We start from the raw sequence: 124,344 nt of genomic DNA on the forward strand, positions 1-124,344 counted from the left end.
TGTCTAGTAATGGTGGAAAGTATAGCCGAAGGCAGTCCACATTGAACACTAGGTGTAGACCAAGGAATGGGGGAATGTTGAGCTCAAATGCATTGTCTCCCACAACCTTGGTAATGGTGTAAGGACCATATTGGAGTGGTCTGAGTTTCCTATAGGCTTCGGTAAGGCGTTCCTTTTGCAAATGCAACAAGACTTTGTCGCCCATCTACAACTTGTGTGGCATCCTGGAGGTGAAAACCTGGAACATGCTGACCCTCCAAGAGTGTCTGGTATGTGTGGCCAAATTCTGGGTAGCTTTCACAGAGAAGTGGCCAATCAGAAGTCTCGTTCCCCAAGAGTTGAGCACGCTGGTTAACGCCACGATCGGTGGTCGACCAAGGCAATCTGCAACATTATTGGTGCTTCCCTTCTTATACTTGATATTCAAATGGAACTATTGCAAGTATGTGGACCACTTCTCATGGTGATCATTTTGCAACTTCCCTTGGGTCTGTATGAACTGCAGGGGTTGGTGGTCTATGTGGATGATCGTTTCCTTCCCCAAAATGTAATATTTCCATTGTCGGTAGGCCTGTACAATGGAATACATCTCTTTGTCATAAGTGGGATACTTCTGGACTATGTCTGAAAGTGTCTCACTGTGATATGCCACTGGATGCATGTGTTGAGTAAGGATTGCCCCAATATCATAGTCAGAAGCATTCATCTCATTCTTAAATGGTTGTTGCAAGTTTGGTAATGCGAGCACTGGTGCCGAGCAGAGGCAATGTTTCAACTCTGTGAATGCCTTCTGTTGAGGTTCAGACCAAAAGAAATTTTCTTTCGCTCCTCCCTTGGTGACTTGATTCAAGGGCCAAGTGATATGAGAAAATTCCAACACGAACCTGCAGTAGAAGTTGGCGAGACCCAGAAAGTTGCAGAGCTCTGTCAGAGTGGTTGGAGATGGCCAATCTCGAATTACTTGGATCTTGGTTGGATCCACATGCACCCCCCGTTCATCAATAATGTATCCCAGATACTAAACCTGAGCCATGCCAAAAGTGCATTTCTCCAAATTGGCACATAACTTGTGTTGCCGCAGTGTTTGGAGAACCTGTCGGATGTGGTGGAGGTGCTCTTCCCATCTCCGGCTAAAGATCAGGATGTCATCCAAGTATACCACTACAAATGAGTTGGTGAATGGCCACAAGATGTCATCCATTAGCCTCATGAAGGTTGCAGGAGCATTCGTCAACCCAAAAGGCATGACCAACCATTCAAAAAGGCCCTCCTTGGCTTTGTAGGCAGTCTTCCACACATCGGAGGGTTCGATTGGTACCTTGTAATATCCTGACTTCAAATTGATCTTGCTAAAATATTTTTCCCCCTTTAGTTGGTCTAGAAGGTCATCAATCCGTGGGATTGGGTACCTATTCCGGATAATGATGTTTTTCAACGCCTGATAGTCAATACAGAGTCTCCAAGTCCCATCCTTCTTCTGTACCAACACAATTAGGATCCCACAGGGTGATGAACTCGGTTGGATGTAACCTTTCTGCAGTAGCTCCTGAATCTGCCTCTTGATTTCATTTTTCTCCAGAATGGAGCGTTGATAGATTAGTCCATTGGGCAGCGACGCACCTGGGGCCAGGTCGATGGAGTGCTTGACCTGACAGTGTAGAGGAACCTCCATGGGGGAGGTGAAGATGTCCTCGTACTCCTCCATGACCTTGTCCCTCTGTAGTTGTCGTGCGAAGGGGCCCTGTCTGGAGGTCGTGGCCACTATATTCTTCTTTTCTTGAGGACGTATCATTAGGAAAACAAATTTCCATGTTTTGGAAATGAGCTTATTGTGTTTCTTTGCAGTAACCAAAGAGATGGTGGTAGGTGGTGCTACCTCTGGTATCTTGTACAACTTATTGCCCAAAATAACAATAACAACACGAGGCCTTGATTCATACACAGCATGTCGCTTCCACAAGTATGGTTGGCCTAATAATACATCACAAACATTAAGGGGAGCAACGTCACACAACACCTCATCTGTGAAGGGCTTGATGTTATATGGAAGGCAACACTGCTAGCTCACACAAATATCTCATCCTTGTTGAAGCCACCTGATGGTGTACGGTTATGGATGTGTTGTGGTCAGTAAGCCCAGTCGCTTCACGACCTCTGTCGAAATGAGGTTCTTTTGGCTCCCATTGTCGACAATGAACTGTAGCGGGGAGTCCTTTACCCACATTTGGGAGTGCAAGAGGAACTCCTCTTCCTCTAGATCTTTGGGTTCCTCCTTCTGGATCTTTGTGGTGGCAACAATGGCGTTGGGCTCTGCATCGATAATCTGCTTCCCTTTGTCATTCCCCTTGTTAGGTTCTGACTCAGAGTTGGAACATGCATCTAATTCTGAAGCCTTTATCTCGGCCACTAGTGACTGCTTAGCCCGACACTCACTTGTGTTGTGAGTGGAGCTCTTATGGAAGTCACACCACTTTCCTGTGTCCTTTTTCAGTGGCGCGGCACTGTTCTTTGCTTGCGGCTTTGGCAGGTTGTCTTAGGCCGCCCTGCCTTGGCTTTGTCCTTTGTTCTGCGGTTTGAGGGAACCTTTCCCTTGCTTCAGATTCGTAGATCCAAAGTCTCGCTTCTTCTCTTTAAACTTTTGCTCTATCTTGACGGCATATCGGTATGCCGTGATGAGCAAGGAGATGTTCAAGAATTCTATTTCGTCCTAGATGTACAAGTGCAGGAAGACGTGGTATTTGAGTACCAAATGCTGCTCTGAATCCTTGATACCCAACATTGTGCAAAGGGTATGAAAAATATTGGTAAACTCTAGCATGTCTTGGTCCCTTCCCCGCTGCAACGTGGTCCACCTTATGTATTGATCCGCATAGCTTCCGACAGGGTAGTACTGCTCCTTGATGGCAGCCCGGAATGAATTCCAAGTGGGTGCGGCTGAAAACAATGAGGCCATACTTTCATCCTTCTACTCACAGTAGGTTTCCCACCAGTCCTTGACATGGGTGGCGGCTTTGAGAAGAGCGAAAGTAATCTTTTCCCAGACAGAAAAATCATGAACAAAAAAATACCCTTCTAGCAGATTTAACCATTTATCTACAACGTCTGTATCTATCTGACCCTCAAATATGGGAATTTCAAAGTTAACTTGTACCTTAAAGGGTGTGGTGCTTCCAGAGTAGCTGCTAGAAGTAGATGTGTTGCCCCTAGGTAGTTGCTGAAGAATCTGGGCAAAATTGTCCATCATCACATTCCTTTATCGCTCGAGAGCCTCTTCGAGCAAGATTTTGATAGGATCTCCTACCCCCTCGTCTTTCTTTTCATCTACCATGGGAGGCCGTGGGGATTTGCGAGGCTGGTCTTGCAAAGGTTAGACTAGTTCAAGCCCTAACTCTTTATATCCTGACCTCGTTGGGGACATGCAAAGAAAAACAGAGAAAGAGCAGACCGCTCTGATACCACTGATCTGGATTTAAAAAGGAACGCAATAAAGTAAAGAAATAAACATAAACATAGAGATGCAACAGAAATAATACTTCATTTCATTAATGGAGAATATTGAAATATGCTTACAAACAAAAATGAAAATAAACTAGTTTAAGCGATAGTAGCTTATCTTTGAGAAGAGATGTGGTGGCTACATGCCTCTGAACTGTCTTACAATGAGGCTCGGAGGCCTTTTTATTGTTGAGAAACAATGGAAAACCCTAAACATCGAAAAACCTAACCCTAGAAGATGAAGCGCCAAACTATGGGCCCCGTTTTCGGTAAATTGGTACATAAACTTCCCGGGGCCGTAACTTTGGCATATGATCTCCGTTCGACGCGCAAAATACCTCGTTAGAAATATCTATCAGAGTACTAATACTTTAGGATGAGCAACATCAATCCATGTATCTATGTTGCTCCCAGTTTTCCCAAAAAACATCGTTTAGGGCCTCAAAACTTCTCCAGAAGTTTAGGACCCGAAAAACTGCTAAAAATAGTAAACTTTGCTACAATTAAGGAAACTAAAAAACTAAAAGAAGGGGTCCAAGTGGAATTGGCGGGTGGCCACCAATGTCCACCTAGATCACTTGAGGCCTAAAGAAAGAAGGTTTTCTTTAAATCCTGCAGAGGGTGTCTTGGCACTGTCCCCAAGAAAGGAACATCTGAAATAGAAATATCCACTTTAAGGTAATAATCATGATTAAAAATTATAAAACATGAGCCAAGTATTATAAATGCAGGAAGAAATATCACAAATATGATGTTAGGTCCCTATACTACTAGTGTAGCCCCTTATTGTTATTAGTGCAACCCCCTTATTGTAGTTTTGTGCCCATATTGTTATTATTGTGCCCCATAGAAGCCCACTATTGTTATTGTTGTGCCCTTACAATATTATTATTATGTAGGCTCTGATTATATTGTGACCCCTTAGACTCCTATATATAGAAAGTAGGTCTTTTCATTTGTATCATCCAAGAATTGTTCATTTATGTAATGTAAAGGAGGTTTACCCCTCAAAGAGGCTGATTTTGAAGTCGTTGATCTATCTTTTCTTCTATTTTGTGAGCTAGTTGCATAACATTTGGTATGAGAGCTTTGGATTCTAGGGTTTCGCTGCTTCAAACAGGTCATCGTGGAATTTTCGCTATAACTTTTTTCTACGAAGTTTCAGAAGCTGAAATTAAAACCCATTTGATCCAAAATCTTGATGAACCTCTTGTCAAAATTTCAAATCGTGGATCGCTATATTTAAGGATTTATGATCTAAGTAAGTTAGGTTTTTTGGAGGCTCACGAATTCCATCGCAAACAGGCGACCTTGGGAAAATCATCATAACCCTCTCTCTGAGCATAGAATTCAAATTTCATAAAAGATGACAGAACGAGGATAGACTTTAGTTTTTTGGGTATCGTTTTTAGGGCCGAAGGTCGAAATAGTGATACGTGGCATTTCATACAAGTCGACTCTACTAAACTAGTCTATAATCAAGTAGTTGTGGAAGTTTGGGCGTAACTCTTTCTTGAAGAATCCAATCTTGGTCAGACCTATGGGGTTGAAAATAGGACTCAGAGGACTACCGCTACATAAAATTTTAGAACTTGGAGATTATAAATTACAGAGTTATAACCGTTTCAAAATCGAGCTCGTAAAAGAAAGAAAAATCGATAAGAGGAAGTTTGATGGCAAGGATCTGGTAACTTGGATACTGCAAGTGGAGAGATATTTTGATCTACATTATGTGAAACTATTACAAAAGGTATGTATTGCATCTTTATACTTAGAACTAAATCAGTTTGTATGGCATAGAGGGCTTTGTTATCGTAAACCACTTGTCACCTGGTCAATTTTCACTAAGGAACTGATAACACATTATGAGGATACAGAGAGCAACACCTTCTTTAGCCAATTGATAAATCTCAAACAAAAGGGTTCAATGGCAAAGCACATTTAGGACTTCCAAAAATTGACTCGAAGGGTAAATGATATTCTAGAGGAGCAGAGAATTGATGTCTTCATAGGGAATTTAAAGGATAACATTCCACATGAGGTTCGACTTTGGAAACCTGATTAATTGGAGAAGGAATTCAGGTTGGCAAGAAAAATTGAAAGAAAATTTATGGCAATAAGGAATCATACCACTCCCAACTATAAATATGGAAGTGTTATTGCTCCTAGCCTTCCATAACCTACAAGGTTGGCACCACAACAATTGAAAGAAAAAAGAGAAAATGGTCTTTGTTATAGTTGTGATAGAAAATACACTAAAGGTCATAAGTGTGCTGAGAATAAATTATTTTACATAGATTGTGAAGAGGAGGAAGAAAAGGATCAAGAAACTTCAAAAGAAGTGGATATACACCAGGAACCATCCCTAGCTAAAGAAGAAATGAATCTGACCATATCTTGTAGCGCATTGGCAGGAATTACCACTCCTCAAACTCTCAAGATAGATGGACAAATAGAGATAGTGAAAAAATGTTTGGAAGGATATCTTCATTGCTTTGTATCTGATAAAAAAACACAATGGGTCAAGTGGTTACCTCTAGTTGAATGGTGGTATAACACTTCAAAAAAAATGACCCCATTTATGGCACTTTATGGATATCATACACCATCCATCACATCATCTTTAAGAGAAAATTCTAAGGTTCAAGTAGTGGGATATCACATCAAGCATCAACAACAAGTTCTCCGACTCTTAAAAGATAACCTCACTTTGGCACAGAATCAAATGAAACAATAGTAAAATCAACATCGCAATGAAAGAAGTTTTGATGTAGGCGATTAGGGTACCTTTACGACTACAACCATACAAACAAATGTCCCTCAAGCAAGCTAAGAAGGATAATAAATTATCACCGAAGTACTATGTTCCTTACAAGGTGTTGCAAAATATTGGTACTATGGCATACAAATTGGAGCTTCTTGCATCTTCCTGAGTGCACCCAGTTTTTCGTGTTTCATGCTTAAAGAAGGTTATAGGTGACAAGCTCCTAGTTCAAACAATATTGTCAGAACTTGACGAGGAAGGAAAAATCATATTGGAACCTGAAACAGTCATGGAAATAAGAACTTAACAGCTACTAAATCGATCAATTTCAGAGTATCTCATGAAGTGGAAGAACTTACTCGTTGAAGATTCCATGTCAGAGGACGAGAAATTTACACGGAAACATCCAGGATGACACTTTTTTGTAAGGAGAGGGGCATGTTAGGTCCCTATACTACTAGTGTAGCCCCTTATTTTTATTAGTGCAACCCCCTTATTGTATTGTTGTGCCCATATTTTTATTATTGTGCTCCATAGAAGCCCACTATTATTATTGTTGTGCCCTTACAATATTATTATTATGTAGGTTCTAATTATATTGTGACCCCTTAGACTCCTATATATAGAAAGGAGGTCTTGTCATTTGTATCATCCAAGAATTGTTCATTTGTATATTGTAAAGGAGATTTCTCCCTCGAAGATGTTGATTTTGAAGTTGTTGATCTATCTTTTCTTCTATTTTGTGAGTTGGTTTCATTAAATACGAGGCATAGGATTGTTAGGAAAGACATATCCAACAATTAAACCTTATAGACACCTCTGGTGAGGAGATATGTATCTCAAACAAGTTGTTAAGAAATGTAGATTGGTTAGGATTGCATAAGAAAAGGAAGGAGTGGTGTAAAAGGAGTTTCTTGCCCAAGGAATTCAAGAAGGTTAAGCCAACTACTTTTTATGGTGAGGTTTAGAAGAATAAGAAGGATGAAGTATGGTTGCCATGATTGAAGAAATACTTTAGGGTACACACTTACTGTGAGAATATGAAAGCCAATGTAGCCATATTCAAATGAAAATGATAAGTTTACATTTTATGGGAGGACTAAGGTATCAACAAAAAGAAGCTCAACTTTGAAAATTTTGAAACATAATTCATAGAGAAATACAATTATGAAAGATATTATGATGGAAATATTAGAGAGTTCATTGACCCCAAATTGGGACAACTAGCAATGAATTCATATGGAAATAGATTCATATAATTGTTAATGTACGTGCCTCATATCAAGGATGAGAAAGTGAAGATACATCACTTTCTCAGGGAAATACCATATTCTTTTCAAGATTTCAATGAGTTTGATGATCCAAAAACACTTGATGAAACCTTCAAGAAAGCTAAATATTTTTATGATTAGTGCGAATAAAATATGGAGTCCCAAATAGTGTGGAAGAAGAGAATAAAATTGGATTCAAGAATAAATAATATAGGTTATCACACTATAGACTATTTGAAAAAATATGGCAAGTTTAGTCTTCCATCAAGGAATGAGCACTAGCAAAAGTATCCTTCCCAAAGTGGAGATAAGATAGAAATAAAAATAAAAATATTGATATGGCCATAAACAAATACCATGCATAGTTTTAAACAAATTTAATTACAATTTTCCCAAGAAGATAAACTGGGATGTTACACCAACGATCTTGCAGATATTTAAGATGTTGTGTGGTTAACCTATTTTGAGCACTTGCAAAGGTTGTATGCATTAGCAAGCAATTTTATGTTATCCATCACCATTTTTTTATTGAGGATTAGGTTTACAAAGGATAACATTACTTGAGTAATAGGCTTACATAGGATAGACAAGAAATTGTTTAAATGCTACATTATGCTCAACAAAATGTGAAGTGATTTTGTTATTAGAAACGAGGTGGTGAAACTTGACAAGGGAGTAAAATTCCAATATTTGAGTCATCCATGTGCTAATGTGGCATATCTTTTATTGAAATGCACTATATGTGAAGGCCACCATAACCTTCCATATTGATATAATTTCAAATTTCTAAACCATTTGAAGAACTAGAGACTTATTAGTAGGCCTTATTTCTTGCTAATATCACTTCATCTTACACCTTAGAGAATAAAAATAGATAAAAATATTCCACAAAGTTTAACTAAGCATGGATTGATCAAGCTATTACTTATGGATGCCCTTTCATTCACCAGTTATATCTAGGAGGCATTTATAGCAAGGGTTCCATGAGTAGAGCATGCACAAGAAAAACATGAAGAAGCATAATAAGAAGAAGCAAAAGAGGTAGTGGAACAAGACGAAGAAGCATGGTAGGTGGAAGAACAATAGAAAAAGGCACCATAGTTAGAAGCGCAATAAGAAAAGCGCCACATGCAAAAAAAAGTAGGAAATCACATGAAGAAGAGGAATTTATTGAAGGAGGACAACCCATTCGAGGGTTTTAAGATGGTATGGGAAGAACATCCCAAAAAATAGAGGAGAAAAATGTCCAAAATTAACTATAAAAGCGTCAAAAGGCCCATCATGTGAAGAATTATCCCATCTCAATCAAAAGGGATGTGCTAAATATGTTATTAAGCAGAAGAGGGTAATATTACATTTCAAGACAACATTTTCACGAAATAATTTGTTATTGAAAAAATTGCTACAAGAATGGATATAATGGAATAGGTTGATATTACTAAGAATCTCTTGAAATAGCTAAACCCGCAGCTAAAAGGAAGGTTATTGTTAGTTTCAATCCTAATAAGTATCATCTGAAACACTCTTTTGGTACATCATTTAAATATAACCAAAAGTTAATTATGGAAAATAAGAGGTGGTTCCATGAGTTGGTAACGGATCAAATTAAGTTAAAGATTTACAAACCGAGGAAAGTTTGGATACAATGGCCTAGGATTTTAAAGAAGGTGGGTGGTGATCTTCACCTTCACATGAAGGTGACTAGAATGATTAATTAAAATATGAGGCTTCAACTATTGAAGTGATTGATATAGAACCACAAGATGTTGCTACAAAACCACAAAACGAACTTGTTGCTACACAACCACAAGATTCCTTCTCTATAGAACCTCCAACAAAACTTATTGTAGTTGATTTTATGGCTAAATTAATTGAAGTATAAACACAAAAATTAGACAACCCTACTTCAATATTAGCTAAGGGGTAAACAAATGAATAAGAAGCTTCAGTTTATTAGAAGTGATTTGACTAAGAGAAAAAGTAATGAAATAGAAAATAGCAATTAAATCATTTAGAAAGGATATTATTTCATTGTAGAACCATTGATGAGCCATATTTGATTTGAAATAAAAATGGGTTGAATTTTATGTTATACATCAAGAAAAATGGAGATATTTTAGAAAAGAAATGAAAAAATTACCTAAATTGATAATTTATGTACACAAGATGAAATAAGAAAAAAAAACAACTTTGGAAAATGTGTCATTTAACCTTGCTCTCAGATTTTCATCACGAGTTTATGTAGTATTCTTACAGGAGCAATGGTTACATCATTCCAAAATAGATATTTAGTTACTATGCAAATTCGTATCTTCAAAGTAAGTTTTGGAAGCTTATGGTCAATGAAGTAAATAAGATTAAGAAAATGATTTGTGAGTTATAATTTCATGAAATTATTCTAAATAATAGTAGAAATGAAACTATAATCTTTTTCTAGGTTATGTTCAGGTGAAAGCTTTCACTTTATTAGTGACTATTTATAGTGGAGTAATGCTATATCTTTCATAGAGTACACTAAATAATATTCCTATCTATGGGTTAGAGGGAAACACTTTGCTAAATAGAGTGTGATTTTTTAACATCAAATACAGTAAATAAAACTCATTGGATACGTTTTATTTGTTGAACCCAACAAGTGGCAATATTTGATTATGAGTACAATGTCATTTATAAATGATTGGAAGCTTTTCTCACTTGTCAATGAAGATGGGACTGTTAGAGCAATGAAATGAGAGAAATAGAATCACTAAATTATCCCTAATTTAGTGCTACCTTAATAGAGCAAATAAATATATCCATAATCTAAAAACACACGGGACAACATGGATAAATATAAGGTTTCATTTTCCCCTTATTTTTTTCTTCACATCAAAATATAAATAACTATAAATATAGGATCCATGAGAGGAGGATGTTTCTTTGCAATAAATGGAGAGGAATGTAGGATATTATGCACCATGGGACAAAGGCCAATCATATAGTTCTAGTACCCTCCATAGGAAACATTCATACTCTAAAGATTAAGCTTGGAGGTTGCATGAGGGTGTGCAATAGCTCTAGTTGGGGGGAGATGATGAGTCACTATTTTACCTATTTTAGTCATTTCTTACCATTGTTTCCTTTTCTTTCCATCCCTTTTTCTTGTGATATACCCTAATTTTGATCTTTTCCTCATCCAAATTCATAGATTTCTTCAAAGGTACCCCTTGTCAAATATCTTTGCATTTATTTGAATTTTGTAGATTGATACAAGAATTTATTGTATTTTCACCTAACTTGCAAATTAAAGAATTATATGGGCCTTTGCTATAGATGGAGTACTACAAGATATTGAACTCCTTTGCTAGGAATCCATATTTCTATGGATCTCAGAATTTGATTTTTATGGATCAATGGTATTTATTGCTATCGATTATGAAGCCTAATGTTTTAGATCTACATGTATGGGTTGAAGAAAGGTCAATTGATATGAAAAAAATAAAAGTTGATGACTACAAATCCTAAAGAGCACATCAAGGAGAAGGTATCACATGTGCTCATTATTATGTAATATTGAAATAATGACAAAGACATTAATTTAGATGTCTAGTTTGTATACTTATATTGCCTCCTATTGGGGTATAATCTATTAGTACAATTTATTCAAATCTTGTAATATATTTAAAGCAACTTGAGAATTTTTATTCTCAAGAACTTTTCCATAAAACCTATTAAATAGTTAAACACTTGATGCCAATAAAAAGTAGCATTCACATTTAAATAAAGGACATATATATTATGAAGAATATATTTTGTTAGTTTAATAAGTTGTTTTGCCTTGATTTTCCATCTTATTGTGTATGAAATGGTCCGTGAATATAAATAATTGAATTGTGAATCCAAGTCTTCAAATAATGTAGGTTCTTTCAATACTTTAGGTAAGGGGGAAGGCCCCACTTTGAGTGAGGTAAGGTGTTGTTAATTAATTAGTTTAAATTGTTATGTGCGTTTTTTATTTCTTTAATAATATACTTTATTTATCTCTAATTAAACTTTATTTCATTTATTATTTTAATTAATTAGTTTCAAATATTGTAATTTTTATTGTACCTCTTTTTTTTAATAATTTTATTTTCTATAATAGAGTTTAGGCTTCTGTGATCCATATTAAGTTAGAGAAAGATTTCGGCGAAAATCACATGGAATGTCATTTGTCGACGCGTTTCGAACCAACCAGTGTGGTTCATCGTCAGGACAAGATGAAGAAAACAGATCTAGCTTAGCATGTTATATAGACCGAGCAGAGCCTCCAACGGCTAGTTTGACCCAACCGCTAATATTGACCAAAGGACCAGGATCAAAATAATAGATAATCAATAAATAATCAAAAATTAAAGGTCAAATTACTAATAAAAGAAAATTAGTTGCAACGGACCGCTTCTAAGAAAAAATTAAGTGAGAAAATTAGTTGCAACAGACAGCTTCTAAGAAAAAATTAAGTGAGAATAACTAATTGAATAAAAATAAAATAATAAAAATAACAAATTAAATAAATAAATAGATATAAAAGCCCGAAATAAAAATAATAAAAATAAAACAAATACACAAACAAATAAAATAAAAGAGAAATCAAATAAAAATAATAAAAATAAACCACTAGATATGAATAAGAGTTAAACGTGAATAAACATGAATAAAAATAAAAATAAAATAAAATAAAAATAAATAAATAAATAAATAAAATAAAATAATAATAAGCTTAACAATAAATAAAGTAATAATAAATTAATTAAATTAATTAATTAATAAAAACTAAAAATTAATAATAAAAATAACTAACTAAATAAAAGAAAAATAATAATAAAACACGAAATATTAATAAAAATAAAAATGAAATAAATTAATAATAAATAAATAAAATTGAATAACTAATTTTATATTCTTTTTCATTTATGAAATGTTCTAAGAAAAAATTAAGTGAGAATAACTAACTGAATAAAAATAAAATAATAAAAATAACAAATTAAATAAATAAATAGATATAAAAGCCCGAAATAAAAATAATAAAAATAAAACAAATACACAAACAAATAAAATAAAAATAAATAAAATAAAAGAGAAATCAAATAAAAATAACAAAAATAAACCACTAGATATGAATAAGAGTTAAACGTCAATAAACATGAATAAAAATAAAAATAAAATAAAATAAAAATAAATAAATAAATAAATAAAAATAAAATAATAATAAGCTTAAAAATAAATAAAGTAATAATAAATTAATTAATTAATAAAAACTAAAAATTAATAATAAAAATAACAAACTAAATAAAAGAAAAATAATAATAAAACACGAAATATTAATAAAAATAAAAATGAAATAAATTAATAATAAATAAATAAAATTGAATAACTAATTTTATATTCTTTTTCATTTATGAAATGTGATTATATTTCCAACCATGAATAGAATTATTATTTATTGCTAATTTAAATTTCAATATATATAAATAAATAATTTAAAAAAGAAAAAACAAAGAACAAAAACAAAAAACCAAAAACCATTCCAAATCAAATGATAAATAAAAAGTTTACCATTAATAATTCAATGCACGTGATGTTCGAATACTTTTATAATATTTATAAAATATTGAAAATTTTATTAATAATGATTTAACAACTTACTCATTATAATAATAATGAAACAAAGAATGGGCCTGGAGTATGCCCTAAAACTGCTTCTGCTTGGCTAAGAGCTCGTCTTCCTCGGATGTAAGGAAACAGGTTAACGGCCCAAGACCCAGAGGCATCTGGCAGGAGTGAAAGCCTGCTCCCTTACGGACCACCAGCGGGTTATTTCAGGTGGCGTGGTTTTCCTTGATAACAGTGATGTGTTAAACTAACATTCGCGGATAGCAGCCAGAGATGGCTGTCCTCACTGTTGGTTTGACAAACTGAGTTTGATAGGTTTTTCCACCTTTTGAAAAAAAAAAAATAATGAAACAAAGAAATCATAACAAAATACACTTTATATGATCAATAATTACAAACTATATGGCTCTTAAGTGTCTAATGGGCTTAGGAGTTGTATTGATTCCTCCGTATTTTATGAAATAAGATCCCCATGCTCCAATCTCTTTTAAGAGTTGTGGCGAGTTTATTTAAATTTCACCTTGGATTTGATGTCAGAGAAGAGACATCGACATATTATGGAGAAACACATTGGGTTGTTTAGGTTAACCAGCCATATAATGGCTTAATGCATATATGAGACACAGTATATTGGATTTGTTCATGCCAAACACCTAAAGTACCGTAGGAAATTCCCTGTGCTATTCTTTTAGTAGCCAATTCCACATGTTGTAACAATTGTACAAGAAGAGGAATGATATATCATCACTGATTACTACATGTTTCCAAGCTCTTCTATTTGAGAGAGAAATGATTTTAGTTTTTTGCAATATCCAAGATCCTAAATTTGAAGATACAAAAAATTATTTATGCTTTGAGATTCCATTTTTATTGAATTTAAACCTAGGTGTATCTATAATCATGTTAACTTGCTCAATGGTAAATTAACACACATTTGTTACATTCCATTAAAAACATCTTTCGATCAAATAATACGAGTGTGGAACAGAATTGACACAAAGACTTCGATGGTAACAAAGTATTTGTTAGAATTCCATTCTCTTACAGTTCATTCTTACAGTTTATCTCATCTGGAAAATCTCTTAAGTTATAACAACCCTTAAGATAGAGATACTTCATATTTTCTAGGTCTCCTAGTTGAGATGGCAACGATTTTAGATTTCTGCAATATCCCAGATACAGAAACTGAAGGGAAGAAAGATTACCGATATCTTCAGATATATCTTCAATTTCAGTCCAGCTCAGATTGAGAAACTCAAGGTGTATTAATTGCCACAACGATGCTGGCAATGCTTTTACCGGGATACTCAGCTCCAATACCCTCAACGAGGTGAAGTTGAGAAAAAATCCTGCTGGAATTTCTTTCAACTCTTCATTTTTTTCCCAGGAATAGAGAAACCAATTTCGGGCATCTCAATTCCTTTGTCGGCAAAGACGTGATATTATTGTCATAGACTGAGAGTCTTTTGCAAACAGCCTGGTTCTGGATATCAGGGAAATGTTGAAGCCTTTGACTTGCCCTAAATACACAGTTCTCCTCATTCTCTGCGAGACAAATCGCCATGTTACGGACAACAGAGTGAACTATAATGACATCTCCTTCCACCTGAAATAAGCATCGATTTTCTAGTAACTCAACATAATTGTACCCCATCTTCAATAAAGAGTCTGCATCTCTGGCCTTAAGTAGGCCTTCTGCGATCCAGATATGCACCAATGCTTTCACCGGAATTTGTTCACCTTCGGCAAAAGCGGCACAGTATTGAAAACAATTTTTCAAATTGGCATGAGGCAGAGTCTCGTAACTCCACCTCAATCGCTGGAACAAAACTCGATCAATGGAAGGACGAGTAATTGGAAAACTGAAATCCGTTCTCTGCATTTGCCTTAAAGCAAGCTGCCAATAAAGCTCTGTTGCCAATCATTGCAGAGGCTACTAACTTTATCGCCAGGGGCAGGCCTTCACATTCGCTGGCAACTTCTTTGGCAATATGTTCTATCTCCCCCGGAATATCTTTGAAAGCTATACTGCTAAACAACCCCCATGTGTCCTCCATGGGCATGCGTTGTATTTTCATGCACCCGTCGGCCTTCATTTCTTCAATCAGATTTCTATTCTTCGTAGAGAATACAAGTTTGCTGTCTTTGTCATTGCTAAATTCCACACCTAATTCGTTGAGATAGACTTTTCTCAACATATTCTCTAAAACCAGAAAGAATTTCCTCCTCTTGAGATAGCCAGACAACATCATCCTTCGCATGTCAACATCTTTATGACAGTTGGTGAGGTCTAAGTTAACTTCAGAAGCAATACGACTCTGCAACTCTACATTTGGAAATTGATCGACTGGAACCCAAATGGCATCATCAAAAATGTCACTAACCTTATAGAATTTGTACATTTTTCTGAGCATTGTTGTTTTTCCCACGCCACCGCTGCCATATACTCCTATTATCCGAGTTTGGGGAGATTCCGTAACCCAGCTATTTAGCTCTATCTCTGCTTCTTGTGGTGCGGCGGAGGCAACCTGTTGAGCACTGCAAAACACTGAAATATCGGTGTGAAGTTCATTAAAGAGCACATTTAAAGCTGCCTTCCACTCTTTGATTTCTCTGGAGAGTCTGGGCGTACAAAAAAATGTTGGAGATCAGATGCACAGCAGAATTAAATCAAATACACAGCAAATAAATCAAGCACATAAAACACAGGAATTAACGTGGTTCACCCAACCAATCTGGGCTACATCCACACAACATAGGCATCAGCAATCTTATTAATCAAACAGGAGATTACATAAACTCTCACACACATAAACCATCCGTATGAATACCCGTTATATAGCAAGGAGAATCTAACTGCCTCATAAATCCTCTCAACTCAAATTTAGGATGCATTAACTCCCTCCCAACAAACTGGAGCTAATCTAGGAACTAATTCCTATTGTTGTCATCTACTGAGATTTTGCCTATTTTATTCAAAACAGAAAATCTCAACAATCTCCACCTTGACAACAATTCGCCTGATGCCCTGTTATTATTATTTTATCTTTTCTGCAAGCCAAGAGAAGCCAAACACCAGCGTAGCTTCTCCAACAAAACTGGTTTCGTGAACATGTCTGCACAGTTTTCCTTTGTATGCACCTTTTCAAGAGAGACTCCCCTTTCAGTGATAACCTGTCTTACAAAATGGTACTTAATTGGAATATGCTTTGATTTACTATGATAGGCCGGATTCTTAGCCAAATGTATTGCACTTTGACTATCACAAAGTAACCTGATGTTATCCTGTAACCTACCAAACTCACCAAGCAAACCTTTCAACCAAACCGCCTCTTTGCAAGCATGTGAAGCAGCAATGTATTCTGCTTCAGTAGTGGATAACGCGACAATGTTCTGTAGCTTTGACATCCAACTTATAGCTCCACCTGCAAGAGTAAAGATATACCCTGAAGTTGACCTTCTCTTATCCAAATCACCTGCAAAATTGGAATCAACATATCCACAAACAAATTCACTACTCTTATTGTAAGTGATACAATAACTACTTGTGCCTCTCAGATACCGAAGCACCCATTTCACTGCTGACCAGTGTTCTTTACCCGGATTTGCCATGTACCTGCTGACAATCCCAACTGCATGTGAAATATCTGGTCACGTACACACCATTGCATACATTAAACACCCTACTACATTAGCATATGGAATTTGAGACATATAATCCTTTTCTTCATCTGAATTAGGACATAAACTTGAAGAAAGCTTGAAATGGGAAGCGAGAGGGACTGAAACAGGCTTCACATTATTCATACCAAACCTCAAAAGTATTTTCTCAATATACTTTTGTTGTGATAGCCATAGCTTACCATTGCTCCTGTCTCTGAAAATCTCCATGCCCAAAATCTGTCTTGCTGCTCCTAGATCTTTCATATCAAATGTCCTTGCCATCTGAGCCTTCAACCTATTGATTTCTTCTATGCTTTTGCTTGCTAAAAGCATATCGTCAACATACAATACTAAGATAATGAATATGCCATTATTTAACTGTTTAAAATAAACACAATGATCATATTCACTTCTAACATATTTTTGACTCAACATGAAAGAATCAAACTTCTTATACCACTGCTGAGGCGACTGCTTCAGGCCATATAAAGACTTCTTGAGCCTGCAGACAAATTTCTCATTGCGATGCTGAACAAACCCTTCCGGTTGTTCCATATAAATTTCCTCATCTAAGTCACCATGTAGAAATGCAGTCTTAACATCTAATTGCTGCAACTCTAAATCAAGCAAAGCCACTAATGCTAACACAATTCTAATTGAAACAATTTTAACCACTGGCGAAAAAATCTCATGAAAGTCAATACCGGCTTTCTGAGAAAACCCTTTTGCAACCAGCTGCGCTTTGTACCTGTCTTCCGTATCATTCACACCCCGTTTCAGCTTGAAGACCCATTTACACCCCACAGTTTTCCTGCCTTTCGGAAGCTCAACTAGATCCCATGTGTTGTTCTTACTCAAGGCCATCATTTCATCCTTCATGGCTGCTTTCCACTTATCACTTTTCGAACCTTCTATTTCTTCCTGATAGCACAGAGGTTCATCGTCATTAGCAGTAAATGCAACTGAAGTAACATAATCATCATACCTTCTCGGTGGCCGTTTGATTCTTGTCGACCTCCTTAAGGATGTTTCTGGTGCTTCCTCGATTGGCTGACTACCATCTGTAGGAACTTCTTGCCGATCAGTATCTGAGACCTGTTCATGATCTAAACCTGAACCCTGTTCATGATCTGATTCTGAAACCTGTTCATGGCTAGTATCTGAACTATGGTCATCATAACTATCATTAGAAATGTTATCAAACTGAATGTGCTGAAAATCAGATACATCATCCTGTTTCAATCTACTATCTACATCTAACTGTACAAGAGAGGATTCATTAAACTTTACATCTCTGTTGATGATGATTTTGCGGGTAGTAGGATCCCACAATCTATATCCCTTTGTTCCAACACCATACCCAACAAAGATATACCTTTTCGACTTTGGATCTAGTTTAGTTCACTGATGTTTAGGCACTAGAGCATATGCATCACAACCAAACACTCTGAGTTTAGAATAGTCACAAGGGTGTCCTTTCCATACCTCTTGCGGAATCTTGCAGTCTATGGCCATCGATGGAGATTGGTTTATCACATAACAAGCTGTTGCCACTGCTTCCGTCCACAACTCCTTCGGCAACCCGGCGTTACTCAGCATACTCCTTGCTCTCTCTAGAAGAGTTCTGTTCATGCGTTCAGCAACTCCATTTTGCTGAGGAGTATAAATCGTGGTCTTATGCCTCTCGACCCCTGCATCCTTGCAATAGCTGTCAAACTCCTTGGAAGTAAACTCACCACCATTGTCAGTTCTTAAACACTTTATTGTTCTACCAGTGTTGTTTCTACCAATGCTCTAAACTGCTTGAAAACTAAAAAAACATCAGACTTTCTTTTCAACATGTAGACCCAGACCTTCCTAGAAAAGTCATCAATGAATGATACAAAATAAGATGAACCACCATATGAAGTTGTAGGGGCTGGTCCCCAAACATCTGAATGGATATAATCAAGTATGCCTTTACTAGTATGTTTGCCTGTTTTAAACTTTCGTTTACTTTGTTTTCCAAACAGACAATGCTTACAGAAATCTAACTTTCCAGACTTTAGATTTGGAAGTAACTTGCGATCAGCCAAAATTTTTAATCCTCTTTCACTCATATGCCCCAATCTTTGATTCCATAAGTGAATGGAACTACTGTCATGTTCAGACACAGTAGACACAAAATCTGACCTTATACCTCCTTCTAACTGAAATAGATTTCCTACTTTCTTAGCTTTCATAACTAGTAAAATACCTTTGTAAATTTTCATTACTCCACCTTGAATTACAGTTTTATATCCATTTGAATCAAGTGCTCCTAATGAAATCAATTTTTTTCTTAAATCTGGTACATGCCTCACATCAGTTAATATTTTTGTTGTCCCATCAAACATTTGCAGTTGTATGCTCCCAATTCCCACAATATTACATGTCACATCATTACCCATGTACACAACACCATCATCAATTGATTTATATGTTTTAAACCATTCTTTATGGATACACATGTGGTTTGATGCACCGGAATCTAACAACCAATGTTGACCATGATTTGACACATTAACTGATAATACTTCATCACTCATACCTGAACCAGATGTCGAACCTGTATCCGTCGTATTTGCCTCCTTCTTCTCTGTCGAAGAATCTGCTTTTGAAGTTTGTTGTTGTCGCTTCCAACAGTCCTTCTTTAAATGCCCTGATTTGCCACAAAACCAACACTTTAGCTTACTCTTCTTCCCTTTCAACTTTGAACGTGAGTCGCTCGGCCTCCTGGAGTGTCTTTCTTTCGAATGACCTCTAACCATCATAGCTTCTGATGTAGAGGTTTCAGAATGCGACCTTCTCCTTGTTTCTTCCGATAATAAGGATGCAACTACATCATCAAACTCAATAGTTTCTGATGAACTAAGACTTATAGAAGTAACAAAATGATCCCATGATTCGGGCAACAAGCACAATAAAGTAATAGCTTTATCCTCGGATTGAATTTTTACTTCTATACTTTGTAATTGCACAAGAAGAGTATTAAAAGCATTTAAATGATCATCAATCGATGTACCTTCCTTCATTCGCAAACTGTACAACTGTCGCTTCAGGAGAATCCTATTGGTTAAGGATTTGGTCATGTACAGTTTTTCCAGTTTCATCCACAAACCAGCAGCTGTTGTCTCTGACACGATATTAAACAGGACATCATCAGCTAGACACAGTCGAATAACACTTATCGCTCTTTCATCCATCTCGGCCCACTCATTATCTGTGATGTTGTAAGGTTGTTTGGATTTGCCCAACAACGCCTTTGCCACACCATGTTGGACAAGCAAATCGTACATTTTCACCTTCCAGATTTCAAAATTATTCTTGCCATTAAACTTCTCAATTTCAAACCGGGCACTCTGAGTTTTGGCCATCTTATATCAACCAAAAACAATAATCTCCAAAAAACAAACCAATGTTTCAATACCAGCAATTAACAAAACAAACTGCCTATGCCTTTCTGTCTTTGCCTTTAAAAAAAAAAAATCTGCCCTTTGCACTTATATTACTTTGATGTCTTTATTGATTTAGAATTTGGTTGATTTTTTGTTTTAAAAAATCGCAATGCATGAAACTTCCATTATATACCAAATTCAACTCAAATATAAAATGCAAATAAAATCCGAATTGCCATATACAGCTTTACGTTATTGCACAAGGAATTCTCCATGAATGCATTTAATGTGAAAGCCGATTGAAGCAGGGGAAACACTATAGTTAGTGGAAACCAGTAGAAACCATTCCGGTCTTCGTCAATTGAGTGCTTTTGGATGAGTCAGAAACCAATTTCATAATTTCAAATCACTGTCCACTCACACCCTCTAAATCTTCCATTCAAAATTCGACTCTATCTCAAAAGAAATGACAGGCAGAAAGCAAATAGAATCAGGAACGCAATTATAATGACATTGTCGACCTTCACTACAATATGCACCAGCACTTAATTAAATACGCACCAACAATCCACTCACACTGCGAGCACTACGCACCAGGCACCAGCAATACGCATTAGGTAATACACCACACCAATTTAAGGCTTCAGGTATACTTTACAACCGTTCCTGTCTTGCACAGCCACAACTCAAACACGGCGTACTCCGCAGGAAACAGTGCTATATTCAGTGATCAACAGCGTTCCCCGTATACCTCAAAATTTGAGAGTTTTTTTTTTTTAAAACAGGCTTCTGGCAATCGATTGAAAACTACCACGTACGCAGCGAATCCTCTCAGCACCAGCACCAGATCGGCTTCAATGTAGCCAGCACTCCACGATGAAATCAATGGAAGCCTCGCTCCACCATTCAGGATGGCTCTCTACGCACACAGAGACACCACGCAGCGCCTCCAGGCAGCACCTCCAGGCAGCAAAGAAATGACCTCTACGCACAGCAGGCACCAAGCACGTAATACACAGCTCCACGCTTTTGCGCTCCACCTTCAGCACACTCCACCTCCAACTGCTCTGATACCACTTGTTGGAGATCAGATGCACAGCAGAATTAAATCAAATACACAGCAGATAAATCAAGCACATAAAACACAGGAATTAACGTGGTTCACCCAACCAATCTGGGCTACGTCCACACAACATAGGCATCGGCAATCTTATTAATCAAACAGGAGATTACATAAACTCTCACACCCAAACCATCCGTATGAATACCTGTTATATAGCAAGGAGAATCTAACTGCCTCATAAATCCTCTCAACTCAAATTTAGGATGCATTAACTCCCTCCCAACAAACTGGAGCTAATCTAGGAACTAATTCCTATTGTTGTCATCTACTGAGATTTTGCCTATTTTATTCAAAACAGAAAATCTCAACAAAAAAACTTCAAGACAATGGTGCGGCCGTTGTGAGCGATCAATCAAGTCTTTGGCCTTTACAACTGCATCTTGCATTCTTTGCAAAGAGTTTCTCAGAAACTGAAGGGGAGTCTTGCGCTGCCGCTCGAATTGATCGGTAATATCGATTAAGATGACCTTCATGCGATTTAACTGAGCTTCTAGAAGCCGACGGTTATGATCCAACTGCCTAGCATCGTCAATCTCTCGGATGACTGCAACAACAACAATGTTTATGGAGTTGGATGCGGCTCTGGTCAGAATATCCATTGCCAATGATTGGTGGGAGCAGAGTAGGGAAGAATATGGAGGTGAGAACAAAAAAGTAGAAGAGAGCCTTGAGAGATAACTCAATTGATGGAGTTTTTATTACTAAATATCTTACTTATTTGGAAATAACTAAATCTATTGAAAGGTCACTAGATCAATTGGCAAATTGATGGAGTTTTTATTACTAAATATCTTACTTATTTGGAAATAACTAAATCTATTGAAAGGTCACTATGTCAATTTGCTTTATGTAACCATGAACCATAGTTGCAAAGAAAAAAGGATATAAATAGTAGAAGGGAGGATGAATATAAAACGCGGGCAACAGAGCAAAAATATGAATATGCGTGAGCAGAGAGCAAAGCAATATGTGTATGCAAAGCAAGGTTGATGGTTGTCTAAATATACAAGGGATTAGCAGTGCTCGTATTTCTGATGATTTACGGGGAGCTGTGGGGTTGGAATCAGAATATATTCCAAAGAAACAACTTTACTTAATTCCTCAACATTTTTCCGTTCCTAATCCTGCCTTTAGTCCATACAAAGAAGTCATTATTCATTCCCACTTTTAATATATGGACAAAAAAAAGAATACGAATCAATTCTTCCGCTGCTATTCCATAAAGAAGAAAAACATCCAGCTGCTCATTCACACCATGTCCGATAATTTCTTAAAGCATAACAGCGCAGAAAAAGAATAAGAATAAAGCTGAAGTACAAATTATAGTTTTTAAATTTTTCATCAAATTATTTTAACAATTAGTTAAAATAATTTAATTAACTAATTATACATAATGAATTATTAATAACCCATCGATATATAAAATAATGTCAAAATTGATTGTTTGCTGACTTGGTTACATGACTCAAATAATAATTTTCATTAATTCCTTTACTTTATAAGGAAAGTTATACAATGACACCTTTTATATATATAAAATAACTGCAAGGCCATCATCATTGATTCTTATATGGAAAGAGAAGTGATATTATTGTTGATACGATTACAATGCCATTCTTACCACTTATACTAAAATCATTTATATAATCTTACCACTTATGCTAATATGATTTAGCTAGTTTGAGGAAACCACTGTAAAGTATTAATTTTTTTTTTAATAGCATAAGTTGGTAGTTATACATTTTAATAATAATTAAATATTATTTTATTTTTATTTTTTAAAATAGTTTGTTATATGTTTTTGTAGTGAATTGAATTTAGAAAAGGTAAGATAACATTAAAAATTTACACTGTATATCATGTTTCAGTTTTGTTTTTATATTTTTTTTATTCTTAATATTAATAATTTTAGGTAGAGAAGAATGTATTTATACATATGGAATTTGAAGAAAATATTAATAATATAATAAAAGTATATGTTTTGTTTCAAGGATTAGAATTGGAAAAAGACATTAAAGATTCAAATTTAATAATTATGTCTCGACACTATTCTAATAATAAAGTTCTCTTCTTTTCAATTGGTCCTCTCAATATCTAAGTTGTCGGAAACACCCCTCCCAACTTCCAAAAATGTCATTCAACATTTCGGAAATGGAAATGGTTCACCTTTTAAACATCATGGAAATGTTTCATAGTTGTTTCAGATTTTTGGAAACAAATGATTTTGAATTCGATACATTTATGGAGCTTTTAAATTTTTTTGGATCCATTTCTGGATTCGGAAATGGATCCACCCGCAAATGCTAAAAACAAAGAATGGGAGGTGTTTTTTTCACCAAGAAAACTCAGTGTCGAGGGCCTTCCCCTCTTAACCTATGTATCACCCATAAACTCTATTTTCATTTGACTAGTGCCATTTTCTTTAGAGTGACTTTTGTAGCGTTTGGAGTCATTTCTAAAGGCATGATAAAAAGATGAGTGTTTCAAGAATCATTATGATAAGTGGGCAGCTTCATTTTTTATTTTTCTGCATCCATATCCTTTCAAAGTGCTTTCAGCTCTAGTCATAAAGAAAAATTCAGCAATTATAGTGATCTTTATCCTCTTTGGAAACATGGGATCCTACTTGAACATAGTCTTAGTGGTGAAACTTGGAAATGGTAGCACACTCTCCATAAGAATGACTGAAAGGGATTTTACATGAATGAAGGCACACTTGTTGCATGAAGAATGGTATAGGGTTAATTGTTTTCAAAATAGCTCTAGCACATCAAAGGGATCCATATGAAAAAGAACATCATGGTGCTCAAAGGTTATTATCAAGATATATAACCTTACGAATTTCAGGTTCGTGTTTGTGTGTTGTCATGTTTCTATGTGTCTTTATTCTAGACAAGGCTAATGTTTCAGCATCCTGAAATTGTATTTTGGAAAAACTGCAATGTTTTAACTTCCATGCACTAGGCCTAAGCTAAGTCTCTTTTCCTTACCATATTCCAGTATTTCATGGATAAAGAAGCTAAATTTTCAGTGGTTTGTGACATTTGAAAATAGCAACGTTGCGATTGCTTGTGGCTCTTCGACAATAGCAAATGAAAATAATAGCCAAACATCCTTCAAATATGCCCAAACTTCTAATATCTAATGACCCATAATTATTAATCATGATAACAAATTGATAATATTTATGTTGAATTGATGATGATGACTATGTATTTTTAAATATATAATATGGATTCTAGATTCTAAAAGATGAATGGTAATATGAAATTTTTATTTTGTTGTGTGTGTGTGTGTCGTTTCCTTTTCATATTGTATCTGGATTTTTTTGTTTAAATTTGTATATGTTTCAAACCCCATATCGGTATTTATTCCCATATCTGTTTTAGTGCAACTTAGCTCATTATTATGATCTAGAATAGATATTGGAGCAAATTTGACAAGAGAAGGGAAACTGGGCCTCACTCTCTTTCTTCCCAATCCTTAGGCATAAAAATAAAAGGGAAAATGGGGTGAAAAACTTGGGAACAAGCAATCAAATGGGAGTTATCTTAACTAATTCTAAGGAACACGAGCAATCAATTCCACAAATCCCCCATGAATCACCCTATTAGTACTAACATGAGTCACATTAAGTATAACAACATAGACATAGATCTCATATTAAGTGGGAGTGAGTTGATAAGACATTTCAACTACCCTCTTATGCTCGTTATTATTTCCTATATTTCTTAGACTTCCCCTCCGTATTCAGATGAGATGCATTTGGGTTCTTCCTCATTGTAGAAAATCTTGAGCAATTTTAAGTACTCCATCTCACCTTAACCACAATTCTCCCTGGTTCAGGCCCATGTTGGATTGTTCTTTCTTGGCATCCTTTCTCCTTCCTCTAGAAATAATTTAGCACCATCAGTGTCGATGAATACATGATAACTCAATTCATGTTTGGTTTTATCAAAGTCCTCATGTATGATTCAAACCTTCAGTTCTCCTTATTACCATCTTCATTCCTTCACCTTTGTTCCAAAGGTTTCCCATTCAATTATGGGTAATTTAGGGGTAAAAAGGATAGCACTAATCACCAAAGGAACGTGGCCACTATATTTAATGGTTATTTATTTCCATCAACAACTAGGAAGCAACAACAAAAGTCTTTTAGAGCATGCCTTGGTTCATTATTTCTACCACATCTCTGGTTGGAAGCTTGTAAAAGTAAATAAAAAAAACAAGGGACATGCATCACATCCACCCTCTACAGAGCTTTGATGAACCAAACAAATGCTATAAAACCACAAAGAAAGGATCAACGGTCTAAAAAATCAATTAGGGAGCATAAAACCAATTCCAATTGCATGAAGATTCATTTTTTCTCTTAGCTTTTGGAACTCAGGTTGTGAGTTCCTTAGTTTTCCAATCTAGCCACATTTCAATTGTAGAAAAAAAAATATGGGATATTTAGCTTTTTTTGGTTCATCATTCATCACATGCCTTTTCTCCTTGCAATTCTCTCTTATAACCCCAACAATGTTTTCTTGATGAATTACCTATTAGAACTAGGCAATCAACCACAAATGAAATCAACATTACCACCTCAGCACTATGAAAGCATCTAGGTCATTAACTTAATTCTAAAAAAAGATTTCAATGAGTAACTCTCCTCCCCTATTCTTTAACTTATAACATACTACAAAGTTTTCCCCTTCCTTGGACTCTTTTGCAAAATTTATGCTCATAGTTTGTTTAGAACCAAAATCTACTAGAATCTTCTTACTGGAGTTCTACTAGGTTACTATTCCAAAAATGATTGTTATCATTTCTCAAGGTGGGAGGTCTTTGGGTTTTACTCCAACACAAACTCTCCAATGCAATTTTTGAAGACATTTTTTTATGAATTATAATTATATGTATGTATATATGTGTGCATGCATGTGTGTATTCCAAGTAACCAAGCTCCCCATCCTCTAACTCGTAGACAAGGGTAAGAAATTATTTAGGGCTCAAGGCCATTTAACAAGACTCAAACCCATTACAATACTATCCTTGATAGAAGTTAACCTATCACTTCAAAAAATTAAAATTTTATGAAGAAAATAAATTTCATTTTCTTAATTATCTAAAATAGAACCAATTAAGATACATATATTTTCTAATCAAATTAAAATATATTTATAATTAAAAAAAATAACAAAATCAAAATAAAGTTGAATATTAATTATATATCAAAAATTTAATTCCATCATGTTATTATAATTACAATTTTAATTAATTTTTCACTTCACATGGAAGGGAGAGGTAGTATTTTTCATTCACATATAGGGAATACCATTCTTTTAAATATTTTTTATTTGAAGTTAATTATTATATTGTTTTTATTTTTAGTTATGAAAATTATTTTTATTGCGAAATTTAATTTTATTATTTATTGTAGAGTAATTTATTATTTATTATTTATTTTAAATTATTTTTAAAAGAAATAATTAAAATAGTATAATAAAAAAATTAAATAATTATTTAAAAATATTTTTATATAGTTTTTTTAAGTTTAATTTATATTTCCTCAAAAATTTATTATATTCTAGTAAAAAAATTCACTGTTCATGCAAGTTTTAGTCTCATTTTATCTTTAGAGAAACTAGATTTGTTGGGCAATATCCATAGTTCTGATAATTCAAAGTAAAAGAAACCATCATTGAGAAGCTACTAATATCTACCATAGACTAAACTATATAAAATAAAACAACTACCAATTGGCTAAACATGACATCAAGAGTCTAATGAAGTGATTGGGGCCATGTCTTAAGTGCTTGTTCCAATTGGAGCAAGAGGCTTAAGTTCACACTAAAGGTGGATTTCAAGGTGAGCAAGTTGGTCATCTAAACTAGTAAGAAAAAAGTGACGATATCATTGCACCAACTTGATTTCATTCACGGAAGATATTATATCATCATGGTATTTATGTTTCTCTTTCAAGACCTTGCCCAAAAGAGTTTCCATCTACCAATGAAGAGTGATGGATTTCAAGTATTGGATTTCTCTTCCCCTAGTGTGTCCATTTTCATGAACCCAATTGGCTACCTCCACTTGGATTTAAAAATTAGAATAAGCTTGTTAATCACCAATATTCAAATCTTCAAGTTGACAAACTTCCTCATGTATTTCAAGTGGGGTGGTGGAGTGAAATCTAGGTGTGGCATCTTGGGCATGAGCATGGGCACGCGACCTACCCTAACGAACCCTTCCCCTAGACCTCTAATGGAAACACATCTGTTTTCAAAGAATACAACACCAAATATGTTTTAATGAAACTAGAATTTTTACCCACAACACCCAAACACCCCAAGGATTGATATTGATAAAACCATAAAAAAACAAGAACTAGGGAGCTCCATATTTCCAGAGCAATCGGTGACACTGAGAAGACATTTGAGAAGGAATGGTAAATGAATGCCTTCTGGAAAAGGTCTAATAACCATCAAGGGAGACCAATGTTTAGTTCACTACACACTCTAGTTGAACTTGGGCCATAACAATCTAACATCCACCAACTAATAATGTAACCAAATAATGAAATGGGAAAGCCAAAGATATTTGATAAATAGAAAATTGTCAATGTTGGCCATCCCTTCATACCTAAATTGGTAGTGATTTGTGATTCAGATGAATATTTTTTGGCACTAATCCAGGGTGGAGGAAGACCCAAGGTTTAGGAGTTTTCCAACAAAACACCCAAGGATACCAACATTAGCAACACCCACAAGCATGTGAGGTCTCATTGAGGTATGAAATTGGATTATAGAACCTGTGTAAGTTGTGTAGGGAATCATGAAGATGGTATGCCTTCTTAACTTATGAATTTACAATCGAAACTATTGCAGAGATTGTGTGTTACACATATTCCCATGGCTTAAGCATGCATATTCCTAACCTTTCCCACGTACAATTTCATAAGTCATGAATTCTATATATGTTAACAAATGTGCATATCCTACAAATTATACAAATAACTCATCCTTTGCTAGCCCTTCAATATGTACGCATAAAGTAATTTGATAAGAAACAACAAAATCAAGGTTCATTATTTATACATTAATCTAAACATACACATCAACCAAATGGGATACAGTAACAAAACTCATTTCAAACTTGAATGTCATCCATGATATTCACTATGAAACTCAACATTACACATGAAAAAACACATATGAGACCAAAACCCCTATCGAGCCCTTATATTAATATTGATTAGCAACATAGAACTAAATATACACAATTCTAACAACGACACTTGGACAACTCGTAATTAGTTAATATCTCTGGCCAATGCATAGAAATCGGACCCATACAATGGTTATACAGATATCAATCGAAAACTTATCATCATATTACTCAATAGATGCAGATTGTAAAGAATGGGATGGAGTATGTTTGGATAGAGTACTCAGATAGACACAAGAAAAACCTAGAGAAGCACTAGAATTAGAATTGACAACAAACTTCAAAAACCTTAATTAACAACAATCATCCCTTTTATCACGGAGGTTTCTCCGACCCTGCATTTGGAAATGTTTTCCATATTAGCCTTCCAACTCACCCAACTAAGCCATTCTCACATGTTCCCTCCTCAACTATCTGTCGCTTCATTCTAGGTTAAATCTTCCATATTATCCCATGTCTAAATACCATGAAGTGTTGGAAGATACTCTAACAACTATAGTACAAAATAGTTACTATGCATTCTTCCATTGAACATCCTTTCGTCAAGCCTCTATGCAGTACATTGTGCAGAGACTTGTCAAACCTTTGCGTGGTATTATGTTCATGGTATCCCCTCTTTCTAGTGTAATGCTCCCATACTTCAAAAAATTAAAAAAAATCCCCTAGGCCTCCTTCCACAAAATGTCTTCTCCACCCCCTCTATGCCCCACCAGTCCCCCAATACTACTCGTGGCTTGTCCCTAATCCACTTGGTTGTTGTTCGATAGTGAGAGTAGTTTGGACTTTTACAATCTTTGCCTTGAATTTCTAGAATGAGTCCTTGCCTCGGTGCGCAATATCCTCAAACATGGTTACCAAGTCTATTAAGTTATCAATTTTTTTGACTTGTACCAGATGATCTTGGAAAAATGGTTCATTCCTAGCTATGATATTATTCACTAATCTCTAGGTAGCAGCAAGGTCATTAATAACCTATATAACTTCCTCTTGTAGTTTCTCTACTTAATGCGTCAACTATTGTCTTTTTTCCTTCCACTAGTTGATTTATTAGCTCAATGTGGTACTTTCTAACATTGCAGCATGAAGCCTTGATGCTAATAGTGAGAAAATACCACCTTGAATGGTTGCATTCTATTGTTGAGCATGGAAGATATTTACACTAAGATCCTTCAACTCAAATCTATCCTGTAACTTTTTCCACAAATAAACCCTTGACTCATACAACTAAGTGTATTCCTTCTCCATCTTGTGGCCATTGTTCAGATACTTTATTTTGTTTTGCTACTTTTCTCTTCTCTCAATCTCCTTGGGTGGGGTAATAGGTTGAATCTGTAATTTTAATTCTTCTCCTCACACATCTAGGCCATGAACTACTTGTTCAATTTTAGATAGCTTCTCCTCTAGCATAACATACACTACCATAGGCACACCAGGAATTTTGATCTACACAACTTTGATAGCCCATCGAAGTGTCTATTCCCTGGTTTCTATTTAGTTTTTGGCCTCTTGTATTTGACCTTGTGCCTCTTACAATTCCTTATGCTCCGTAGTCAACTGGAGCAAGTTTGCGGCTCTCAAATGTGCTCTCACTTGTATTTCTTGGGCAATAGAATGTTGTAAATAGTTAAGAAAAAACATAGATATTTGGTAAATAGTCAAATCTACCCACAACAAGACATACTCATTGTTGCACTTCAGTTTCTACAAAATGCACTACAACTGGTGATAATGACAGAGTGCATGGTTCTGAATATGCCAGAGAGGATTACAACAATTCTGGTTGAATATCGTGTACCCAGAGTGTGTTAGTTTCCTCCATGACTTCTACTGGATCTCATGCACTAGATGCAAGCATCATGTTTCTTGAGGCTTTTATCATTACTCATAGTTTTTCTAACTAATGTAGTGCACTATCTTATTGTTCTTTCCATTATTTGGCTACTTGTCTAATAGCAATGATGAGGGGTGCAATCCCCTGCTAGGTTACTTCCTTCATTTGTGTCGCCAATATTTCAGTTTCATATTCCAACATATTAGGGTCTGTCAACTTGGTATATTTCATCTTCTTTCTATCCCTAGATTTTTGGCTTGTTAGGGGCCTATTTTCTTTTTCTATCACTATGTCCACATGTCTTGAATCTTGTGGTGGCATGACTAGACATGATTTTTTTGTTCATTCTGGCAAGGTTTTTGGTCGATTCTTCACCTGGGTCGTCACCTTCCCACTTGGTTGGTTATTGGTCTTAACAATGTTGGGCTCTATCTTTATCTCATAATGAATTTCTTCAACATCTATATATGAGCCTAACACTATTTCATTTGGTCTTAATGTCTTTGACACTAGCACTTTCAACTCTAATGGCTAGCCATTAACAATCTCTAAAACATAGGCTTCTTCAATTTTATGCTTGCACTGCAACCAAGTTCCATCAAGTTCTGCTTTAGCCTAGACATATGTAGAGTGGGGATTTTCACGGAAGTGCTCCACTAGGCCATATGATAAGACAATATGAGATGGTACCCATGGTACCTTCTAAATCACATGGGTGATAGCTTCTTTCCAAACATAAAAAATGATATTACTATTTTTCTACTACGCTTTATTAGTAGTATACCATAAGCCTCCAAACCTTGGTGCAATGAATTTGGTACTATCATGGTGGGGTAAGGTGGTACCTTTTGATAGATTCCACACAGTCAAATCAATCATAATCAATAACCATGCATAATGAAAGTATGTGTTTATATCGCACCTACACATTTATGCAGTCTTTCATGAATTGATTTAGTAGAAAATTTGCCCACTTCATCTAGACACCTTCGACACACTTTGCAGTTGTGGAAAACACCCTTATTTGACATTGATCCTTGAGGTGCTTTCATAATAGATTACAGGCCATCAATTTGCTTGCAAAACACACACCATATTCCTCAATACTCGTTATCTCTACACCATATTTCCATGTGTAACTTTGAATTTTTCTTCTACCTCCTTAGCCACATTATTTTCATTCCTCTTTTCAAATAGAGGCTTTGGTTCCTCTCCATCTATTCGAAGTCTACTAATTCTCATAATTAGCTAAGTATTAATTTATATGGGCTCATTGAGCAATAAAAACCTTTTATGTACACAAATCAATAATAAGTTAATAAAAAAATTTACCTTGTCACTCCACCCAAAATGAGGAATGTCGAAGAGGTTGACGATTCCAAACTTCTCTAATCCTAAGGCCCTTTTTTGTACCTCATCTTCCACAGGTTTTGCGTGTTTCTCTACTATTTTCAAGTATAGCTAATGCGTAAACTCTAGGAATTTCTTCAAGTCCTTAACATCATGATATTTATAATTCAACTTATCCACTAGATCCAACATCTCCCCTTCTTTGATAAATCCTACTGGAAATTGGGCCATGACCAAATTGTACTTTGGTTCTTTCAAGATTGAGACTTTTGGAATAGAAATATTTGGCTTAGATGAAACAAGGGGACTAGGCACAGTACCAATTTCCTTAGCTTTCGCTTTCTTTGGGGTCGATGAAGATGCCATGATGAGAATGCTTTCAAAATGGAACAATCTTTATAAGTCATAGAATAAAAATCGATACACCTTTGGCTAACTATACTGCCTTGGATATTCTTCTCTAGATTGGCTCTCTATACTTAAAAAATGTGTGAGCTTGAAATCAAAATCAAAATAAATACTAATTACTTACATGCATGGTGCGCATTTCTAATTGCATTAAATTTTAGGCGATTGTGCCCACATTCCACCATCACTTTGTTGATCTCTACATGCAATAATCTCTAGATCGGAATATCATTCATGGTTCGGGCTAGGTTGGAAGTCATGTCAGAGTCTTTTCATACATAGCCTCCTATTTGGATAACATTTTTCTTTAATTAACTTCATTCCCTATTTTTTCACCAAGTTACATGATGTCCATTCCACATGGAGAACACATGCTTTTTCCAGTGCCAAGTTTTGGACTTTTTCATTCTTTAGTATCGTACTAGTCTCTAGTTGTATTCCACTTTCCCAATCTATTTACGACACTGCGCAATTCCTTGATTGGTGGTCTTCTTACTACTTAGTGATCCAACTTGAGGTGCACAATCCTTTCACTGTGACAAGAAGGATCATAATTGGCAAGTCTATTGTGCTACTTATTTGTAGCCTCCTCTACATAACATGTGCCTGCAACCATAGATAGCATTATAAAATAATTATTTATATACATCTCATTGTTGAATCACAGAGTGTTTGTCTTTGTGCAATTTCAACCTACTCCCATTTACAATTCCATTAAAGTGCTCATTGTTTAACCTTTCCAATTAAGCTTCCCCTACTTATGTGATATGGAAAACAACATAAGGTCCAAACTAATGCATTTGAAATGTCCTAGGGTATTTCAAAAACTTGTTTTGATACATCAACACTCGATTTCCAGCTTGGAATTTTTTTTTTTGAATGTCGTGATCATGCCATGCCTTCTGTCTGGCATTTTGTGCATACTACTAAAATATTTCTATAAAAAGGTCCTCCTCCAACTGAAATAGCCCCAACATCCTTTGCTCAACTTCCACAGAATATGCTAGCCCCATAACCATATCAATCCATAGACTTGGCACTGTAAATTACATCAACATAATTACTTCTTGGCCATAGACCAATCCAAACGGTGTCTTCCCAGTAAGTTTCTTTGACATGGTTTGGTATTCCAAAAGAATATCTGGAATGCTCAAGTCACTATCATCCCCATTTTCATTGCAAATTTGGGTCAGTGCAACCTCCAATATTTTGTTAAAGGATTCTGCTATATCATTTGCTTGTGAATGATAAGATGTACTATGGATCCAGGTCCGGGTGTGACAAAGGACCCTTCCAAGACCTTTTACTTTCATGATGTGTTAAATTGCATTTTTAAAAGAAACATAAATGAATACATGTGCATGCTATAAATAAGAGGAACATGACAATCGTCAGCACAAGAAAACATAATATGTTGATAATGGAGTTCGTCCAGGAAGGACTACATCTTCGGGCCTCGGTGTCAAGATGGTGTAGGTCGTTTCATTAAGTGTTGTCAATAGTGATGATATACATAGAGGTGATGTCGCTATCATACAAGGAAAATTCCCTCACATAGGAGTGGCTCCAAGAGATGTTCCACTACAGGAACTCTCAATCAAAAGACTCCTATCAGTATGACACAAACTCATGCATGATGAGCATCCCGCCAACATGGCATGAAAGGGATCTCAATGCAAACATACATGATGACGACATGAGTATCCCATCAACATACAATAAAGGGATCTCAAAACATCACATGATGAATCATGACAACAAGTACATCACATAAACGATTCTGTGTCACATCAAGCAGGAATCATCAAAACAAGTAATAAACAAGATCCTTCATCAACATCAAACAGAGATTTGTGCATCACAATGCATGGAAAAAGAAGTAAATGAATGCACTGCATATACCTCACAACCAAGGGCCATCTGAAGAAGCGGATGTCAAACTGTTGAAGTTGTTTGTGCCATCGATCTCACGGCATCGAATCACACGAAAATGGTTGCTCGCCCATGAATGCTGACACCTGCATTCCACTTAGAAAAGTGGCTGAATAATATAATGAGCAAATGAAAAATCTGAACATACCATCAGATTTGTGATGTCGAATAGTGCAAAATTGATTGTCCAATTTTTGAATTATGAGAAATTGAGAATCTGGGGCACAAGGAATATTTTAGATTCCCCCTAGATTCCCTAAAGATTCTGCTACATAGGTGGACTAGGAATCTGAAACTCCAAAGGTGAATCTGACCTCGCCATTGCGATCCCTATGGAAAACCATGAAAAATGACTCTAAACTTGACTATATTCCGACATGGAGAAAAATTACCTCCTCGGGAAAATTTCAAGGATCATGGTTTCACTCCTTGTTTTTGCAGCAGTCATGGTTCCACCTGCATACTGAAAAATGGCCGAAAAATGCAGAAATTTGATGGAGAAATGGAGAATGGCATTGCATTTGTGGCGTCTAGAAGTGTTGAAACCATATAAAATTTGTGAGAATCTGACAAAGTGAAAATTCGGCCCTCCTGCAAAATGTTGCCTTGAACTGCATGCACTGCCTTCATTTGCCCTGGGCACACTGATAAACTGTGTGTTAAATAGAAAATGTGTTGACGAATTTCACAAGAAACCCGTTGGCTGAGTTGGTTTGAGATCCAAATATTATGGAGGAGGTTTGGCGGTCAAACCCTGCCTCCTCCCTTTTTTTACATAATAAAATGCTAATTTAAAAACTAGTTCGGGTTGGGCCCGCCTTGGGCGACCCGACCACTCCATCTACCCCAGGTCATATGCTTATTAAAGCAGCGGGTTGAGGTTGGGTCCACGCCCCAAGGGCCGACCCACCTTTCCCACTCATGAGTTCGTTTTAGTGGGGTTGGGTCTATGCCCCAATGGCTGGCCCACCCAATCTTCAATGGCAGTTATGGTGGTTGGGGGAGGGGTCGGGAGTCATGGCCCACCCCTCCATAAATAATTATTTTTGATAAGGTTTGGGTTCGGGTGGCGGGGTTGGTGGCCCGCCACCCTTTTTTTATATATATATTTTTGTTATATAAAACAAAACTATGCATCCTTGGACATTTGGTTTTCGACCAAAGGAGTCTTTTTAACCAGGCCACAATTTTTCCCAGAATCTGGCTGGAGTTGGCCGGAGTTCGCCAGATTTCACTCACCGGAAATTTTGAAATTGTAGCCTCCTTAAACCTAATGAGTTAGCAAAAAGTCAACCTAACTTTGACTGCCTCTATCTCCTTCATCCGGACTTGGATTGATGAACCGTTCACACTGCCGCGATGAGGACGACGAGATCTATGCTCTGGTCCTGGCTTGAGCATAATAAAAAACAATTTTATATTTAATCTTTCCTGGGTCCTCTTTGTCCTATGTGTCTCTTGAGCCACCTAAATCAATCCTCCCCACTGAGGAGCTTTTGGTCCTCCAAAAGCATGAAAAACAATCTGCAATTTTTCTGTACCTTGTCTACATCACAAGCATCCTGAAAGGTCTCATTTCCATATCCTTCACCTTTGTTCTTCGAAGCCTTAAGCGATGAGTCGACACCTGCAATCTCTGCAACTTGTAGCACATTGTTTTACAAATTACATGCTTGACTCTCATGACCAACTAATTACCCAAATGTCCCACACTTGCCACGAGTTTATAACACATACTCGGTGGTCAAGTTTACAACAAGATTGACACAATACCCCAGCTAAGAAAACAAGGCAAACATATCATTGTTGCTTCAACAAGTGACGGAAAACACATCATCACTGCAACACATGATTTACAAAAATAAGGCCAAACACTATTGTTTTTCTTTGACAAGTGATGGGAACATGACATCACTTTCACAGTTCAAAATGCAATACCAAATAAGACCAGACATCATGGTTGTTGAACAAGTGATGGAAGACACATCATCACCTTTACATTTTAAAATGCAACAAATGATTTACAAAAGCATGACCATGAAATGCTAGCATATATAGAAATCATTTTTCACTTATCAATGTGAATGGGTCATCTCCTTGTAGCGGTTTTCCTTGTCGAACAACTGCTTCACCTGGCTCCTGCACTGACACTTTGTCTTTAAGGCGCTGCTTTGGATGGAGCCTCCAACAAGTGGCTCTTTGATGGCCACTTCTGTTGCAATGACTGCAATACGTTTTCTTCCTCAAGATCTGTTTAACATGTTTCTTTACCTGCTTTTGAGAGGCTCTTTCACACCTCTTCCTTTTGTGTTCTTCCATTCTTTTCCAACACCAAAATGTACATGTCTTTCGATGCCATGTTTTACGTTCATCATTAACAACATGATTACAATCGAAATGAACATTTGAATGTAGAGAGTGGTTATACCTTTCCTTGTTGTCTCTGGTGTAAGTATGACAATTATAACTTGCTTCAACTCTTTCCTTGTAATGGAAACTACCATGGGATGATGGGGATGTTTTCCCATCATTCTCTTTCCTCGACCATTTTGACGATGTCTCAGATGAATCTAACACTTTCGAGTATTCTCCTTTAGTGTATCTCAAGCCTGAAAATTGAGGTCTCTACATAACCTCCAATGGTTGAGTTATTCCTTGGTTATCAATACCAAGTTCTTCTTCCTTCTCGTGCTTCATCTTGGTAAGGAGCCTCATGTTTGTCCCTGTAATTGGGATCTCCAATTCTCCAACAAAAATCATACTATGTGATGATGGAACTAAAAGTAAATCAACATCTTTTACCTCCTCTATCGATTTGGAAAGAACTGATGAGGGCCGCTCATCATCTGTTGTTGGTGGTTCGCTAAATTTCGTGGTGCGTTCCCCAACTTCCTTTCTGACATATACCCAAGTCTTGTTTGACACAGTAATTCCTCTACTTTGATGGGGTTGATAATGCCTTGGCCATTGACGCCCAAGACCTTTCCTTCATACCCCATTTTCTTCAATAGTTTGGAGCCAATTCCCGTGGTGTGATTTTCAAAAACAGTGAAATCATCATCAGGAGACATACATGAAGATGGAGAACTACTTTTTACCTCACATGGGTCATGTTGCATCATTTCCAACGCCTTTTCCTTTACTTGCAGCTGTCGTAGCATACTTTTTTTTCCTCTTTCTCTTCATGTAGACGCATCTTCAATTCAACGTTCTTTGTTTGAAGATTCTACTTGTTGTGCTTCAGTTCTTTCAGGGCCTCTTTCGTGGCTTGCAACTGAAGTTGTAATCACTCTATCTCTTTCTGTAGAGTTTCATACATTATTTCCACTCGTTTGGAAATTTTTAGCATGGTCTCGTACATCACTTTTTCATCCTCTGTCGTTGCACATTCCATTGCTCACGCTTGCAATTCACATCCACACAAATACCACTCTAATACCACTTGATCTAGGTCTGGGTGTGACAAAGGACCCTTCCAAGACCTTTTACTTTTGTGATGTGTTAAATTGAATTTTTAAAATAAACATAAATGAATAAATGTGAATGTTATAAACAAGAGGAACATGACAATCGTCAGCACAAGAAAACATAATACGTTGATAACGGAGTTCGTCCAAGAGGGACTACGTCTCCGGGCCTCGGTGTCAAGATGGTGTAGGCCACTACATTAAGTGTTGTCAATAGTGATGATGTACATAGAGGTGATGTCACTATCATACAAGGAAAATTTGTTGAGATTGCATCAAGATGATGGAGCTTAGTGAAAAGATTCGCCTCCAATAAGTGGGCCCGCAGGAAAATTATGGCACAAGTTCTATTTTAAATCCCAGCAGGGATGATGGGTGACCACAGTATGAGTGATCATAGTGTGGGTGACCACAGTGTGAGTGATCATAGTATGAGTGATCAAAGTCTATTTTTAGACTGGCTGTCAAAAATAGAAAAGTCAAATATTATTGTCTCATAATAATATTTGGACTATAAACTTGATCTTATTCTCTTGGAGCACTTCAGGATGAGCTACGGATGTGGTACATGCAGATCCCAGAAGGAAATACGTGGTTACCTATGGGATGACTAATATTTGCATGCAGGACTTCAGTTAGAACTCAAGTGAGTTGAGTTTAGTGCACTGGAGGTGCAGTTGATGGAGTTGTGTTCAGTTTAGCTTTGCTAAACTGGTTGTATTTAGTCTAACTAGCAAATAGACTAGAGATGAGTTGGGTGAATTAGTTATTAATTAATTCAAAAGTTATTAACTCATAATTCAACTATAGAATACATCAGTTAACTCAGTTGCATGTCAGTGCATGTTCAGTTCAGCAGGGACAGGTGTTAGAGGATCAGATTGCTATCAGTTGTGACTATAGTTGTGCATGATGATTTGCATAATCAGAGGGATTGAGTATGAAAATGAATTGGCCAATATCAAGAATTGTAGCATATGCTCACGTCCAATAGAGTGTGAGTGATTTTTTTGCAGGTGAAATACGAGTTTGGTAAACCATTCTCATCAGTTCTTGAGCAGGTATTGAGCTGGAGAGGCAGGCAAGCAGTGGAATAGATTTGGAGATCAGATCTGAGCTGTATTGTGTGTAACAGGTGGAGCTGGTACTGGATTGCTTGTGATAAGCATTGTACTTTGTAATGTTACATGTTCTCAATCATTAATATACAGATAGTGTGGGGTTTTTAGCGAGATGCTTTCCCCGGGTTACATACTATGTTAATGTGTGAATGCTCTTGATGTTTTATTGTTATTGATGCTGCTATATTGATGATCAATGTAGAGGAGCTTATGTATTGTGTATGTATTCCACAATAGTACATGATCAGGATAATCTCTATTTAATATGTGTTAAATTATTCAAAATTTCTACATGGTATCAGAGCGAGCTAGATAATTGTAGAAAAAGTTTCTACATGGTATCGGAGTTGTTGATCATCAGATCTACTATTCAGGAAGTGTTTACATTCTATTTCTTCAGGCAGAGTCTATAATCAGGCCAGGTAGCCTCTGGATTCATCCTTCCTTTGGAAGGTGAGATATCCAGTGAATTCCCATACTGTCAATCTCTGCACGAGAAATATTGTGTTCTCACAAATTTTAGATCGGAAGTGGTTGAGTTTGAGCTGGTGGAAATCGAATTTGCAGCAGTGTTGTTGAAATGTCTTTCAACGGATTACAAATGTTATTCCAAAGCAAGAGCGACCTCATGCTCAAGGATAAACTCAGAAACAATAAAGGTGAGAATGGATCTTCATCAAAGGTATCTGATGAAGAGAATTGTGCTTTGGCTACCAAAGCAAAGAATGGGAAGAACAAGAAAGCTTCTCAGTCTGGTGCGAAAGGCAAGAAGCAGGATATGTCCAAGGTGAAGTGTTTTCACTGTCACCAGCACGAACACTATGCCACTAATTGTCCGCAGAAGAAGAAGAACAAGCAGGCTGCTGGATCTTCAGCAGGAGAGGCTCTAGCCTCACAGTTTGAGCTTGATTTTTCATTGATCGCATGCTTGGTTTCAAGTGTGATGGGATCAGTGTGGTTCTTGGACAGTGGTGCGTCTTTTCACATGACGGGAGATAGAGATTTGTTCTCTGATTTGGAGGACAAAGATCTTGGAGTGCACATCGAGATGGGCGATGATGGTAGATACAGTGCGACCGGTATCGGTACCATTTCCTTTGAGAGGGAGTCTGGTAAACCCTTCATATTGAAGGAAATCATGCATGTTCCAGGATTGAAGAAGAATCTTATCTCAGTGGCGATGTTAGAAGACAAGGGGTATGATGTTGTTTTCAGCGAGGGAAAGGCTTTCCTACGTAGCAAGACAACTGGTGAGACCCGGAAGATAGGGGTTCGAGTGAGGAACCTTTATCAGTTGCATGTAGATGGATGCGCAGCAATGGCGGGCAAGGCCAAAGGATTGGTGAGCCGGGATGATGGCGAGTTGTGGCACAGGAGATTGGGTCACCTTCACCATGGAGCCTTGAAGATACTGCAGCAGATCACTACAGGGCTTCCTAAAGGCACACTTGCGCAGTCAGATCAGTGCAAGGGGTGTACTTTGGGGAAGTTTGTGAAAGCCACCTTTCACGAGAAGGATAGTCACGCCACGACGATCCTTGAGAGAATTCACATAGACGTGTGTGGGCCTTTCTCAGTTGCTTCGACAACAAAACACAGGTATTATGTGATTTTTTGTTGATGATTTCTCTCGTAAGTGCTGGATCTTCTTCATGCAGAAGAAGAGTGAGACATATTCAAAGTTCTGTGAATTCAAAGCACTGGTTGAGAAGGAGTCGAGGAAGAAGGTGAAGGCTCTTAGGAGCGATAATGGTGGTGAATACATCTCAGACGAGTTCAAGGATTTATACAAGGCAGAAGGGATTCGAAGAGAGCTCATAGCTCCCCATAACCCACAACAGAACAGGGTAGCTGAGCGGAAGAACAGAATGATTGTGGGTGCTGCACAGACAATGTTTCATGATCAGGGCCTACCCCTTCACTTGTGGGTGGAAGCATGAAATACAGCAGTTTATGTGCAGAACTGTTGTCCTCATAGGATACTTGGCATGAGTACACCCGAGCAGGCTTATTCTGGTAAGAAGCCTGATCTTTCTCATTTGAGGATTTTTGGTGCTAACATTTACATGCATGTGATGAAGGATGCCAGGAAGAAGTTGGAGCTGACCGCAGAGGTTGGGATATTTGTGGGGTACACTGATACGCCCCACAACTATCGTGTGTATTTGCCAGACAGTGGTAAAACTGTCATGCGACGGGATATAAAATTTCAGGAGGAGAAAGCCATGAAGTGTTCACTTGAGAGGGAGCTACACTTGCATACAGATGAGGAGCTATTAGTTCCTAAGGATGAGCTTCCGGACGTGGATCAGCCACAGGACGAGGTTCATGGAGTGGAAGAGACCACTCATGCAGCGCCAACCATCAGAGGGCGAAAGCGCTTGACAGAAGCTGAGCGACTGGCTCAAGATGCAGAGAAAGTTGTAGGACCACATACAGCCCAACGCAGGCAGAGACAGTCACCTGATCGGTACACTGGATACATGGCTCTTATGAGCAAGTGTGTCGTGACTGAACCATCCTCTTTCGAGGAAGCTGTGGAGGATCCCGCATGGGTAGATGCCATGGTGGAAGAGTATGATTCTATTGTCAGAAACAGTGCATGGGAGATTGTTCCTAGACTGGAAGGGAAATCAGTGGTGGGTTCGAGATGGATCTACAAAGTCAAGCAGGCAACTAACGGGAGTGTGGAGAAGTACAAGGCAAGATTTGTTGCCCGAGGCTTTTCATAGATAGAGGGGATCGATTATGAGGAAACCTTTGCACCTGTCGCAAGGTATTCTTCCATACGGACGATTCTTGCTCTCTCAGCGCAGATGGGATGGCACATTCATCAGATGGATGTGAAGACTACGTTCCTTAATGGAGTCATTGAGGAGGAGGTGTACATTGAGCAACCCGAAGGCTTTGAGGTCTTCAGCAGCGAGTCGCATGTGTGCAGGCTCAAGAGAGCATTGTATGGGTTGAAGCAAGCACCATGTGCTTGGTACACACAGATAGACAGCTATTTCACAGGACTTGGATTCTCCAAGAGCGAGGCGGATCCTAACCTATACCAGATTGTGGTGGAGGGTAAGTTGCTTATCATTGTACTGTATGTTGATGATTTGATTCTAACGGGTGATGAGCTGTTGATACTGTCATGCAAGAAGGATCTTGCTACAGAGTTTGAGATGAAGGATTTGGGCCTCCTTCACTATTTCCTAGGATTGGAAATATGGCAGCGCAGTGGTGGACTGTTTGTTTCTCAGGGCAAGTATGCTCGGGAGATACTGGAGAAGTTCAACATGCATGGCTGCAAGCCTGTTGATACTCCTCTTCCTGGAGGTTGGAGGAAGGAGGATGCCACTTCCAGAGAAGAAGTGGATGCCACTGTTTATCGACAGTTGGTGGGGTCACTGATGTATTTGGTCAATACATGACCTGATATATGCTATGCAGTTAACCAGATTTCACAAGCTATGGTTAAGCCTACCAAGCTCTTCTGGAAGGCGGGAAAGCATGTATTGCGCTACTTGAGAGGCACATCGGGATATGGTTTATGGTACAGAGAGGAGGATGAGGTGAAGCTATGTGGCTTCACGGATGCAGATTGGGCAGGGAGCCCAACGGACAGAAAGAGCACATCAGGAGGGGTCTTCAGTATTGGATCGACAACAGTTTCTTGGTACAGCAGGAAGCAGAGATCCGTGGCACTCAGTTCAGCAGAGGCCGAGTATATGGTAGCAAGTTTGGATGCATGCGAGGCTATATGGATGAGGAAGATCCTGGTTGGTTTGTTCGGTTCTCATTTGGATCCTACTGTGATTTACTGTGATAACCAGAGCTGCATTAAACTCTCGGCTAATCCTGTATTTCATGATAGATCTAAGCATATTGACATCAGGTACCATCATATCAGAGATTGTGTGCAGCGGAGCATCATGTTGCTTTCATACATTCCAACGGAGGATCAAGATGTTGATATTCTGACGAAGGCTCTGACTAGGAGCAAATTCGAGTACCATCGAGGCAGGATAGGGGTTGCTGATAATCCATATCTTGTCAAGAGGGAGTGTTCAGATTGCAACAAGATGATGGAGCTTAGTGAAAAGAGTCGCCTTCACTAAGTGGGCCCGCAGGAAAATTATGGCGCAAGTTCTATTTTTGATCCCAGTAGGGATGATCACAGTGTGGGTGACCACAGTATGAGTGATCACAGTGTGGGTGACCACAGTGTGAGTGATCATAGTATGAGTGATCAAAGTCTATTTTTAGACTGGTTGTCAAAAATAGAAAAGTCAAATATTATTGTCTCATAATAATAATTGGACTATAAACTTGATCTTATTCTCTTGGAGCACTTCAGGATGAGCTACGGATGTGGTACATGTAGATCCCAGAAGGAAATACGTGGTTACCTATGGGATGACTAATATTTGCATGCAGGACTTCAGTTAGAACCCAAGTGAGTTGAGTTTAGTGGACTAGAGGTGCAGTTGATGGAGTTGTGTTCAGTTTAGCTTTGTTAAACTGGCTGTATTTAGTCTAACTGGAAAATAGACTAGAGATGAGTTGGGTGAATTAGTTATTAATTAATTCACAAGTTATTAAATCATAATGCAACTATAGAATACATCAGTTAACTCAGGTGCATGTCAGTGCATGTTCAGTTTAGCAAGGACAGGTGTTAGAGGATCAAATTGCTATCAGTTGTGACTATAGTTGTGCATGATGATTTGCACAATCAGATGGATTTAGTAAGCAAATGAATTGGCCAATATCAAGAATTTTAGCCTGTGCTCACGTCCAACAGAGTGTGAGTGATTTTTTTGCAGGTGAAATACGAGTTTGGTAAACCATTCTCATCAGTTCTTGAGCAGTTATTGAGCTGGAGAGGCAGGCAAGCAGTGGAATAGATTTAGAGATCAGATTTGAGTTGTATTGTGTGTAACAGGTGGAGCTGGTACTGGATTGCTTGTGATAAGCATTGTACTTTGTAATGTTACATGTTCTCAATCATTAATATACAGATAGTGTGGGGTTTTTAGCGAGATGCTTTCCCCGGGTTACATACTATGTTAATGTGTGAATGCTCTTGATGTTTTATTGTTATTGATGCTGCTATATTGATGATCAACGTAGAGGAGCTTATGTATTGTGTATGTATTCCGCAATAGTACATGATCAGGATAATCTCTGTTGAATATGTGTTAAATTATTCAAAATTTCTACAAAATTCCCTCACGCAGGAGTGGCTCCAAGAGATGTTCCACTACAGGAATTCTTAATTAAAAGACTCCTATAAGTATGATACAACTCATGCATGATAAGCATCCCGCCAACATGGCATGAAATGGATCTCAATGCAAACATACATGACGACAACATGAGTATCCCATCAACATACAACAAAGGGATCTCAAAACATAACATGATGAATCATGACAACATGTACATCACATAGATGATTTCGCATCACATCAAGAAGGAATCATGAAAAAAAGTAATAAACAAGATCCCTCATCAACATCAAATAGGGATCTGTGCAACACAATGCATGGCAAAAGAATTACATGAACACACTGCATATACCTCACAACCAAGGGCCATCTGAAGAAGTAGATGTCAAACTGCGAAGTTGTTTGTGCCATCGATCTCATAGCATCAAATCGCACGAAAACGGTTGCTCGCACATGAATGTTGACACCTGCATTCCACTTAGAAAAGTGGCTGAAGAATAGAATGAGAAAATGAAAAATCTGAACACACCATCAGATTTGTGACGTTGAATAGTGCAAAATCGACTGTCTAATTTTTTAATTCTGAGAAATTAAGAATTTGGGGCTCGAGGAATATTTTAGATTCCCCTAAGATTCCTCAAAGATTCTACTCCATAGGTGGACTGGGAATCTAAAACTCCAAAGGAAATTTGACCTCGCCATTACAATATCTGTGGAAAACCATGAAAAACGACTGTAAACTTGACCATATTCCTACATGGAGAAAAATTACCTCCTTGGGAAAATTTCAAGGATCATGGTTTCACTCCTTGTTTTTGCAGCAGTCATGGTTCCACCTGCATACTAAAAAATGGCCAAAAAATTCAGAACTTTGATGGAGAAACTGACAGTGCCATTGTGTTCGTGGTGTCGAGAAGTGTTGAAACCATATAAAATTTGTCAAAATTTGACAAAGTGAAAATTTGGCCCTCCTGCAAAACGCTGCCTCGAACTGCATGCATTACGTTCCTCTGCCCTAGGCACACTGATAAACTACATGTTAAATAGAAAATGTGTTAATGGATTTCACAAGAAACTCGTTCGATGAGTTAGTTTGAGATCCAAATATTATGGAGGAGGTCGGGTAGTCAAACCCTGCCTCCTTTGTTTTTTTACATAATAAAATGTTAATTTAAAAACCGGTTCGGGTTGGGCCCACCTTGGGTGACCCGCCCACTCCACCTACTCCAGGTCATATGCTTATTAAAGTGGCAGGTTGAGGTTGGGTCCGCGCCCCAAGGGCCAGCCCACCTTTCCCGCTCATGAGTTCGTTTTAGTGGGGTTGGGTCCGTGCCCAATGGTCGGCCCACCCAATCTTCAATGGTAGTTATGGTGATTGGGGGGAGGGGCCAGGGGTTGTGGCCCACCCCTCCATAAATAATTATTTTTGATAAGGTTTGGGTTGGGGTGGCGGGGTTGGTGGCCCGCCACCCTTTTTTTATATATATATATATTTTGTTATATAAAACAAAACTATGCATCATTGGAAATTTGGTTTTTGACCGAAGGAGTCTTTTTAACCAGGTCACAATTTTGCCCAGAATCCGGCTGGAGTTGGTCGGATTCCATCCGCCAGAAAAGTTGAAATTCCAGCTTCCTTAACCCTACCTAATCAGAAAAAAGTTAACCCAACTTTGATTGCCTCTATCTCCTTCATCCGGACCCGTATTGATGAACCATTCAAACCTCCATGATCAGGACGACGAGGTCTACGCTCTGGTCCTAGTTGAAGCATAATCCAAAACACTTTTATTTTTGAGCTTTCTTGGGTCCTGTTTGTCCTTTGTGTGTCTCTATAGCCACCTAGATCAACTCTTTTGATGATTGTTTTGAAATTCCTCTATTACATCATTAATTATTTGGTTCCAAAAAATGGGTTACTTTATTAGTCACCAAGACCTTTGGGAATCCAAAGTGTGTGATTAAATTCTCAAATATAAATTTGGCAGTAGTATCTGCACTACAATTCTTGACTAGTGCTGCTTCAACCCACCTAGTTAAGTGATTTGTTGTAGTAATGATGTATCGTGTCCTACTTCTCCTTGTTGGTGGATTAATTAGCCATATGAAATCAATGAATCACTTTTCGAATGGTTGCAAGGCTATCCATTGGTTGAGTGTCAACTTTTCTCACCACAAAGGGTTTCCTACTCTTTTGACATGTGTCACAACTGTGACAAAATTCCTTTGCATCCTAGTGAATAGTCAACCACCATAAACCTGCACACAAAACCTTTTGTGCAATTAATTTTCTTGCATAATGTCCTCTAGCTACACCTTCATGTCACTTCTACTGATATGGCAGGTCTCTCATGTCCCAGCACACAACACTAAAGTATACCATTTTCTCCTGGTTTCTACAAACAATTTGCGATGAGATGGTATTCTATAGCTTTGACAACTAGTTGTTTCTTCTGCACCATTGTATACTCCTATGGTGATAAATTGGATGATTTGAGCAGAGTGTTCATCTACCATGTCCACATGGAATAACTACATGTTTGGTAAGTTTTCATTGCCATTCCTTTCCTCCTTGTCTAAACTTATGTGTGAAAAATGATATGGTCTAGCATTCAACTTATCAAGCTTAATAATAACTTAAAAATCATATTATTGGAATAGAAATAATCACCGACATATCCCCCCCCCCCCCCAACACTGGTTTGTTGATAAGGAATATTGGTGTAGAATGGTCGATGTATAGCTTAAAGTGAAATCCCAATAGATAGTGTTTGAACATTTGAAGTGTGTACACCATGGTCAAACCCCCCATGCTTCATAGTAGTATAGCTGTGCTCAACCGTAGAAAATTTTTTACTAGAAAATGCAATAGGATGGTCTACCTCTACTTCCCTTGGTTGTTCCAATATGATGTGTAATGCTATTGTTGAGACATCGACATGGACATGGAACTTTTCTCCTATCAGGGAACACTAATATTGGTGTTGATACCAAATTTCTTTTATTTTGTCTAAATATGGCTAGCATTCCTTGATCCCTTTGAACTTGACATCCCTTTTTATAATATCTCTAATGGCATACTAAATTGGGCATATTTGTGCATAAACTTCTTCTAATATCTTATGTTCCTAGTGTTGTGTGAATTTGTCATGTTGAAATTAGAGGGGAAGGCTCATTATCACTCCAATATTCGTTAGGTCGACGAGTAGTCCTTGCTTACAAATTACATGCCGATGTAAAACCCCCATCGGTGAATAAAAAATACACTTCTTCATATTAAGTGAAATTTACATATGTCTACGTTGATCTGGTATAAGCTGAAGAATTTTGAGACGCTTCTATAGAAGGTTGAACACAGCCTATTCCTTGAGGTATGACTCCAAGAATTTATGAATTAATTCTTCGAATGCTACTACTACCAAAAAAAATAATATATTAGGTGTATTCTTTAATCTGAATGGCATGAACATATACTGAAATGAGCATCAATTTTTCACAAATTTGGTCATGTGTGTTCCTCCTTCGTAATTTTGATCTGGTGATACCCTAAGAACCCATCTTTGAATGAATAGACTTATTTTCCTCTGAATTTCTCTAATACCTCATCTATAAATAGGGATTGGATTGGACAATGTATGCAAGCATCATTCAACTTCCTTAAGTTGACACATATATGGATTTTTCATTTCTTTTTCACCTACATGACCATGGGATGCTAATCCACTTTGACTGTTCAACGGGTTCAATGATACATGACTTTAACATCCTATTGAGTTCCTACCTTATCTTCTACTTATATATGGGATAAATGCAATAAGTTCTTTGATGAGTTTCCTTTGTGCCTAGCTTCAAAGTGACCTTCATTTCTCCTTGCTCGCCCACAATTCCCTTCATCTTCACAAAAATTTTGGGGAACAAATCTTGATATCCACATAATAGGTCAGAGATCTTCTCGAGAGTGGATTCATCCCATTAATCCTCAATCATTATGAACTTAGGGTTATCTTTAGTTCTAGTGTTTATTTTTCATGTCTTAATAGGCTTGGTGTAATATGGCATAGTGGAGTCCAAATCTAGTCCATTCGCCTATATTTATCCCTCGAACTTTAGAATATTGATATCCTAAGGATCTTCTTCATCACCAATGTCTTCCGCAACCCCATAACACTATATCATCTTCATAGTAATTTTGAAAATCTAGTGAAACATATTGAGTGGAACTTCTCTTGTCGTGGGCTCTGGTTTGGGTGTGAATATATTTTCTTTAATATAGTACATATCCTTATCTATGAATGTATCTCCTAATTCAGACTAGAAACTTAATACAAATATTTATTCCATTTCCTATGTATATGTTGTGCCTCACCATAGCTCCAACTGAGTATACCAACTCTGTGGTATGACATCCACCATTTGTACAAACTGGTGCACCCACTACACCTCCATAATATCATCATCGTACATTTTATGGTGCATTTGCCCAACTGAGCGGTTAGGGACTCCTTTCCTCTATATTGTTCTACATACTCCCTGGAATCTAACCCAAACCTGGTCTATAATAGGTCCTTGCATTGTTTTTAGGTCTCGGTGCAAGCCTTATGTGTCACCCACAAATGCAGAGGAGTAGTTGTAAGAGCAACGTTTAGAATGTAAAATCTTAACTAGTCTAGCACTTGTTCTTAAAACCCTTTTAGAAAAGTACTATGTATGCCAACCCATCAAATTGAGGATGTTCCCTTAATTCCATTCTAACCCACCTCATCGACCAAGTAATTTGAGAACATACTCTAGAGGAAATCTCATGGAGGAGTTGTATATAATTCTCTACTACCTCATCTGAGTCCAAAGAACACGAGTTATTAATAATTCTCCAACTCAATGCACCATCACCATTTGGGTTGACACAGTCATCACACTGAGTTGTAATGTTATAAACATTGTCGAGGTTGACTACGTCGAGGTCCTCTCTCACAAGTTTGACATAGTTTTCCCCCTCTTTACAGCCTAATGGAATAATAAATTTTATGTCCCTTGTTTCAAAAACCATTTGTCATTTTTTCAAATTGATAATAGCCTTGTTATCAAATGCCCAATTAATGCCTAGAAATGCTAGGTATGGGTCTATGTTATCGACAATTTTAATAACCTCAAAGTCTACTAGACTCCTTACCTCATCAATGTTCACGTTTACATCTGCTAGTAATCCAATTGGGGATATCCTATATTGATTGGCAAGACATATTGGATTGATGACCATACGAGCTTGGGATTTCCCATAAATTCCTAAGTTTTCTTTGGAAAGATATTAACATATAAACCCAATTCTAGGATGGTATTATCCATATCATAGTCAAATATCTAAGCATTGAATCAAAATGATATATTAGTGAAACTTCAACACATCACTTGCTTCACTGTCTTTAGAGGGGCCTATGAAGAATTAACTCCCTCACCTTGCACACCATGTCCATTAGTTTCTTTTGCCCACTGGTCAATCATCTTGTATATCCTCTCATTTGTCTATTCATTTCTAATCAAATTTAAGCAACTTCTTAAGAAATTATGAATAGGAATTACCTCCCCTGATATCATCCCTTGTGGCTACCTCATCGAGCTTAATGCTCTACACTCTGCAAATAAAAATTCCCTTCTTGTGTCCTTGTAAATTTGATTATCCCTAGTTGGGTCAAATATTAGAGGTTGTTCGAGAGTTTTATGATCCCACTGATGAGGCTGCTCTAGTGGCTTCATCATGTCCTATCCTAGTCCCACATCTGGTCACTTCACACACTTGGGGACAATCCTATCGAGGCCCCACGGAAACCATTTACACATTTTTCCCTCTCTTCTCCTACCACTATTCATGTAATAATTGGAAATCCTCCGTCATATGGTCCAGTTCTTTGCAATATGCACACCTAGTGCAAGGATTCATACAATCTCTCATTGTCTATAGTTGATACTTCACTCCTAGATTGATATAATGATATTGGATTTTATGATGCTATAGAATGGTGCTCAACTCCTTATTTTTCCATTCTTCAATAATATTCAACAAAATTCACTTGTCTTTGTTCAATATTTTTCGTATCCTCCTCTGCATCCATTTTTACCACATTCAACATGATTATCTCCTCCTGGTTTGGGATTTCTATAGGGGTTTCTAGAGCCTTCCTTTTAGGGGAAATTTTGGCTTAAGTATCGACCACATTTGATTCTAAATTCATAAGGTATTTCAGAAGCTCTATATCCTCATCCTATTTTTTAAGCATTGAATACCTGTTTCTTGTTGGAATTGAGGTTGCCTTCAGTTGAGAAAATTGATTTTAGGGTTTCTTCTTATAGTTGCAACTTTTTGAAATCCATCAAAGTGAGTTGTTTGGGTTCCTTTTGCACTTCTTATTGACATAGCAGGAAATATCCAAATAAATGATCATACCAGTGGCATCTCTAACACCAAAATGGAACATGTTCATAATTCAAAGGTTAACATCAGTCTTCATCTTGGAAGGATATTTCTCTATATTCTAGAAAAGGCTTGGATTTATTCATGTATACATGTATTTTATAATATGATGTATACCTCTCACATTTTCTGACCTCAGAGACATTAATAAAGGATCCAATCAAGTTTTCAATTCCCTCTAGAATATTTGGGTCCCAAAATTCTTTGGGAAGAGAAAAAAGTCTCACCCACACAAATGATGCTAAAAATTGTTCCTTTTTAGGGTTATAGCCTTCCCCCCGAAATATCATAAATAGATATGCATTGTTGTAAAATTAAGGGCCATGTTCAAATCATGAGGCCCTATGTTCCAAATTGGTGAAGATTATTGTAAAGAATCCTTTGGCCCCTAGTTCCAAATCAATGTGGCCTTTTGGCTACCACTTATTTTAGATCCATTTTAACAAGTCCTTCTATGAAGGCCATATCCCAATAAACTTACAAATTAGGGTGTGATATTTCATATTTTGTCTTTATCCTTCAAGTTTATTGGGTCAAACTTCATATTTGGGGTTTGTTGCTACTCTGGGAAAACATCTATTTTTTAATCAAGATTGTTATTGCACTCTATTGTGCTATGCAACAACACCCCCCCCACCCCCCCCCCCCCCCCCCCCCCTCCACCCACCATTTTTATTATGTATAATACAAATAGGGACCCTTTTAAATTCAATTTTTCCCCTCTTTGTGAATAAAATGCCAACTTTTAGAAAATTGTCACTTTTCAAAAAATCCCTTTTTAACCTAACTTAAAACATATTAAAGTCCTCATCCCAAATTGCAAATCACATGATTCCTTAGTAGCAAAGTTAAGCACATTCAAAAAATATCGATATGCGACTTGCGATTGAACTTTGTATGCAACATCCTGATCGCATATCACACATTGGAGGATATTATGTCAGCAGCTTAAATGTTACCTATCAAAACCCTGATATTGTGATATTGCGATATTGCGAACTTGCAATTTTGCGATATCGCATATTGCAGATCGCAAGATCCATCAAACAAAGTTTCATTCATGGTATAGCTTAAGTATCCAACATGATGGATTTGACAGATGTTTAATTATGTTTTTAAGCTGGACATGAGTTAGGTCAGAATGATTTAATATGGTTATCATCCCTATGCATGTAATCATGGTGTTCGTTATGGTTGATTAATGTTGAACTCGCTCCCAGATCTTTCCTTTCAAAGTGCAGCCATTTCATCAAATCTTTTATTTTACACAACAATTAATTGTTGTTGGTTTTAATAGGAACTCCACTTAAATGATGTCCATTCGAAAGGTGATGCAGAAGCATACCAAGTAGTCTATCACAGAAACTGAAAACATAGAGATGTCGTCCATCTTTACAGATACAGTATGCGCTACAGATGGAGGTGCCACTACATGGTAGACTATCTATACTACACTCAAGAATGAAAACCCTGAAGTAACAGATGTTTGACCAATAGCTGACAGCACAAAAATGTCAGGAGTGGAGTTCAGAGATTCTGCATGCTCTTTCCTTCACCAAATAGCAACAAGGGCTAGACTCTTTCCATACACAGATATGTTAAGATGGGTAGTAGAGAATACAGAAGTCGAAGACAGACTTATCAAGACAACTAAAAATATAGTCTTGGGTTCTTTTAGAGCCGAAGATTTACAACAAATGTACAAGCTACCCGATGCCCATGACATCTACAACAAACAGTTTGTTGCAAAGTTTGTATCGGAAAACGAAGACTCATTTCAAATGATATAGGAATGGAGGAGAAGAGATAATAAATTCAAACAAGGTAAAGTGGGTATGTACCCCATTGCTTCTTTGGCCAATCCTTATACTTTTGTAGCCTCTATGCTATGTAGATTGTATGGCCTCCCTGATAATTCTAAATTCTTGATCAATTGAGTTCCATTAATTGAGGCTTGTGATAATTCTCACATTATGAATTGCGCAAACATTATGTCTGAGAATTTGGCCAAAGCGATTACCGAATATCACCAAACCAAGGCCGCCTCCTCTAGAGCAGTTCCCCAATTCTTTATGTCTGCATATATCTTCGATGCCATTTGTTTCTACACTCATTTTCCAACCATGGGTTGGAAATGGACTACCAATGATCCTACTCCTATCTTCCTAAGTTATAAGCAAATGTGGGGACAAGATTATATTTCACATTTTCACCAATTATGCCAGGGAGTTTTTCTTCCCTTACATCAGTTAATTTTCAATAGAAGATGTTTGAGATTCACAAAATAAGCTATCACAGACATCCAAGCAATCAGAAGGTATTTTCTTGAAGAGTCCTTCTCTTATATCAGGATATTTGGTAGCCAAGGTTTCCCACATGTCCTCCCTATGTATGTATCGGATAAATTATTGGCAAGAGAAGTAGCATACCAAACTATAGGAAATGGCATCACAAAAACATTGAGGGAAATGAAGAAATCCCTATGGCCAAATTTTCCCCTTCAGTGTGGGTCATTTACCCTTCTTAATTATGGTCATGCATATAAAGAGTATCAGAATATGCAGTTATTAAAGCTCCTCGTTCTACCAGCAAGGCCTTTTGATCCATAGTAGATAGCAAACAAATTCACCCTTTCAGTTAAGATCAAACCTGTAAATCATACAGTTGATGAGTTTGAAGATTTACCGGAATCTGCCTAGGATTTTGAGCAGATTCTAAATGCAGCCAAGACAAAGTTCGACCACGAGAAATTCAGAAGATTCCAGGAGTTTAGAGGACAGAGGTTAGAATACCTCCTGCAAGAATTTTGGATTACTGGTCATGTAATTGAAACTAAGTGTCAGAAGCAGAATAATCCAGGAAAATCACGAGGGCAGAAAGCAGAAACAGATGAATTAGAAAAGCTCTAGGATGCATTCAATGACAAAATATAGGATACTCCTAAGGTATCATCAACACAAGAAACCACAGGTTTTCAGACCCCACCAAGGCAAATAGTAGTAGTGACCACTAAAGGTCCAAAAACGAGTTTCCAAGAAATAGAGGTAATCCCTGTAGATCCAACTACTAAAATTGTCTTCAATGTAACAGATATCCCTCCTCTAGATGTCTTTTACAACCCTCTTCATAAAGTTGTTGTAAAAAGATAGAGAAAGAGGAGGAGAACTGAAACTCCTTTAGAACATGAATTTATGGATGTCCTATGGAAGGACACACAAATAAATCTGACTGAACATTTGACTCGACTATCTCAATTTTCCAGAGCCTATGCTATAGCAACAATCGACAAAGCAACCGAAGTCTCGGTTTTGATTAAAGAAAAGGATGACCAGATCACATTATTACTATGACAGTTAGATGAAGAAAGAGCCAGCGTGAATCGTCAAGTAGAGGAGCAGCTACATAAGCTACAACAGGATAAGGAAGTACTGAAAATAAGTCATGAAAATGACTTATCTGTTAAAAACAAATAAATCCAAGATCTAAACAATGACCTAGCAAAGTATAAGGATATTCCTACTGCAGAGAAATTCATTAATGAAGCTTTAACATTGAATACTTTACTGACAAAGCAAAGCAACTCTTCCTCCAACATATATCAAATATCATTCCACCTCTGAATACTAGTGAACAATTAACAAACATCATTATTGATCAAAGAATTGAGTTCAATGAACTCAATTCTAAGATCTCTGATTATATTGAATAGCAGGATTTAGATGAAGGAAAAAGGTCAACTCTCCCAAAGATCAATGAAAGACATAAGGATATTCTATTCATCGATTGGGACTCACAGGTGAAACAGGCCGAACTAGCAATAGCCAGAGCATTAGGTATTTCAAAAAGCATTGTTAAAACAATAAATCACATTTTGCACACCTCCAACCTCATAAAGGAGAGTGATCCAAAAACACTTCCTAATCTTAAGGCATTAGATGGGAATTGGAAGAATAAGAGTCAACTACAGAAGGAAATAATTGAGGGGCTATCAAAAATCAACTGGGAAGCACTATGGCAACTTTTGGTCAAACCGCACAGTTAGATCATGACCTTTAATTGCTCCTTGGATTCAGTACAGAGAATGTTGCCACCTTTACATGATGTTATATTTGCAGGGAAGTTGAGAACACAATTCGAGATGCCACCACAAGTCAGGCCAATGTCCAATACTTGTGAGCTGAGAGACAAAGCTAGCAGTGATGATTAATCAATGAAGACCTGAGTCATTTTTGAGCAGTTTTATTTTTGGAAAGTTGGATACTAGGAATGAGGAAGGTTGTTTGAAACCTCCTCATAGATATTTTGTATAAGTTATTTGAAACCTCCTCATAGATATTTTGTATAAGTTTGTAGATTCTTTGATGGAATCATGGAACATGGTCTTTTCAATCAAATATCCTTTTGTTGGTCACTGTTGATGCACTATTCTATTCTTTGGGATACTTATTGGTAAAAGATTGATTATGGCCTATTGTCACTGGTTAAATGAGCAGAACGATACACATCTGGTACTATTATCATGTTTGCTAAATCTTTGTTCTAGTATTAGTGATAAGTTTATATTTCATGAATTATGTATGAAATCTGTCATCTCTGTTTGAAGTATTAGTTGCACTATTGTACAATATCAGAATAGAGAATGTCATGTTTTATATATGATCATTAGAATATGCGATATGTTTTTCACAATTCTTTTGATTAACTATTTTCTCAAAGGAATCATCTTACAATATATTAACTCTATATAGTTTGTGATTGATCTATATCATCATAGATTACATAGACATATTTTTATATCACATAAAACCAGCAATACCCTAGGTTAGATTAAAATAGATTTAATTCAAAGTTTTGCATCTTAGAATAAAGTTGTGTTAATTTCTAGTTATTCTTTTGCAAATCATCAGGAAAATCCCACAAATCATATAAACCCAAAACATTGGGAAACTGGTCCCATCATATCCAGTCGGAGCCACTATCCCAAACAGAAAAGGAGCTGCTCTAAGGTCCGGACCGGGTGGTTATCCCCCTTGTTGTTGCCACAAATTTCTGAGGCCTCAACATTTTTGGTGCTAGAAGGAGGGCCCCGACTATGAATGGCATATAAATCTAAATCTCAAACTCGAAGCCTTCACAAGAGTCAATCCCCCTCAAAAAAATCCTATAGCTTTTTGATCACGTTCTAAGTCACCCACTCAGAAGTCAGAAGTTGTAGAAACTTACCCCTCATTTCCTGAAGTATCTTGACACTTACCTTCTTCAGAATATTCTCTAGAATCTCCTGAAGTTCAGTCCTTAGTTCATAAACTAGAATGAATATCTATTTCTACTGAGAAACCTAATAATCCTGAAGTTTCTGAAGAAAGTATTACTTCTCTATTCAGAGAAACTGGTATCCTAACGCGATCAAAAAGTGATAAACTTGGAATAGCTTCCTTTGAGTTTCCAACACATTCACAGCGTAATAAATTTCCTGTGTCTAGATCTAAGTAAGATACAAGTGAGGTCACATCAAATTCCCCTCCATTTACCCCCTCATTCACTACACCTCCATTCACATCCTCTCATCTTTTTATTTCTTCTACTCAAACAATTAGTTCTACCACAAGTAGTACTAGTCTAGTTGTAAGTTCTACATCCATACCCACTACTTGTGGATCTGCTTCCATATATTCTCAAATCCTAACTCAAGCTATGGCTAATCAGCCTTGGACTAATCCTGGTGTCATGTTGTTTTCAAACCCACATCCTCTTCCTGATCATCCAGAGAAGTGGTTACCCAAATACAATCCAAATGATGGTCTTCCTGCTGAAGAACACATCAACAATTTTATGTTGGCCATGAATTTGAATAGGGTTGCGCATGAAGATATTGTAGTAAGATTGTTTCCCTATACTCTTAAAGGATCTACAGGATCCTGGTACTTTTCTCTTCCAGCGGGAACTATAACAGACTGGGTAACTTTTGAACAATTGTTTCTTGCAAAATTTGGAGGTGATAGAACTGTGGCATTTTTAATCAATGCTCTCTCTAACCTGAAAACAAATTTGGGTGAAAGAATCAAAGATTTCAACTCCAGATTTAACAAGTTATTAAACAAAATCCCAGCTGCTTCCAAACCTACTGTTGATGTACAAATAGAGTGGTACATTTCTGCTTTACCTTCTAATATAGCCATTTTTGTAGATAGAGACGGTAAAGCTACTCTCTCAGAAAACATGAAATAAGCCTTGTATGTAGAAAAGATAATTTTAGCCTTAGAAAAATGATTTGATATGGAAGATAAGAAATCTAAAAAATGACTTTGAGCCAAGAATCAAAGAAGAAAACCCCAAAGGATCCATTCGATCCTGAAGGTCTCCAAAAAGTCTTGAAAACTATGTCAAATGATATGGTTGAAATAAAGAAACAAGTAGCTGAATCTTCAGTTCCTAAGAAACCATATCGCCCATACAATAGAAGTCCTGCTTTGCCCTCTCAGCCTCCGAATGTGATTTCAAGTTCCAAATCAGATCAAGATGTTGAAGATGCCTCAGCAACTGAAGAAGAAACAGAGCCTGAAGAAGAAGTCGAATTGAATGGGTTATGGGACTTTATTCTTCCCACCGAAGAAGAAAGAGAGGCTATGCCCGCATCTACAAGGAGAAAAACATCTGCTAACTCAACTGTACTAGTTCAAAAAAAAAAATCCTCCCACAAAGGAGAAAACAATGAATAAAAAATTTAAAACTGTTCAAATTGATCCTATTCCCCTAGATACTTCTAAAACTTTGATAGTTTCAGATACAGTGGAATACAATATAGTTGAAGACATGAAAAAGACTAAAGAAAACATTTCATTATATGAAATGACCAAACTGAAACAACAACAAAGAATCTTACTGAGATAACTCAAGGTAATTCCTGTAGATTCCATACCACCACCGGTTATAGCCCAAGCTGACAAAGATATGGGAAAACCCTCATCACCTTCAAACAAGGTAAAACCAAATGATCTTGTGTTGATTGGTGATAGATCTAAGTCTCACACTCCTCCTTTCCTTTTGACTTATGAAATTTTTAATAAAAATGTTCATAATTGTCTCATCAATTCAGGAGCTTCTTCGAATATCATGCCAAGATCCGTGTACGCGAGACTTAACGTTATCCCTTAAAAGTTTGTTGTGCATATAGTCCAATTGGACATAACAAAAGTTGAGGTTGTTGGAGAAATGTTATCAGTATCAATTAGATTATCATCCAACCCAAAGGTGTTGCAAGTGATTGATGTCTTAGTGGCAGACATCCTTGAATTTTATGGTCTAATTTTAAGTAGGGATTGGTCTAAGAAACTACACGGATATTTCGCAACCGATTAGTCACACATGTGGTTACCATACAATGGTAAACCAAATGAAATTAGAGTTGATCGTGAAAAATTCATGAAACATACAGTCACTGAATTAGAAGGACTGAACGAGCCTGTGATTTTTACTAATAATATTATTGGAAATTATTCTACTGAATCATTTCTTGGCTCATTCAATGCCCAAATCTCACCTTTCCCAGAAAATATTGTTACTTCTTAGGTTGAAATTTTTTCTTAGTCAGACACTTCTAAATGTATTAATTTTAGTAATAAAACTTTAGATCATTCTTTATTCTGGACTCTATACTTTGACGGTTCAAAATTAGACGATGGTGCAAGAGCAAGTTGCATTTTAATCAATCCGCAAGGAGAGAAAACAATGTTATCTTGCATACTTGAATTTCAATGCACGAACAATACTGCCAAATATGAAGCATTGATTCAAGGCCTATACAAAGCCATTGGATTAAACGTTAAATATTTGCAGGTATATGAGGACTCTGAAATAATTGTTAAGCAAGTCAGGAACACAATCCATTGTATTTTTGGACACCTGAAACATTATCAAGCATTAACTCAGAACCTCACTTCTCATTTCACTGCAATTTAATATTTTGACAATCCATAGGTTACAAAATGCAAGTGCTGATTTACTTGCCAATGTAGCATCTAAATTAATACCCTCAGAAGAATTTAGTCTAGATAGATTTTCGATTGAGTTGATTTTTAGGCCTTCCATTCCAGATAACATAACAAATTGGAGAGTGTTTAATGATGATACAGATATAATTGACTTTCTTTCATCATATGGATCTTATGAAGGTCAAATCGTAGACGAACATGAACATGACCTCCAAATTCAAAATAAACAAGTTGCAAATCCAATTCCCAAATCTATAGTCAAGATGGAAGATCTTTATGATTTAAAAGATAGGTTTAAAAAGACTACCAATTCAAAAACACAGAGTTCTACTCTAAGATTTGAGTTGATTAATCTTGGTACACCTGATAAGCCTCAAAACATAAACCTAGGTTTGGGCTTAACACCCGATGAAAGGATGTCATTCATTAAATTGCTAAGAAAATATAAAAGTGTCTTTGCCTGGGATTATTCAGATCTCAAAACATATGATACTTCTATAATGCAACATACTATACCCATGATTTCAAATGACAAACCTGTCCAACAAAAGCTTAGGAAGATCCACCCAAACTTAGAAAGTCAAATTAAGTCCGAACTCAATAAAATGCTCAAAGCCAAAATCATTTTCCCTGTTAGGCATTCAAAATGGGTGTCAAACATGGTTCCTGTGAGGAAAAAGAATGGAGACATTAGGATTTGCATAGATTTTAGAAATTTGAATAAAGCTTGCCAAAAAGATAATTTTCCTTTGCCTACTATGGAGCAGATTCTGCAATCAGTTGCAGGTTTTGAATTGATGTCTTTTCTTGATGGATTTTCAAGTTACAATCAGATTATGGTTCATCCAGATGATAGATTAAAGACTACATTTAGAACCAAGTGGGGAACATATGCATATCAAAAGATGCCATTTGGATTGATTAATGTTGGTGCTACATTTCAACATGCTATGGACATAGCTTTTAGAGGACTAATCAACAATTCAGTTGTAATATATTTAGATGACATCACTGTCTATTCTAAAAATAGAAACAACCATATCAGTCACCTAAAACAAATCTTTGAGAGATGTGAGAAATTTGGCATTTCTTTGAATCCTAAAAATCTTATTTCGCCTTGGCAGAAGGTAAATTATTAGGATTTGTGGTATCTAAAAAAGGAATCTATATCAATCCTGATAAGATACAAGAAATTGAAAACATTCCCCTGCCACATGACAAAAAAAGATGCAATCATTTTTAGGACAAATTAATTTTGTAAAAAGATTTATTCCTGATTTTTCTCAAATTGTCTTACCCCTACAGTCAATGATCCGAAAAAAATGCAACTTTTAAATGGGGAAAAGGCGAGAAAGATTCTTTTGAGTTGATAAAGAAAGCCATCATTGAGGCTCCTTCCTTAACAACTCCCAATTTCCTAAAACCATTTGTATTATACACATTCTCTTTTGATACCTCTTACACGGTAGTTTTGACACAGCTAAATGATCAGAACATTGAAGCACTAATTTCATTCTTTAGTTCTAACTTACAAGGTGTTGAGTTAAATTATTCAGCTGTGGAGAAACAGGCCTTTGTTGTATTTAAAACTTTAAAACATTTCAGACCTTTCCTCCTAAAAACACACACTAAGATAATAGTCCCCTACCCCGTTGTAAGACAGTTGTTAATCAAATGAGAAGTAGGAGAGAAGAGAACAAATTGGGTTACTACACTTCAGTAATATGATGTAGAAATACATCCTTCTAAAATTATTAGAGGTCAAGGTTTTTGCTTAATGCTAACCGGAGCCTCTCATTTACCAACAAAGGACGATCAATCTACTGAAGTGCAATTATTTGAGGTAAACCTCAATGATTCTGAATCACAATATGTTGATCTGAAATTTTTCTTGAAAAATGGGTATGCTCCATTATATCTCAATTATATAGCTAAGCGTGCTCTAAGGCTTAAAGAAAATCAGTATCAATTAATTGATAATGTGTTATTTAGAGAAAACTATGATGCTGTATTATTAAGATGTTTAGAGAAACCTGAAGCTAAAAAGGTATTGCAGGAATTAAACGATGGGCCAAGTGGAGGTCATTTCGGAGGAAATACCACAACACATAAAATTCTGCATGTCGGGTACTATTGGCCAACCCTTTTCAAAGATGCACATGAATATGTGAGGAAATGCAAAGTATGTCAAACCACAACAGGAAGAGAAAGGAAAGCAACACTCCCATTGCAGCCAGTAAATATACAACAACCATTTGAACAATGGGGGTTAGATATTATTGGTGAAATAACTCCAACCTCCTCCAAACAGCATAAGTATATTCTAATTGCAACTGATTATTTTACAAAGTGGGTAGAAGCTATCCCATTAAAGGTAGTTAAAACCCAAAACATTACGGATTTCATTGATTAGTTTATAATTACTAGGTTTGGTCTCCCATCAGCTTTAATTTTTGATAATGCATCTTACTTTTCCAAAAATGCGATGGTAGAGTTTGCTTTGAAAAGAGGCTTTAAACTGAAATACTCAGCTAACTATTATCCGTAAGGTAACGGATTAGCTAAATCTACAAACAAGAACCTGGTTAGAATTATCAAACAGACTGTGGAGGAAAATCATAAGAATTGGAATAAAGCACTAATATTTTCTCTCTGGGCAGATAAAATCACTCAAAAGACCTCAATAGGTACTTCTCCATTTGTATTAATTTATGGGAAAGAAGCAATTCTACCCACAAACATAGCAATACCATCTCTTGCTTTAGTTCAGTTTATTGATGAAAACCCTTCTTCTTCTCTTCAACTTAGACATGGTCAAATCCTTAAATTAGAAGAACAGAGGGAGAAAGCCAAAGCAACACATGCTCATCATCAACAGATAGTTAAAGCTTCATTTGATACAACATCCACCATCCAAATAAATTTTGAAATTGGAGATCTTGTTTTGAAATGGGATAAGGCACATGAGGAAAAAGGTAAACATACCAAATTCCAAAGATTGTGGCTTGGTCCATTTCAAATCATAAAGAAATTAGGCCCAACCACCTTTTTGTTACAAGATTTTTCAGGTAGAAAAGACTCTTTACCTGTAAATGGGAAAATTCTTAAAAAATACTTTTCTTAGAAGTTAAACATTAGTTTTAAAATTTTAAGTTTTAGGAAAATAAAGATTGAATAGTATCTCTTTTGGTTGTTCAAAATTTTAAATTTCTGATAATTTACTTGATTTTTCTCACTTCTATAAATAAGAAGAGTAAAAAGATAATTATAAATATGATATTTAAATAAAACTTATTTCTTTGGGAAAATTTTGAATTTACTAAAGACATTTAGTTTTTGAAAAGACTCTTCATTTTATAAAGTATAGATGATTTTGTACCAGTCAAGAAAAGAACCAGTAACTTAGCAAGGATTCTCTGCAAAAAGGTATTTACCAACTCTATAATTATCATCCATAACTCTTAAATGAGCCAATGATTCACCCCATCTGATAAAATTTTCTTTTTTCACAATGTAATTAAAAATATTCAAAAAACTTAAAAGATAATAAGTCTCATCACGAGCTTGTTTATCATGATCACAGGAAAATAATTTAGACTAATATTACCAAGACTACATATCATAATAGGGTAATAGCTATTGATTAAAACAATCAAAAGACAAGGGGTCTCATCACGAGCCAACTTGTTCAGTTTAAATTACAACCAGTGAATGACATTGTTACCATTAGGTCACCAAGCCTCGACAATGGCTTTTAAGGATATTTAAAGTAAAAAAGTACCATAAAAAAGAGACAAGTTCCAAGTAAAAGGAAGTTGAATAAAATTTTGATTAAATTTTGAAATCAAGAACCAATTTCAAATGGGACTATGAATCATTGTTGGTTAAAAGATAACCTTGTCGAGGCTATGAACGCTTGTTGGCAGTAAAGGCTCTATCTATGATAAACAAGTAAAAATCTATAAAGCCAATTTTAAGAGAATACCTACTTTATCTTTAGAAATCTAAGTATTGACTGATACAGACATTCATGTTTTATCACCCAAAGAGTCGAGTAAGAAAATAAGTGAGATAGGGGAATACTTTATATTCCATAGAAACACTGTTTAATTTATAAATAATACACGTCTTATTTTTTCACAAATTTTCTTGTTTTGAAAGTTTGAGAAATGTCAAAGAAACTAATCAAAGATATCTAGTTCTCCCAAGTGAATCGCCAGTTGTTGTGCTATGCAACAACCCCCCCTCCCCCCCACCATTTTTATTATGTATAATACAAATAGTGACCCTTTTAAATTCAATTTTTCCCCTCTGTGAATAAAATGCCAACTTTTAGAAAATTGTCACTTTTCAAAAAAGCCCTTTTTAACATAACTTAAAACATATTAAAGTCCTCATCGCAAATCTCAAATCGCATGATTCCTTAGTAGAAAAGTTAAGCACATTCAAAAAATACTGATATGCGACTTGCGATTAAACTTTGTATGTGACATCCCGATCGCATATCACACATCGGAGGATATTATGTCAGCAGCTTAAATGTTACCTATCAAAACCCCGATATTGTGATATATTGATATTTCGATCTTGCGATTTTGCGATATCGCATATCGCAGATCGCAAGATACATCAAACAAAGTTTCATTCACGATATAGCTTAAATATCCAAAATGACGGATTTGACAGATGTTTAATTATGTTTTTAAGTTGGACATGAGTTAGGTCAGAATGATTTAATATGGTTATCATCCCTATGCATGTAATCATGGTGTTCGTTATGGTTGATCAATGGTGAACTCACTCCCGGATCTTTCCTTTCAAGGTGCAGCCATTTCGTCAAATCTTTTATTTTACGCAACAATTAATTATTTTTGGTTTTAATAGGAACTCCACTTAAACGATGTCCATCTGAAAGGTGATGTAGAAGCATACCATGCAGTCTATCGCGGAAATTGAAAACATAGAGATGTCATCCATGTTTATAGATACAGTATGCACTGCAGATGGAGGTGCCATTACATGGCAGACTTTCTATACTACACTGGAGAATGAAAACCCTGAAGTAACAGATGTTCGACCAATAATTGACAACACAGAATCGGCAGGAGTGTAGTTTAGAGATGTTGTGTGCTCTTTCCTTCGCCGAATAGCAACAAGGTCTAGACTCTTACCATACACAAATATGATAACATGGGTATTATAGAATACAGAAGTCGAAGATAGACTTATCAAGACAGCTAAAAATACAGTCTTGGGTTCTTTCAAAGCCGAAGATTTACAAAAAAATGTACAAGCTACTCGATGCCCAGGACATCTACACCAAACAGTTTGTTGCAAATTTTGTAAAGGAAAACAAAGACCCATTTCAAATGATATAGGAATGGAGGAGAAGAGACAATACATTCAAACAAGATAAAGCGGGTATGTACCCCATTGCTTCTTTCACCAATCCCTATAATTTTGCAGCCTCTATGCTATGTAGATTGTATGGCCTCCCTGAGAATTATAAATTCTCGATCAATTGGGTTTCGTTAATTGAGGCTTGTGTTAATTATCACATTATGAATTGGGCAACCATTATATCTAAGAATTTAGCCAAAGCGATTGCTGAATATTGCCAAACCATGGCTGCCTCCTCTAGAGCAATTCCCCAATTCTTCATGTCTACATATATCTTTGATGCCATTTGTTTCTACACTCATTTTCCAACCATCGGTTGGAAATGGACTACTAATGATCCTACTCCTATCTTCCTAATTTATAAGCAAATGTGGGAACAAGATTATATTCCATATTTTCACCAATTATTCCAGGGATTTGTTCTTCCCTTACATCAGTTAGTTTTCAACAGAAGATGTCCAAGATTCATAAAAGAAGCTATCACAGACCTCCAAGCAATCGGAAGGTATTTTCTTGAAGATTCCTTCTCTTATACTAGGATATTTGGTAGCCAAGCTTTCCCACATGTCCTCCCTATGTAAGTGTCAGATAAATTATTGGCAAGAGAAGTAGCATACCAAACAGTAGGAAATGGCATCTCAAAAACATTGAGGGAAATGAAGAAATCCCTATGGCCAAATTTTCCCCATCAATGTGGGTCATTTACCCTTCTTAATTATGGTCATGCATATAAAGAGTATCAGAATATGCAGTTATTAAAGCTCCCTGTTCTACCGGAAAGGCCTTTTGATCCACAGCAGATAGCAAACAAATTCACCCTTTCAATTAAGATCAGACCTGTAACTCATACAGTTGATGAGTTTGAAGATTTACTGGAATCTATCGAGGATTTTGAGCAAATTCTAAATGTAGCCAAGACAAAGTTCGACCATGAGAAATTTAGAAGATTCCAGGAATTTAGAGGACAGAGGTTAGAATACCTCCCGCAAGAATTTTGGATTACTGATCATGTAATTGAAACTAAGTATCAGAAGCAGAATAAGTCAGGCACATCACAAGAGTAGGAAGAAGAAACAGATGAATTAGAAAAGATTTGGGATGCATTCAATGACAAACTATAGGATGCTCCTAAGGTATCATCAACACAAGAAACCATAGGATTTCAGACCCCGCCAGGGCAAATAGCAGTAGTGACCACTAAAGGTCCAAAAACGAGTTTCCAAGAAATAGAGGTAATCCCTACAAATCCAGCTACTAAAATTTTCTTGAATGTAATAAATATCCCTCCTCTAGATGTCTTTTACAGACCACTTCATAAAGATGTTGTAAAAAGAAAGAGAAAGAAGAGGAGAACTGAAACTCCTTCAGAACATGAATTTATGGATGTCCTATGGAAGGACACACAAATAAATCTGACTGAACATTTGACTCAGCTATCTCAATTTTCCGAAGCCTATGCTACAGTAAAAATCGACAAAGCAACCGAAGCCTTGGTTTTGATTAACGAAAATGATGACCAGATCGCATTATTACTGTGACAGTTAGATGAAGAAAGATCTAGTGTGAACCGTCAAGCAGAGGAGCAGCTGCATAAGCTACAACATGATATGGAAGTACTAAAAATAAATCATGAAAATGACTTATCTGCTAAAAACAAACAAATACAGGAGCTAAACAGTGACCTAGAAAAGTATAAGGATATTCCTACTGTAGAGGAATTCATTAATGAAGCCTTGACACTGAATACTTTACTGAAAAATCAAGAGCAGATCTTCCTCAAACATATATCAAATATCATTTCACCTCTGAATACTAGTGAACAATTAACAAACATCATTATTCATCAAAGAATTGAGTTCAATGAACTTAATTCTAAGATCTCTTATTATATTGAATAGCAAGATTCAGATGAAGGAAAAAGGTCAAGTCTCCCAAAGATCAATGAAAGGCATAAGGATATTCTATTTATCGATTGGGACTCACACGTGAAACATGTCGAACTAGCAATAGCCAGAGCATTGAGTATTTGAAAAAGCATTGTTAAAATAATAAATCACATGTTGCACACCTGTAACCTGATAAAGGGGAGTGATCCAAAAAAACTTCCTGATCTTAAAGCATTAGACGAGAATTGGAAGAATAAGAGTCAACTACAGAAGGAAACAATTGAGGGGCTGTCAAAAATCGACTGGGAAGCACTATGGCAACTTATGGTCAAACCACATAGTCAGATCATGACCTTAAATTGCTCCTTGGATTCGGTACAGAGAATGTTTCCACCTTTACATGATACTATATTTGTAGGGCAGTTGAGAACACAATTCGGGATTCCACCACAAGTCAAGCCAATGTCTGATATTTGTGAGCTGAGAGGCAAAGCTGGTGGCAGTGATTAATCAATGAAGACCTGAGTCCTTTTTTAGCAGTTTTATTTTTGGAAAGTTGGATACTAGGAACGAGGAAGGTTTTTTAAAACCTCTTCATAGATATCTTGTATAAGTTATTTTTAGTTAATCAAGAATAGTATTTAAACCCTTCTCATGCATTTCGATAACGGTCCAGAATTCTATTAAGAACATTTACAAATAATGTGATATCTTAAGTTTTTAGATGCCTTGATGGAATCATGGAACATGGTCTTTTCAATCAAATATCTTTTTGTTGATCAATGTTGATGCACTATTGTATTTTTTGGGATACTTATTGGTAGAAGATTGATTATGGCCTATTGTCACTAGTCAAATGAGCATAACAGTACACATCTGGTACTATTATCATGTTTGCTAAATATTTGTTCTAGTATTAGTGATAAGTTTTTCTTTCATGAATTATGTATGAAATATGTTATCTCTATTTGAAGTATCAATTGCACTATTGTACAATATCATAATAGAGAATGTCATGTTTTTTGTATGATCATTAGAATATGCGATATGTTTTTCACAATTCTTTTGATTAACTATTTTCTCAAAGGAATCATCTTACAATATATTAACTCTATATAGTCTGTGATTGATCTATATCATCATAGATTACACATACATCTTTTTATATCACATAAAACCAACAATACCCTAGGTTAGATTCAAATAGATTTAGTTAAAAGTTCTTCATCTTAGAATAAAGTTGTGTTAATTTCTAGTTATTCTTTTGCAAACCATGAGGAAAATCCCACAAATCATATAAACCCAAAACATTAGGAAGCTGGTCCCTTCATATCCAGTCAAAGACACTATCCCAAATAGAAAAGGAGCCACTCTAAGGTCCGGATCGGGTGGTTATCCCCCTTGTTGTTGCCACAGATTTCTAAGGCCTCAACACACTCCAAGAATTATATTTTCTCATGTTTCTCCTTCTCCATGTGAAGTTTTGGATCCTCTCTCGCCAAAATGGTTTTCCCTAGTCACAATGTTTTTGTAGCAGGAGCTCGTTCCCCTTCCTCCATGGGCACTTATAGATGAAATTAAATGTGGCAATAGTGTTGGTATCCAAATCGAAAACATCTCCTTGTTGGGTGATACTGTGTAAAAAAAAAAAATTGTTAATATAAAGTATTTTTAAAATAAATTTAAAATATTCCTAATATTTTTAGAAAACACTGTATTTATTATTAAAAATAGATAAATTGAAAAATATAATAAAAGAAAAAGTATTTCAGAGTATTATAATATAAAATAAAATAAAATAAAAAATGGAAAAATATAATAAATAAAAACTATAAAATATAGAATCTTAAGTTAAATTCAGAATAAGAATCAAGTCACAATTTAAAAGTAATAAACACATATAAAATAAAAGTCATCGAAATTAATTAATAATAAAAATTATAAAATATGATAGTGTTTACGGTGTTGGATACCGCCAACTTACAAGGGGTCTCCCCGATGTGATGTCCTAATTAGACCTCACACTATTTGGAGTATGAGCCCCATTTGGAGTATTGCCTCGGCCACCATAACTCAAAGGTTTTCCTTAGTTGCAATGAATAACATAAGAGAGTGTACACATAAAGTTTGAAGTCATCAAGTAACTTGACACCATGAAACACCAATTACAATGTGTAAAGCGAGGCTTTCATGAGAGGGAAGTAAAGAGTGAGTCTCTAGGAAAAAAGTAATAGTACTATCCTAAGAGAGGCACATGAGAGCAAGGAAATATCTATTATTGATCTAGCGAAATATTTCACATAAACACTATGATCATTAAATCAAATACAACACACATTCAACAAGATAAGCACCAAAGCCAATGAAGTAGTTAAATTCATTTTGTATGTAAGAACATAACATATACCAAAAACATCTAAAAAGTAGTCTTGTAACATTCATGATACATGCATGAAAGTGTATTGGCTCAATGATCTTTTGACTATTAAGTGAAATATCCAAGTACACAGTTATAATGGTGAGCCACTAGCTCCAATAGTGGAACATTAAGTCATTTGTTTCTCCAAGAAATGATATTCTCTCCTATGCCAAGCTAGAGAACCCAAGTCTATCTTGCAAAAGTATAAGCCTCCCAAAGCCCTTTACTTGTGTTATGAGGTTTCTTTTATAACAAGAGGAATGACCTATCATCTCTCCTTATGACTCTTGAGCTACCCTCATGATTCTTGGAATCCTAAATGACCTTTGAACTTATATTAACTCTTTGCTCTACATGTGATTTTTCATTTTCCGCATGTGACTCTTGGACTTCCACACCTTTATATTTTTTCATTTTCCCTTTGATAATACATAACTACATATTATCTCACATGGCAAGACACATGGACACATATGACATTGTGATGACACTTGTACAAGTCATGACTTGGCTTGATGACATGGAACTTCATGATGATGTGGTAATGCCAAGTTGCTCTCCTTATTGTTTTGTCTTGCATTCTTGATGATAGATCTTATTTGTAATTCATCTTCACCCTACAAAGGGTGTTGGATTGGTATTACAACCTTTTGAGTCTTCATGAAATGTCTTCATTCTTTCATGGTCCAATATCTCTTCATGTCTTCATGATGGTTTTTCTTTGTTCTTCTTCTTTGCAAGTGGCTTTTTATTCCTTATCCTTTTAAGCATCATCTTTCCATGTTGATGTGATACACCTTCCAATGAAGGTCACTCATGATAAGGAAATATTAGTCCTAAAAACATCTATCTTACTCCTAATTTTCTCATGGAATAGGTTTCCTGTGATGGGCCAGCATAAGGACTGGTGAGGAAGGGTTAATTAAGGATTGTGCAGTTGAGCTCAACAATAGTTGAGGAAAGGCACCACTATCAACTAGAGTTGCACAATGTGTTATAAGGAGGGATTCTTTAGGGTCCAGTGCACTGATCAAGTGCAAGAGAAAATGTGATGAGCTTGCTGACTGAAATTGTGCAGTGCCTAGGGCTCAAGGGAGAGGAAAGAAATGAGAGCAAATTTTAGCTTCATAATAACTGAGGGAATGCCACACTATGCACTAGATATGCAACATGTACTAGGGAGGAAGGGCAGGACTTAGTGTCTGCACAGTGAGGGAGTCTAGTGTAAAAGGGTTGATGGCTTGCTAACTAAAACTATGACATGCATTATGACTAAGAGGAAGGATTAAGGAAGAGCATAGTTTTTTCAGTAGTGATCTAGGAATGGTTGCACTTTCCACTAGAAATGTGGCATGCACTAGGGAAGCAAGCATAACAAGGCATGGTGCAATGATGGCTTCTTGTTAGTAGAGGAGGTGGGACTAGGCACTGGAACTGTGACATGCTCAGTACTTGAGGGAAAACTTATGTGCTAGCATAGTTTAGGGTTACAACGGCTCAAACATGGGATTACTATCCAATATAAATATTACATATGCTCAGGAAGGTTCACTAGAAGAGGATATTGTGCAGTTGGTTGAGGAAGGCAACAAAAGATCCAGTCACTTTTCCAAGAGGGTTCTCACTGCATTGTGAAGGGAGGAGGGCCTTTGCATTACACAGTATGATTTTTCAAGGGGTTGGGGGAGGTCCTTGTTGTCAGCTAAAAGTTCCCCATGTACTATGCAAGGCAGAACTGATCAAGGCTTAGTGCAATGAGTTAGTAAAATAAATAAGGGTTAGGTGACTATGCTTTGAAGGTTCTCAATGTGCAAAAATAGGAGTTGACCTTGAAGAGGACTCAACACAAAAATATAGGAGGAAAAGATCTCATCAATGAGGCTCATGAATAAGAAATTCTCATCAAATAACAAGAGGGTTAATTCCTTCATAATTTGTAGTGGCAAGAGGACCAAGATGGGCTCCAAATTAATGGCTAAGTGTGAGACCAGTTGAGTAAGGGAGAGAAAATCATATAAACAAGAATAAAACACAAATCACACACATAAATGAAATCAATACATGCCATGGTAATACACATGAAACATAATGAACAATTACGCCTTGAAACGACAAGAAAGTGTTGGAAATTTGATGGTATGTAGGTGGTTGGTTGTGTAAGTGTTGGCATTGATGTCAAACAAGGCTCAACCTGATGATTGGGCTTCATGCCTTGGTGTTTGTGATTCTAGTTGTGAAGATACTTTGCAAACCTCCTCGAGGTATCATATGGGCTCAAAGATCCATCTGATTCCCTCCATTAGATAGTGCTCAGAATAAGCTTTCCAACGGTATGTGAAAGTCCCAGAACGGACTTCTGGATAAAAAGTTAGAACCAGTTGAAGTTCTATCTCTCCAAACCAAAAGACAAAGGAAAATGGTTTGGTGTCCTTTTGACATGTGTCTAATCAGAGGTCCCATAATATTTCACATCGACGTTCGAAGTTTCTAAGGAGTAGCACACAGTGATTGTGAATTGTCGATCAACGATTAGCGACATCGCATGTCGGAGATCTCGGTATATCGACAATGAGAGGACTCCAAGGTGTGGTGCAAACAACTAAGGAACTTTCTGATTAGCAACTTACAATCCCACAAGTCAAAGGTCCCGACATATCAAAAATCGGAGGACTCCATGGTGTGGTGCAATAGCTAAGGAAATTTGTCGATTAACGAATGTCAATTGAGTTAAACAAACAGGGAATGTGCATCCTTTTTTCAATCATCGGGAGAACCAAAGAGAAATTTACAAAGGAATTTGATGAAAAATAAGGGTAGGAAAGGTACCTTTATCTCTCCTCCAAATAGGACACGTGGAGGCATCTGGTTGGGTCTGATAAGGACAAATGGCAGTCACAGATGAGTTTCGATGTGGACACATGGAAGGATCCGATTGGTTCTGATAATGCAAAGTGGTTGTTGATGTCAGCATGATGTGGCGGTATGGAGGGACACATGGCAAAAAAAAATTGTGTTTTGAGGTGGCCTAATGGGCCATATTTAGGTGATGTGTGTCACTATTCATAATATGCCACGTGGTTGTGATGACATCACATCGGAAATCGACGATTGGAGGTTTGTGATTGATTTGAAAATGAGGTCTTAAATCAATATTAAGGTATCACAGACTCATGTGCAGGAATGCCTATATTATTTAGTGCAACGGATCGAAAAGATTGTAAATAATATAGACAATGAACAGTGATAAAACATAATAAACTCACACATCAACACAACAAATAATCAAGGAGTTCACCAGACTTCCTAGCTACATCTCCTAGTCCAGCTTTCAGTGCCGTCCTCTATATTATGTCTTCAAGAGCAGATTATTACAAGTGTGAGCTCAAATCGAGTCTCAACACAACAGTGAAAAAACAACAGGGATTTACTTGAAATCCTCAAGTCTACAAGAGTACACAGACTTTCCCTCTTGCTCTTTGTCTTTTTCTTTCTCTTTCTCTCTCTCTGTTTGAGCAACTGCTTCCCCTTGTTTTGTTATGAGATGGATTTTTAAGCCTATTGGTGCTTGTCTGTTTGTCTCCCTTTTCGGGCTCTCTGGCTCCTAGCCACTGTCCATTCAAATCCTTGTTGAGAGTTAAACAATCATTACAAAATGCTCTAAGGTAGGGTGGCCACCTATTTTCCAACAAAAAGGACCGAGCATGGGTGAAAATCCCAGAAAACACTCTTCTCTATTTCCATAGAGAAATACACAGAATACACTAAAAAACAGTGGAAAATCGGCCAAGGCCAGACTTCAAAAGATATTGAATTCGACCTATAATCCTATCAGGTCTGTTGTTGCATCGCTATAGCAAGTTGCAAGTCACAACACCCATATGCCACGGTTTCCTTTGTACTTCGGTTTATAATGGAAATACAAAGAAATACATAGAATACAATGAAAAACCTGACAAAACATTTTATCGGAACTTAAATTATATCAAGTCGCGTCTATAATTCCTTTCAGTTCCACCCTGATCACAATCGCATATCGCATGTCAACAGCCCTTTGTATTACTCGATTGCAGATCATCGATCGCTCCGATCGGCCTTATCGGCTATCGGCGCATCGCTATCAGCCCATCGCATCGGCGTATCGCATGACCCGTGGTCCATTGGCATCACCCCTTGTTTTGTTGCGATGCGATATTACAATGTGATAAATCGCAATCGCATATCGCTTAAGCCTCAAGCCCTTGGTAAGTCCTCCTTTGTGTTATAGCGATGCGATATTGTGAGTTGATCTGGATCGTTGATCTGAACACTCAATCAACAGTCCTCGTTAAATCGCACTGATCGCTATCGCGATTTCCATAAGGCTGCCTCCGATATACTCCGTTGGCCTCTCCCGATTGTGATATCTCGATTCAATCTGGATTGTTGATCTGTCTGATCCAACAACTCTGGTGCAGCGGCATTTGAACCTCCGATAGCTCTGTTTTCTGCCATTCTTTCACTGTTTTCCCTTGTGATAGTGTTTTCAATAGTTAATATACATGAAGACTTAGAGGTTTTAGGATCCATTTTGGATCACGCCTTCCCACTGAAAAGCTTTTGGACCACCAAAGGTTGGCTTTTTAGGCATCGATCAAGTGAGGATACAGCTCCCTCACTTGTTCAATTTCTATCCATCGTGCATTGCTTGGATTTGAATATTTGAGCCCTACTCTCAGGTACTCAACATCCCCTCGACGCGTAGTTCTCACCTTCCTATCCAGAACTGTGTCTTCCTGTAACTCATTGAGATACTCAGGCAACAGATCCTCAATAGAAGGAAACTGACTTTACTCTTCAGGATCTTCAACCAATGAAGGTTCATACAATCTCAAGTTTTCTGCATTAACGACTGAATAGTTTTGCATATAAGCTGGCAAATCAAGGTGAAAAGCATTTCACCAATTTTATCAAGTATCTTGAAAGGTCCATAACTTATTGGTAATATTTAAATTAATTTATTAAAACCAAATATTACTAGTTCTTGAATATTATTTTCAAAAGCCAGCCGTTTAATATAGCCGTTACTATATTTTTAATAAATTAATAAATTAATGAAATAATATCATTATTTAAATATATTTTTCAAAAACTAGTCGTTTAATATAACCGTTACTTCATAATATTTGTTTTTAATATATTAATAAATTAATATTATAATTTAAACATTATTGTTCAAATATAGTCGTTACTTGGAATTATGTCTCTACATTGCTCTCTATTTAAGCCTTTGCCATGGTTTGCCTCTTCATCTGGTCCTGATGATGAACCACACTTGTTGGTTCGAAACGCGTCGGCCAAAAAAATTCACTCATGTGATTTCAACCGAAAGACTTTGTTTAATTCATTATGGATCACAAAAGCTTGAATACAGAAAATATGTGGGATAATTAACTACTGCAAAAGTAAATGTCTCACAATGATAGCATATGGGTTTTCCATGTTGCATCAACACTGCTCCCATGGCATAGTCATTGGCATCTGTCTCAATCTCAAATGGATGTTGAAGATCTGGCAGTGCTAGTACTGGTGTTGTACTAATTTTCTCTTTTAAGGTGTCGAAGGCTTTCTGTTGTTTGCCTCCCTACTGAAACACCTGTTTCAATCCTACTATCCAGAAAAGGATCCATCCAAGCCTGAAAAAAAGAATTCCAAGGCAGACAAGAAGAATTAGGGTGTGGATGATTAATGGAGCTGCAATCAAAGAAAAGTTAGCAATAAACTTTCTCCAGTATTGTGCTGCCCCTAGGAAACTCCTAACCTCTGTAGCAGATTTGGGTTTAGGCCAGTTCACAATGACTTCAACCTTAGAGGGATCTATCTTCAATTCACCACCCCCTACAATATGACCCAAATAATTTAAATATGTTATGCCAAATTCACATTTTGACAGTTTTACATAGATATTTTCTCTTTTTAAAACATCTAAAGTCTGCTTTACATGCTTTACATGGTCTTCCCATGTCTTACTAAAAACAAGAATATTATCTAAATAAACAAATACAAAATCATCAATAAATGGTCTAAGTACATCATTCATAACTCTTATAAATGTAGCAGGAGCATTAGTTAAGCCAAAAGGCATAACCAACCATTCATATAGTCCTTGCTTTGTCTTGAAAGCAGTCTTCCATGCATCCTATTCTGCAACTCTGACCTGATGATAAACACTTCGCAAGTCTAACTTAGAAAAGTAAAATGCTTCTTTCAATTGATCTAATAAATCATCAATACGAGGAAGAGGATAACGATTCTTGATCATTATTTTATTTAGTGCTCTATAATCAATGCACATTCTCCACAAACCATCTTTCTTTCTCACCAGTGCAATTTGAGATCCACATGGTGATGTTCTTGGTCGTATAAACTCTTTATCGAGCAACTCCTGTACCTGCTTCTTTATCTCTGCATTCTCTAAAGTTGACAACCTGTACATTCCAATGTTAGGTAATGGAGCATCTTGCTGCAAACAAATATCATGTACTATTTCTTGCTTGGGTGGTAGGCCTTTAGGTTCTTGAAATAGAACATCATACTCTAAAACAACTTTAACTCAATCAGCTTTCTGTTTAGAATCACATCCTTCAAATGCATTGGTTTTATCAGGATCCTTTTCCTTTACAACCATTAGTAAAAATTGCTTACTTGAATTCACAATTCTTTTCATTTGTCCTGAGTTTATGAGGGAATAATTACCTTTGAGTTTATGAGCTCTTACAATATATTCCATTCCATATTTAGTGAGTTGATACTTATTTTCAGCTATATAGAAAATGGATTTCCTATCATACAAGTATGGACTACCCAAAACAATACCACATATATCCAATGGAACTATATCTAACTCAACCTCATCTACAAATGTTGATCCAATAGCAAACCTAAGTTTACATTGTCTCATTACTTGTAGCTTTTCTTTATCACACACCCAACCTAATGGATATGGATTCTCATGAGGCTTTGTTTGTAATCCAAACTTCTTTACAATTGTTTCAGAAATCAAATTTACTTGTGATCCACTATTAAACAAAGTATCAATCTTATTGTTCTTGGAAATTACTCTAATATGAAAAAGCTCATTTCTTTCTCTCTCATTATTTTCATTATCAATAGATTGTGCAGAATTACTTGTGGATGCTTCAGAATCTTTACCTTTGATACCTGTGGCTGTAACTATTGTTTCATCGCTTGAATCTGATCCCAAGTCTTGCTGAATAGTTGTAACATTATTTTTCTTCCTTCCACCTAACTTCTTAGGTTTCAATCCTGGATGAAAAAGCCAACAGTGTGCCTCATCGTGTCCTTCTTTCTTGCAATGAGTGCATGAAGGTTTATCCTTCTATACAGTGTTTTCTTTCCTCTCCTTCCATTTCAGTTTCTTCTTTTCCTTGATCTTGCTTACAGAATAATTAGATGTTCCCTGAACCTCTGGGTTTACATTCTTACCTCTAGCCTCTAGATGTGTTGCTTGAACTGATACATCATCTAGGCTAGTGGGTTAAACATGAGTATAATATGCTTTAAATAACCATGCAAACCTCCTATATACTTCAATAAAGGCTTAGGTGAGTCCAAAGACATACCTAGAGTTAAAGCTCTTTTCCTGAATTCCTGAGTATAACTTTGTACACTCTGACCCTTTGGCTGGCGAAGAGTTTGCTAACTCATCATTGTCTACTGCATGTAAGCTAAAGGACAGAATTTATTTTTGATAGCAGAAACAAATTCATTCCAGGTAGAAACGATTTTACCATGTTTTTGCAGTTCAACTTGTGTCTTGCCTTCACACCATACTAGTGCAGTTCCTCCAAGTCGAAGGCTAGCCAACTGAATCTTCTTCCTTCCTGAATCAATGTTTTTCACCCTACAATATACATCAATCTGTCTTATCCAATTATCTAGCTTCTCTGCATTTATTTCTCCATCATAAATTGGCAAAACAAACTTCACAACTAGTTTTATCAAAGAAGTTTTCTTCTTTTTCTTATCAGGGATAGTTTTATGTGAAGAAGATGATGAGGATGATGAAGGTGATGACGGAGGATATGGTGGAGAAGGCATTTATCCTTTCCCTTTGCCTTCTGGAGGGGAAACTAGAAAAGGTTCCTCTGCTCCTTTGTCTGGTTTGGGTGTTGAAGTGCTTTCACCTTGACCCTTCTTAAACTCCAGATACATCTCTTCCACCATGGCTCGCATGGCCATAAAACTGTCCATGAACTGAGATTCTAATCCCAGTGGAGTTTCTTCTACCATTCTCCTATGAGAATAGACTCTTCCAATCTTTGGATTAGCCTCAACAAGTTCTCCTTCTCCTAGTCTGAGCTTTAATCTAGTTAGCATTCAAAATCTAGCACAAGCTTGTCTAACCTTAAGAAAACCTTAAGCTTTGATACCACTTGATCTGAAAATGAGATCTTAAATCAATATTAAGGTATTACAGACTCGTGCAAGAATGGCTATATTATTTAGTGCAACAGATTGAAAAGACAATGAACATTTATAAAACATAATAAACACACACATCAACACAACAAATAATCAAGGAGTTCACCAGACTTCCTGGCTACGTCTCCTGGTCTAGCTTTCAATGTTGACCTCTATATTATGTCTTCAAGAGCAGATTATTACAAGTGTGAGCTCAAACTGAGTCTCAACATAACAATGACAAAACAACAAGGATTTAATTGAAATCCTCAAGTCTACAAGAGTACACAGACTCTCCCTCTTGCTCTCTGTCTTCTGCTTTCTCTTGCTCTCTGTTTGTCTAAGCAACTGCTTCCCCTTGTTCTATTATTGGATGGATTTTCAAGCCTATTGATGCTTGCCTATTCGTCTCCCTTTTCGGGCTCTCTGGCTCCTGGCCACTATCCGTTTAAATCCTTGTTGAGTGTTAAACAATCATTGCAAAATGCTCTAAGGTAGGGTGGCCATCTGTTTTCCAACAAAAAGGACTAGGCGCGAGTGAAAATCCCAGAAAACACTCTTCTCTATTTACATAGAGAAAAGCATAGAATACACTGAAAAACTGTGGAAAATCCACCAAGGCCAGTATTCAAAAGATATTGAATCTGACCTATAATCCTATCGGGTTTGTTGTTGCATCGCTATCGTAAGTCACAAGTCGCAGCACCCATATGCCACAATTTCCTTTGTATTTCGGTTTATAATGGAAATACAAAGAAATACATATAATACATTGAAAAACATGACAAAAACATTTTATCGGAACTCAAATTATATCAAGCCGCGTCTATAATTCCTTTCAGGTCTGCCCTGATCGCAATCACATATCGCATGTCAATGGCCCTTTGTATTACCTGATTGCTCTGATCGGCCTTATCAGCTATCGGTGCATTGCTATCGGCCCATCGCATTAGCGTATCGCATGACCCGCGATCCATTGGCATCACCCCTTGTGTTGTTGTGATGCGATAAATCATAATCGCATATCGCTTAAGCCTCAAGCCCTCGGTAATTCCTCCTTTGTGTTATAGCGATGCGATATTGCGAGTTGATTTGGACCATTGATCTGCGCGCTCAATCAACAGTCCTCATTAAATTGCGTTGATAGCTATCGTGATTTCCATAAGGCCACCTCTGATAGACTCCGCTGGCCTCTCCCGATTGTGATATCCCGATTCAATCTGGATTATTGATCTTTCCAATCCAACGGCTCTGGTGCAGCGGTATTTGAACCTCCTATAGCTCTGTTTTCTGCCATTGTTTCACTGTTTTCCCTTGCAATAGTGTTTCCAATAGTTAATATACATGAAGACTTAGAGGTTTTAGGATCCATTTTGGATCAGCGATGATTGGCACTTTGGCCACAATGGGGAATCGTTGATTTGAGGGCTTGTAGGTGGTCGTGAAGTCTTAAGGAACCAAAAGCTAGGGCTTAGCAGAGGAGCCTATAGGCAATCAACGATTTATGGTTGCCGGCATAAGGTACAATAGGTAGAAATCTTTGATAAAAGGGCTTCGTTGGTATTAAGCGCCTGTGTTTGAAACAAACATGAAACCAAAGGAAAAGGGGATAACAAAGGAAATATAGCCCCTATCGAGGGTCTAGAGGTATTAGCACCTTGAGGTTGAGCCCTCGGTCACCACTCTCAGTCCTATGATGGAAGTTTGATAAGGGTCGAATCAAAAGGGGCTAGACATAATCAGAGGTCAATAATCGACTATTTCGTAGTGTTACACCCTTACACAGCACTGCAATAAAAAGCTCTGATATGACCATACATGGAGCCTTTAAAGATGTATGAATTGGAAGTTATGGTATTGAATGCAGAACAGTAAGGTTGAAGGTTGAAGACTTCCAGTGCACACATTGTAAATATAAATGAAGAGCAGATACTCCATGAGGATGTATAGCTAGATCTTTGTGAGCCTTAAATATACATAGGGAGTTTTTTTGAAATGTGTAAGGGGACTGAAATTAAATACACAGAATGAAGAGTCAGCAATGTGACAGAGAAGTGATCATCGCCCATTCTTATGATTTTAATGTAGTGACAGAACTTGAGAAAGCGTGAAACAACAAAAGAATGGGGTGTCATGCCAGGGGTACATGTTTAGGCAAATTTTATGGGGACAACGGCTACATCGAACCAAGTGCATCACCAGAACAAAACTGAGATCCCCCATTTAGATGTGGGGTAGAGTGAGCATATGGGTGAGAGAGCAAAGCAGTGAGTGAGTGCATCTAGGTAGCATTTTGAAAGGGTAGTGTTGTGGTGAAAAAGGTGGAGAGCCATGAGTAGAGATAAAAGAGCACAGAGAAAGTGTTGTTGCGAGCAACAAGAGGAGGTCTGCCACAAAGTGTTCAAAAAGAAGAGTTCAAAAGTTGAATTTGCAAGACAACCATTAGTTGGTATTTTACTTGTAATTTGTAAGCCTCTTTTTTTCAATTTGAAAATTGTATGAAATAGTAGAACAGTGGCAGTGGAAGGTTGGTGCATTTATATTTAAGAAGTTGGTGCCTCTTGGAAAGTTGATTCATGCTAAACAAAGGGGTTTGTTGCCTCTAGTGAGTGATTTCTCACAAACAAACAGAAGTAATTAAGTTGGTGTTTAATTTATATCATAAAACAAACAACAAAATTGGTGGTTTTTTCCCTCTGGTTTTCCACGTGAAAACACTATGTCAAATGTGTGTTTCTCATGAGATTGTCATTTGAGTATGTGTGTCTGAAATATTATTGATTTACTGCTTAATGAATGAATTCTCTCACATATGAAAGAGCATAAGAAGGAACTATATGCATAGTAAGAACAAAAAATTAACAATTTCTTAAAATCTGGATTATCCACAGTTTTGTGTTCATTCTATCGACGTTTCAAACCCCAAAGTGGGTCCATCATCAGGACAATTAGATAGAATATGAATGAAAGCTAATTGAGAGAAGAGTCTTTTGACCTGGGTATAAATAAACCTAGAACCCTAATTCTTATAAAGAAGCCGACATTTATATATATGATTTTTTATTTTATTTTTATTTATTATTATTTTATTTTTATAATAGTTTTATAAAAAAAATAAATAAATTATTTATTTAGTTTTAATTATTCCCATTGTTTTACCTAGAACCTAAAAATATATTTTTACCTAGAACCTAAAATATATTTTCAGGTTCTAGGTAAAAATATATTTTTAGGTTCTAGGTAAAACAATGGGAGTAATTAAAACTAAATAAATAATTAATTAATTTTTTTATAAAACTATTATAAAAATAAAATAATAATAAATAAAAATAAAATAAAAAATCATATATATAAATGTCGGCTTCTTTATAAGAATTAGGGTTCTGGGTTTATTTATACCCAGGTCGAAAGACTCTTCTCTCAATTAGCTTTTATTCATATTCTATCTAATTGTCCTGATGATGGACCCACTTTGCGGTTTGAAACGTCGACAGAATGAACATAAAACTGTGGATAATCCGGATCATGCCACTGCAAAAAACTACCACAGAAGCTTAAAATCTAACAATTTCTTAAAATATTGATTCACCCCCCCAGCAATTCCTTACTCCAACAATTGGTATCAGAGGAAATTTCCTTCAGTAACAGTTTAAACACTGGAAGGTAGATTAATAAGGAATTGTGAATAGGCAAGTGAGTCAAGAAGTTTACTCGATTAGGGTATCAGTCTTTGATGGAGCCAACTATGGCTTTTGGAAAGTAAGAATGGAGGCATAACTTATGCCCCTGGGGGTAGATGTTTGGATCTCAGTACTAGTAAATTACAATGTTGTAGGTTTTAACCCCATACAGAAATTCCCTGCATAGGAATTCTAAAACACAGAAAATAAACAATGCGAGAGCATAACACATAAAACACATATACACAAAGATTTTCCCCTGGATCCCAAAACTAGGACTACCAGCATGATTTTTCATTATGTTCCTTTCAATGTTACAATACATATTTATACATGCCAAAGCATCTAATACCATGGACCGAAAACCATGCGTCCAAAACCATAATTTTGTGTGGCGCTGCCCCGGACCCCATAAAGTGGGGTTACGGGTACACCTCAAACCCCCTGTGATATCCCCCCCTCTAACCCTTGGTTAACTACATGGGCTAGTGATGGAAAGAATATAACACGACCCAACATTCTCCCACTTGTTGTTTTCTTTCCACAGGGGGCCACAAGAGAGCTTAGTCATTTTTCCACCCCTGAAACACCCATTGTTTCTTAACACCAAGAGAACTTCTTAGAGCTCACAGATTTTTCAATGCATCTGCAATATTCTTCAAAGTGTCCACCTTTACCAGCAACACCTTTGTCTTCTATCATATCCCTCACAAAGTGATATTGAACATCAATGTGCTTTGTCTTTGAATGATATGCAGGGTTCTTTGCCAAGAAAATTGCACTTTGGCTGTCACAGTCTATCCTTATAGCTTCCTATACTAACCCCATACTTGAACACAATCTCTGCAACCAAACTGCTTCCTTGCTTGCATGAGTGCCTGCCATGTATTCTGCCTCTGTAGTTGATAGTGCCACTACAAATTGTTTCTTACTCATCCAACTAACTACACCTCCAAATAGGTTAAACACATACCCACTTGTAGATCTTCTCTGATCCAGATCTCCAGCCCAGTCTGCATCAACAAAGCCATGAATATCCAACACTCTGTCCAATCTTGGTCTTCCTTGGTAGCACAAACCATAATCACTAGTGCCACGCAAATGCATGAAAACCCGCTTCACTGCTGTCCAATGCTCCTTTCCTGGTTTTGACATAAACCTGCTCAATACTCCCACTGCATGTGCAATGTCTAGTCTAGTACAGACCATTGCATACATCAGGCTACCAATTGCACTTGCATATGGAACACGGGACATGTCCTCTTCCTCTTCTTGTGTCTTGGGACACTGTTCAGCAGACAACCTCACACCTACAGGAATAGGAACCTTCACTGATTTACTATCCTGCATATTAAACCTCCGCAATATTGTCTCGACATACATCCTCTGGTTTAACCAAAGATTCCTCTTTGCTCGATCTCTTTTAATTTCCATACCCAAAATATAGTTTGCAGCACCAAGATCTTTCATGTTGAATTTGGAGGACAATCGGGTCTTCAAATCCTGGATAATTTCTTTGTCATTTCCAACCAGCAACATATCATCCACATACAAGACCAGATAAATAATACGGTCACCAATTAATTTAAAATACACACAGTGATATGCATTGCTTCTGGTGAAGCCAAGTCCCCGTATAAATGTATCAAATTTCTGATACCACATCCTTGGTGACTGTTTTAACCCATACAGAGACTTCTTTAACTTGCATACCAGTTCTTTCTTACCCTTCACTGCAAAACCTTCAGGTTGCTTCATGTAGATCTCCTCTTCTAGATCCCCGTGAAGAAATGTTGTTTTTACATCCATCTATTCTACCTCAAAATCAAAAGCAGCAACAACAGATAAAAGTAATCTAATATAAGTTACCTTGGCAACAGGAGAAAAAATATCAACAAAATCAATTCACGACACTTGGGAATAACCTTTTGCTACCAACCGAGCTTTGTATTTCTCTACTTTTCCTTCTGCATTTGTCTTCTTTTTGAATACCCATTTTCTACCAATGGGTTTCCTTCCAGCCGGCAACTCCACCAGATCCCAAGCCTCATTTTTGTGCAAATATGCCATTTCATCAACCATGGCCTCTTTCCAGAGTTTTCCATCCTCCGAATCCGCTGCTTCCTTCATAGTTTTGGGATCATCATCAGTAATAGACAAAGCAAAATTTGAACAGAAAGCAAATGGACTATACCTTTCTGGCTGCCTTCTTTCTCAAACTGATCTTCTCACAACCGGAATTTGTTGCTCTTCTTGTTCTGATTTCTCCTCTATTGTAGAGTCTGATTCTTCCTCCTTTAGCTCAAACTCTATCTTCTCAGGTTTTTTTGGTTGGACTTCATGTTTAATAACATCTTTCACCTCTGTGAACACCACATCTCAGCTGTACACAACCTTCCTTGTTACTGGGTTCCAAAGCTTATAACCCTTTAAACCATCCTTATACCCAATAAATATGCACTTTTCAGATTTACTATCCAACTTGGTTTGTTTCTCCTTTGGAACATGTACATATGCATCACATCCAAATACCCTCAGATGTGAAAGAGAGGGTTTCTTACCAGTCCATACCTCTTGTGGAGTTTTATCCTCCAATGCCGATGAAGGTGATCTGTTGACCAAGTAACATGCAGTATCCACCGCCTCTGCCCAAAATTCCTGTCCTAACCCGGCACCACTGAGCATGCTTCTTGCCCTTTCCATCAACGTCTTGTTCATTCTTTCTACAACTCCATTTTGCTGAGGTGTATATGGAGTAGTCTTCTACCATGCTATACTACACTTCTTACATAATTTTTCAAATTCCTTGCTGCAAAACTCTCCACCATTATCTGTCCTCAGCACCTTTATCTTCTTCTCTATCTGATTTTCCACGAGAGCCTTAAATTCTTTAAACCTGTCAAAGACTTCAAATTTCTTCTTAAGGAAATATATCCATGTATTCCTTGAAAAGTCATCTATAAATGATATATAGTACACAGACTTACCCAGCGATGGAACCTTCATAGGTCCAAACACATCACTGTGCACAAGCTCTAATATTTGTTTCGCCCTCTTACTACCAAAGGGGAAACTCACCCAATTCTGCTTCCCATATACACAATTTTCACAGAAATCAAAATCCAGAGAGCTATTACTCATACCTTCTACCATACCTTTACCATGAAGTATTCGAAGGCCCTTCTCTCCAGTATGTCCAAGCCTTTGATGCCACAACATGGTCTTCTCTCCAGAGACCACTAGATTTTTTGCTCCACTTTCAGGAACCACATGTTGGGTTGTGTTATATTCTTTCCACGTAGTTAATAGGGGGTTTGAAGGGCACCTGTAACCCCACTTTATGGGGTTTGGGGCAGCGCCCCAGAAAATTTTGGTTTTGGACCCTATGTTAGGTTGGGCAGACCCACCTATGGTTTTGTGCATGATTTTCGCACATTTTTTTTGGACGCGATGGTTTTTCGATCCATGGTATTGGACGCGATGGTTTTCAGTCCATGGTATTGGACGTGATGGTTTTCGTTCCATGGTATTGGATGCTTCGACATGTATAAATATGTATTGTAACATTGAAAGGACCATAATGAAAAATCAAGCTGGTAGTCCCAGTTTTGGGATCCAGTGGGAAAATCTCTGTGTATGTGTTTTATGTGTTATGCTCTCGCATTGTTTATTTTTCTGTGTTTTAGAATTCATATGCAAGTAATTTCTGTACGGGGTTAAAACCTACATTTGGTATCAGAGCAATTTTTGCTTCAAGGGGACGACTTTGTTGCTAAGGGGTTTCGCTCGGGCCTATGGTAGACCCTGTTCAGTGGGAGATTTATGAGATCGATTCTGGTGGTGAAAGAAGATGGCGAGTAGTGGAAAGATAGAGATCGAGAAATTTAATGGTCAGAGTTTTGAGTTGTGGAAACTCAAGATGGAGGATCTGTTGGTGGATAAAGACCAGTGGATCGCAGTAGATTCGGGTACTAAACCAATGGGAGTGTAGAATGAAGAATGGAAGAAGTTGGATCAGAAGGCAAAGAGCACAATACGATTGTGTGTCTCAGATTCAGTATTGCTGAATGTATAGGGGAAGCTATGGTGAAGGCTTTGTGGGACAAGTTAGGGACTTTGTACCAATCTAAGTCTCTGGTGAATAAACTGTTCCTGTGGAAAAAGCTGTATAACCTGAGGATGAAAGATGGAGACTCGGTGACAGAGCATTTGAATGCATTTAATACCATGGTAATTCAGTTAGCATCTGTTGATATTAAAATTTCAGTTGAAGATAAGTGCATCAGTTTGTTGTGTTCCCTACCAGATTCGTGGGATAGTCTGGTTATTGCAATAGGTAGCAATGCAACTACCTTGCATTTTGATGAAATAGTCTCATCCTTTCTGACAGAGGAGATGAGATGGAAAAATATGGAGAGCTAGAATGGTGATGCCTTGTCTGTACGAGGACAGTCTCAGAATAGAAACATGAATAAGTCATCGAGTGGGAGATCTAAATCTAGAGGGAGATCTAAATCTCTAGGAAAAACTATAAAGGTGGTGTGTTGGAAATGCGGAAAGGAAGGGCACTTCAAAAGGGACTGTAAATCTAAATCTCCTGACAAAGGAAATGGATCTGATGAGGCTCCTTCTGCAGAGGCAAAAACCACCTCAGATGAATGTGGGGATGTGTACTTTGCTTCTTCAAGTACACATGTAGATCATGAGGCATGGTTGATTGACTCAGGTGCATCCTTTCACTTCACTCTGCATAGAGAATGGTTTTGTGAGTACAAGAAATACGATGGTGGTGATGTCTTCTTAGGGGATGATAGGAAGGCTAGAATCATTGGTCACGGAAAAGTAAAGTTGAAGTTGCAAGGTGGAAGGGTTAGAACACTTCCGGGTGTTCTGCATATTCCTACATTGGCCAGAAATCTAATTTCTGTAAGCAAGTTGGATGATGCAGGTGTAAAAACAGTGTTTGAGAAGGATACCTACAAGATGGTTCGAGGAGCACTGGTATTGATGTGGGGAGTTCGGATCTGAACTCTGTACATGCTACAAGGTAGCACTATTATTGATGGGTGCAATAGTTCTATGGTTCCTAAAAGTGGAGCAGAAAATCTAATGGTCTCTGGAGAGAAGACCATGTTGTGGCATCAAAGGCTTCGACATATTGGAGAGAAGGGCCTTTGAATACTTCAAGGTATTGGACGCGATATTTTTCGATCCATCCATGGTATTGGATGCTTCAACATGTATAAATATGTATTGTAACATTGAAAGTAACATAATGAAAAATCAAGCTGGTAGTCCCAGTTTTGGGATCCAGTGGGAAAATCTCTGTGTATATGTGTTTTATGTGTTATGCTCTCGCATTGTTTATTTTTCTATGTTTTAGAATTCGTATGTAGGTAATTTCTGTACGGGGTTAAAACCTACACCACAGAACTATTGCACCTGTCAACAATAGTGTTATCTTATAGCTTGTACAGATTTCCAGTCCAAACTCCCCACATCAATACCAGTGCTCCCCGAACCATCTTGCAGGTATCCTTCTCGAACACTATTTTTACACCTGCATCATCCAACTTGCTTACAAAAATCAGATTTCTGGCCAATGCAGGAATATGCAGAACACCCGAAAGTGTTCTAACCCTTCCACCTTGCAACTTCAACTTTACTTTGCCACGACCAACGATTCTAGCCTTCCTGTCATCCCCCAAAAAGACATCACCACCATCATATTTCTCCTACTCACAAAACTACTCTCTATGGGGAGTGAAGTGAAAGGATGCACATGAGTCAATCAACCATGCCTCATGATCTACATGTGTACTTGAAGAAGCCAAGTACACATCCCCACGTTCATCTGAGGTGGTTTTTTCCTCTGCAGAAGGAGCCTCATCAGATCCCTTTCCTTTTTCAGGCACTTTAGATTTATAGTCCCTTTTGAAGTGGCCTTCCTTTCTGCATTTCTAGCACACCACCTTTACAGGTTTTCCTGGAGATTTAGATCTCCCTCTAGATTTAGATCTCCCACTCGATGACTTATTTTTGTTTTTGTTCTGGGACCGTCCTCATATAGACAAGGCATCACCATTTTGGCTCTCCATATTTTTTCGTCTCATCTCCTATGTCAGCAAGGCTGAGACTATTTCATCAAATTGCAAGGCAGTTACATTGCTACCTATTGCAATAACTAGACTATCCCACGAATCTGGTAGAGAACACAACAAACTGATGCACTTATATTCATCTGAAATTTTAATATAAACAGATGCTAACTAATTTACCACAATATTAAATGCATTTAGATGCTCTGTCACCGAGTCTCCATCTTTCATCCTCATGTTATACAGCTTTTTCCACAGGAACAGTTTATTCACTAGAGACTTAGATTGGTACAAAGTCCCTAACTTGTCCCACAAAGCCTTTGCTATAGCTTCCCCTGATACATTCAACAATACTGAATTTGAGACACACAATCATATTGTGCTCTTTGCCTTCCGATCCAACTTCTTCATTCTTCATCGGACACTCTCGTTGGTTTAGTACCCAGATCTAACACGATCCATTGATCTTTATCCACCAACAGATCCTCCATCTTGAGTTTCCACAACTCAAAACTCTGACCATTAAATTTCTCGATCTCTATCTTTCCACTGCTCGCCATCTTCTTTCACCAACAGAATCAATCTCACAGATCTCCCACTAAATAGGGTCTACCACAGGCTCGAGCGAAAACCCCTCAGCAAAAAAGGTGTCTCCTTGAAGCCAAATTTGTTTTGATACCAAATGTAGGTTTTAACCCCTTACAGAAATTACCTACATACGAATTCTAGAACACAGAAAATAAACAATGCAAGAGCATAACACATAAAACACATATACACAGAGATTTTTGCCTGGATCCCAAAACCGGGACTACCAACTTGATTTTTCATTATGTTCCTTTCAATGTTACAATACATATTTATACATGTCGAAGCATCCAATACCATGGACCGAAAACCATTGCATCCAAAACCATAATTTTCAGGGCGCTGCCCTGGACCCCATAAAGTGGGGTTACGGGTACACCTCAAACCCCCTGTGATCTACCCCCCCTCTAACCCCTGGTTAACTATGTGAGCTAGTCATGGAAAGAATATAACACAACCCAACAAATGTCCTTGATATTCACCATACAGATGCAGATGTCAAGGAATTGTATTTGAGCAAGATAAATCCAAGCATGTTATTCTTGTTGGTCTTAGTCAGTCACAACTTGTGAAAGTTATGCACTGTAAGTCTGCTTATGAAATGTGGGAGAAGATTAACCAGTGTCATGAAGGAGATGACAAAGTCAAGCAAACAAAACTTCAAACTTTCAGAATGAGGTTTGAAAGCTTGAATATGACTAAGAATGAAAGCATAGCATAATACTTCCTCAGAGTTGATGAAGTGGTTAACAAGATTAGAGGACTTGGTGAAGAAGTCAAGGAAGAAATGATCATTTAGAAAGTATTGATATATCTACCCCTGAGATTTAATGCCAAAATCTCAGCTGAAGAAAATCCTAACCTAAAGGATCTCAAGATGGATTAGCTACATGGTACTCTCACAGCCTATGAAATGAGAGTAGGGATGGATAAATATGAATCAAAGGAAGTGGCCTTCAGAGTATCCAATAAGGGCATGTAGCACAAATTTCATCATGATTGCTCTAGAAGTGAATCTGATTAAGATCTAGCTCAACTAGCCAGAAAATTGAATCGTGGCTCAAGTAAATACAAAGGGAAGTTTCCCTTTAAGTGTTTTGACTGTGGAAGAGTTGGACATTTCTCTTCCAAGTGCCCTTACAAAGAAAAGGTTTAAAAATAATAATATCTGAAATTTATAAATAAGTCTCAGACGTATCAAAAGAGGAAACCCTACTAGAAGAAGGAGTTCTATTCCAAAGAAGATAGCTCGACACTGGAATCAGACTGTGAGGACTCATCAAAAAACAAGTCAAATAAGTATCTTCTTATGGCCCTCGAAACAGACTACAAGAAACAGAGTATTATGGACTCTAAAGAGAAAGGAATGGTATACCTTGAAGGAGAACTCATTAGTTCCCTTAATGAGTTGAAGAAATCAAGGAAGAAAAATAAGCAGTTAAAGGAGAATTTTCATTGTGCAGAATAAGGAATGTATAACTTTGATAATGAGGAGTTTTCTTATCAGAAATAAAATCTTGAAGAAGCTATCAAGAGAAAGGATAGTTTAGCTCTTCTGCTGAAAGGAGAACAAGGAAATTGTGAAAGACTGGAAGAGGAGAACAAGCAGCTGAAATAGGAACTGCTCAAGTTGAAAAGGGAAAAGACCTCAAAAATATGAAAAGATGATTTTTTATCTTTGAAAGTTGAACTGGAGGAGGCCAAATGAAAGGAAGAGGTGCTTCAAGATATGATTCAAGATTGGGAATAAAATTTTTAGTGTCTTGAAGTAGAGGTTGTCTCTCTAAGAACTGACCTTGAGAAAGCAAAGACCGAGAAGGGTCTAAATGAGAAATTTGTTGAAGGGACTAGAAGACTAAATCAGATTCTAAGTTGTCAAAGGCCCTTAAGAATCAGAACCGGACTGGGGTACTCTAAGGAACAAGAATATTCTCTTCGGAATAAGAAGATAGAATTCAGGTCCACATGAGTTGAAGAACCACATAGTCATAGGAAGGATCATCATGAAAGAGTTCATTAAGACAAAAGAGCATTCAGACAAAAAGGAGATCGTTAATGGAGGACAAACCAAATAGTCAGTCGACCAAGGTATTTTTCTGCTAAATTACATAATTTTTTTAACAATAGGAATGCCTACCTATTTTATGGTCATTGATATAAGGGTCATATATTTGGACACAAATCCATTGATTGTAGAAGTGTCAAAGTTGAAAGAGATGAAAATCTCAGATTTAATAGACACCGGACTACTAAGTCTCAAGATTCCTCTCTTAGGAATTGTAATGTCTTATCACCCCTACAAAGTGAAGTTGAATGCTTTAAATGTAATAATTTCAGGCACAAGTCCAACGAGTGTGGGAGCGGATTTGAATACATGTCTAAATCTCAAAATGGAAGATAGACACAAATTCAAAAGGATAAAGGAATCTGGAAACTAAAGACCAAAAAGAGCATGCCATGTGGACTCACCTTATCAGCGCATGATAAAGAAAACAAATGGTATGTGGATAGTGGTTGTTCCAAACACATGACTGGGGAAAAAAGAAAGTTTATGTCACTGAAAGAGAAAGAAAGAGGAGTCAATGTCACTTTTGGAAACAATGCTCCAGCAAGAATCAAGGGAAAAGAAGTGGTCAGTCTTGATCAAAAGACAAAAGAACAGAATGTGGTGTATGTGGAAGGCCTCAAACACAATATGATCAGTGTTAGCCATATGTGCGATAATGGCTATGATGTGACCTTCCAATGAAGAGACTATGACATCCGTGATATAAAGGATGAGAAACTAGTGGGAAAGGAAATTAGGACTCACAATAACATATATGTGTTTGATGACTCAAGGGTCAGTTATTACTTGACCAAAAAATGAAGCACGGTTGTGGCATAAGAGGCTTGGGCACATAAATTTTGAAAGCTTGATAAAGATAAGAAAGATAGATGCAGTAAAAGGATCACCTAGATTATTAAGGCATGATGAAACCATCTGCAAGTAATGTCAGTTTGGCAATCAGACTAGGACTCATTTCAAATCGAAAGAATTCTCCACATCCAGACCTCTGGAGCTTATTCAAACAGATATATTTGGCCAAAATAGAGCAAAAACATCAAAATGAGAGATGTATTTCTTACCGATCAGTGATGATTTCACAAGGGATACTTGGATTCTCCTCTTAAAATAAAATTTGGAAGCATTTGAACACTTCAAGAAGTTTAAGGCTCGGGTAGAGAATGAGAAAGATTTGAATATAAAATGCTTAAGATCAGATAGAGGGGGAAGTTCACCTCAAGAGAGTTTGAGGAATTCTGTGAAGAGAAAGGCATTGGAAGGTAGTACTCAGTGGCCAGATCTCCTCAAAAAAATGTAGTGGATAGGAAGAACAAAACAATCCAGGAGATGGCTAGAGCGATGTTAGATGAAGCAAGAGTGTCTCAGCACTTCTGGGGAGAAGTAGCCCAAGAAACAATATAATTGTCAAACAAAACTCAATCCAAGCTTGACAATGACAAAAATCCCTATGAGATATGGAAGGAAAGACCTACATCAGTTAAGAACCTCAAGGTGTTTAGGAGCAAGTGCTTCATTAAAAAAAATGAAAATAACCTTGGGAAGTTTAACTCACGTGTTGATGAAGGAATATTTATTGGATACTATATTGGAAGCAAAGGGTATAGATGCTACAACAAGAGAACAAGATAGAAGATTGCATTAACATAGTATTTGATGAAGTAGGCTCACAACTTGAACCCTCTAAAAGTAATTTAAACTCATATGATGAAGAAAGTTCATATTTGAGGGCTGCCCATATGAATGAAACAAATTCATACAATGAAGATGAAGAAGTGGGCACATCTTCAAGGCCAAAAATGCCCTTCAAGTATGTCCAAAAGGGACACGCTAAGAGTCAAATTCTTGGAGATCAAAGGTAGGGTGTCTAGACACGAAGGAAACGTGTAGGAGTACAAATCATGAAAATTTGGCTTTACTATCATGGATAGAACCCAAGAGCCTTTGTCAAGAAAGTGAAGATAAGTTCTAGGTGAAATCCATTAATGAAGAGATAGGCCAGATTGAAAATAATGACACATGGGAGCTTGTTCCAAGGCTAAAAGAGGAAAATGTTATTGGAACCAAGTGGGATTTCAAGAACAAACTAAATGAAAAGGGTCAAGTAATTAGGAAAAATCTCGCTTGGTCTACAAAGGGCATGCCCAGATAGAAGGGGTAGACTTTGAAGAAAACTTATCACCAGTAGCCCGACTAGAAGCCATAATAATCTTTCTTTCTCTTTCCATTCATAAAAACATCAAAGTATATCAGATGGATGTGAAGTTTGCCTTTCTCAATGGAGATTTAGAAGAGGAGGTTTACATTGAGTAGCCTGAAGGTTTTTTTCTCTCCTCCAATGAAGGGCTTGTATGCAAACTGAAGAAGGCCCTATATGGTTTGAAACATGCCCCTAGAGCTTGGTATGAAAGGTTGGATAAGTATCTCCAACAACAAGGGTTTAAGAAAGGCTCAGTTGACAACAATCTTTATGTAAAATCTGAATATGATCATCTACTGATAGTGGTTGTGTATGTGGATGACATAATATTTGGCAGTGATGTGGAGCAGTTGGGGCATCGGTTTGCAAATTGTATGCAAACAGAGTTTGAAATGTCCATGATTGGTGAGTTTTCCTTCTTCTTGGGTTTGCAAATTACTCAGTTTCCATGAGGAGTTTTTATATCCCAATCCAAATATCTTTAGGAAACTCTGAAAAAAATTGGATTGGAGGACTGCAAACCTGTCAGCACACCCATGACTACAAGTTGTAAATTGTGTAAGGAAGATGCAATGTCACAGGTATATCAGATTGAATACAGGTCGATGTTAGGAAGCTTATTGTATCTGACAGCTTCAAGGTCTGATATCATGGAAGCAGTGAGAATTGTAGCAAGATTTCAGGCTTGTCCATGAGAAATTCATGTGGTGCTTGTTAAGAGGATTTTCAAATATTTTCAAGGTACAACAGAGTATGGGTTTTTGTATGCCAGGAGTAAAGACTTTAATCTGAAGGCCTACACAAATGGATATTGAGCTAGAAGTCTATATGACAGGAAGAGTACTTATGGTGCAGATTTCCTTTGGGTGAATGCTTGGTATTGTGGACCAATAAGAAATAGGGCTATATCTCTCTATCGACTGCTGAAGAATAATATATTATTATTGCTACCTCCTCTACACAGATTCGATGGATGAAGAAAACCTTAAATATTATATAGGTATAGTTTTATAATACCATTCCAATAATGTGTGACAATATTAGTGCAATCAACATCTCAAAAAATCCATTCATGCATTCAAAAACCAAACATATTCCTATCAAGTATCATTTCTTGAGGGAACAAGTTCCAGCTAGCACTATTAAACTTGTATATGTACCCACTAAAGAGAAACTAGCATATATCTTTACCAAACCACTAGCAAGGGAACCATTTGAGTATCTCAGGAAGCAGATAGGAGTTTTGACTCCTCCCTCCAAATGACTTCATTTTGATAGGTGGTAGCAGCTACTACGCAGGTGGAATTCACCGGGTAGGTTGCACTGGTTCAGGGGGAGTGCAAGTGAAGTTTTCTTTGCCAGTGGTGTCAAAGGGGGAGAAGATTGGCATCATAGCAGACCATGCCAAGCCTGAGGGGGAATCTGCAGTGTTTCCATAAATCCAAAGGGGGATATTGTTGGACATTTGATGGTATGTATGTGGGTGTCTGTATAAGTGTTGGCATTGATGTCAAACAATGCTCCACCTGATGATTGGGCTTCATGCCTTAGTGGTTGAGATTCTAGTTGTGAATAGTCTTTCGATTCCTCCTTTAGGTATCATATGGGCTCAAAGATCATTCATATTCCCTCCATTGGATAGTGCTCAGAATAAGTTTTCCAGTGGTATTTGGAAGTCTCAGAATGGACTTCTAGATCAAAAGTTAGAGCCAGTTGAAGTTATGTCTCTCTAGACTAGAAGACAAAGGAAAATGATTTGGTGTGCTCTTGAAACATGTCTAATCAGAGGTCCTAGCAAATCAAACATCAGCATATGAAGGTTCTAAGGAGCAGTGTACAACGATTATGAATCATCGACCAGATATTAGCGATATCGCATGTTGGAGATCCTGGCATATCGACAATCAAAGGACTCCAAGGTGTGGCACAAATAGCTAAGGCATTCACCACTTAGTGACTTGTGATCTCGCATGTCAGAGGTCCTGACATATCGGAAATCGGAGGACTCCATAGTGATGTGCAACAACTAAGGAAATTAATCGATTAGCGAACATCAATTGAGTTAAATATGTCAGGACTGTGCATCCTTTGTTAAATTGTCGGGACAGCCAAAGAGAAATTTACAAAGGAATTTGATGAAAAATAAGGGTAGGCAAGGCCCCTTTCTCTCTCCTCCAGGCAGGACACATGGAGGCATCTGGTTGGGTCCGATAAGGACAACTAGAAGTCACAGAAGAGTTCTGATCTGGACACATGGGACAATCCAATTGGTTCCAATAATGCCAAGTGGATGTTGGCATCAGTATGATGTGGCTATGTGGAGGTACATGTGGCAGGTAGTTTTGGTGTTTTGAGGCAGCCTAATGGGCCATATTTAGGTTACAAATGTCACCACTTAGAATACGCCACGTGGTGGTGATGACATCACATCAGCAATTAGCGATTAGAGGTTTGCAATGGTTGGCACTTTGGCCACAAGGGGAATCATTGATTTGAGGGCTAGCAAGTGGTCGTGAAGTCTTAAGGGACCAAAGGCTAGGGCTTAGAATGGGAGCCTATCGGCAATCGACAATCAGCAATTTATGGTTGTTGGAATAAGGTGCAACAAGTAGAAATCCTCAATAAAAGGGATTCGTTGGTATTAAGAACCTTTGTTTGAAAAAAATATGAAACCAAAGGAAAAGGGGGCAACAAAGGAAATACAGCCCCTGTTGAGGGTTTGGAGGTCTTAGCACCTTGAGGGTGAGCTCTTAGTCACCACTCTTGTTCCTATGATGTAAGTTCAATAAGGGTCGAATCAAAAGGGGCTAGACATAATCAAAGGTTGGTAATTGGCTATTTCATAGTGTTACACCACTACACATCACTACGATGAAAAGATATGATATGATGGTACGGGGAGCCATTAAAGATGTACGAATCGGCAGTTGTGGTCTTGAATTCAAAATAGTAAGGTTGATGGTTGAATACTTCTCATGCATGTGTTGTAAATATAAATGAAGAACATAGACTCCATGAGGATGTATAGCTAGATATCTACGAGCAATAAATATGAATGGGGAGTCTCTGTGAAATGTGTAAGGGGATTGAAATTAAATACACAGTAGGGAGATTGTTGGACATTTGATGGTATGTAGTTGGTTGTGTAAGTTTTGGCATTGAGGTCAAAAAAGTCTCAGCCTGATGATTGGGCTTCATGCCTTGGTGGTTGTAATTCCAGTTGTGCAGAGACTTTGGATCCCTCCTTCATGTATTATATGGGCTCAAAGATCAACCAGATTCCCTCCATCGAACGGTCCTCAGAATAAGATTTCTAGCAGTATGTGGAAGTCCCATAATGGACTTCTAGATCAAAAGTTAGAGCCAGTTGAAGTTATGTCTCTCCAAACCAGAAGACAAAGAAAAATTATTTGGTTTCCTTTTGACACGTGTCTAATTAGAGGTCTCAACATATTTCACATCAGTGTTCAGAGGTTCTAAGGAGAAGTGCACAACAATTGTGAATCGTCGATCAATAATTAGCAATATCACATGTTGGAGGTCTCGGCATATTGGCAATCAGAAGACTCCAAGGTATGGCACAAATAGCTAAGGCATTTTCCAATTAGTGACTTGTGATCTTGCATGTCGAAGGTCCCGGCCAATCGGTAATCGAAGGACTCCATGGTGCAGTGCAACAGCTTAGGCAATTCGTCGATCAGCGAGCGCCGATTGAGTTAAATAAGTTAGGACCATGCACCCTTTTTTAAATTGTCACGAGAGCCAAAGAGAAATTTAAAAAGGAATTTGATGAAAAATAAGGGTAGGAAAGGCCCCTTTCTCTCTCCTCTAGGCAGGACATGTGGAGGCATCTAGTTGGGTCTGATAAGGACAGATGGTAGTCACAAATGAGTTCCGATGTGGACACATGGCAGGATCTGAATGGTTCCGATAATTCCAAGTGGGTGCTGATGTCAGTATAATGTGGCAGTGCAGAGGTACATGTGGTAGGAAGTTTTGGAATTTTGAGGCAGCTTCATGGGCCATATTTAGGTTACACGTGTCACCAATGAGAAGACGCCATGTGGCAGTGATGATGTCACATCGCCATTTGGCGATTGGAGGTTTACGATGGTTGGCACTTTGGCCACAATGGGGAATCGTCGATTTTAGGGCTAGGAGGTGGTTGTGAAGTCTTAAGGAACCCAAGGCTAGGGCTTAGCAGAGGAGGCTATCGGAAATCGGCAAGCACTGATTTATCATTGTTGGCATAAGGTGAAACAGGTAGAAATCCCCGATAAAATGTCCTCGTTGGTATTAAGCATATTTGTTTGAAACAAACATGAAACCAAAGGAAAATGGGATAAAAAAGGAAATATAGCCCCTGTTGAGGGTTTGGAGGTCTTAGCACCATGAGGGTGAGTCCTCGGTCACTGCTCTTGGTCATATGAAGTAAGTTAGATAAGGGTCGAATCAAAAGGAGCTAGACATAATCGAAGGTTAGTAATTGTCTATTTCATAGTGTTACACCACTACACAACACCGCGATGAAAAGCTCTGATATGATGGTATAGGGAACCATTAAAGATATATGAATCGACAGTTGTGGTCTTGAATGCAGAATAGTAAGGTTGATGGATGAATACTTCTTGTGCACACATTGTAAATATAAATGAAGAACACAGACTCCATGAGGATGTACATCTAGATCTCTACGAGCCATAAATATGAATGGAGAGTCTCTTTGAAATGTCTAAGGGGAATGAAATTAAATACGAAACATGGAGAGTCAGTAGTGTGACATAGAAGTGATCATCACCCATTCTTATGATTTTAATGCAGTGACAGAACTGGAGAAAGCATGATACAAAAAAATAATGGGGTGTCATGCCAAGGGTACATGTTTGGGCCAATTTAATGTGGACAGTGGCTACATTGATCCAAGTGCATCATTGGAACAAAATTGAGATCCTCCATTGAGTTATGGGGTAGAGAGCATATGGGTGAGAGAGTAGAGCAGTGAGCGAGTGAACCTAAGAAGCGTGTTGCAAGGGTAGTGTTGTGGTCAAAATAATGGAGAGACTTGAGTAGAGATAGTAGAGCACATAACAAGTGTTGTTGTGAGCAGAAAGAGGAGGTTTGCCACAAAGTGTTCAGAAAGTAGAGTGCAGAAGTTGAATCTACAAGACAACAATTAGTTGGTATTTTACTTGTAATTTGTAGGTTTGTTTTTCAATTTGAAAATTGTATGAAATAGTAGAACAATGATAGTGTCAGCTTGGTGCCTACATACTTAAGAGGTTGGGGCCTCTTGGAAAGTTGGTGCTTGCTAAACAAATGGTGTTGGTGCATCCAATGAGTGGGTGCTCACAAACAAACAAATGTAATCAAGTTTTTTCTTAATTTACATCATAAAACAAACAAACAAAATTGGTGGTTTTTTCCTTCTGGGTTTCCACATGAAAACATTGTGTCAAATGTGTGTTACTCATGAGATTGTCATTTGAATATATGTATCTGAAAGATTATTGATTTACTGCTTCATGAATGAATTCTCTCACATATGAAAGAACGTAAGAAGGAATTATAAGCATAGTAAGAAAAGAAAATTAACTGTTTCTTAAATTACTAATTCATCTCCCCATGGTAGAGAGGCTAGGAATGAGTATTCTCAATTTCATGTTGGAGGACCACATAAAAAACTTTGTTGATCTGGCAAGGATAATGGTCATTATTTTGAATATATTTAGTAAGGTAAGCTCATTATTTCTTTAAGTATTAGGAGTAGAGATTCATATAACTCTAGAAATGAGAATTTTAAAGATAATGAATTATTTTTAGATTAGTGTTAATTGGTGATTGGCCTTTTAATTACCTTTCTAATTTCTTAGAAAGAAAACCAAAATTTTGTGCATTTAATTTTCAACTAAATTTCATATGAAACTTGACAATTATTATGCACCTATATGCTAGTAAAATTTGTAGTTGTAATATTCTAAGTGAATGTCGCATGGTAAGATATTAATATTCTTTCACAAGTCACCAAAATAAATCCACAGTACACTTGCAGTAAAAACCACTCTTGTAGAAAAGTAAAGGGCACATTTTGTAGGAAATTAATGTAGAAATTTTGAATAATATGACACTTATTCACAGATATTATCCCGATTATACACTATTGTGGAATACATGCACAATACATAATCTCCTCTACGTTGATCATCAATTTAGCAACATTAAAATCAATGAAACATCAATCGCATGCACACATTAACACAGTATGTAACCCAGGGAAAGCATACAGCTGAAAACCCCACACTATCTATATATTATATTGATTGAGAACATGTAACAATACATAGTACAATACTCCTCACAAGTACTCAGTACTATCTCCACCTGTTACACACAAACTAGCTCAGATCTGATGCCTCAAATCTCCTCCACTGTTTTCCTGCCTCCACTGCGCAATCCTGCAAGAGAATAATGATGAATGGTTGAAGCAAACTCATATTTCCTTGGCTGAACCACGCAATCCTCATTGGCATTACTCAATCCCACTGATTGTGCAAGATCTCATGCACAACTATAGTCACAACTGATAGCAATCTCAACCTCTACCACCTGTCTCCATTGAACTGTCCATGCACTGAGTTAACTGATGTATTCTTTTGTTGCTTTATGAGTTAATAATTAGTGAATTAATTTAACAATTAATTCACATCACTCATCACTAGTCTATTTGCAGTTAGACTAAATACAACTAGTTCAACCAAGTCAAACTGAACACAACTCCATCAACTCCACAATCAACTCCCACCGAAACTCAACCACATGAGTTCTAACTGAAGTACTGCATGCAATAGCTCAACTGACCCACAAGGAAAGCGTATTTCCTTCTGACAGCTGCATGTGCCACATCTGTAGCTCAAACTGAAGTGTTCCAAGAGGATAAGGTAATGTTTATAGTCCAAATATTATTATGAGACAATAATATTCGACTGTTCTATTTTTAGCCTGGAAGTCTAAAAATAGAAACCGCCCATATGTCTAAAAATATAAGTCCATCTATTTTTACCAGCATGACCAATCATCCACAAATAGCATCCTGCAACTCATAGACCATGATCCATATGTCTAAAAATAGACATAGTCTAAAAATATACTTTGCACAAAAAATAGCCTACGGGCCCACTTAGTGAAGGTGGCTTCTTTCCACTAAGCTCCATCATCTTGTTGCATTCTCAACACTCCCCCTCAACAAGATATGGATTATCAGCAACCCCTATCCTGCCTCGGTGGTATTCAAATTTGCTCCTGGTGAGCGCCTTTGTCAAGATATCAGCATCCTGATCCTTCGTTGGAATGTATGAAAGTAACACGATTCTCCGCTGCACACAATCTCTGATATGATGGTACCTGATGTCAATGTGCTTAGATCTATCATGAAATACTGGATTAGCCAAGAGTTTAATGCAACTTTGGTTATCACAGTAAATCACAGTAGGCTCCAAGTATGAACCGAACAACCCGACCAGGATCTTCCTCATCCATATAGCCTCGCATGCAGCCAAACTTGCTGCCATATACTCAGCCTCTGCTGAACTAAGTGCCACGGATCTCTGCTTCATGTTGTACCAAGAAACTACTGTCGACTCGATACTGAAGACCCCTCCTGATGTGCTCTTTCTGTCCGTTGGGCTCCCTGCCCAATCTGCATTCGTGAAGCCACATAGCTTCACCTCATCCTCCTGTCTGTACCACAATCCATATCCCGATGTGCCTCGGAGATAACGCAATACATGCTTTCCTGCCTTCCAGAAGAGCTTGGTTGGCTTAACCATAGCTTGTGAAAGCTGGTTAACAACATAGCATATATCGGGTCATGTATTAACTAGATACATAAGCGACCCCACCAACTGTCGATAAAAAGTGGCATCCACTACTTCCGCCGAAGTAGCATCCTCCTTCCTCCAACCTCCAGGAAGAGGAGTATCAACAAGCTTGCAGCCATGCATGTTGAACTTCTCCAGTATCTCCCAAGCATACTTCCCCTGAGAAACAAATAATCCATCACTGCTCTGCCAGATTTCCAATCCTAGGAAATAATGAAGGAGGCCCAAGTCCTTCATCTCAAACTCCTTAGCAAGATCATCCTTGCATGAAAGTATCAACAGCTCATCACCCGTTAGAATCAAATCATCTACATAAAGTAAAATGATAAGCAACTTACCCTCCACCACAATCTGGTATAGGTTAGGATCCGCCTCACTCTTGGAGAATCCAAGTTCAGTGAAATAATTGTCTATCCGTGTGTACCAAGCATGTGGTGCTTGTTTCAACCCATACAACGCTCTCTTGAGCCTGCACACATGCGACTCACTGCTGAAGATCTCAAAACCTTCGGGCTGTTCTAAGTACACCTCCTCCTCAATGAATCCGTTGAGGAACATAGTCTTCACATCAATCTGATGAATGTGCCACCCCATCTGCACTGAGAAAGCAAGAATCATCTGTATGGAAGAATACCTTGCGACAGGTGCAAAGGTCTCCTCATAATCGATCCCCTCTATCTGTGAAAAACCTCGGGCAACAAATCTTGCCTTGTACTTCTCCACACTCCCGTCAGCTACCTGCTTAACTTTGTAGATCCATCTCGAACCGACCACTGATTTCCCTTCCAGTCTTGGGACAATCTCCCATGCATTGTTTCTGACAATCGAATCATACTCTTCCACCATGGCATCTACCCATGTGGGATCCTCCACAGCTTCCTCGAAAGAGGATGGCTCAGTCACAACACATTCACTCACAAGAGCCATGTATTTAGTGTACCGATTAGGTGACTGTCTCTGTCTACGTTGAGCTGTAGGTGGTCCTACAACCTTCTCTGCATCTTGAGCTAGTCGCTCAGCTTCTGTCAAGTGCTTTTGCCCTCTGATGGTTGGTGCTGCATGAGTGGTCTCTTCCACTCCATGAACTTCGTCCTGTGGCTGATCCACATCCTGAAGCTCATCCTTAGGAACTAATAGCTCCTCATCTGCATGCAAGTGTGGCTCCCTCTCAAGCGAACACTTCATGGCTTTCTCCTCCTGAAATTTTATATCCCATCACACAACAGTCTTGCCACTGTTTGGAAAATACACACGATAGTTGTGGGGCATATCAGTGTACCCCACAAATATCCCAACCTCTACAGTCGGCTCCAGCTTCTTCCTGGCATCCTTCGTCACATGCATGTAAATGTTAGAACAAAAAATCCTCAAATGAGAAATATTAGGTCTCTTACCAGAATAAGCCTCCTCGGGTGTACTCATGCCAAGTATCCTGTGAGGACAACGGTTCTGCACATATACTGCAGTATTACGTGCTTCCGCCCACAAGTGAAGGGGTAGGCTCTGATCATGTAACATCGCTCGTGCAACATCCACGATCGTTCTATTCTTCCGCTCAGCAACCTCGTTCTGCTGTGGGTTATGGGGAGCTATGAGCTCTCTTCGAAACACTTCAACGCTGCAGAAGTCCTTGAACTCGCCAGAGATGTATTCACCACCATTGTCACTCCTAAGAGCCTTCACCTTCTTCCCCAACTCCTTCTCGACCAATGCTTTGAACTCACAGAACTTTGAGTATGTCTCTCTCTTCTTCTGCATGGAGAAGATCCAGCACTTTCAAGAGAAATCATCAACAAAGATCACATAATACCTGTGCTTTGCTGTCGAAGCTACTGAGAAAGGTCCACACACGTCTGTGTGAATTCTCTCAAGGATCGTCGTGGTGTGACTATCCTTCTCGCGAAAAGTGGCTTTCACAAACTTTCCCAAAGTACACTCCTTGCACTGATCTGACTGCGCAAGAGTGCCTTTAGGAAGCTTAGTAGTGATCTGCTGCAGTATCTTCAAGGCTCCATGGTGAAGGTGACCTAATCTCCTGTGCCACAGCTCGCCATCATCCCGGCTCACCAATCCTTCTGCCATGCATGCCATTGCTGCGCAGCCATCTACATGCAACTAATAAAGGTTCCTGACTTGAACCCCTATCTTGTGGGTTTCTCCAGTTGTCTTGCTACGCAGGAAAGCCTTTCCCTCGTTGAAAACAACATCATATCCCTTGTCTTCTAACATCGCCACAGAGATAAGATTCTTCTTCAATCCTGGAACATGCATCACTTCCTTCAATACGAAGGGTTTACCAGACTCCCTCTCAAAGGAAATGGTACCGATACTGGTCGCACTATATCTACCATCATCGCCCATCTCGATGTGCACTCCAAGATCTTTCTCCTCCAGATTAGAAAACAAATCTCGATCTCCTGTCATGTGAAAAGATGCACCACTGTCCAAGAACCATACCGATCCCATCACACTTGATACCAAGCATGCGATCAATGAAAAATGAAGCTCAAACTGTGAGGCTAAGGCCTCTCCCGCTGCAGATCCAACATCTTGCTTGTTCTTCTTCTTCTGCGGACAATTAGTGGCATAGTGTCCGTGTTGGTGACAGTGAAAGCACTTCACCTTGGACATGTCATGCTTCTTTCCTTTCGCACTGGAATGAGAAGCTTTCTTGCTCTTCCCCTTCTTTGCTTTGGTAGCCAAAGTGCAATTTTCTTCATCAGGTCCCTTTGATGAAGATCCATCCCTGGTATTTCGCCTGATCTCCTCCTGCACAAGATGTGACCAAAGTCTCTCCCATCCTAGCAATTTCTCCCGACCATTGACAGAGTCCTGATAGGAATGCCAACTCTTAGGAAGACCAAGGAGAGCCAAGCTCACCAAGTCCTCATCATCAATAGTCACCCCCACACTTCCCAGCTCATCCCTGCACTGAGTAAACTTCGTGAGATACTTGGGCATACTGTCTCCCTTCTCGCACTTAATGTTTCTGAGTTTATCCTTGAGTGCCAGATTCCTCTGATCGCTCTTGCTTTGGAATAGATCTATCAACACTTTCCACATCAAGTATGGAGAATCCTTTCCATGCAGGCTAGACACAATGTGATCCTTCACGCCCTCCAATAGAATCCTTCGACACTTTGTTGTCTTCTTTTGCCAAGCATCAACCTGCGCAGTATCAGTAGGCTTTGGGACCTCAGCCCCTATGAAATCCTTCAACCCATTATCACCTAACACCGCCTCCATCCTGTCTTTCCATGCAATATAATTCGAGCTCCCCTCAAGAGCATACTCCAATCGCAATCCGTTGAAAGACATTGCAACGTTGACACGAAGAAAACACTACTGCAAATTCGAATTCCACCAGCTCAAAACTCACCCACCTCTGATCTAGAATTCGTGAGAACAAAGTATTTCTCGTACAGAGATTCACTGTATGGGCTTTTACCAGATATCTCACCTTCCAAAGGAAGGATGAATCCAGAGGCTACCTGGCCCAATTATAGACTCTGCCTGAAGAAATAAATGTAAACATTTTCTGAATAATAGATCTGATGATCAACTCTGCTCCGATACCATGTAGAAATTTTGAATAATATGACACTTATTCACAGAGATTATCCCGATTATACACTATTGTGGAATACATGCACAATACATAATCTCCTCTACGTTGATCATCAATTTAGCAGCATTAAAATCAATGAAACATCAATCGCATGCACACATTAACACAGTATGTAACCCGGGGAAAGCATACAGCTGAAAACCCCACACTATCTATATATTATATTGATTGAGAACATGTAACAATACATAGTACAATACTCCTCACAAGTACTCAGTACTATCTCCACCTGTTACACACAAACTAGCTCAGATCTGATGCCTCAAATCTCCTCCACTGTTTTCCTGCCTCCACTGCGCAATCCTGCAAGAGAATAATGATGAATGGTTGAAGCAAACTCATATTTCCTTGGCTGAACCACGCAATCCTCATTGGCATTACTCAATCCCACTGATTGTGCAAGATCTCATGCACAACTATAGTCACAACTGATAGCAATCTCAACCTCTACCACCTGTCTCCATTGAACTGTCCATGCACTGAGTTAACTGATGTATTCTTTTGTTGCTTTATGAGTTAATAATTAGTGAATTAATTTAACAATTAATTCACATCACTCATCACTAGTCTATTTGCAGTTAGACTAAATACAACTAGTTCAACCAAGTCAAACTGAACACAACTCCATCGACTCCACAATCAACTCCACCGAAACTCAACCACATGAGTTCTAACTGAAGTCCTGCATGCAATAGCTCAATTGACCCACAAGAAAAGCATATTTCCTTCTAACAGCTGCATGTGCCACATCTGTAACTCAAAATGAAGTGCTCCAAGAGGATAAGATAATGTTTATAGTCCAAATATTATTATGAACAATAATATTCGACTGTTCTATTTTTAGCCTGGTAGTCTAAAAATAGAAACCACCCATATGTCTAAAAATAGAAGCCCATCTATGTTTACCAACATGACCAATCATCCACAAATAGCATCTTGCAACTCATAGACCATGATCCATATGTCTAAAAATAGACATGGTCTAAAAATATACTTTGTGCCAAAAATAGCCTGCGGACCCACTTAGTGAAGGCGGCCTCTTTCCACTAAGCTCCATCATCATGTTGCATTCTCAACAATTAAACATGCTTGTAAGAAAGTGTATATGATTACATAAAATTGAACACAATCATAGTTAAATATGACGTGTATAAGTGTTTTATATGATCTTGAATTATGTATTAAGGAAGGACATGAAACACAATAGCTAACAAATCTATAGAAATCACAAAATATATTATATTGAACCAAGCTTGTGCTAGAAAGAATCACACCATGAAGATAATTGATATTTCTAGGAAATAAGGTAAAGCAAAAGGTAAATATGAAAACTAAGTAATTAGTTAAATTTGAAAATTAAATAAATAATATTGATTGTAGAGTCACATTAATGTGCACTACAACATTAAACTAAAATATGACCTACAACTATATGTGTACACAAATTACAACAATAATCAAATCATGTGATAGAATTGTAAGAGTTGCAACTATATACTTTCAAGAGTTGTTTCACTATGTAATTAACCAAATTAAATTTCATAGTTTCATAATTGCATAAATAATAGAATTAGATATTATGTTTGTTGTGACGATCCTTGCACCTTAACAATGATAAGAAATCAATAATTACAATCCACTTTGAGGGGAAAACCTCCGTATACAACAAATACAATGAACAAGATCATATTTGGTGATCCTAATGCTAGGTCTCCTTAGTGTATATATATATATATATATATAGGATACAAAGTATATAATTATAATAAAATGGGATGATGAGGGGTTATAGCCTTAATAATATAACAATAAAAATGCAATCACTCAATATCTAGGGCTTAATATGGGGTTTTTGGGTTAACATGGGGCTTATATAGGCTTAACATGTGCCTCCCCTTCAAAGAAATGTTGTCCTCAACACTTGACTATATGTGGGTGTTTCTGAAAGAAACACTCATATTCCCATGTCACTTCCTCCAATGGTAGGTTCTTCCATTTGATGAGGTACTCAATAATTGCTCAATTTCTCAGCTGCTTAGTTCTTATTTCAACAAAATAAGTATGGTTCTAGTATTATTTTCTCTTCTTATTTAATCTTTGGTAGAAGAGTTTAGACTGGGATCTTATCGCTAATATCCTTGTTTTGTTGCTTTAGGGAAATTTGCTTATATGGTATAGTCTCACAAATACATAATCCCCCACATCAAATTCCCTTTCACTGTGATGTTAATATGCTTGTTGTTTCATATTATTTTGTGCCATAACAAATTTTTCCTTCAATACTTTGAGAACCTCTTATTTGTGTTGGATGTGGTCCTCTACTACTTTAACCTTTACATTCCCTTTCAAGGGTGATGTGATGGATGGAGGATGATGTCTATAAAGTTCCATAAGTGGTGAAATATTTTATGAAGTATTGAAGGATGTGTTGTACAACCATTCTTCTAGGGTTAACCATTTGACCCATTTTGTTTCTTTATCATATGTAGTACAATGTAGATATCCTTCTAAAAATTTATTCACAATCTCAGATTTTCCATCAGATTGAGGATTGTAAGATGAGCTATAAGCCAATTGAGTACCCAAACAATAAAATGATTCATTCCAAAAAATTCCAGTGAAATTGGATCTATATCACTTACAATAATCTTTTGTATTCTATGTAGCTTTTGGAAGGTTTCGATGAATTCTTCTCCCACAGTAATTGCTTTAAGAGGATGAGAAAGAGAGAAAAAGCAGGGATATTTTTGATTCAATTCACCACTACCATAATGATATTCTTTCCTTCAAATTTAGGAAAACCTATTGTCACACAGAATAAGTCGATCTTGCGGACAAGATAGACCTTCCTAGAATCTAAAGAAGACCTAATGAAAAGCAAACCAACTAGACACTATCTTTCTCTAAATATGCTTTAATAAACAATAGTAAACAAGTGTTTTTAGGGCCTACCTTAGGTCCAACGCTAGCTTGTGGATGCCCTCGCTCCTTCAATCCAAATGAGCTCCTTTTCGCGAATCTGCAAACACAAACAAGGCAAACAAATTAAATATCACCTGAAAAGCCAATTGCATAAAACATATTTAACATGAAAGTCAAGGAGTCCATGAAACAAATAACATAAGATACTTGTTGAGAAAAATTAGTTTGATTGTATTAATTCAAAAGAAGAAGAACTTTACAACCTTTGCCTTGACGCTATACAAGCTCCTCCCAGGGTCCAGCAAGAAGTCTCCTCTACTTTGACAAGTTTCACTCACTCCCCATTGAAGCCAAAAAGATGTGTGATCTCTCCTCTTAAGCTCAACTAGGATGTCTTGATTTCACCAACATTTACCCTAAAAAATGTTCAGCTTCTAACCTCCCTAGCAACCAACCCAATGCCTGTATTTATAGTGCAATGGAGGGAGGTTACTAGGTCCTCCTTCAAAGGGATAAAGCCCTCCTTCAAAGGGATTGCTCCTCTCATCAAGGGATTAGCTCCTTCTCTTTTGGGATGCATGAACCACCTCAGAGCGAACAATCCACGTCAAAATTCCTTCTAGAAACCTCTAGAATTAACCCAAAGTAAGTTTTTTAAGATAAAACTTGCGCCTTTTGACTTTCACAGGGGTCCGCACCTACACCGTTAGGGACAGAGTGGGCAGGTCCGTATTTTTTGTACACAGAAGGTGCGGGACCGCAGGTGACCATGAGAGAAAGTGCGAAACTAGAGTTACATTGATTTTTAATGTCTTTCTCTCATTTACAAAGCTTGATTTGAAGAGCTGAGGTCTAAGACTTGCTTAGGAGGAGAGTACAAGTGATGATAGACCCATACTGACTACAAATAATCATAGTGACGATATTTTTGTGTAACAGATTGCCCCCTAAAGTGCGAAGTCTGTAGTAGATGAGGATTTATTATCATTTAGGAAGAGTGAAGTACTTTATCATTTCAAGGATTATCTTGTGGAGAACCTGGTTGGAACCTGTAAAAACATTCAATGCAAAATATATATATGAGGTCATATCATCGCTGAGGTAGGCATTCCCATGCTCAGATCAAAACTGGCTAGAAAAGCTAACTACTGCTCTGATACAGGAATGATCTTGTAAAACATCACAAGTATAGACTCATGTGGACACAGTATGGGCGCAGCCATCTGTTTATGAATAGTCCATTATATAAAGAATACAAAATTCCTCGCAGCCTGGATTGTGGAAACTAGATCCAGGGTCTTCATTTCTACTTCCCGAAACAGTACGATTCTATGTGAATGAATGTGTTGATGTCGAACATGGTAGAAACCACTTGATTACCAGTCAATGATGTAAACTGTTAACAAGTGTAAGAGAAACCACCAGTGATGTCAATGGCTCTCAAAGTACCCAGTACAATCCATGAGATGCGAATAAATGTGTTGATGTCGAGCATGTCACGGAATCCTTTGATCGAAAGTCAATGATGTAAACTGTCGTCAAAGGCGAGAAACCTTCCATTGATGCATGCAGATCTCAAGGTACTGATGATTCCTAGATCATCTTTCTAGATAATGAGCTGATGTCAATAGAAAGCGATCCGTAGTAGGCAAGCCCACAACACGAAATCATAGATCAAGTTGAAGAAATTTAGTTGCAAGAACTGACTCAGGGATGGTCAAGATGGATGACAGATATTTTGCAGATGAATGGCTTATTGGCAGTGACCTCTTGAACACATAACGACACGACAGATGGTTTGGTGACAATTGACCCAAAGTTAATACCCAGAAACCGACTGAAGACTTTCAATGTGGTTTGATCAACTGTTAGGCAAAGGATTTCCCAACCCAGGTGAATAAAAGTGTCGTGTTCAAGAGTGGTTACAAAGTATGACAAACAGGCTCATTTTTCTCTCTTTTCCCCCACCATTTCTGGCAAGTACCTCTTTATTTTTGACAAGCTTGAGGAGGATAACATTTGCTTGATTATAAGCTCATCCTTCGGATGAGTCCAACTTAGTTTAAATTCGAACACTAAGAAGGAGTGGTTCGTTCCTGTTTGTAATTGAACAGGTCCTTTACTGTGAAATTTTAACGAGTCCAGTATAGGAGAAACTCAGCGTTTTTCAATTTTAGAGAGTCTGAAAAAACTTAAGAAGACTCCAGGGTTGACCTTTTTCGTAAATTTGTGTCTCCCAAGCCCGAAAAAGTATAAAATAATACTTGAGAGAACCACTTGATCTTTTATGACCAAGGATTACTTTTCGTCACTAGTGCCTTTGACCCGAAAAAGTAAAAAACCGATCAATGACACGTCGTTTTATAACAAATATCGAATTTGAAACGACAAAAATTCGGCAATCTTTTCATGTTTTTACGGTCGGAAAAGAGCTGTAAGTGGACCGTCTTTTAATTCCGTTTTAATGAGTTTAAAAGAAACACTCGGCAATCTTTTCATGTTTTAGGAGTCAGAAAAGAGCTTAAAGATGACTTGACATGTTTTTCTGTCGAAAATGATAGATTTCACCTGAATAATCCGTTATTCTGCACAAAAACACAAACATTACTCATACCTGTTTGAAATGGATAAAAATGTCGCAAAATACCTTTTCAAAGTGAAACATAAACAAATTTGCAATTTATTTACTCAAAAAACTTATAAAAAGGGCCTTTGTCAATTCATTTTTACCGTTTGAGTTTGGGTGAGAAAATAGTGCTTTTGCTCAGAAAACTTCCCGTGAAGATTGCGGAAAATCCAACCGTCGGAATCGGGCGCCGTCTTCTCCAGGTAATCCACATCATCCTACTCTTCATTTTTAATCGTTTAATTTTTTGTTTTAGTCCTTTATTTCATTTTTGGGAGGGCTTTTAGGTGCAAAACCCGTGCACGGGGGCCCGCAAGTTTACCATTGCAGGCCTGCGGACCCCAACTTTTTCTCCATTGGGAAAAAGCTCGGGGTCCGCACCTTCCGTGTAGACAAAGTGTGGTCCCACGCACTGTGTCTAACCTGGAGGGTGCGTACCCCGCCGCAAGGGTTTTGAACCCAAAAATTCTCAAAAATGGACCAATCAAAATATTTTCTAGCAATTTAATTAATCTTTATACTTGATGCAAAGAGTACATCATGCTAGATTGGCGTGAACGAGAGCATGAGGACGTGGATGCTGCTGCATGGAATCATCAGCCTTCACTTGATGCTTTGAGGGCATGCGGACTGTACAAATTCTGGGCCATTCCTGGCATGAGGGCTCAGGTGGATTTCTTACAGTGGCTGGTTGACAGATGGAGCATACAGGACCAGTGCTTCTTCATTGGCGGCCACCAGCTCGAAATCGAGCCAGCAGACATATATTTCTTGACTGGTTTGCCTAAGAGAGGCGAAGACTTGACTCTGCACGGGACTAGGCCAGGTGGCCAGTCTGTCGATAGCCTCCGGCTAGAGTACTGCAACAGCTAGGCTAGAGACAAAGGGATAGACATAAAGACCATATCCCGTCTTGAACTCATGGTGATTTCTTTTACTGTCACCAGACTTTGCGAAGCTACCGCATTACATATTGCCACCGGATCCCAGATGCGTATGGCAGTTGATTGCTTTCGAGGCACCATCTTCAACTGGTGCGATGCCGTGTTGGCCAATGTGAAAGGCCAACTGACCAGGGCCAAGAACGGACGACTAAAGACCTTTGGTTATGGGGCTTTGGTCGTGAGTTTTGGCCTGGAGAGGGTTCCTATGCTGATCCCATGGCACCTTACTGTTGGAGCTAGGCTTCCTCGAGAGCCCAAACTGATGCGATGGGTCGCAGTCATGGCCCGTCACCCGGACGAGAGGACAGAGTTTGCTCGATTCAAACCTGAGTATTTCCAATGGCTGGAAAACCAGGTCTTTTCTATTCAGGACTTCCCTTACGCTGGGATAGATTTTCATGGTGACCCAGACATGGTTCTTCCACCAGGAGAGCAGTGGGACGAGTCAGGTAAAATCCTTTTCAACATTTTTTTCTATTTAAATTTTTTTTTATTTTTCCATCATCTCAAAACTGATAGTAAAAACTTTGAAATGCAGATGTGGGTCCACAGCGACCAGCCGCTCTCCGGCCTTTCAAGAGGAGGCAACCAGTTGCACCCGCGCCAGCCCCACAGGATGAATCAACAGAGGTTTTGGCCGAGTTGGAGGGTCATCTCGAGCGCTTGACAGGAGATATTCCTGAGACCACAATAGATGACATTCCTCGTCGACTTCAGCGCTATGTGATTGGAGTCCCGGGACTCTTTAGGAGGTTCCTTTGCAAGGTGGCCCGTGCAGTGGTTTCTTATAGAGATCATCACCAGTGATAGGATGATCACCTATTGTGGGCACATGTGACATTTTTGTTTTTTGTACTTATCATTTTTGCCGATCATAAGGTGTTTTTCAACCTATGATCAAGGACGATGTATTTTTTGACACACTCCTATATATATATCACTATTACCGGCTTATCTTGTAAATCATGTTATGGAATGATTTTAAATTTACATGTATGATTATTGCAAATGTCTATTTAACATTCGAGAAGCAATTTCATCTGCTAATGTATTTAAAGATCTTGGAATATGCTGATATTCAATGTAATCAAATTCACGTTCCAAGAGACGCACTCTCAAAAATAATCTTAATAACACTGGATTTCTAATGGCATACACTCTATTAAGCTGTAATACAACGAGTTCAGAATCTAACCTCACTATCAAACTCTGAATCCCAAATGAAATAGATTCAGACAATAACTCAATCACTGCACTATACTCGGCAATGTTGTTCGTTGTTTGACCAAGGCTTACCCCATGCATAGATACTAACTCGTCAGAGGGCGAATAGATAACCCAAGCTGCGGAAGAGATGTTCCGTGTATTACGACAAGCACCATCAGTGAAACCAATGTATGTTTGGAGAGGCATCGACATCTGCAATATCAAGAGTAAAACCAAGATAAGCAGGAATAATGACGAAAAAACACTCTCTAAGCTAAGCACATTGTTTAAACTAAAACACACCAGCTAGAAAGAAAAACTATCCTAACTAAAAATCTCCATACCCATTCTTTTAAGCATAATACCTCTTCAAGTAAAGGCCATTTCTGGGTTTACCCAAAGAGTCCCCATCAAAGTCTACCAATTCATAAGCCCCTTTGACTAGCTTTCGCTTGACAACATAGGGACCATGCCACATAGGAACGAATTTTCCAGCGCCTAATTTATCATTAGCTTGATCATAAACTAAGACTAGATCTCCTTCCGAAAAATTTCGAGGGGTCACATTTCGATCATACTGAGCTTTCATTCGTTTTGCGTGAGTCTCGATTGCCAATGCAGCATCACGTCGATTCTCATCTAATTGAGCCAAGTATAACAAACGCTTTTCCTCTTCGGAAGTGGTTGGAAGTAACTCGATGGCCATTTGCAGTGACGGGATTTCGCATTCAATGGGTAACACGGCTTCCAAACCATAGACTAGTTGGAAAGGAGTGAACCCTGTTGATGTTTTTACTGAAGTTCGGTACGCCCAAAGCGCTGAAAATAGCATGTTGTGCCAATTCGACCGATGAATCCCAATGATTCGTCGGATCATGATAACTAAAACTTTGTTGATGGACTCAACCAGACCATTCGCTTGTGGATAATAAGGGGTTGAACTATCGTGACGTAAACCAAGCTGGCCTGTAAGTTCGGTCATCATAACGTTTCGAAAATGACGCCCATGATCAGTGATTATCGCTTGCGGGACACCAAACCTAGCAATTATATGATTGAACATGAAAATTGCAGTTGTCTTGCCGTCTGCCTCGAATGTAGGCATCGCCTCGGCCCACTTAGTAAAATAATCTACCGCAAGGATGATATACGCATGCCCCCCGGCCGAGTGAGGGTTACATGTAATAAAATCGATACCCCATTTGGCAAAAGGACCAACGAAAATTATAGGGTGGAGAGGAGCAGGTGGAGCATGCATCTTACGATCAAAAATCTGGCAGTTGTGGCATTTTCGAACCGCCGTAATACAATCTTTAAATAAAGGCGGCCAGAAGTAGCCAGCGCGCAATATCTTTTGGGCTGTGGCAAACCCAGACATATGACCGCCACACACTCCAGAGTGACAGTCATTTAGAACCCTTTCAACTTCCTCGTGAGTTAAGCAACGTCGAAAAACAGAGTCTGCCCCACGGCGATAAAGAGTATCTCCAATAATTCTGAATTGTTGGGACTGGAATCGAATTTTCCGACGTTCTGACCTTGAAATTTCTGGCCGAAAGGATTGGGTCTGGAGATAAATGATGATATCCCCATACCATGGATCTAAAGTGCTTATTAGAAACAAGGATTCGTCCGCAATGGGCTCCTCCACCACAGTTTCCGTGTCAGCATGCGGGAAGTCACACATTAACTCCGCAAAAACTAAAGATTTCTTAGACTTAGATTTCTCAAATTCCAAGTCGAACTCTTGCAGGATAACGATCCATTTAGAGTACTTTCCCCTTAGCAATTGCTTGGTCAAAATGTAGATCATAGGGTTGCAATCTGAAATTACTGTAGTTTTACGTAGTAGAATGTAGTGACGAAAACGTTGGACAGCTTGAATGGCTGCCAATGCCAATTTCTCCACATGTGAGTATTTTAGCTCAGTTGGATTTAACATTCGACTAAGGTAATATATCACATGTTTAGTTCCTGATTCATCTTCCTGAACTAAGACCATTCCAATGGTGGAATGAGAGGCGGCGAGATACAAGAAGTAATCCTGGTTGTAGTTGGGAGGATGCAACAACGGTGCATGGGTCAACGCGTGTTTGAGTGCATCAAAAGATTTCTGAGCTATCTCATCCCAATAGGAGTGTTTTGCTTTAACAACCGGGTAAAACCCTTTGTAACCTCGGCGTAGTTAGGAATGAATCGTCGTAAAAAGTTTGCTTTCCCTGCAAACTTTGGAGTTGGCGAAGACTCGAAGGAGGAGGCAATTTGATGATAGCTTCGACCTTCGAGGGATCAACGCGAATGCCGGCTTTCGAAACTACAAACCCCAGCAATCGACCCGTTTCTATACAGAAGACACATTTGTGTGGGTTCAACCGAATACGATAATGCCTACACCTCATAAAGATTGCTCGTAAATGGACGAGGTGATCAGCTCGATGTAATGAATGAGCAGGCAAGTCATCGAGATAGGGTTGCACAATGTGCTTGATGTCATGAAACGCATAAGACATCGCCCTTTGAAAAGTTGCTCCGGCATTCTTAAGCCCAAAAGGTAATTTGCAATAAGCAAATGTCCCCCATGGACAAATGAAAGCCGTTTTTGGTTGATCGGCAGGTAGAATGTTGATTTGATTGTATCCGGAAAAACCGTCCATAAAGGAGAATATTTCGCTGCCGGCACAATCATCAATGATTTGATCGATATAGGGAGTTGGGTAATTGTCCTTTGGACAGGCTCGATTAATGTCCCTATAATCGATGCATATTCTTATTGTTCCCTCCTTTTTGTTAACTGGAACAATATTCGATACCCAATTCGTTAACGGGATCGGATAAATGAAACCTGCTTTCAACAATTTTTCAACTTCTGCTTTAATTGCAGCAGCTTTTCGTGGGTGAATCTGACGCAAACGTTGCCGGATGGGTTTAGCGTCCGGGTAAGTCTTGATCTCATGAACAACAATTGCGGGATCAATTCCTGGCATTTCCTCATAGGACCAGGCAAACACGTCGCGAAATTCTTGAAATAGGGCCTTATATAATTGAATTTCGTCATCTGTACACGAGGCACCTATATGAATGTTCTCAACAATTCCGGGCTTAACCGAAATGTCAATAGGAATAGTTCGAGAGATGTTTCCCAATTTTAACTCTGAATCAGGATGTTTCATTGGATTCTGAGGTTCCTTGACATATTCAGTTGTAAAAATTGATGAGAAATCATTTTCAAAACGATCATCCTCAGGTAAAAATGAAGATCTGTGATGGAGATCTTCCCATGGTAAATCATCTACACATAGGATTTCACGAATTTGCTCATCAGAGTGAACAAGTTTAGAAAACGTAGTTAAATCTGAGGTTGATGTGAAAAGTGATTCCTCACGGACCACATTCATTAAGTCATTTTCGATTGAACACGGGTCGGAAAACGACTGCACGGCTTCATAAGCAATTTCATATGGACTCAAAGGCATGGAATTGCCAAATGAGTCTATCTCAGATTCAGAAGGGACGATCCAAGGATCATCATAAATAATTGTGTCTGATGTAATCATATGAATGGTTGCAAATGAAGATGATGCGTTGATCGGAGGAAAAGGAAAAGTTCCCAGTAAACCGACATCTTTAACTAATCCTACTCCAACATCCTTATATGGGATAGTCGTTTTACCAACATGCTGAATACTCTCCGAAGAGGCTGGGTCGGATGAAAAGTAAGCCAGCTGGTCTATTGTTACGATCTTTCCATTATGTGGAAAATTTATTACTCGAAAGATCGATGAAACGACCACTGTCATAGCGTAAGACCAACTTCGACCCAAGAGAAGGTTGTAGTCTAGAGGGGCATCAACCACCTCCACATCTAGACTAACGGTTTTTCCTTCAACCCCTATAGGCAAATCCTGTAGAATTCCAAAAGGATGAAACCCATGGCCATCAAAGGCCTTTAGAATCGTCGGGGATTGATTTAGTGAAGGAGAACCAAGCGATCTCCAACACTGTATCGACATAATACACGTTGAGGCTCCCTCATCAATTACAGTCCAATGAATAGGCCTGTTTTTGACTATCACTGGAATCTGGAAAGCCATTTGATGAGGCAAACGCGGTGTACTATTTTCTAGATCGAAAATTATTAGGTTCGGGTCCTGAACATCAACAACTCCTATAGCCGACAAAAGTAATTTACGTTGTGCTGGACATGATTGCAGCACTTCCAAAGCTGACATTGCTGAGGGTGAAACAGCTAAATCCTCAACAATGTTATAATTCTGAGCCGCTCTCGCATGTGGATTGAAAGTTGACTTTCGAAGTATACCCTTGGCGGGCGGTTTGATTACCAAGTCTGGATTAGGTTTCTCGATCTGTAGTGGATCGGAACCGGGAGCTGAGGTTGATGGATTAGAATGAGAAGATTCTGCTTCTTTACCATCAACAGGACTCTTACTACCATAATCTTGCGATCGAGTCGCAATCCTAACATGGGACATCATCAGTATGGGTTCTTCATTGGCACTCGAGGATGAACCTATCATCTTACTGTCTTGAGCCGGAAAAGGATCCTTCAAAACAGCAGGAGTTTGGGAACCCTTGACAATCTTCGCAACCTCTGCACGATGAGGGTAGTCTCTTGTAAAATTTTCATCATCACAAATGAGACAAGGATAACGAGGTTTGCGCTTTTCGTCATTGGATTCCACCTTTTCAGGTTTCTCCTTTGAATTTTTGTCCGTTTTATTCTTCTTCTTTCCTTTCTTCTTCCCACCGGATTTTGATTTGGCTGTAGATGACTCTACAACGTGAATATCGGCGGAAATCTCTGCAGAAGAATCTCCTGTTGGGGAATTAGGCAAGGTTATGATAGGGGAAGAATTCTTGGAAGACTTCTTCTTACTTTTAGTGTTAACCATGCCAATCATACCATCGGCGGCATGAGATCCCGAAGGAGCTGCAGCGATTTGATTTTGCTTGGGAAGATCGGGGATTTTTTCGTGTAACGTACCCGACTGAGTATAGACCAAGTCAAGGTACTGTGCTTGAGCAATGACTTGCTCCTCAGTAACAACTCCGGCTTTAGCAACATCTTCAGTGATCTTTGGCAACAAAGATTTTACAAACCACTCAGCCAAGATTTGATCTGGAATAAATACCTTCACTAAACGACGTCGACGTCTCCACTCATGAATATGATCTGAAATGTAAGTGGATGTCGATTGTTTTAGTGAAGTTAACAATTCCGTGCCATTGTCATATCGGACTGGCAACTGGAAATGAGTTAAAAACGAGGTAGCTAACTGACTAAAATTATAAAAAGTGCCTCGCGGTAACTCAATGTACCACTTGGCCGCGAGACCAATTAGAGTGCGCTGGAAAAGTCTAAGACGGATTGAATCATCTGTGATGGAGTTAGACGCACACCAGAGGTGGTAAGTCATCACATGGTTTGACGGGTCCTCTCCTGATTTACCTTCGAACTTGGGAATGTCACTGGGAAACTTATTCGGCATTGGCGGCCAAAACGGAAGATAATTAATGGGATCGTTTGTTAGGTGCGACAAGTCAGGTAAATCCAAAGTTGCGATAAACGGTAACTACCGATTAGGATCCCTAAAACTCTAGGTCATGAGACCAGCCCCAGGAGGAGGATATCCAGGATAACTAGGAATAGGAATTGCGTTCGGGATATTGTATCCTCCCAGAAAACCAGGATTAACCGGACCGTACTGGGGTTGTTGAGGTTGTTGATAAGTGTACCCAGGATACGGTTGATACTGATAAACTGGCTGCTGGACAGCAGGACCGAATTGGTACTGTCCCTGGTACGGTTGATAGGTGAATTGTGGTTGACTTGTGACAACCGTACTTAAACCAGGTTGTCCTACAGGCATCTGAACCGAAGTTTGAATCGTAGATCCAGATGGTGGTAAAGATGTCTGAGGAGTAGATACAGGAACAGTAGAAACCGGAGCTGTCGATACTCCAGAAGTAGGTGGGGTAGATTGAACAGATGTTGTGGCAGTTGTAGCAGTCATTTGAGGCGGAGTACGAGGTGTACTAGGCCCAGGCTGAGAAACTACCGAAGGTACAAAAGTTTGAATGTTAGACTGGACTGGTTGCTGGGGTGTACCAGAAACTAAGGGTTGTCCAGTTTGAGATGACAACTGTACACTTGGCTGCAACACCTGTTGGGTTTGCGATGGATCCCACACTATATTCATTCCGGGGTACTAACCCATAACTGGTTGAGAATATTGAGGACCATAACCGGGTTGAGGGTAGGATTGATAATTGAAAGGTATATTTCCCATTCCTTGAACAAACGTTTGACCTTGGGGTGGTTGGAAACCTTGTTTCGAGTATTGACCTTGGGGTTGATACCCTTGAGGCACATACTGATACTGGGGTTGACCTTGAGGTATAAATTGATACTGGGGTTGACCTTGGGGTACATATTGAGTCTGGGGTTGACCTTGAGGAACGTACTGTCCCGTAGGTATGTACTGTCCTTGAGGTTGCCCCCCAGATGCAAATTGTGTACCTTGAGGTTGCCCCCCAGGCGTTAATTAAGGCTGCCCCCCAGGCGGTAACTGGCCACCTTGAGGTTGAGGATTGGGAATAGAACCTGACATCATAATAATGTCTTCTACGCTCAACGGTTTATTACCATTGTTTCCAGTTAATAACCCTTGCTCAATGGGTTGAGGAGATGCTCCCAAAAAAGTACCAGAAAGAGACTGATACCCAGAGGGAACAGATGGACCGCCGTACAAAAAGGATTCGGTCAATTGAGTAAACATGGACGACTGTCCTGACATATTTATGGGATTATAAAAACCTCTAGGTGTTGAGTGATAAGGAGCACGAGGTGGTGAAAACTTAACCCTGAGTTTTCTAAATAATTAGTCAAAGAAAGATACCAAGAACTGCTCCTAGGTGGACTGTAAAAAATTGATTCACGCTCCCTTAGTTCAATGACAGGTTGATTTTCAGGGATAGGGATGCCTACTTCTTCTTCTTCCGGAGCAAGTTCTTCAATAGAAATAAGTCCAGAAGGAATATCTTGAGTGATTACTCTTTCTACCCTAGGTGAACCAGAACCACTAAAAGTTGGAGAAACAAACCCCGATGTTGGAGTCGCAGCAAATTCACTTTCAAGCTCGGATATTTCGGGTTCTTCACCTATATCACTAGTAGATGAAAAGCTACCAGCGATTTCGGAGACATACACTGACTGTGGATTATATTCTGCTACTGGCGTTTGAAAATCAGGATGTAATATCAAAGAAGATTCTCCTTCTTCCAGTGACCCAACTCTACTGTCTCTAGGAGTTACGAGGACTTTTAAGCCTTCAAGTTGGCTTGGTACTTCCTCAGGAGGTTGGCCCCAAAGTCTACTAGACTTCCTCAGTAACTCAGCCACGTTTATAATCTCAGGAGACTGGCCCCGAAGTCTACAGGACTGTCTTGGTAATTCAGCCACAGTTAAATACTTTTAACTACTTCACACGCAAACAAAGTAAAATCTCAATAAAAGCACCTAAGGTCTCTAAAGAACCAAACAAATTTGAATCACACACCTAAAGAATCTAGGAGATCAAACACACACAAACAGTAACTTTCCGGACTGAAAACACTAGTTGGTGATGAAATCCAACATCGCAAAGTTCAATACAGAAATGGCAGTTGGAACAGTTACCCCGGCAACCTGCTTAATGAATAGACTGGCACAAGTTCCTCCCCTTAACCGTCTCGAGTGAAGTGAACCCCCCAGAAAATCCAAGTGAGTCTAGCCGACGTCTGCTCCAGGTACAGTGGGATCTTCCCACCACTGTCACCTCGGGAAGAGTCCTAAAGAATATGGACACTAAGGTTACCAACTGAGACAAATACACCTGGGGGAACAGTCTACAATCCGATACGCACGCAAGGGCAGAGTAGCAAGCTCAATCCCCTTGAAGGCTCCTTGACATAATCCAAGGTTTACCAACAAGTGACCCCAAGCTCCTCGACAATGGTTAATCCGAGGTTTACCGTTTTTAATACATGAATATCTGGCGTCGTTCCCAATGAGGAAGGATTGATTCCCACACTGGTTCGGACATGATCTCGTGCTTCTCCTTTAAGAGGAGCTTTCCCAGAGCATAAATGTAACAATTGGATTTCTTCCCTACCACAAGATACAACTACTTGTTTGCTTTTACTGTCTTTGAGAGTTAATTACTCTCCTACTCCAAGACACTAGCCTAAGCTAAGTTGGTGTATCAGAGCCCTAGAAATAAAAATGTTACTAGGTGAATTTTACTTTAAGCGTTAATTTTAGTGGTTTTTGTTTAAGTCCAAAGGTGCGGAGATGAAACTCGTGGTATGAAGACTCGACTCAAAATCACTAAAAATGCACCTAAGATGATCTAAACAATCTTTCTCTCTTCGATGAACTTCTAAACTAAGAAAGAGTTTGAGAATGCAAATACTTTGTAAACAAAAATCTTTCTCAATTAAACAAATAAAAAGAAGAGCTTTTCCTTTCCAAAGCACTCAAAACGAGACAACTAATTATTTCGCAAAAATTTCCCTTTTTCGTTTCAAAGCATTCAATCACTACAAAAAACAAACTTTTTTCAAAAGAGATTTTTTTTTTTTATATTTTGTAAATAAAACACTCAAAACTATGCAAATGTCTAACTTTGAGAGCTACAAATTATAAAAACTTATTTGAAGTCAAAGCCTACTAAAAGTCTTTTTTAAGGATGTTTTACTCAGCTAGATGCAAGCTAAGGACTAATTTATGCAGAATCACAAATCAGTCAAGAACAACCAATTTCGTTTTCTTTTTGAAAATTAAAATCCAAACTCTCAAACACAAGCTTTTCGAAGTTTTGTAAAGAGAAAACTCAAAGCGGATTCCTCAAACAAGGGGAGATTTCATTAATGGTCAGACTCATAAGAAAGCTGGTAGACACTAAGGTGATCTGAAGTCCCTACAGCCTCTAAGCTCAGAGCCACTACACAACCAAAACAAAAAACAAACCCAACAAGCAAAACTCCTAGGAATTTCACCTAAAACCCTAACACTAATGAAATCAATCCAAGGAAAGCTTCTGACAAGTTATATGCAGGTATGGGCAGTGGATAACAATTTCTAAAGACAAACTAAGCTGACTGATAGAGGAAATTTTAGGGTTTTCAAATTTTTGACAGGGTCCGCAGGCCCATAGTTGGCACAGGTGCGGTCTCTCTCTGTGCTAAAAGCCAAGCTGCGGGTAAGTACGCACTGTGTCAAACGGCTAGGGTGCGGTCCTCTCCCAAAGCTATGAAAAACGAAAAATAAACCTGGATCTACAAACTCTACCCAATTTTACACACAACAAGCCAAAAACAGAAACAAAAATAGAGTTTCTCAGGTCAAAGTAAAAACAAGGAAAACAATCAAGTCCCTAGTATGGTCGCCATTTTGTCACACGGAATAAGTCGATCTTGCGGACAAGATAGACCTTCCTAGAATCTAAAGAAGACCTAATGACAAGCAAACCAACCAAACATTATCTTTCTCTAAATATGATTTAATAAACAATAGCAAACAAGTGTTTTTAGGGCCTACCTTAAGTCCAACGCTAGCTTGTGGATACCCTCGCTCCTTCGATCCAAATGAGCTCCTTTTCACGAATCTGCAAACACAAACAAGGCAAACAAATTAAATAGCACCTGAAAAGCCAATTGCATAAAACATATTTAACATAAAAGTCAAGGAGTCCATGAAACAAATAACATAAGATACTTGTTGAGAAAAATGAGTTTGATTGTATTAATTCAAAAGAAGAAGAACTTTACAACCTTTGCCTTGACGCTGTACAAGCTCCTCCCAGGGTCCAACAAGAAGTCTCCTCTACTTTGACAAGTTTCACTCACTCCCCAATGAAGCCAAAATATGTGTGATCTCTCCTCTTAAGCTCAACTAGGAAGTCTTGATTTCACCAGCATTTACCCTAAAAAATGTTCAGCTTCTAACCTCCCTAGCAACCAACCCAATTCTTGTATTTATAGTGCAATGGAGGGAGGTTACTAGGTCCTCCTTCAAAGGGATAAAGCTCTCCTTCAAAGGGATAACTCCTCTCATCAAGGGATTAGCTCCTTCTCTTTTGGGATGCATGAACCACCTCAGAGCAAACAATCCACGTCAAAATTCCTTCTAGAAACCTCTAGAATTAACCCAAAGTGAGTTTTTTAAGATAAAACTTGCGCCTTTTGACTTTCACAGGGGTCCACACCTACACCGTTAGGGACAGAGCGGGCAGGTCCGCAGTTTTTATACACAAAAGGTGTGGGACCGCAGGTGACCATGAGAGAAAGTGCGGAACCAGAGTTACATTGATTTTTAATGTCTTTCTCTCATTTCCAAAGCTTGATTTGAAGAGCTGAGGTCTAAGACTTGCTTAGGAGGACAGTACAAGTGATGATAGACCCATACTGACTGCAAATAATCATGGTGACGATATTTTTGTGTAACACCTATAATAAAATCCATTGAATTTTCTTCCCAACACTGGCTTATTATGGCTAATGGTTGAAGGATCCATGGGGTCTTGATAGTCTCTCCTTTATTTTTTTGGAATACCACACATTATGCCACAAATTTTTGCATGCCTAGTTTAAGATCTTCCAAAAAAAAGTATTTATTGAGCATATGGAATGACTTCAAGAACCTTGAATGTCCTCCTATAGGAGAAGTGTGTAATTACAATAGGACCTTTTTTTGAGTGAAAATTCTTACATAAGTATAAGTTATCTTGATACCATAAAAATGATTTTTCCATGTAAACGTTTCTACTACATCAATTTCCTCTTCTAGCTATTGAATGATCTTATGTATCTTCTCATCTTGTTCTCATTATATCATTGCTTCTTCCATCTAGTAATATTGTGGAATGGAAATAGCACATAGTAAACCATTTGTGTCTTCCTCTTTCCTTGAGAATGTGTCTACCACAATATTTTTTTCCCATTTTGTAGGTAATTTCAAAATATTAACCCAAAATCTATGTGACCCATTTTTGTTACTCTTTTGAAGATAGTATTTTCTCCAAGAAGTGATTCAAAATATCATGATCAATTTTTACATTGTAGTTTCTTCCAATTAGGTATGGTTTCCATTTCTTAATTACATATAGTATGGCCAACATTTCCTTTTCATAGATGGGTCTGAGTAAGTTCTGTTATCACTCAGATTTTCCTAGAAGTTGTCAGAAGAAGGAAAGGAGTCCGAGGTAACCACAAACCAACTTTTAAGTACATAATCTAGCCAATCTGTACTCAGAGAGTGCTCTCTTAAAGATTTAGCTTTGTTTGTTAAGGTATTAGGCTAGTTATGAAAGCTTGGGGTTTTGATTTTGATTGTGTGGTGGAATTCAAAAGCAGATGAGTAAAATAGAGTATTTCAGACCATTGGGCTATGGAGTCAACTTAAGATGGCTTAATTGGATCGGTTTGATTCATCAAAGGAGGGCTTCAAAGGGCAAGATAGCAAAACAAGAGGCAAATGGTAACTTGAAAGGGTGAGATGGTCTCAAAAGGGAGGAAGGGCAGTTAATAATCCTTCAACAAATTTCGAGGGGAGAGAAAGTGGGTGATCACTAATAAAAAGCAGTTAATAATTTCTTACTAAATGACCACAATGAAAAACTAAGAAACAAGGAGCAACTAAGAATTCCTTGTTTATAATAGTTTTGAAGAAAACATTAAGAAAGATAAACCTTTTAAAATAGATTGCAATAAAGCACTTTTTGAGATATCATTATTTCGTTTATCATTCAAATTTCATGAAAACACATGTGATTATTAATAAACAGAGTGAAAACAATAATAAACAAGAGATATAGAACACTTATTTGACCAATGTTTTGCACATGAATCCTATGAAAGTCCTTTGCTTTATTCAATGCTTCTAGCCAGCCATACAAGAGTTGTTCCAATAGCACTTCTATTCCAAAATAATAATTACACTGAAATGTCTAAGAATCCACCCTCAATACTCTGAATGAGGGAGTATTTATGCAAAATTTTACAATAAAATATCTCATAACAAAGAGAGATATATTCTAGGATGACTAACTATATTTTACATGAAAGTAGAGACAGATGGTCTCGAAGATAGAAGATAAAGTAAATTGATGGCTTACTATCCCTATTTTTGTGAATGAGCTGGAGGTAGGTCCTATAATTGAGCATCTTGTTGTCTTCTTTGTAATTCTGTGCTGGCTATTCTGATTTTCATCTTCTTAATGATACTCTTTGAGCTATTCTTATACTCTTTACCTATTTGATCCTTATTCACCTTCTTTACCAAAATTGACTATGGTAAATACTGAAAATTTTACTTTTTTACCAAGGTAAATTACAAAATGTCTATCATAGGTGTCAACCAATCTTCCTTTGGTATCTTGGTCCTTTGAAGTTTCCTAGAGATTTCATCAGCCTCTGTGTATTTGACAAAATTATGCTGAACTAGAAACAGATGTTTTATTTCATGTTCAACATAGAAAAGGTTCTCTAGACTGTCATAGAGAACTCTTCCTGTAGGTAGTGCCTTTGGTGCAGATGCATTGGCTGATGAACTAGCTTGATTGTTTGCATAATGAGCTAATTTGTCAACATAGTCTTTGTGCCTCATCAATTTATCATTAATAACTAAAGGACTGGGAAGTCCTTTGCTCTGTAAAATGCCACACTTTTCCATAAAATCATCAATGTCCTCTTGCATGTTCTTGCATTTTCTTTCTAGGTTCTGCATTAGACCTCTTTTAGTCAATACCTTCTTGACTTCTAGGATGGTCCCAGTCCTATCTTCTATATTCAGCTCCTCTAGCTGGTACTTATTTCTATTGTTCAAAAAAAGTATTAGCCAGATAGCTTCCTCAGGATTTCCACCTAATTCTTCCTTAGTTCTCTGAATCTCTTGGAGAGCAACTTGCACTAATTCAATCTATTCAAAAATTATTTGTATAGATGGCCAAGCATCATTTATTAGCTAAGTGATGTTGGCCCAAAGAATCTTCCTAATGTCTGTTAAGGGCTTCTCAAAGGTGAGGTCTTTCTCTAACATTTTCACCTGCTGTGCCAAGCCTTTGTTCTTCCTTACTTCTTCAGCAAAATTTATTTTGGAGACATCATATTTCTGTTCTAAAGTAACAAATTTTTCCTTTACCTTATGTAATTCAGAGACTTGTAGTTTCATCTCCTCCATTGACCTAATTAACTCCTCTGTACTCAAACCTGAAGTTCCTGCCTGTGCTATTCCTGTGCTTGTACCTGTAATTGTCTCTGTTGTGACCAAGGGGACATTGGGTGCCAGAGCTATTCCAAGTATTGAAGGGACTGCTATGGAAACCACTAGTATCACATTTTGAGGCTGAGAGGTCGACTCTCCCTACCTGCTCTTTAATGATTTTTTAATTCTTGTTCAGTCTCCTTCAACTGTTCATTAAGCTTGAGGACTAAGTCCATAAGCTCTTCTTCAGATTTCTTTTGAATAACTTCAGCGGTTTGTGGATGCCTTGATGGGGACAACTTTAACTGCTTTCTCAAGGCAACTATGTCTTCATCTTTTTTCTTTATCAAGGCCTCTACAACCTTTCCATCCTTTGGGTTATGACCCAATCCAATAACCAACTCCTCCAATGATTTAATTCTATTATCTTTAGCCTGTGAGGAGGCTCTTTCCAAATGTAACTGAGCAGTTGTAATATTGAAAGAATTTTCTAATCTTTGGGCCATCATAGCTTTGCTGGTTAATGTAGAATACACCATTTCCCCTATTTGCTTATGTAGTTCAATCTGATCTAAGGGGTGTATGTCTTTGGCCATGACCTCAAAATCAGTCTTGAGGTAATCTGCTATTGACTCAAGTTGTTGTACTTTGGGCTTGAAGAAGCTCATCTGCATTTTTCCTTCTTTGATGTCATAGTCTGACATCAACCTAGTTTGATTTG

General features: G+C 37.8%; 1 protein-coding gene across 1 annotated transcript; it reads right to left on the reverse strand.

Moving 5' to 3' along the window:
• Window positions 1–14,996: 14,996 nt before the first annotated feature.
• Window positions 14,997–56,044, reverse strand: LOC149150120 (disease resistance protein RPS5-like). The gene is made up of 2 exons (XM_089442710.1): window positions 56,020–56,044; window positions 14,997–15,709 (listed from the first exon to the last, which is right to left on the reverse strand). Exons 1-2 carry the CDS (start codon window positions 56,042–56,044, stop codon window positions 14,997–14,999), a joined length of 738 nt encoding a protein of 245 aa, XP_089298836.1.
• Window positions 56,045–124,344: the final 68,300 nt, after the last annotated feature.

This window comes from Pinus tabuliformis, chromosome 9 (genome assembly GCF_031772625.1).
Source record: "Pinus tabuliformis cultivar Carrire ecotype Pingquan chromosome 9, CPIR1, whole genome shotgun sequence".
In the NCBI taxonomy this organism is placed as follows: domain Eukaryota; kingdom Viridiplantae; phylum Streptophyta; class Pinopsida; order Pinales; family Pinaceae; genus Pinus; species Pinus tabuliformis.

What these genes read in the sequence shown, in the direction of transcription:
- LOC149150120 (XM_089442710.1), bottom strand. Translation starts at nt 56,044, where the DNA reads ATGGAAGCAGATCCACAAGTAGTGG. An exon ending in AGCAGATCCACAAGTAGTGG is followed by an intron (nt 15,710 to 56,019) that starts GTATGGATGTAG and finishes CCGATATTTCAG; the next exon opens with TGTTTTGCAGTGCTCAACAG.